We start from the raw sequence: 106,836 nt of genomic DNA on the forward strand, positions 1-106,836 counted from the left end.
CCCAGGCCAGCACTCAATCCACTGATCCATGCAAGCCAGGGCTACAGTTTATTTTTTCAAAGGATTAATTGCTCCTGAAGTGAAGCTTGAGAAAGTTGAAGTTATTTCCCCCCTCCCCAGATAACTCTACTGGCTATTTCTGAAAGTGCTAATAACGATGACAAGGCAGGTGTTAGTTAATTCAGCACTTCGTACATGCCTCACCCTTGCCAAGCTCTGCGTTCATCCACTTACAGGCGTTAACTCTGCACAGCTCCTTCCAACTTCCTCTTGGCTCTGCCAAACACACCATGTCGCAGTGTTGGATGGACTCGCAGGCTTCCTGGCAGTCAGTCTCCATAGGCGCATGAGGTCAGGGTGGCCTGATTCCTGTCTGCCCAAATACAGGAGAACACAGTGTTTTTTTCAACCTGTTTTTAAGCTGCTGATATGTAGAGTTGGAATCTCTCCTCTCACTCACCCCTCCACCAGCACACACACACACACACACACACACACACACACACATGCAATTCAACAGCAACAACACAACATTTGGAAAGGACTTTTAAGTTATTTGGCTCTCAGAGGGTTACTATGTCACAGGGAAAGGTTTTGCTCCATGTAGAATCACAAAGTACTTGAACTGGAACAGATCTTAGACTCAAGATATTTTCCTTCAGATGTGCTATACATAAAAATACAATGGAATATTATTAAGCAATAAAAAATATAAAATATTGCCATTTTCAACAACATGGATGGACCTAGGACGTATTATGCTAAATGAAATAAGTCAGGCAAAGAGTAACAAATACCATATGATTTCACTTATATGTAGGATCTAGAAACAAAACAAATGCACAAGAAAAACAGGAACTCATAGATAAAAAGAATAAACCAAACAAAACAGAAACAGACTCATAGATACAGAAAACAAACTCATGGTTCTCAGAGGGGACCAGGTTGAGGAGTTGGGTGAACAAGGTGAAGAGGAATAAGAGGTACAGACTTCCAGTTATAAATAAGTCATGGGGATATAATCAATACATCATAGTAACTTCGTACAGTGACAAATGGTTAATAGACTTATCATGGTGATCATATCATAAGGTATATAAATGCTGAATGACTATGTTGTACATCTGAAACCAATATAATATTGTATGTCAACTATGCTTTAATTTTAAAGAATAATATTTTTCTCCAACTTTACAGTTGAAGAAACTGAAGCCCAAACAGGTTAAGCAACATGGACCTGGTCTTCTAGCCAGTTAGTGGCAAAGCTGAAACCATAAATCAGATCTCTTAGCCAGTGCTTTTCCATTATACCTCCTCTTAACTCTCCCTTAAGCCATTAATAAGAAAAGAAGTACCCAGAGAAATAAAATGAGCCAAGTAGAGCTCGTCGTTTAATAATATAAGTAGAACTCCCCTGAAACATTTCACAGGGGAAGTTTCTACAGAACCACAATAGCTCGGTTAGATATTTCTCCTTTGATTCGTGCAGCCACCCCTAAAGAAATGGCCCAGAAGAAAGCAAGATTTCAATCCAATAAGGAATATTTTAGGCAGAAAGAACTCTTGCTAATCTGAGCATTTAAATCTCCAAAAAACAAGATATCAGAGAATAGATGTGATACAGTTCAGGAGTCTAAGAATCTGCATATACTTTATAAATATTAATAAATTTTTCAGAAAATGGAAACCAAATTATGAGAAATATATTTTTGTATTTTTATACATGCAACACAAAATTCACTTTCCTGAATTTAACCTAAAATCTGTGTAACAAGCCATCCTTTACCAAAATTACTTTGCTCTGAATCTAAACCAATTGAAAAAAAAAAGATTCCTGGAGCCTCAGACGGGAAGAAATTTATCCTCTAAAAAGCAGGTCTCTTGTAAATAGAGGATACTAACAATGGAAAAGAGGGCTACGAAGTCAGGGTCTCTGTATTTTTGCCCTATATGGCCACATTCAAAGAAGAAAATTTTTAACCATTAAGAGACATGTTCCCGGGATCAGAGAAAATTGAACCTATTTACCTTTTGACAATTCTGATGATACAGTTTTATATATGCTGACTTGTTACCACCACCAGGATTAGATTTAGTTTTTTAATACATCTGAATTGTGATGCATCATAATTGAAGTTTTTTACTTTGTAGGGGTAGGGCATTGTACTAAGATGTACATCATCTAAAGAAGAATGTCTGTCTCAGATACTATTTGGACCCAGTTCCAGAAATTCATCCTAAGGAAATATTTCACAAGGGGAAAAATGCTAATCATGCAGAGATTATTATAATCAACTTTGTGATAGCAAAAAAGCAAGAATGAGCAATGGCTAGAGGTTAAATAAACTATGATAGCAATTCAGTTAGAACAATATGTAACCATTAAAAATGATGCACAGAAAAGCATATAAGAAGCAATCACATGTATTATACCTCATAATTATACACTTTGGCGTTCACAGATTGTTTTGATATTACATTATCTCACTGTTCTTCACAACAAGCCTGTGCAACAGAAGTCGTTCTCTCCATTTGCTGATAAGAAAACGGATGAGTGGAGCTGAAGTGGTTTGTCTGAGGTCACTCATGAAATATTCAACTCATTGACCACACGATTTAAAAACCATAGGTGCATAGATCAAAGCTGGGAAGACCATAACAAGTTGCAAATAGTTGTTCTGTTAAAACAAAGTGTTTTCCTCTAGGGTTATAGGTTTGTGTGTTTTTTCTGTAAAAACGTATATCCTTACCATTGGAGCTATGTTCTTCAGCTTTCTTCATAGACATCAAATCTTGAGATTACTTATAGTATAGGTTTCCTTTGCTTTTTGCAGATGCACACAAATCATATATATAATCTGCATTCCCATCCCGGCACAAAGGTTCTTTGCGGTGACCAAAGAAGTGGCTTTTACATCTGGCTACTGCGCCCCCATTTCCAACACTGTTCTGGCCACAAGGGAGCCCAGCCCCACCGAATCCTGCTTGAGGCACGCACTTATCTACCCACTAAAGTGATTCCTCTCTGAAAAGCAAGTCCCTGAGTAGTTTATGGTAGGAAGTTTCCAGAGCTGCTTTCAGGAAGGGTGCCCTGGAGCATCCGGGGTGATTTAATAGCTGTGTGTGATTCAGCTTTCAGCCTGTGCTCCTGTTTGAGCAGAAACAATCTCTGGTCCCCATAGTTTGTTCCCTGTTTCCCTTTGTGCTTGTTGAGTCTCTTTGTCTTTTCTAGGACATAAGCACTGTCCACTGAGAATGTTCAATCTAATTCAAACATCTCTAACGCTGGGGCAGCAGAGCATAAGACAGGGGCCTGATTTTCCTTGTCATCAAAGAAACGGGCACTCACTGTCATGGAGATCATCCCTTCTCTGGCGCAGCTTGAACAATTTTCTGCCCAAAAGTCAATTTTAAAGGATTGCTGCCTGGTCGTAACTTGACTGTAAACACAAATATAACTGGAGAAAATGAAATCCCAGAACAGCCTTCGGTTATAAGTGGGCATTCCAGGGCTATGGTGTGCGTATGTGTGTGTTAAACTTCTCGGGCCATATGGACTGAGAATACGTTCCAAGATCCCAGTGTGAAATACATTGCTCTAACCCCGCAGTCCTTTGGCTGCAGCCCTCTTACTCTCTTCCCTTTCTGAAGCAAGTCTCTTGAAAGAATGGTCCACGCATATCACCTCCACTTCCTTCTCTGAAACATTCTTGCTTTAACTCCTGCCACTCCACGAAGATGGTGCATCCAGCAACTTCTTTGGAGAAATCAGTGGGTCCAGCTCAGCATCATCGTGCAGCTTTGTGACCCTTGATCTCTCCCTGCTCTTCTCTTGTCCTTCTGACCCCATATGTCGTGTTCTCCTAAAGCCCCTCTGCCAATGACAGGTAACTATCCCAAACCCTCAGACAGCTCTAAGCTGCGGATTCTTCACTGTTTCCAAGGTCTCCCTCAAGACATTAAGCTCCACTCGCCCCCAGTGGTGACTTGTGTGATATTAGTCCCTTTTGTTTGCTTTCTTCTCTGTTTCACTTTCACATTTTCCCCACCACTGTGCTTGGGATCGCCTCCAAAATAAACCACTTGCATTCAAGTTCTTGTTTCAAGATCTGCTTCTGGAGGAACCTCACGCAAGGAACTGCCTTTCTTCTGGGAAGGAGCTACTTCTTTGCAATGCCAGAGATGTGGGTTGCTAGTCCTTTCATTGGCTGAACCCAAGAGACCAAAGATGGGAAACTTGGGATGACATAGCGTATGAGGCTCAGCCTCTGAGGGGACAGATCTTCACAGAGAAGGTTGGGGGGCTTGCAACTGGAGGAAATGGGGTGCAGAACATGGAACTTAATCAGCACAGCACTGTTAAAGGCAACCTGGCAGCCTACCGGCTTCTTGGATAGAATTCTGTGTGGCCATGGGACTAGGTGGGCCCCTAGGATTCATTACGCCTACACATATTTCATGATTTCCCTATTTTAGAGACACTTTAATTTTGCAACAAGAAAAACATTAAAGGAAATGCATATCAAAATATGAAAATCATGCTTTTAAGTGAAATGAGTCACCTTTATCAAAATTATACATTCTAAGTTTGTGACTCGGGAGAGCCTAAAAATTTGGTCTTCCTTTGGGTTCCATTACGATTAACCCATGGCACTAGAACTAAAATGGCAGTATCCACATATAACAGTTACCACGGCATCTTGGTTTAGGGCCCCGTTGAGAAAACTAGCAAATTAAGCATTGTATACCGCTGAACAGGATCAGTAATAAAAGCCATGTACAATTTATGAAAGTTCTGCTTAAGGGAAGCAATAGCAAAGTCTAATTTCAAGTCTAGCTCACTTTTAAATATACTTTATTTAAATCTTTAGGGTAGATAAATTTAAGAAATATCTGGTCATAGAAGGAAAAAGGCTAATGAAAACTAACCCAATGAATACTTGTTAGAATACATACTGGCAGCCCCATCTCCCCTCAAGAGCTAGTCTTTCACTTAAAAAACAATTCAGCTGTCAGAATTCCTAGCAAGAATCAGGCAGGATTTTGCTGCTTTGATAATGTGGTTTGTTCTTCCGTGCATGGGTGCATATCACAACAATGCCCACAGATCTTTCTCTGCATGTAGCTCTCTCCCATTAGCACCTTAGAACACTGTTAATATTTGGTCTGCACTAAATAAATGCATTTAATTTTTTTTTAATGTCGTAAAATATACAGAACTCAAATTGACCACTTTAACCCTTTTTAGATATATAGTTGATTGGCATTAAATACATTTACAGTGTTGTGTGATTATCACCACTATCCATTTCTAGACATTATTCATCTTCTGTCACTGAAATTTCATACCCACTAAGGAAGAACTCCCCATACTCTAGCCCCCTACCCTGGCAATTGCCATTCTACTTTCTGTCTTTATGAATTTGACTACTCAGTACTCTGTACGAGCAAAACCATACAATATTTGTCCTTTTGTGTCTGGCTTGTTTCACTTGGCACCACGTCCTCAAGTTTCATCCGTGCTGGAGCCTGTGTCAGAATTCCATTGCTTTTTAGGGCTGAATACTATTCTATTTCATGTATATGTCCCATTTTGCTTAGCCATTCACTTGTTGACAGACACTTGGGTTGTTCCACATTTGATTATTGTGAACATCGCTCCTATGAACATTGGTGTGCAAATATCTATGCTCCTATGAACATTGGTGTGCAAATACCTGAGTCCCTACAAATTTGATTTAATAGAAATCTCACGTCTTAACCCATACAGCATGTGTGATGTATATTTAAACCCTCCTGAGAGGCTTTCCTTTTGACAGGTTAAATGTCCAAAGGCTTTACAAAGAAATCATACACATGAAATATTTTTATGATTTTGTAATACAGATAGAAAATAGCTTTAAACAAAGACAGAGGCTTCACACAGAAGAAATAAAAGAGCAGCTTGATGACAGGATATAGAAATCAAAAGAATACCACAACCACTGCCATACATCCTGCGTTTCTTCTTTTATAGATGTATGTCTTAGCTTCTAGGAATTGAACATAAAAAGATGAAAGCTTGGAAGGCTGAGTTAGAGAGCTCTTAGAATGATACTTAACTTCAGTGAAAACCATTTTCTTTAATACTGATTTAAACTTTTCAAACTTATTCTGTGTGTTTAAATAAACTCTGAAATTTCTTACTTGCAAGTGGACTGTGCGTCTTTAAATCTATTTATAAATTCACATAACTGCTAACCCTGGCATCTGGGAACTTAGAGAAAGAGTTTATTTTGTCTTCAAATACTGTCAGAGTCCCCCCTGCCCCCCGCCACAACCTAAGTGGTTTTCTATAAGCACAGTGAGCTCATTCACTCAGCACGTGAGATAAGACAGATAAAACAGATGGTCAGTTGTGCATCAGCCCACATGACACCAAAGGTGATTCTAATTTTGAAACCCATGCAGATGAGATGTTCAGTGGAGCAAGTATGTAGCTCAACTGGAAGCTCCTGGCACTACTCCTGGTAGCTATGGGCTGGAACTGTTGCCAGGTAACCATTTTGAAATAGACACTTAGCAACTATTAACTGTCATCTTCCTTTTCAGTTCTATCATTCTAGGAAGGGACTTGTAATGTGTGAATCCAGTGTCACATCAAGTGTCTGAGGTGGGAAGGGCGAGGAGAGAGAGAGAAAAAAGGAGAGAGAGATCTTAGACTATTAGTTTCTATTTATGAAAATACTTAAAAGAAAAACAATATGCCTTCTAACATATCTATCGTCGGCAGTCGTCCGTCTCGAGAGACGATGGTGTAGCTTCTTAAGAGTCTATCTGCACCGCCGAGAATGGCTGTGCAGTCCGACTCGGGAGTGACATGGTATCTGTCTCCTCCCGTGTTGAATCGACATCTTGCGATGACGCTGGAGTGTCCTCTCCAGTGAAGCTGAAGCTACAGAGCCTGGGCAGGGTGATATGGAGGGTCTGCTGTTGCCCATGCAGCAGACCCCCCCTCTTTTCGCAGCTGAAGGGTCCAAGGGAAAGACGGAGTCAATACAGCTTGAATAACTATTTTCTTAATATTTTTATTGTTTTCGATCAATGAAACTTACCACTTTTCAAATCAACATAGCAGTCTTTTTATTTTGTGTTGCTTTATATTTTTAAAGGTTATGCTTCCTGACATTTCTCCCACAATTCAGTAAGTGTATTCTTTTTCCATAAAGGAAATTAAAGCTAGATTTATATTGTTTGGCTCATTTAAATAACTTCTGTGCGGATACAAATTATACTACTGAACAATTACTATTATTCCATACACAGGCACAATCTTTTTGTGAGCAAAGGTCCACTTTTTTACACACCTGTCATTGGCTAGAATTTGGTACTTAAAAAAGTTATGTAACCTCATTTTTTGAGGGATTAAAGAATTGGCGAAGGGGTACAAAGCAGGGAGGGAAATACATGGCTAAAATCTATATTATCTGGAATTAGATTTGCTTGGGACAGTAAAGTCAAAATAAGAGTGAGTTGAACAAGGCAGTAGCTTCTTTTTCTTCTCATGTAAATCCAGCTGATATGGTGGCTTCACAATGATAAGAAGACAGGCTGCTACCTTCTTGCTCTATCATCCCCAACCTTTGTCCCCCACTTTGTGTCCGAGGTGGGTGCTCCACCCAAGCAGCGTGTCCTGTCACCCGGGAGGAAGAAAGGCAAGAGAGGACACTTCCTGAGAGTTTGACCTCTCACTTCCAGCTAGAGCACAGCGCTGATGTGCAGTTTCTTCTGCCTATAGTCTTCCAGTTTAGGTTAACACTTTCCACGGTGACACTGTTCCATGCACTTGTGACACAGATAGTTTTGTCACATTCCGCATTCCATCGTGGGATCCCTCAACCTCCTAAAGCTTTCAGAAGTTTGCACACATCAGGGCTCACCCTTTGGGCTACAGAATTCTGTGGGTTTTCTCACATATTTTAAACATGAATAAACTGTATCATTTTGATATTGTTATGATAAATCATCAGCAGCCGTCCGTCTCGAGAGACGATGGTGTAGCTTCTTAAGAGTCTATCTGCACCACCGAGAATGGCTGTGCAGTCCGACTCGGGAGTGACACGGTATCTGTCTCCTCCCGTGTTGAATCGACATCTTGTGATGACGCTGGAGTGTCCTCTCCAGTGAAGCTGAAGCTACAGAGCCTGGGCAGGGTGATATGGAGGGTCTGCTGTTGCCCATGCAGCAGACCCGTTATGATAAATTATATTTAATAATTCAGTATTTTAGCAGCTATGTAATATAAACAACAAAGGGAGTAAACCCCGACAGAAAATCCGGAGCCGGAGTCCCTAAGGCGGTTTGACGTTGTAGTCAACACCGGCAACTCCTGCGGCGCACCTGAAGCCAAGCTGTATTGACTCCGTCTTTCCCTTGGACCCTTCAGCTGCGAAGAGAGGGGGGGTCTGCTGCATGGGCAACAGCAGACCCTCCATATCACCCTGCCCAGGCTCTGTAGCTTCAGCGTCATCGCAAGATGTCGATTCAACACGGGAGGAGACAGATACCGTGTCACTCCTGAGTCGGACTGCACAGCCATTCTCGGCGGTGCAGATAGACTCTTAAGAAGCTACACCATCGTCTCTCGAGGCGGACGGCTGCCGACGACGACGAATATAAACAACAGCAAATCGTTTGCTTAGGGTTGTAAGCAGTTAAGTTGCAGAGCTATGATTCAAACCCAGATGAATGGAACGCCAAAGTCCCCTTTCCATCAACCTCATCATTTCCTTTTTTCAAGAATCTGAAACTGAATCTTCTCATTTAATAGGGAAAACTTTAGATTTCCTGTGTAGAATTACTTGCTCTTTCCCATGTATTGGCAGACTAGTTTTTAGATATCAGGTCAAGTTTAGAGAGTGGGTATGAAAGGGCTTGCTTTTAAAATTGCCAACTGCCCCAGATGAAAATCTCCCACTGACATGGTTGTGCTGTTTGATAATAGATCAGTGAAAGGCACAGACCAGACAGAGCGGTGCACGGGGCGTCACTAATGGTTCATGGTAAAAGCCTGTCCTATCACCCACATTTCTTTCCCCTTGTCATATTAATATCTTGGATCAGTCGGCACCTATTTGCAATCTCTGCTACTTTCAGTTGCCCAACGACTAGCTGAGACTCCCATCCACCCATCCCTCGCCACCTCATTGTCCTGCCCTCTCATGTTGTAGTTTGTAATGTACTCAGTGAGGTCTCTCCCCTACTTCGGCTAGTGATGGCTGATGGCTGTGGAGGCTGAAAGGTGATAGAACTCGTGCTGTGACAAAGGAAGAAAATGAGCATTGTGTCAAAAGATTGATGTCTGAAGAAGAAAATAACTGACCTTTTTGTAGAAACTCACTAAAGTTCAAAATAAAACCACTGTGTTTCTCTCCTTTCCCTGGCCTGCCTCTCCAATGCATTCTCTGGTGGAGACCATTAATTATCTTCTCTTATCGAGTTTTCCCTCTTCCTTGGTAACAGGATCGTTGGATGATGCAAAGTTCACAGCCAACCAGAATAATGTCTCCCAGACTCTTTGGAAAACTACTCTAGTTGATAAAGTTGCATCCCACTGGGAGACAGGAGCACAATAAGTCAGATACTGCTATGCATGTATACCAGGATTGAACAAATAAATCAATGGTGGATGGTGGGAGCCAGGTTTCTCACTGTTGGAGCAAGGAAGGTGGCTAGAATGATTGATATGGTCATGGGTTAGAGTTGGAGGCATCTGTAGTAACTCATGATTTGCTTAATATAGAGAGCAATGGTTATGTATGAAAACATTTATACATATATGTAAATGCATGGGTTAGTATACGCACATATAGTTCCTTTCTCTTTCAGCTGAGAAGCAAACACAGTGCAGTAACAAGGAGCATATCTACTGCCCAGATCTTGATTTCTAATACCATTCCCCAGTAAAAGGGACAGGATTCATAGAGAAATGGCTGATTCTAGGCCCAGGGCAAGAGATGTGCAAAACAAGCCCAGAGCATTTTATAAAGATAGAAATTAAGGACGTGCTAAAAAAAAATCCACAATGAAGGAGTGTGTCAAAGGGAGAAGGAACCAACAAAAAAAGTTTCTAGTGACCAAAGCTAGAAAATTTTGAGCAAGAAAATGAACAAAGAAGGGTTTATTGGATTATAAACCAACGTGTTTTTTAAAAATCCTTAAATTTATACTGATTACTCTGCCCCCAAGAAGGTGGACCATAACTCCCTCCTCCTTACGTGTGAGTAGTGCATAGTGTTTCCTTCTGCAGAGCAGAGATGGAGAGGGGAAGAGACATCGAAGTCATTGTAAAATTACAGGAGAGAAATTGACAAATATCCCCTTAGCCATGTGATAAAAGCTAACATCAACAATGATAAGCCATGTTGACATATATATCTCAACCCTTTGACATGAGGTGATTAAAAATGGCACTTTATCTCTGTAGTTTTCCTCTCAAGAACACGTAACCCCAGTCTAATGAAAAAAAACAAACAGTCAAATCCCAATTAAGGGACATTCTACAAAATACCTGACCAAACTGTCAAGTTCATCAAAAGGAAAGTCTGAGCATCTGTCACAGTCCAGTGGAGCCTAAGAAGGCATGATAATTAAATGTAATGTGTCTAGGATGAGCTCTTGGGACAGAAAAAGGACATAAGGTAAAAAGTAAGGGAATGTGAATAATATGGATGTTAGTTAATGAAAACACATCAGCACCAATACATTAGTGCATCATTACATTATTGTAACAAAGGTGCCTGTTGTACTAATGTAATAAGTTGCTAATAATAGGGGAGACTGAGTGTGGGGTATATGGGAACTCCTTTATCTTTGTAATTTTCCTGTAAGTCTAGAACTGCTCCAAAATAAACTTTATTTTAAAAATGATGCCATATGGAAAGTACTTGGCACACTGTATACATTCAGTACATGTGTGCTGACCCAAACTAGTTGTATTATTGATACAATTTCCCAAACTGAAGGAACAAATATCCTCCTTGAGTTGGTAATTCTGTGTAGGAACTCACATTATGGGAATTTCTCCAAATGCCTGTGGAGTTAGTTTCACTCCTGAGAGGGAGTACAGAACATGTTTTTAGAAAGAAAACAAACAGCCTTAAAAAAAAAAAAATCCAGAGTCTGGACAAATATAGACCTGAACATCAGAGAGCAGGGAGTGACGCATGAGTACACGCTCATGTTGAAACTCACTCCCTTCGCAGAAGATAACAGAGATGCAGTGAACAGACTGATTAGTCACACCACCCTGCTCTAATTGTGATTACAAAAGCCAAACTGTTTTTATGGGCAACACCCAGTGAGCCAGACTAAACAGGAGGAATTAAGGGGGGTTTTTAATAAGTGTTCCAAGTGATGGCACTAGCCTCTTGCTTCAGGGAACCTACACCTAATGCAAGCCCAGCAGCCTGGAACAGAGCAGGAAAAAGAAGTCTTTCCAAGAGCTTAAGAAACCCAAGCCAGTGGAGGGAGGGAGGGAGTCTGGGAGAACTGGGTGCTGGAAGCCACCGACAAGATAGATGCGAAGGATGAGACATGGATAGAGGCAGGGTGTCTAGTCCTGGCTTTCAGAGGGCTGCGTTCCCGCGGTTTTTTTTCCTGCTGGTTTTTAGAAAAGCGTTTCTTTGTCAGTAATTCTTTCCTCACTTGTATCTATGTTTTTATGTCGCCTTGGTACCGTTCACAATTAAGCGATCAAGCAAGCCAAACAAGGACTAAGTGTGAGAACTTGATAGAGAACTAATGAAAACCGTATGTGGGTGTAAATCTCAGAATGGCGTTGTTCTGCGGGGACTGGAACTGTTAAATAGGACAACGAGGATGATACAGCGGGGCTGCTTTCCTCTAAGCTTATGGGTATTAGAATGGGTAGAACTTTCAGGCAGGAAAAACTAAATTCATTTTCCTGCAAGTGAGTGGACGATGACGAAAGAACAATGTCTCCAAAATGAAAGATGACACATTTTAAGTGAGTTTTGTTCCTTATTAAGAATTATTTTGGAGGCGGTTCATATCATAAAATTACCACTTTGGTCCTGTATAGTTCATGCAGCATGTCAAAATTTTGATTAATAATAATGGTAGCTCACATTTTTATAGATTGCTACATTTTAAAAATATTTTATTTAATAACTTTTTTAGAGAGAAGGGGAGAGAGAAAGAGAGGGAGAGAAACATCAATGTGTGGTTGCCTCTCACATGCCCCCAGCTGGGGACATGGCCTGCAACCCTTGCTTGTGCCCTGACTGGGAATTGAACTGGCAACCCTTTGGCTCGCAGGCTGGCGCTCAATCCACTGAGCCACACCAGCCAGGGAAGATTATTACATTTTAAGAAGTGTTTCATACACTTTATCCCAGCTCTTGCCACCTTGAATCCTTTACCCCTTAGTCCAATTTAACTTAAATCTTAAGATACGTAAAACTAGATCCTTCCAAGAAATGACCCCAGGATGAAGAAAACCATAAGATATTAACAGTATTGAACTAGTTTAAAATATCTAGAATTAAAGAGAAATACAGAAACCATTATATCCACAGTCCTCTGTTTTGGTCTCCTTCCTGGATTCCATTCTCAGGTCATGTGAGAAGATGTTCCTCCATCTTGGCTGTGCTTTAGAATCTTCTTTTAAAGCCCAGACCACACCCGTGATCAAATAAATCAATATCTCTGCAGTTGGAATCCAGGTATCAGTATTTGTAAAGCTTCCAGGGGATTCCAACATACAGCCAAATTTGAGAACCACTGTCCCTACATAAAAAGAAACTTTTTGATAAAAAAAATGGGGTTGGGTGATCCTCTGGCATACTAAGTTTTGGGACATCACTAGTAATGTTTGAAAATCAACAGTAAAATTAAATTTTGAGCCCTGACCAGCATGGCTCAGTTGGTTGAGCGTCATCCCGCAAACCAAAAGGTCACTGATTCGATTTCCTGTCAGGGCACATACCTAGGTCTGGGTTTGGTCCCTGGTTGGGGCATGTGCGAGAGGCAATTGATCAATGTTTCTCCCCCTCTCTTTCTCCTTCCCTTCCCCACTCTCTAAAAATAAATAAGTAAAATCTTTGAAAAAATGTGACTTTGAGAAAATATTTTATAGACACTACATAAAAGTTTTCTCCCATATTTGCAATAGATTTGGGGTGGTTTAATCCATTTTAAAACTCAATGAGGGATAAGCATTAATGAAACTAATTGGTAAATTACTTACACACCATATATTTCTGCTAAGAAAGCAACTTACTTTGTGAATTACTGGATACAGATCGAGGAACAAGTTCTTGAGAGAACATTTATAGTAACTGAGTCATCGGCTGTCACAACAAACTGATTTCTTACCTGAGAGACTTTCAAATTCAGGAATGGTAAACGCTTTTAAATGAGTTTTAACAAGCACAAGATATGGATAAGTGACTTTGGGGAGTCAGTTGCTCAAAACTAAATAATTACAATTCTTCTCTAAGTCTATCTGTGACATTGACTCATTGATTGTTCTTCAAGGATTCAGACTTGGGGTGCTTTAGTTTTCCCATCTGTATAATGGACTATTAGCATCTGTTTCATGGAGATACTAAATGATTATTTATAATGCACTTTGAAGATGAAAAATACATGTAATTGGAGTCCATGAAAATTCCCATGGGGATTGCTCGTGTATGACTGAGTTCATTGTCCTAGCTAGAAGTCTGACTCTCTTTAGCCATATGCTCATGTTCGACTCTTTGTCTATTCATCGATTCAACAACCATTCAACTGCAATCTGCCATGTGCCACAGCCTACGCTATATAGTGGTGAAAAAAAATTCCGTCTTTATGAAGTATAATCTTGTGTGGGAAACAGAAAACATGCAAACAAACAAACAAACATATACCAGGTGGTGATCAGTGCTTGGAGAGGAGGCAGGATGGGACGGGCGAAGGAATAGAGAGTTAAACAGGGTGAGAGGGGGAATCCAATTTAATCGGAGTGGTTAGAGAAGGTCTCTAGGGCAGATGACAAGACATAGTGGGGGAACAAGCTTCCTGCAAACATCTTAGGAGAGAGATTCCCAAACAGGGAGCCATAGTGAAATGTGCTCTGGATCTTCAAGAATAATACAAAGGCTTTTACAACTAGGATGGAGTGAGTGAGGTTTATTTTAAATTAATATCAATCCATGCATATGAGTCAAATTAATACACTTAGATTTGTTTTCAAAGTATTTGATGTTGGTTTTCAGGTCAGCAAAGGAATTCCAAACATAGAGTCCTGGACATTCTCTTCTCAGTCAAATGATTTTTACTATCACTTTATGAAACTTCTAAATAAGAGCTCACCTAATTTAGATAATTAATGTGAGAGGCCCCTTTGGCCTAAATGCATTTCTCTATCCAGCTGCTCACAATGACTTACATTCTCACACATGAGGTCTTCTGGTAGCCTGTCTTTGTTAATGTGAACAAGATCACTGTCCTCCATTCAAATGCCAGGTAAAGACAAACTGGAGTACAATATGGCTCACTTGTCCCGATTCTTTCTTTGGGAATCCTCCTTTGGGACTCTTGGTCTCCTTACCTGCTATTGACCTCGATGCATTTACGCACTTACCTAGTTTTCTGAGGCCAGCTCAGTGGGACAATGAGGAGGGGTTAGAGAAACGTGGTGTTAAAAAGGGGGAATGGGGGCAGAAAACTCTTTAGCAAGATTAAAGTTAAAGCAAAGGCAGCGTTTTCAGAACTTCATCTGGTTCAGATATTATTGCAGCCTAAAGTGAGAATTCTGGAAATGTTTTATATTGTAATACTAGGCAACCATAATCTCAACATTGTTGGAATGTAAAAGTCCCCAATTGTATGAGTCCCATGCAATTAACTTGGAGAAACTTGCACATGTTGGATAAGCACTGTGTTAAGGTCAAGAAGGAAGCTTGGATTGATATTCCAGGAAAGATGGGGATTTTCCTCATGAACATATTTACTCCCTCAAAATAAAAAAAATTAAGATGCAGAAATATAACATTAAATATAACAATTGTTGTGATTGTTTGAACAAAACATGTACTTTTATACTGAATTTCTTTTGAAATATAATGTATTCTAATGATAAAAATAAAACTTACTATAGAAAATCTGGAAAACAAGAAAAAAATTGTAATTCCAGCAAGGAGAGATAACAGCTGCTGACAATTTGATGCATATATTTTAAGGTTTTTTTTTTTTTCTATGAATATACATTTAAGTAAACACACACACATACACACATATATACACACATATCCCTATGTATGTACCTATTTACATCAAAGGAAGGTCAGATATTATATGAAGAACTGTATCTTGATGTTTTCAACAAATGTTAAACATAGGGATTTTTTAAAGTTATTAAAGTTTCTTGGGAAAAAATTTATAATGCTTACAGATTCTATGATATATGCATGCCAGCGTTTACTTAACCGTTATTCTACTGTTAGAAATCCAGGGCGTTTTCAATTTCCCCACTGTATCTTTCTGTGTGGATCTCTATTTCTTTAGAACAATTTCCAGAAGTAGCACATTTCTTTAGGATTCTGCTGCTTATTATTAAATGTCCTACACAGAGTTGTACCAATACACTCCTGCTGTAATACCTGGGAGTACCCTTTCTCTTCTCCGGTTAACTCTGTATATTTAATTATTTTCCCACTTTGTCTTGATTAGGTTATTGATGCTTACTAAACTTTTTGCAGTCATTTCACGATATATGTAAGTCAAACCATTATGCTGGACATCTTAAGCTTAAATAGATATATATGTCAATTGTATCTCAATATAACAGGAAGAAAAAAGAAGTTCCATAGCTATATACAAAAACATCTATGCCCATGAAATGGGCTAATGTAGTAACCTATTTTAATGTGCATTACTTTGATTTCTCTTGAGATAACGCATTTTATGTATTTATTATCTATCTGTATTTCTTCTACTGTAAACTGTTTTCCTTGCCTTTTATTTTTTATTTTTTATTGTGGTACTTACCATTTGCAAACTGATTTATAGAAATACCTTGTATAACTTAAGTATAAACCCTATGTTGTATGTATTGTAAATATTTTCCCCATTATTTTCTTTAGCTTCTGATGGCACCTTTTCTGCCTAGTGTATCATGAAATGTCACTTGTGCCCCCTGCTGATTTGAGCTGAATTCTTTACAGTGGGGCAGGCCTCATTGGAGTCCTCTGGTGGGATCAGCAGAAGAGGCACCTGTGGAGGGTTCTTGGGTGTTAAAGCTGACAGTCTGGAGCTGAAGCCCTCAGTGTCTCTGATTTCTCCCAGACAGTCCCATTCTAATTGCTGAGATTATACATTTTCTCAATAAACACACCAATTTTCATTTAAAAAATGGTTACAATACAGAATCTGGATGGATTTATTTGAGTCTTTTTAGATGCCTTTTAGATTGACTTTGAGCAGTTTTAGGTGGCTGGTCCATAACTGTATTCTTATTGTGCTTCTCTATCTGCTTTTGGCGAGGCAGCCTTGGCCTGAAGTCTCTCTCTTTTTTGATCTCATTGCATTTCTTGGAAAGGCTGTAAAAACTGAACATACTTTAACATACTCGACTTTGATTCCAGGACCACCCACTTCTCACCCCATCTGCTTTGACATAACCATTTTCTTTGCTGGTCCTTGCAAAGTCACTTCCACATAAACGTTTCTATGCTAAGATTTTTCTTTTTTTAATTTTATTTTAAAGAAGATAAACCAATTCAAGGGTGCTCTAGCAAAAGCAGAGGATTTATTATAAACCTTCGGGGCAGGGAATGTAGTTAAGCCTCAAGATTACCAGGCAAGAAACCAAAATGTTGTTGAAAATCCAAGAAATATGCTCTTATCCTCATATCTGCTATTATTTCATATCTGCCTCCCCTGTCCCCCTTGGTGAACTGGATTTTCTCTGCTTCCAAGTTCCTGTGATAACCTAGAGGTAACTGCTCATGGTTTCAGATTTAACACCTAGGCCCATAGAAAGACTGACTTTTCTAGTCTCAGTCCTGACGGGTAACAGAATATGCCACTCTGGCATGAGGATTATTTAGAGCCTGAAGGTAATTAAGAAGAAGAAGATATAAGGAAAGCACCCTACCTTCCCCTTATTTGCCTAAAAGCAGGACATAAATTTTCAAAGGTGTCCCTACTCCCTTCTCTCCCAGGAAGGACAAAAATTAATTCCTGGAGACAGTTTTAGATCCTTATCAATGGAGAAGATAGTAATTTGAATGTGTATAAACCGCTGCCCCCCACAAGGCCCCATGGCTGACCTCCCCTACATGTTTCTTAGGTCCTCAGATGAAATTGCTAGTAAGTTAGAGTTCTAATTACTCATTTTCCCTTGGTTAACTCCCCTGTATACTTGAGGTATGCATGTTAATAAACTTCTGTTTATTTTTCTCTTGTAAATCTATCTTTTATTACAGAAATCTTATCCATGAACTCAGAAGGTTAGAGGGAAGTTTTTCTTCCCCTACAATCCCAAATCTAAAGTTCTGAGAGGAACTGTGGCCCCGTTTCAGTGGTTCCTACCTTGGGCCTAATTAACTGAGATTAAGAGTGTGGAGTCACATTGTACAAAGGGCCATCGGGAGCCTGCTGCCGCAGTGGACAGAAGAGAGTTAAAGTCAGTTGTGAGTTTACACAGATACAAAAAGTCAGGCATCATACTAACTGTATTTTTAAAAAATCATGCCCTATAACTTCTATCACAGATTTAATATTATATACCAGGAAATTTAAAAATAAACTAAAACCATAAATTTGAAGAATACCATCTGCAAGAAAGTGAATCCTGAAATTTAAGAGGAAAAAAAATACCTGAGAGTTTGGTTCTCGTTAAATTCAGTTGTTTTGCAGAGACAAAGCCTCTGACATAAGAATGACATGCAGTGGGGGTGGGTGATTATGTCAGATGTGGCAGAGTACCTGAAGAGTAGCTGAATGTCACCCACCATATGACTGTAGGGGTTCAAGACGTGCCTCTTCAAAATATGCTGCTTTAGCATATTGATATCTTTGAACTGCAGGCACTTAAGAAACAGCAAATGCAGGGAGATACTCTCCCTGAAGTCCCCTTATCTGCCTCAAGATTCTCCAAAAAGAGCACAGTTGTCATAGCTCCCCTTCAGCAGGAGTGTCATCAACAAGGAAGGACTGACTCCTGTCAGAAGGACTAGAAAAGGACACCACACGCAGACACACCCTGTCCCAGACTGTCGCACCTCCTGTGTATTCTTCCCGTCACACCTTCCGTGTATTCACCTCTCCGAAGGAGCATTTACTCTCCCATAAGAGGCCCTCATGCTCTCTCCCCTGCCCCTAGAGAGATGGTATTTAACCTGAATTCTAAGTCACCTCGGGGAATAAGTCATTTTTCCCTGGGTATATGAGTTATATATGTTAATAAAGTTCTCTTTGTTTTTCTCCTGCTGATCTGTCTTTCACTGAAGAGGTCTTAGCCAAGAATTCAGAAGGGTAGAGGGAAAATTATCTTTCCTCTCCTACAAACCTAAATTCCCAGTAGAAAACTCCTATAATTTTTCCAGTTTACTTTGGGACATATTTTCATTAAATTGTGTATCATGTTAAACTTGTTTTCTTAAAAAATGTATTTAAAAAGCCAAAGGAAGGGAAAAGAATAATAAATTTAATATTCTGTGCTAGAGCAAAACCCAAACTCCTAATACATAAACTTAATATTCTTAGTTTGGAAAATGTAAATTAAGTGCTAATATGATTGAATTCAAGAACAACCGCACCCAAGGAACAATGGTACCTTAGAGAGGAAGGGAAGGGCTTCCTCCAGTTGTTTGTAACACCTGAAGAGCCTTGTCATTAGGGAACAAAGAACAGTCTGCTAGCTATTTCATCTGGACTTGCATTAAATCTGCTCTGAGAATTCCACTTTTTTTATTTTTTATGTGTCAGAATTTTGAAATAGATAGTATTTTCTAACTTACGAGAGGACCATAGCATTTGAAGATTTAATTAATTAAGTTGTCTTAATTAGTACTAGACAACTGCTTTTTTTTTTTTTTTTTTAAACATAAAGTACTGATGACGAGAACAGAGTTAGAAGCTTTGTCAAATAGTCTCATATTCAGGCACTCTGCAAAGGGCCTTCCTAAATGGTAGATGAATTTATGATGAAGCTGTGACCAATCATGATCCTTATATAACAGCACACTATATAGCCCCTGATTATTTCAGGCCATCTCACTATTTCACAGGATGAAGTAAGGTAGGTAGAATGTCAGGTTTTATTGTTCTAGTGTACAGAAAAATTAACATAAATTTTTTATTTTTGGTACAAGATTAATGAATAACAGGAAGAACATAAATGGTAACTTGGGCTTTCTTGTCTTTTAATAAATACATGGCTTTGTTATAATAATAATCAAAATTATAACTCTTTGGGAGGATTTCACATTTTTTTGATGCCGTGCTGTGTTTTATGATAAGTGTTATACAATGCCACCAAAGACTTCGTTTTTAGTTTAGAAATTACTCAAGATTTTGTTTACCTCATGAGCAAACACTACACTTCAGACAAGTGACTCCGCTGCCCGCGCCGCACAGTTTGTATCACACACGCCACTCTCGGGGGACGAAACCACCTGGACGACACGTACTGTGTCACAGAGCTGCCAGTCTGCAGGTGTGGGGCCTGCTCTGCCTGTCACAGAGACGCACCACAGGGCGGCTCCCAGTCCATGGCTTATCCCCAGCATTGGGCACAAAAGGAGAGGGAGGGGGCATCTCTGCTCCCCTCCTCCGCATCCCTCCTTCTGAGCCTGTGTCATCGCGGAGTGCCAGTGTGCTGTAGTTAGCTCCATTTGTCATAACTATTCCCAGATGTTTCTCATTTGTCTTTCACTGGAATGATTTTCCTTCTTAGGAAAAAAAAAATGTTTGCACCAGGATTGGGGGTGTGAATGGTGGGGATTGGGGGACGAGAGGACGCTCCTACTTACAGACCCCCAGGGCCAGTTCTGGAATCCTAGGTGATATTGCGGCCAATCCTTTCTTTGGCCTTCAGAGAAATGGCCTGGATCCTGTGTAGCTTCAGCTGAAAGTACTTCCAACGGATGCTAAAAATACAGTGCAGTTTATTTTCCTCAGTAGGAAGCATATGTGTTCCCACTTGACCTGGAAACACAAAGAGATCCAATGTTGAATTCAATGCTGCCCATTCCAAGATAAATTTGTTTTCTGTGAAGCAAGGGAAAGAAAAAACAACAGACATACTGGTACAATTTTGCCTTTGCTCTCAGGGGAAGTCAGTGTCTTGAACACATTTTTTATGCTCCCTGTTGGTAGTTAAGTGACCACGTTCAGACTTCCTAGTTGATGCTGATATGAACTGGCTCTCATTCAAATCCGACAGTGAGTCCAAGGCAGATTTATTAAATTTTGGGAAAGAAGAGCGAGGAAAGCTTTTTTTCCCCTTCTTCCCCAAACAAAAGACGTATTATTTGTATCTAATCTTAGCTTGATAATTTAGTCTTTCATCTTCGCTTTGCAAAAGTTCTTCTCAAGAGACAGGATCTGAAATGCCCTCTAATTGAAATACAGATTTTATGGACACTTGTATTGAATCCTTTCTCTTTAAAATAAGCAAACAAAGAAACAAATCAAACACAATGTATCTACAAATGGCAGAGAAATTCAGTTTCCCACTGTAACATTTAATACCAGCTGTTAATCCAGTTTCTGTTTATTTAGAGCCTTGAGTTGGCCAGGATGACATTCTTCAATACATATCGTGAGAGCAAAGTTCACTGTCTACTGAAGACGAGGTGTCATTCTTGCTCTCCAGCTGGTACCACTTCTCTACAGCTTAAAATACATAATTGGCTGACCATGAACTTCGACCCATTCCCCTCCACCCTCCACCCACCCCCAAGAAACAGCACAGTGATTATAACACGAGCTTTGGACTCTGCCTTGTTTTGAGTCTGGATCCTGCCACTCGATAGCTCTGTCATCATTTTTCTCCAACTGTAAAATGAGGACAAGAATGGAAACTGCTATTTAAGGCTGTTGTGGAGATTAAATGAAATACTGCGTGAAAAGCACACAGCACAATGCCTGATGCATAAGAAACCTTTTATATATGTTAGCTATTATTACTGGTGATTATTCTTAGACACCTCAGCCATCCCCAATATCAAGAGTTTAGACCACAGGACCTTGAACGTCCCCTGTGGTTAAACCGTCTTATGTTAAATTAGGCCTTATTTCTAATCCCCTTTTTTGAAACAAGCCTGAAACCTTTGGGAGGGGTGTACCTTCCTCTCGCTCTTTGTCTTTCCCTTGATTTCTTCCACTTTTATTTTCAACAAAGTCCAGCCCGAATGGGTGTGGCCTGTTTAAAGTCATGGAGGTGAGAAAGCTTCCAGGGGACATTGCTTAACATTTTCAATGATGGGAGGTCAAGGAGGAAAAAGGGTGAGTGGACCTTCTTCTGGACAGCAATGTGCTGGCATGGAGGGGTTGGAAGCCAGATTACTGGGCCCAAGGAAGAAACCAGCGGAGGGAGACAAACCAGACTGGCCCCAGACCACTTATGTAAGATATTTGGCAGAGAAAGGAAGTAAGGCAATGAGACACTAGCTAGAGGGTTAGCAAGTTCAAGAAAAAAGAAAAACACCTGTAAAGATGGAGGAAAGTCAAGCAAAAGAAATCAGGGGGTGAAAGCTTCTTTGGAGCTTGTTGCTAGTCTACCAAGGGCTGAGAGCAGTGTACCCCCACCCCCTGGACCATCAGGACTATTACCGACAGGTATTTAAATGGAAGACTCTTGCTCAAATGCCCGGGATCCTCCCCTCTGGCTAGATACATCTTTTAAAACCTAGCTCAAGACCCAACCTCTTCACACATGTTCTCCCACTCCCCTGAAAGACGTGTGCCCTAGCAGAGGTTCCACACTCTGGGAGAAAGCCAATGTGCATGGAATGTTACTGCAATCCTGTGGCAGCAGCTAAAATGAAAAGTCTCAGAGTAAGAAAAACAGGATAAATGATAAGATTTGAGAAAGTATAAACTAGGTCCATGGCATTGAATAAATATCCCAGGAAAGAAAACTTCGAATAATCAGAATCCCTCTTCTCCAACTGAGATGATCATTTATTTCTGTGCATGTGTGCATGTGTGTGTGTGTGTGCTTTTACACAAACCCTGACAGATGCAGGGCCACCCCTGTGTGTGCAGGGCCACCCTATGTTTGCAGGGCCTGGGGCCAGACTACAAATGAAGGCCCATACACTGTATGCTTAAATGTTTAAATGTGCTACATCAGGGTAACAAATGTGGTTCGCCCAGGCCTCTCTCATCCTAACCTGGGCTCCATTCAGCAGAGTAAGGAGCCTGTGGGCACACAGGTACAGACTCCATCCTCACCCTAGAGGCCTGGAATGCGCACTTCACTCCTGAATGGCCCCAGCTTCTACAAGCAGGCCTGAGGCTATTTGCACAGGGATTTCAGTGTCCTTCACACATGCATTTTCTCCAAGGCTGAGGGGGGCTGTCCGTTGTGCCCCTTGCCCACCAGAAACTTGACCACAAGGTGCAGGGCAGGATCCTTCTTGTCTAGGTGGAAGAGCCATACTGGATGCAAATTTTTCTCCTCGAGCTTTATTTTTTATTTTTATCATTGCATTCTCCTGATCTGACTTTCAAAGAACTCTGGACAAGACTTTTTTTTTTCTCTCCCCAACAAGGCTTCCCACAATATTTACTGCAATGGCACATGGCAAACTGAGGGGCTCAAAAACAATGTTCCTGCTGAGCAAACTCATTCACACTGAGCTTTGGTTCTTCAAAGAGGGTGTTGTGTGGTCCTAAGCAAAGTTCTCTTCATCAGATAAAGCAAATTGCACATTATCTCCTGGCAGAGGAAGAGGGCAATTTTCAGACACTTAAAATGGAAGTATAATTTTCTGATGGCTGCTAAAGGGTTTATCACAGGTGATTTAGATCTAATCCAAACCACGTTAGGACTTAATTCAGCCATTGAAGGTAGGAAACCGAGGCCTTCTCTAGTCTCCTTCCCCAGGCCAAGGTTCAGATTTGCGTTAGAAGGAGCTAAAGGGCAAAGGTTTGGGGTCTGGCTGTAAAGGTGATGCACTCAGGGGAATAATTCCACATGGGGAGTCGGCATACCTGACTCTACTCTTTACCTGGCTAGGAAGTTGCTCAATGTCTTGGGCCTGTTTCTTCCTCTGTGAAAAAAGAAGCATCAGCCTAGATGACTTAGAATTTTCTTGAGATGGAAGGCCAGGGAATCCTTGAGCAATTTGATCTGAAGTCCTTCAGGTGAACACAGCTCAGCTCTCCCTGGTATCGTACCCACATTTGGTCTCTAGGACCCACCTGTGGGAGGGAGCATCCTCCAGTTAAAGGTGTGGTAACCATCACGGGGGTAGATTTCCAGCTGAGATGTTTAGTTGCTCTCTTTGATGAGACCAACTATTACTATAAAATAACTGTGCAGGATATGGGTCCCCAAAGGACAGCATCGTCCTGCGTCCTGTGTTAAGTGATGGACTTAGGCAATTAATTCAATTTTGTATCTCTGGAAAGTATTTGCTTCATTATTAGCTAATTTGGAGGCAGTGACAGAGGTGATAACTGGAAACTCAATATGTTTTAAGGCTCTGGTAAATTCTGAATAAAGTATTTACTTAGCATAGATGTGACTTCAAGGAAGAAAACATCCATCTCCTAAGTGAGCAGTGCACTGTGAATTTTGCCTCAAACAACTGCCATTTTCTCGAATCTACAGCATAACCAGTCCTGTACAGTTTGGGGAGATGGTATTTGTTTTACAGGGTTGCAGCGAAGATAAAACAATGTGCTTCATTCTGCGCCCCCCGCCCTCCTTCCACCCCCAATTAGGCCTGCTGAGAGCCTGCTCAAAGCCTTCCCCAGGGGCGCTGAGAATGTGTCTCAGCTGGTCTAGCACAAAATAGGGCCTCAATAAATATTTATCAAATGAATGAATGGTTGCCTGCATCTCTCCTTTTGTGTGGTTATTAGCTCCTACAATGAAACCCAGCCCCCAGGATCCCGTCAGTTCGATTACGGTGTGGCTGTCGGGTGAGTGGAAGGGGAAAGGGGTAAAGAACGAGTAGGGGAAGGCAGCGAAGCCGGAACACCGGGAAAGAAAAGAAATCCTTAGAGGCGCTGGGCCAACAAAGAAGAGCCAGACGCAGACGAACCCAACCAAGAGGGCCCCGGGACCTCGGATCCGCAGCCAGGACCCACTCCCCGCGCGCCACCCGCACCCGGCGAGGCGCCCCTAGCCTTGCACCCGGCGTCCGCCCCCGGGGCGGTGCCGGCAACACACGGGGCCTCCACTGGTCACGTGGGGACCGGTCCGCCGGGCGGCGCTGCAGCTTCCCGATCGCGACCTCCCAGTGCCGGGGACGCGGCGCTCGCGCTCCCGCCCGGGCCCCGGGAAGGAGGGACAAGGAGGCGCCGCCGCCCCCTCCTCCCGACTGCACCCCGGCCCTGTGCTCGCAACATGCCCGCCGCCGAGCCGAGCGCCGCCCTCTTCCAGGAGCTCGCGGGGGCGACGCCGCTGCGGGCCGCGGGGCCGCGGCTGCGAGGGTAGCGGGGCCGGAGTGGGTACGGAGGCGCCGCGAGGCGGGCGGAGCGGGAGGAGGAGCAGCAGGCACCCCCGCGGCTCGGCGGGCGGCAGCCCTGCTGCCCCGGCGCGCCCATGGCCCGGGAGGAAGGAGCATGCGAGCGGCACTCCCCGCCGGCCGCCGCCGCCGCCGCCGCCGCCGCCACCCCCCGCGCCGCGGGCTCGGCGCCCCCCGGAGCTGCTCGCGTCGCTGCCGCTCCCCAGCTGCGGGCGCCCGGCCGCTGGCTGCGCTAGGACCCACGGCCGCTGGTCGCCGAGGCGTGCTGGGGAGGGAGGAGCGAGAGGGACTGGGAGACTGGCCCCCGCCCGGGCGCAGCGCGGCATGTAGCTGTGGATTCCCGCGCCCGCGCGAGGGTGTCGGCCCGGGGCCCCGCCATGGCTGGGAAGGACAGTGGCAACCTGAAGACGGTAAGGCTGTGGCGGGACGCCGCCCTGCGGGCCAGGAAGCTGCGGGGCAACCTGCGCCAGCTCACCCTCAGCGCGGCGGGGGGCTGCCCTGGGGCCGGGGCCGACCAGATCGACCCCCCCGACGCCCCCCAGCTCGTGCTGCCGGCTAACATCGGAGACATTGAGGTGCTGAACCTGGGGAACAACGGCCTGGAGGAGGTGCCCGACGGGCTGGGGTCGGCGCTGGGCAGCCTGCGCGTCCTGGTCTTGCGTAGGAACCGCTTTGCCCGGCTGCCCCCGGCGGTGGCCGAGTTGGGCCACCACCTCACCGAACTGGACTTGAGCCACAACAGGCTGACCTCCCTGGGCGCAGAGGTGGTGAGCAGCTTGCACGAGCTGCGGAAGCTCAACCTCAGCCACAACCAGCTGCCCACCCTGCCTGACCAGCTGGGCTCCCTGGCCCACCTGGAGGAGCTGGATGTCAGCTTTAACCGGCTGGCGCACCTGCCCGGCTCCCTCTCCTGCCTGTATCGCCTGCGCACCCTCGACGTGGACCACAACCAGCTCACTGCGTTTCCTCGCCAGCTGCTGCAGTTGGCCGCCCTGGAGGAGCTGGACGTGTCCAGCAACCGGCTGCGGGGCCTACCTGAGGATATCAGTGCCCTGCGTGCCCTTAAGATCCTCTGGCTGAGTGGGGCCGAGCTTGGCACCCTGCCCGACGGCTTCTGTGAGCTGGCCAGCCTGGAGAGCCTCATGCTAGACAACAACGGGCTGCAGTCTCTGCCCGCCCAGTTCAGCCGTCTGCAGCGGCTCAAAATGCTCAACCTCTCCTCCAACCTCTTTGAGGAGTTCCCTGCCGCGCTGTTGCCCCTGGCTGGTCTGGAGGAGCTCTACCTTAGTCGCAACCAGCTCACCTCAGTGCCATCGCTGATCTCAGGCCTGGGCCGGCTCCTCACCCTGTGGCTGGATAATAACCGGATCCGATACCTGCCGGACTCCATTGTAGAGCTGACTGGCTTGGAGGAGCTAGTACTGCAGGGGAACCAGATCGCTGTGCTACCAGACAACTTTGGCCAGCTCTCCCGGGTGGGCCTGTGGAAGATCAAGGACAACCCACTGATCCAGCCCCCCTACGAGGTCTGTATGAAGGGGATCCCCTATATCGCAGCCTACCAGAAGGAGCTGGCCCATTCCCAGCCAGCAGTGCAGCCCCGCCTCAAGCTGCTCCTGATGGGCCATAAGGCTGCAGGCAAGACCTTGCTCCGTCACTGCCTCACTGAGGACAAAGTGGAGGCAGACGAAGGAGGGGACAAGGAGAAGAACTACCCACCTTCCTCTCCTCCTGGGAGCAAGGGCATAGAGGTGACCAGCTGGACAGCCGATGCTTCTCGGGGCCTGCGGTTCATTGTGTATGACTTAGCTGGAGATGAAAGTTACGAGGTGATCCAGCCCTTCTTCCTCTCTCCAGGGGCCCTTTATGTGTTGGTAGTGAACTTGGCCACTTATGAGCCACTGCAGTTTCCTGTCACAGTGGGCTCCTTCTTGCATCGGGTGGGGGCCCGGGTGCCTCACGCTGTGGTGTGCATTGTGGGCACGCATGCAGACTTGTGTGGGGAGCGTGAGCTGGAGGAGAAATGTCTGGACATTCACCGCCAGATCGCCCTGCAGGAGAAGCACGACGCTGAGGGGCTGAGCCATCTGGCCCAGGTGGTGGACGAGGCACTGGCCCGGGACTTCGAGCTGCGCTCAGCCAGCCCCCATGCAGCCTACTATGGTGTTTCCGACAAGAACCTTCGGCGGCGCAAGGCCCACTTTCAGTACCTGCTCAACCACCGGCTGCAGATCCTCTCCCCCGTGTTGCCTGTGAGCTGCAGGGACCCTCGCCAATTACAACGCCTTCGGGATAAGCTGCTCTCCGTAGCTGAGCACCGGGAAATCTTCCCCAACTTACACAGAGTACTGCCTCGGTCCTGGCAGGTGCTGGAGGAACTGCATTTCCAGCCACCTCAGGCACAACGGCTTTGGCTAAGCTGGTGGGACTCAGCTCGCCTGGGTCTGCAGGCAGGGCTGACCGAGGACCGGCTGCAGAGCGCCCTGTCCTACCTGCATGAGAGCGGCAAGCTGCTCTACTTTGAGGACAGCCCGGCCCTCAAGGAACACGTCTTCCACAACCTCACCCGCCTCATTGACATCCTCAATGTCTTTTTCCAGAGGGATCCTTCCTTGTTGCTGCATAAGCTGCTCCTAGGGACCAATGGAGAGGGCGAGGGTGATGGGGAAAACTCCCTCGTGATGGTACCGCCCACGCCCAGCCAGGACCTACTCCGGGCTACTCAGCTCCATCATTATGTGGAGGGCTTTTTGCTTCATGGGCTCTTGCCGGCCCATGCCATTCGGTTGCTGCTTAAGCCTCATGTTCAGGCCCAGCAGGACTTGCAGCTGTTGCTGGAGCTGCTGGAGAAGATGGGACTCTGCTACTGCCTCAATAAACCCAAGGGCAAGCCTCTGAATGGGTCCACAGCCTGGTACAAATTCCCATGCTATGTGCAGAATGAGGTGCCCCACGCAGAGGCCTGGATTAACGGGACCAACCTGGCCGGGCAGTCTTTTGTGGCTGAGCAGTTGCAGATTGAATATAGTTTCCCCTTTACCTTTCCACCTGGGTTGTTTGCACGCTACAGCGTCCAGATCAACAGCCACGTGGTGCACAGGTCAGACGGGAAACTTCAGATCTTTGCATATAGAGGGAAGGTTCCTGTGGTGGTGAGTTACAGGCCTGCCAAGGGGGTCCTGCAGCCAGATACTCTTTCCATTGCCAGCCACGCATCGTTACCAAATATATGGACGGCATGGCAAGCCATAACCCCCTTGGTGGAAGAACTGAATGTCCTGCTTCAGGAATGGCCTGGACTGCATTACACTGTGCACATTCTCTGTTCTAAGTGCCTTAAGAGAGGGTCGCCCAATCCACACGCTTTCCCAGGTAAGTGGAGAGAGGGATGTGGCTCTTCTGTGCTGTGTTTTAAGATGCACTAGTTTGTTTTTGTTTTTTTTTTTTTTTTGAAGATTGTTGTTTCTCATTTGTAAGATTATTTGCTTAACCTCACAGGCTCCCCAGGAAAGCTTCTCGAGGTAAATCCAGGGGGTGTTTGGGGACAAGCAAAAGGCAGTAAGTACATGAGCAACATGAAATACAGTCCTCATTCTCATACTGTCCTATGAGAAAGATTCAGCCCTCCAAGTGGATTCTAGTTAAAACATTTGGGTCTCCTTTCCCCGCCTCTTCCCAATTTAGCCCACCTCTCATGGGAGGAATTCCAGATGGTTGAACAGAACATGGTGTCTGATGTTAGTCTCTTGCTGAGACTGGGATATAAGCTTATTAGACACCTCTTGAAGAGCTTGAGATACTTTGAATTTGACCTGTCTGTTGCCATATTTTTTTGGTTTAAATTCAGATGTAGTCATAAAGTAAAAGTTATCAAACACTTTCCTTAAGGAATTTCAGAGAAGAATGTTTTATGATCTGGTTCGAATTAGTAAAGATAATGCTACTGATATTAGTCATAGATTAGTAAAGACAAAACTTTCGACCTGTAATGCATGACTAAGTCCTGGGATCACTGTTTCACTCACCCACTTGTGGGCGTGAACTCTAGACAAGATCTCTCGGGAGTTTCCTGGGGTATTTCCTGGCAATTTTGTGCTTTACAGATGTCTTAAGGTTTGTTTTTTGGTAAGTGTTAGCGAATGGAGCTTACTGGGAGTATGTTGTAAGATATGGAAGAGACAGAAACAACCAAGAACTTTTTTTTCTTTTAGGGGGAATTTTTTCCTCCCTTCCTTCCTTCCTTCCTTCCTTCCTTCCTTCCTTCCTTCCTTCCTTCCTTCCTTCCTTCCTTCCTTCCTTCCTTCCTTCTTGAACCATTGTAAGTGAATGGGAGGATTTCAGGACTAGTTGCCTGTGTCTTTTCAGTCTGGTTGATTGGAATCCTGAGTCTCTGTTATATGTCCATTTCCCACATGTGAAGGCATTCTTGAGAGCAATTCTTTAAACAACTGGGATATTTGTGGAGCTGGCTCCATTTACAACATTCCAAGTGTCCTAAGGACAAACCTAATGATAGTATCATTGCCAGTTTCTCCCCTCAGTACTCCACCCCCAGGGCACATTGAGAGGTAATGAAATGGAAGACTGTACCACTGTGATCTTTGTCCTGGTCTGAATGCAGCTCATCATAGTATCAGCAAGGAATCAGACACCAATATTTCCGAAGGTAACATCTACCCGTTGCCCTAGATCTAGGCTGAGTTTAATTCTTCAACTTGAAAAAAGCCACCATATTCAGTTACCAGTCAGCTGAGCTATCCATTCTGTACAATTATCTGGTGTCTTGTCACAGTCTGAGACTTGGTAGATGCTTCAGTTCATTTTAAATTTGCCATTGTATTTTCTTCATGAAAGCAGATACTTCTTCATTGTGTTACTAAATTGAATAAAGTGGTTGAGAGTTACATATTCATAGAGTAGCTAATTGAAGGAGCTACCTAAAGTCAATTCTTAATCTGAAGGAACATTAATGAAACTGATGTTATTAACAACAAAGAAAGACATCGGTTATTAAACAAGTAAAGATCTGTGCAGAGGAATTCCAAGAACTTGGAGGAGTAAACAATGAGGCTAACCTCAGCTGTTTATTTATTTTTTAATAGTCACAAATTCACGAACAAGTCCATTCTTTTGTTATTGTTTGGGCTATTTGCCTGTCAGAGTAGGCACACCTGGTTTGCAGTCCAGGCTCTAAGGAAGAGATGATTTATTTTCAACATAACAAACAAATGGATGGTTAAAAACAGTAAAATGATCTTATATATTAAATAAAAATGAGTCATCAGGTGTTTTGATAATATAGACTACAATTCTATTTTATTTATGGTTAGAGAAAGAAGTTATCTTTTTTGCTTTGTTTAGGGTTCTATTTCTTCTAAAAGTAGCAGAGGGCACAAAAGTTGTAGAAAAAGGTGATTATAGTAGATTCACCACATAACACAAGGGAAAAACTGCATTTTCCTCTTTCATATTTTTTTGATCATAGACATCATTTGCTAGTATTTGCCACATTTCCAAAAGACTTGGGAGGAACTAAAATAATAAAAAATTAGAAGGTGATATCGGAACAGAATTATAATGTTGGGTGTTCAGTTAGTTAGTGCATATATTTAAACTATGTTCATCTAGTCCCTAGATTATTAAAATATATTTTAACTTGGCTGAAACCTTTAATGTATTGGTAACTTATTACCTTTTTAACAGGTCGTTTTGCGTTTTAGAAATATTGAAAAAAATTGGTTACTTAGTTTTATATTGTATTAAAGTGTCAAGTTCCCCTGTAAACTAATCATTTTGATACAATATAGAAAACTGGAATTTAAATTTGTTTCACTTTTGGGACATTGAAGTTAAAATGTAAATTACTATTTCCCTTGATTTTGTACAGAAGAAATGTAAAGTTGAATTCATATTTTTAAACCTTATTTTATGAAAAGTCTGTGTTGGCTCTGGACATTAAATCTAGTCTGAGCTGCACTAATGTAGTTGGCTTAGAGAAGTATAGTGCTAGATTTTTCCTTTTCGATTTTGATGCATGAAAGAAATGCCATCTTTTAGGAAATCCTCAGCCTAGAACCACTTGGTTTTAAAAGTTCTTGTTAAAAAAGAAAAAAATAAAGATCTAACTATGTTGTCAGAGAGATTACAGATTTGTCCTGTTTAAGACAAATGAGTTGAGTGACAGATGTTTTTGGAAATCTGAGCAAGGCCTGTAGTGATCCTAAAGGTCAGGTGTGTGAGCTTTGCCTGGCTTTCTGCAGGACCCGCCCATTCTGCCAGCCTCCAAGAGCCAGCCTTCCCTCCACCTTTCTTGTTTGGATGTTCTGGAGAAGTTTCTCTTTGTGCGATCTTTACTTATGCTTCTGTTCATTTCTTCCAGTCTAATATTAAACCAGGAAAGCTGGATATCCCTTAGGTTGGATATATGGATTATTGACTAAGCCATGGAGCCTAGGATATAGGCCTGCAGCAAGATTTTAGTTCTTTGCTATATCATTTAAGTGGTTGAATGAAGGCTGTGTGTTTTTAAATTGGAAGAGTGCGTCTTAGTTGAACTTGGGCTCTGTGTAGTCTTTCACTAATTATCCTACCTCCAAATTAATAAAGATTATTTGCTGTTGTTTTGTCTTTTTTTTTTTTTAAGAGCGAGAGAGGTTGAGGGGGAGAGGGGGTGGGGAGAGAGAGAGAGAGAGAGAAACATCAATGTGAGAGACAAACATTGATTGGTTGCTTCTTGTATGTGCCCTAACTCAGGATCAAACCTGCAACACAACCTAAGTATGTACCCTGACTGGGAATCGAGCCTGCAACCTTTTGGTGTATGGGATGATGCTTCAACCAATTGAGCTACCTAGCCAGGGCTATTAAAGACTATTTTTAAGAATAATTGGGAAACAGCCCAAGGCAGTAGACACAGAATTGGTATGTGGTCTGTAGGTGGCTTCCTCCATTCACTAATTAACTCAGTGCCCTTCCACATCTCCTGTCAAATGCCTTTTGCCTAAGTTCCCTGTCTTGGACCCGGTGTACTTCTCCCAGGCACGCACACATTTTGCCTTGTCCTGCTGGTGTTAGTGTATGACATGGTGTGTCTTTGATTAGGTTGTTCACTTGATTCCTCAGAGTAGGAGACATGCCTGAGGCTTTGTGGCTTCTGGAAGAGTCTCAGATGTTGGCTGAATGACTGGTCTTGTGTGAGAAATATCTTTTTGCTTTGTTATTCACATATTCTGTCAAATTCTCAGGTGGTACCATAGTGACCATCTTGCTTTGTCCCGAGTCCCAACTCCCTTCTCCCCTTACCCCTAATGCCTAGTGTTCCCATTGTCACTGCATTACTGGTCTTTCCCTTGAATAGGCCCTTCATTTTAACCACTGAAGCAAAGCAAAATTTCTCCCTTATTACAGCTCAGTTTTAGAGTTACTGGAATTTGAGCATGACCCAGTTGTTTGGATTGAATTAGGCATTGTTTTTAATTTCACAGAAGTTACTAAATATCTTTTTAGTTTAGTTTTATTAATATTGATGCCTCGTGGCTTTTAGTTTTATGAACAATCCTCTTTGAACTCTCCTGGGCTTTGTTCCCTATAAAAATCAAAACCTTAATCATGCAGTAGGAGAAAGAAATACCATGCAGGATAGAATTCAAAGCCTAGAAAGGCCTTTGGAGGATAAATTATGTTAAATACTAGGCACCTCTTCCTCAATCTTCAGCGCAGAATCTCAAGTCCATCCTGCACAAGTAGCTAAGGTTCCCTAGAGCGAGTGTTCTGTGTTACCAGGTGTTTTATATCATACTTTGCCACCTGCTTGTCTTCCTCCCCAGTAAACCTTATCTCAAGTGTTTAGTTCTTACTCATTTACTTCATTTTAACACCTAACACATTTACAGTGTGTGCTTCACAGGGTTGTTGTGGGGAGTAGGTGAGAGAATGTTTGAGAAAAATGGTTATTCCCCATGTGTTTGTAAGGAAGTGAGGGCCTTCTGCTCCATTATATGGGGGCGGGGGTGGGGGATCAAGGCTGATACTGGAGTGACCATTTCTGGTTGCTGTCTCCATCCCCCCATTAACTTGCTTTTCTCAGTAGGGGCCTGTTGGGATTAAGGACCTGAGCATTTCTCCATTAGGGTCCTTTTATTTTATTTTATTTTATCTTATTTTATTTTATTATTTTTATTTTTATTTCAATACTAGGAGGCAGGTGCACTCCTCTTCTCTTGCCTGCTCTTGTCCCTTGCATCCTTGGCACTGCCGTGCCTGGGTGGAGAGGAGAGTTGCTTTGCGTTTCTAGGCTCCGTGGAAAACACACTGGGTGGGGTCTGCTTGGGGCAGGCCCAGCCAGGTGTCTGCTCTCCATGCTCAGCTGCTGGGTGGCAGTCAGGTTTGCCTTCCTGTGGGGGCCGCCTCCTTCCACTTCATGGGGGAGGGAGGAGGAGGCCCCATTTTGGTCTGCATCCCCCAATCCTGCTTTCGCGTTAATGAAGCTGATCCTCTGAACCCCATTCGGCCCCTGGTGTCTGCACAACCTGTAGAGCCTGGAGTGATGGACAGGCATCCCAGACAGCCGCAGAATACACATGATGGTGGGCCTTCGCTGAACCCTGAAGGCCCTCCTCTGTGTAAGGTGTGGTGGTGTTACTCTGCAGTTACATACTCTCTTTTCTGAGATCTGCTGTTGCGTGTGATGGCAGGACACGCACTCCCTGGCCAATGGCTGGTGCGGGCCTGAGCACGGAGGACGGGGCTCAAAGCAAACAGGTTACTTTTTAAAGAACTCAAGACATTCTGGCAAAGTGCCTTTTGGGTTGTTTATGATCTTTGTCTTAAAGTGTGTACTTTAACATAAGCATACATAATTTTTCCCACATGATTTTTCTGGTACATCTATTCCTGCTGTCTGTATCTGCCTCCTAACTCTTCCAGAATGGGGTGGTGAGAGCACCAGTGGGCAAGGGGCAACTGTCACGGTGCATGAAGGGAAATGAGAAAATGTTTGCAAGCATTCGATGCCCCCAGTACAGAAAGCCCCCCACGCCACCCCCAAAGCCTGCTGTTCCATAGCTCTGCCCTCCCAGGCCCACTGTGCCCTTGCCCATCGGCCTCTGTAAGAGGGAAGCTGTAGATGGTGAAGAGGGTGAAGGGGCGGTGGTGATGGCGCAGGAAACATGTTTTTCGTGGTTTGTACCAGCTGTTCTCCCTTCTTCCATGTGCTGTTGCCTTCTAGAAACTGTACGGAGTGAAGGGTGCTGGCTTGACTGCATGGAAGACCCTGGGAAGGCTGCTGCCTGAACTGAATGGGGTGGGGATAGCTCCACGTGTGCGGTGTACTGTGGAGAACAACCCGCAGGCACCGTTGCCAGCAGGGCGGGCTAATTTGGGGACAGGGCGCAGGGAAGATTTTTAGTTATTTATTTTTGGCCCTGAATTCTTAAATACATATTCTCATTTTTCTCCCATCCGCATAATCTCTTAGTTTTGTTTCTTTAAGAGTACATTAGTAAAACAAAAACAAACGAACAAGAAACCCCTACGCAACACAAAAACAACATCACCAATTTTTTTTTTTTCTTTTAGCCGTAGGTAGATTTACAGAAGGCAAAGACTACAAAAGCAGAAAAGGAAGCTGGAGTGAGGAACTGGAGTAGGTCAGAGGCCTGGGGTACCCCAACTGGCGGTGGGTTCCCACGGGCACTGTGAGCCTGGAGGCTGTCTCACTGGCCGCAGAAAGGAACAGGCAGCCCCAGGCACCAGGCTGTCCCAGCTGCTTCCTTTTGCTTTTGCAAATCTGTGCACAGGAGCACTTGAGAGAAGGGCCAGAAGGAAGGGAAAACTGGAGTTGTGTCAAGACTGCTCTTCGGTCTGTGTGTGCCTTTCTGCTTCTGGGTGGGGTGGCTTACTGAGTTAAGGCTGCTGCTCCTGCTGCTCCTTCCTCTTCCTCCTCCTTTTATGGAAATGCACAGAACATCAGCTTCACCATTTTTTAAAGGAAACAGTTCCATGGCATTTAGCGTATTCACAGTGTTGTACAACTACGCCTCTAAGTCAGGTGCTTCTTGAGGATAGGAACTGATGAGGGAGGTGGCTTCCTGCCTGGGGCAAATGGACTGGGGATTCTTTTGCAGAGTTTTTGTGACAACGTTCTAAGGCATGTTCTAAGGAGAGAAGGGCTTTTTAGACTAGGCCTTGAGATGACACATCATGGACCATCTTCTTTTTTTACCTGGCTGCAAGGGAAATCCTTTTACTTAGTGTTGAGGAGAGGACAGAAGGTAGAAGAACATGGGGCCTCCAGTCTGTTCTGTGACCTGTGTGATTTAATGGGGGACTGGCACCTCAACAGCACATAGAAGCAAAGCACACATGAGTCCTGTGTATTCACTATAGTCTATACAGTGCTTTTCTGCACTTACATGGTCAGTAAAGCTCTCGAATGATTGGCAAGCCATAGACAGATATGAGACTTAAGCGGGTGGAGGGGTTGCATTGATTCAAAATTAGGTCATTACCAAATGAGACCACAAGTGTACCATAAGCTTATTAGCTAGATTCTGTGTCACTCACTGTGGAATGCCTGCTGTGTACAGAAGTCCGTACTGAGCTGGGAGTTTTAGAAGAATAAAATAAAACACACAGCCTTGGCCCTGGGGAGCGGAGTAAGGACTTTGGTTGATGATATTGTTGATTCTTAGATGTATGAAATCTGACCATATACAGAGAAATCCATTTGCATGTTTGAGTAATTACTGAAAAAAAAATGGCTTTTGAATTTCTGGGGGAAAAAATTATCACTTTGAGGAAAACTGGCCACAGCTTTGAATTTGCTTGGTTTAGGTGAGTTAAGTGGAAAGTAATGCCCAGGTCATGCTTTTCCATTGATTTTCAGTTTGGGTTATTTGTTTGTAAGAACTCTCAGGCAGATCTTAAAGAGGCAGGATGCTGAAATAGGAAAATGCATTGGCTCTCAGGATTCCTAAAAACTTCTAAAACTCATCAGCATTTCGATGGGAAAAAAAGGCCTCCTCTTTCAGGATGCTTTGCATTTCTCAGAGGTTTTTTTTTTTTTTTTCTTTTTTTTATGGGTTTGCTTTTGTTTTGAGGGGGATTGAAGTCATCAGTGATTTCTGAACACCAAAGACTGTATGAACCTTGACTCCAAAGACCATATAAATTAAATTGGATATTGTCATCATAAAAATATATGGCTCCTGCTTAGAGATTTCTTTGATGAAGGACGCGTTGTTGAGGTGGTTTTCCCTTCTTAGCATATTAAATGTTGAGAGAATCAAAGAGTTAATTTTCTTAGATCCTCCCCACTCCTAAAAGGAAGCATACAAATTAACGTTGTATTAGTACATTGTTATAGTGCTAGTGAATTTGGGGGTAAGGGAACAAACCTCCCTTCCTTCCTTCCTTTCTTTTTTTGAAAAGAGGGAGTTAAAAAGAGGGAAGGAATGGAGAAGGAAGAGATAAAATCAGAAAAATATTATTTCTCCTAGGTATTGTTGTTGGACTTATCAACTTTATTATTGTTTCAGTAAGATTCTTATTTTTCATGCCATAAGGGTTATTATCGTATTAATCATCACATCAGTCTTTTTAAGAGTAGAGGGTTGGGGAAAATATGAGACTGTTGAGTTCTCATCGTGTTCTAGAGACAGTGCTGAGTGCTTCTTATGGGCAGTTTCATGTAATCCTTCCAGCAAGCCTGGAAGTGAGGGATTACCATTGTCCTCGTTTTCAGGTGAAGAGGCTGAGGTTTAGAAAGTCAAATGAATTACCCAGAATTAGATCGTCCTATGTCCTGGGGTTACAGCCCAGACTCTCTGCTCCTACCCACCATCCTGCCCTCGCTTTCCTGGTTAGGTTGCCTACTTCTTTCCAGTGTTCACAAACTCCCATCTGTTTTTCTATAGATGTGTCCATTCCATATCACTAAGTGCTGGGCACTGTGGTCCCTGCTGGGCATATTGGGCCTGGTAATGCATGGGAACTGCCCCTGTGGAGGTCAGTGGAGGTCATGGTCAGGTGCAGGGGAAAGGAGAGGTCTCAGAGAGGGGTTTCTGAAAGGGCCACCCAGCAGATGAGTGTCAAAGGGTGATTTCTAGTTAACTACATGGAGGAGAGGGAAAGGGCATTCAAATTAGAATGACATTTTAAAAGGTGGGAGGAGCAAGGTTACAGGTAGTTCAGCATGCTCTGGCTGGGGGTAGGCATGTGTGCCTAAAAGCACTTCAGCAATTTTAAGAAGGAAGAGGCATCTTTATTTAAGTTACATTTATGGACCATAAAGTTTGCCAGTGACCACTGCTGGCTCATACACTCGAGTTTTGGAAGGATTGTCCTAGCCTGGTCCTTTTCCATCAGGCAGAGCGCTGCGAGGACAGAAGGGCAGTGTCAAATGATTTGCTCAGAGTTGTTCAAGCTGTTGTTGGGCTGACAGCGCACCTGTAGATCCACGTCTGAATGTGCTGCTGGAAACTTTCTCCGCGTCCGAGTCCGGGGAGAAGAGGAGTGTTTGTTATCCTAACAGCCAGGTGGCCACTTGCCTCTGTAATCCCTGGGAATGTATCCAAGCACATCGAGTTTCCTTCCTTTAAACTTTAACCATAACTGATCCTGCAATTAAGGTGAACTTGGCTGTAAGACAATTAGCATTTTATTGTAGACTAAGTTTCACTGTCTTTACCCTGTGCTTTTTCTGTGATACCGCAGACTGACTAAAATTACTTTTTTAAAAGTTAATTTCGCATTGATGGAACACCTTATTTTATGCACTTCATTAGTTTGGACCCGACTTACGACAATATGAGAGTGTTTTGTTGTGTTTTTCATCGTATCATCATTGGAATTTGTCATCTCCTGCTTCAAAAACTTACCAAAATATACTTAGTTACATTGTGATTGAAATCCTAGGAAGTGCAAGATACTTTTTATGTTTATATTAACTTTATATGTTGACTTGAAACATTTGGATTTTGTGTTGCATTGCGAAATGGAAATGTCATCATATAGTGGTTAGTTGTAAAAGCTCTTGAGGGAGACTGCTGGGATCAAATCCATGTTCCGCCACTAGTTAGCTGTGTGACTTTGGGCATCCTAATAGTTTCTAGCTCATGGGGTGGTCATGAAGATTGTGTTAATACATATAAAATGCTTAGCAGAATGCTTGACACATGGCAAGAGCCTGAGAGATGTTAGCTACTGCTATTCCTACAATTATTCCAGAAAGCTCAGGTTTAAACATATTCAGCGCGGGGCAAAAGTAGGTTTAACAGTTGTGAGTATGCGAAATACAGAGTTTATTCTTGTTTTGTTATCTATTAATTATTGTATTATTTTTCAAATAAACAACCGTAAACCTTCTTTTGCCCCCCTCCTTTATTTGGAAATTTGATAAACTTATGGATTAAACTCTTGTTTTTTCATAGCACTATAGTACAGTGTGATCCCTACTCATGAATATCTTTTTAAAATGCTTTTTTTCCTTGATCATTGAAACAAATACAAATTTGGAGGGTAAAGGAAAAAAACACATACCTGATATCTAACATAATTACAGTGATCCGTCACTTATCCCGGGTATTACGTTCTAGAACCCCCTGCGATAGGTGAAAATCCGCGAAGTAGGAACCTCACGTTTATTTTAGTATTTATTGTACAGTACCGCAAAATGCCGCGAGATAGCAAAAAATCTGCGATAAATAATTAAATATAATATTTTTAAAAATCCTGCGATACAGTGAGGCTGCAGTAAGTGAACCGCGATACAGAGGACTACTGTACATGTTAAGCTTTATTTCTTTTCAAATTTTTACCCTTAAGATTAGCTTTAGTAAAATATGTAATTATAATAATATTGTATAAGTAATTTAAATACTGTTTTTTTAAACCTAAGTTGTCATGAATATGGTTTCATGTTATTAGTATCCACACAGTAATTATCCATGCTTACAAAATAACATCAAGGGATTTTTACCTTTGTTTATTCAGCCATTGGACCATTAGGCTGTTGCAGGTTTTTACTGTTATGAGTGATTCTGTGATGACCATATTTCTACATAAAAGCTCTGTCTTAGTTGGGCAGTAACCCCTGAGGCGGAGTCACTGAGTCAAAGGCAAAGCGTGTGTAAGGTCCAGTCCATGTTTGTGAGCCCTTTCATGACAGGACACAGTTGATCTGCCTACCTGTGCGGCATGCAGGATTGATTTCACTGCATTCCTCAGTATTGGGTATCAGCTTAGAAAATGCATTAGCAATGAATGGAAAACAGTATCTCATTGATGGTTCAAATTTTAATTAGTGAACGTGAATGTTGTCCTCTATGAATGCTTCCTAATTGTGTTGCTGCTTTTTTGAGTTGTGTGATCACGGCTTTTGATCTGATCAACTTAGTAGTACTTTTTTTAATCACAGTGATTTCTTAGAATCACAGAGTTCAGTTTATATTAACACTTTATATATTAAAGATGATAACCTTTTGTCTGTCATGCTTAAGGTGTTTTCTAGCTTATTTCCCTTTTTGATGTTTAAAAAACATGTTTTAAAGTTAAAGTTTTAAATTTCATTCAGTACAATTTATTGATAGTTTCCTTTGTGATTAAATAAAATATTATTATTATCTTTCTAAATCAAAAACATAACAAAAGGAATCACACAGTGTACCATAATCTCTCTACCCATATAAACTTGACTGGCAATAAGACAGTAATATTTATACTTGGATGGTGTGTTCAAAGCAAAAGCCCATCTTTCATGGTCTCCTCCCCAGGTCTTCTTCTCTGTAAACTGTTTCTTGTGAATTTCTTTTAAGGAAAAAAAAAAACATATTTGCATATATTTTAACCTGGAAGAGAGCGTGCATAGTCATTGTTCTGTACCTTGCTGTTGGTCACTTAAGATATATTTTGAAGATGCCTCCATATGAACAATTACAAACATATATATAATTATATATCTATATGTACACACATATATATCATAATATTTTACCAATGGATGTACTGCTTAGTTAGTTCTATATTGACAGACCTTTGATTCTTTCCAGATTCCTTTACAGGTATTAAGCTAAGTTCTCTACCTTCTAGAGTTTGGAGAAATAGTCTTATTTCCTTCAGGGTTGGTAACCCCTTTTGGTGCTCAGAAATGATGAGATGCAATGAGAAGAAACACAAATGTCTGAGTCAGAATGGTGGGACTTAGAAAGGGCTTGGGGACTAAAAAGGCTTAACTTTGTGACTTAAAATAAGAGTAATCATTTTTAATTGGCTTTTGTGATGCATATTGAACACCATTGTTTTCAGCATAATTATGCATTTCACAGCTTAAATCATCCATTATAATGTGATGTAATGTTTAGACATAGCAATAATTACAAATCTTACATGTCTACCAATAAATATAGCCCTGCTTAAAATAAGACAGTGGCAGATAGAAAAATGCTGTGTCGATGTGAGAAATTAACAGGAAATAATTGATAACGAGCTGTGTTTCACTGACTCAGAACCTTGCTTCTGCCTTTCTACCCCAACCATCCTGTAAAGGAAACCCCCCTGTGTTGGTGAGGTGGTTTTTATTTCTGCTCTTACAACCAGCCTACAGAGTTCCACACCTCAGCTCCCTGGGTTGTGTTCAGGAAATGTGCCCTGGATGGATCCTAGGTACTAGTAGGGGCTCAATATTTAAGAGATTATCTGCACTGTTGGCTCTTCTGTGAGTGAAATGAATAAAGAATAGGTCTAACCCAGCACACTAAAATGTGTTTGGCCCATTAAAAAGCAAACAATTAAATCCTGTTAAGAGTGGCTTTTGTGTTTAAAAGATCCTCCATTGCCTATTTTGTTTAAAGTTAACAATTCACCCATGAGGTTCTTGGAGAAAGAGATTTTTTTCACAGGGTGCGTGGAAGTGAGTGGCCTTCAGAAGCCTCCATCTCCTGCTAAATGCCCAAATCAAGGCAGATGGTAAGGAGGAAAGAGCAAGCTACATTTTCCAAACATGTTATTAAAATACGTATCTGCTGGGCTTCTCTTGATTGACCGTGGCCACACTTCTGCACGGCATAGCTGCAGTGCCTTTGATCCACGGCGCTCATTGCTCATGAAGAACTGCATGGGAAAGAACTAGAGAGAAATGTGAATTTTCCAGGAGAGCACCGTGATGCCCAAAGCAGCACACTGGCCTGCTGAGAGCTGGGCCCTCCTGTGCCCAGAGTACAGTAACAAAACATGGGATGCAAAGCACCTGTAGGATGCATCTGTCCCCTTTGTGGACACTGCTCACCCCCAGGTGGCTGGCTCTCTAAATGGGGGCAGGTGTTTCTTTTGAATTTTCTCTTTTATTAAGCCTCTGTGACCGTGGATGCCTTGTCCTCTTCCCAAGAAAAAACACACACACATGCTCACCCTCTGGTTACCCTAACGTAATGTGCGTTCTTCCTGGTTGCTGCAGTATTTCCATCTTCTTTTCTTGGTGTGGGCAAAGGACATTCACTTGTTTCTGTTTGGTCATTTCAGGAATTTGCATTTCAAGCCGTCGGGCCAGGCTTGACTGCAGGCAAGACAGCTCCTTAGAGCTGTGTGAACTGGCCACTTCTTGAGAACTTTTTCTGCCTCCCTCCAAGCCATCTCTGGGTGATGGGGTGGGATGAAAAGTTTACCCAAGTAGCAGGGATGACTGCATCTGGTTGATTACCAGGGCTGTTAAAATTCTGTTGCGGAGCCAAAAAGAAAAAGAAAAAACAGGTACTGCTTCTAAGACGTGATAAAGTGCTGTGCAGCTGGCCCCAGGTGTTCACAGGAAGGTTGGAATACGCCCACTGTCCCGGTTTACAGTTCATAAATCTCCTGATTTATTGTGCCATTTGTGACTCAAGGCACGTTAACTCTAACTCCTGGGGAGGGGGGATTTCCATTAAAGTCAGAGCCCCCTGTAAAACCAGGAAGAAGAATCAGGAATGAGAACAACAAATGCTGTTCTTTGTTGGAAAACAGAATCCTGTGTCTTTAGTTGTAAACAAATATTTGCTTTTGAAGAATCTGGTGGCGTGCTGTGGCTTTTTTCAGGGCCACGCACAGACACACACACTCTGGCCTTCTAAGGACACAAGTGCATGAATTACAGGAATTACACAGATTAAGTTTATAATGCTTGGAATCTGGGTGTGTGCACTACTTAACATATGAATCGCTCCCCACTTCCTCCTCCTCTAGCTTAGCTCATTTCTGTGACAGGACAGATCTTCACCCCAAGGAGCGTACATAGTTTTCTATGGAGGAGGACAGAGGACAGATGTCCTAGACAGCTAGAGATGAATACTGCCATGCAGCTTTCTTGCATGATGCTCAATGAGCATCCTTTACCTCTCAAATGCAGTGGAATGGGGAGTCAGGAAGCTTGGGTCTCAATTTCTTCATCTGTAAACGAAGAGAAATAATCCTAGCCATTTCTAAGCATTTGCCCCTGCTCTCACGGCCTCCTTAGATGTCGTGAGGATTAAAGGAATGAATGGACACCAAGTGACCAGAGTAGTTTTTACCACATGCTCAATGAATGGTAGCTCTGAACACCGTGATCGCTGTTCACAGGCAAGGAACACCGAGGCCCAGGAGGGCTGAGTCACTTGACCCAGACACACGGTGTGTGGCAGGGCCCAGGGTGTCCTCCCCCAGGACCCCACTCCCTGCCACCACCCCGTATATACTGCCTCTCAGGAAAATGATCGCATTTCCCCTGTCAAAAATGGGTGGTCGGCTGGATAAAAACCAGAATAGTGTGTGCGAAAGGCATGTGTTTAACTGTAAACAGTAACTGGAAATCGTCCATGAGGAGGCGTGGAGCAGGTCGTGGAGAGTCAGGGTGAACAGCCCTTGGTCCCAGGAAGCCGCAGTCTAGGGAAGGGAGCAAGCAGTAACTGTGCAATTAATTGTGGGGCTGGGGGAATAAATGCAGAGATTAAAAGGTCTTCGGGGCCCAGGAGAGGCCCGAGGAAGGAGCCTTCTTGAGCCAGGTGGGTGGGCTTGGTTGGGTAGGAGCAGGTCTCCAGTAAAGCAGAGGAGGGGACACTAGGGGACTTTCTGCAAACAACCAGGGCCATTGAACTGCAATAGTAGGGGTGGGGGTGGGGGGAAGAAGGGCAGACGTATTACTGGGAATCAGCAGTTTTCTTCATAAGTGTACATTTCATGTAAATATTTTTTAGCCTGTCTACCCTTTCAGCTAACATTTTTCCCCCACCAGAACAGAACTCTTGGCAGCTCAATATAAAGCTAAAATATTTTTATTTGATTTGATTTTTGTTCCGCCTCAGGTGAGAGGGAACAATATTGAAGGATCAAGTAGGGAAAAGTCAAATTTACATTTTGTAAGAACATTCAGTGCAGCAGCATGGAAGGTGGACGTACAGGGAGGGTGGATGTAGTCAGGGGCCCTCTGAGACTATTCAGACTGTATGGGATATAGGTGCAGGGGCAGGTGCTCAGGAATGCAGGAAGCACTCCCTGATGCTAATAAGGACCAGTCCTAGGCTCTGCTTGGCTTCGAGGTCTTGAACAAGCTGAGGATCCTCTCTGGGCTTCAGAGTCCTGTCTATGATGGGAAAGGGTGTCTCTGTGATTTGAGTGTATGGGATGTGATGAATTTTAACCACAGTGGGAAGAAACCGGGCGGGGGCTTTTGTTTTTAAAACAAAGAGCAGAAGTGATTTGATAAGATTAATTTAAACAGGGCTGCCATATATTGCCTCCCGACTTACTTGGTTTGTTAGGGTTGCTTAGCCACCCTCCTGTAATGGACACCAAGTGAATTCTAGCGGATTTATAGCCTCACGTGTGTCAGTAACATCATTTGCAGAATAATAAAGTTCCCGTTCTTATGTTTGGAAAGGTTGTGTAGAAGAAAGAAGAGACTTTATAAGTATCTAGGCTATTTCAGCACTTTAAGATATTGGAAGGGTAAATGATGCTGAGGGCACTTGCTTTGCCTCCTGAATTATGCATGCGGTGTGCCCTGGGGTTCTGTATGGCTGTGCAGAGCCAGTCGTCTTTTGTTCTAGCTTATTTTCAGTGGTGGTGCTTGTAAAAGAAGAGGTCAAAGCAAATCCATTAAAGAAATCTGTTCCGTGTAGGACAGTCTTTTTTTTGCCATCCTATTTTGTTAGTTGCTTTTGTTTGGGCTTTGTTTATTCATCATTAGATTGGTCTGCAGCAGGGCAGGTTGTGGGGGGGGGGGGAGTGGGAGGAGACGCCCCTGGGGTGTTAACAGCTGCGAGTTGGGCTAATGACTTGGCATTAAGCGGGCTCAGGTCTTCCTGGCTCCCTGCAGCTCTAAAGCAGTTCTCTTCTCACCCCTTCCTCCTCCTCCTCCCTCCACCCAAGAAGATCTTGAGGCTCTCTGTGTAATAACAGTTTAAGCCTTAACTGCTTTTTAACCCAATAATGATAAAACAAAATAAATTGGAATCAATTATTAAGAACACGCTCATGATCTTTGCTCCCACTAATTTTCTCTGGACTCGAGCTGCAATTAAAGAGGACTTAAAAATGTGAAGTGCAGTGGAGAAATCGTCTGCGTTTTGTCCCCGTTTTCCCTGCCCTGGAGATTCATTTAGGAACTGAGTATGATATCAGAGGTATTATTTACATTGCATACATGACGTAATGATGACTCCCAGGGGAAGCCACTTGTAGCATCGCTGATTTTAGTCATTTATAATGTTGCTTATTTTTATAGTGACAGCGACTACCTACTTTATGAGGGAGGAGCCTCCCAGGCATGTGACACGCCTGGCCCATCTGGATTAACTAGAAAGGTCTTCCCATGGATTACATTGTGGGCTGGCGAGCTATTTCCTTTTCCCTAAGAGGATCCTTTGTGGGAATGATCAGAGGTAAGGATCCCAGCAGTTGGGATTGAAGGGAATCCAAGTCCTGTGGCCGCCTCTCTTTGGAAGTCCAAGTCTACCAACGACTTTCCACATCAGAGTTCCAGTTTCCAGTCGGCTGAAAAATGTTGGGGCTCTTCTTCTCAGGGGCTCATATGGTTTTAGCTCATACTAGATTGAGAGAAAGAATCTTTGCAAGAAGACTTGTTTCACTTAGTTTGTCTATATCATTAACTAAAAGACACCAGACGGAGCTCAGGCAATGCCTCTGGGATCACATTTAGAGTTAGTGCACAGGAAAGCATTAGGGTACTTATTCACTGAATCCTATCTTCACTCACCAGGAATTCACTGAGGCCTTCCAGCAATGTACGGCACCGAGGAAGGCGCAGCAGGAATCTCGCTCAGAGCCTGTCCTCTAGGACCTTGGTCATGTGCAGTGACAATGCATTGTCAAATGAATATAGACGCAGTGCCCCAAGAGTTCAGGGGAGAGAGAGATTCCTTCCAACTGAGTGGGTCTTGAGAAACTAGAATTCTGTTTATTAGTGGTGGGCAAAGGTGCTGGGAGTGAAGGCATTTACAGATGGTCTTTTCTTCTTCTAGAGCCAACATCATAACCCTGGGCTTTTAACCTGTTAACTAAAAAAGTGCAGTAATTCATAATTTTTGAATTACCACTAGCCCATTAGGCACAGTAAGAGATGAACAACAATAGCTAATAATAAAATAGGAGAATTTCAACATATCCTGTAATAAAAGTTATGTGAATGTGGTCTCCCTCTCTCTTAAAATATTTTACATGCTAGACTCACCTTTTCACTTGAAGGAAGCACTTTATGGCTTCTCCCTGGCATGTCCGAATTGCCAGCATCACTACTCTTGTGCTTTGGGGCCACAGTAAGTAAAATAAGTGTGACTTGAACACAAGCGCTGTGATGCCAAGATCACTATTAAGTAACAAACTGGAGGGGAGTGTATACAGTGTGGATACTCTGGACAGAGGGATGATTTGTGTTCCTCGTGGGGTGGAGTAGGGTGCCCCGAGATTTCATCACACTCCTTAGAATAGTGTGCAATTTAAAACTGATGAATTGTTCATTTCTAGAATTTTCCATTTAATGTTTTCAGACCACCATTGACTGTGGGTAATTGAAACTATGGGTCGGGAAACCGCGGATGGCAGGGTCTGCTGTACACATATGGCTGTTTTTGTTTGTACTCACTTATATATACTCTTCAGTGTGGTTGTGAAGACTGTGGTTGAGATGACTAGACCGTTTGTGGCTGGATAAAAGGAAGAAGAAAGTACCGAAGCCCAGAAAGTTCACCTATTTATTTCAAGGCAGAAATAGTTGGCATATTTTGACTTGGAAGATATCTCGCTGTAAAGCCAGAGGCCTGATCAGGATATTGAATTAGAGGCAAACCTGTCCTGTATTGGGTTGACTTTAATAGTTAAACAGCGGGCGCATATCTGGAATTTATTTGTTAATCTTTTATGAACTTTCTGTTGAAATCTTTATTGCCTTGAATTGAAAAGGTTTTTTGTGTTTGTTAATGCTTTAATGGACTAAAGTTTAGTTTTGGGACTTTTACAACTTTTTTTTTTTAAGAATTTGGCAGTGCTTTCAAAATGTTTTCTTCTGCACTGCCTCCAAAACAAAATTATAACCAGGTTGATATATATATATGTCACTATACTCACTATATATAGTAAAAGTGTTTTTACTCTTCTGACTTTTAAAAGTGTCCTGTTTTGGGTAAGTTTTAATGTTGGGCCTTGAAAAATGAGAATTTGAGTATACATATTTCTTTTTATCACCTGGACAATCACCTTGGCTGTCAGGAAAATGTGTGGACAAACCGTGTGGCTGCAAAGTTTCCAGGGTACAGTTGTAACCTAATGAATGCCTCTGGTAGGGAATGGGGTTCATAGGATTGTGGACATCACCCATTAACTGGTCAGTTGGTGAGACACCATGGGGTGTCTGCTAAGTGCCACAATGGTGCCCAGTGCTGGGGGTGCAGACAGGAGTAGGAGAGCAATGGAAGGCCAATTTTATTTCTGAAAGTGTTAATATTTTTAATACTGGAAAATTCAGACCTTGTAAGGAAAATTATAGTCAGCTCATCATCTGATTTTAAGTTTTTGAATTATTGTCTTTGATGTGAAATACATCCTAGGTTTCTCCCCGTGGGTCCCAAAGCCTTGCCAGATGCACTTGGCAGTGATCACGCCCTCTTTTCTGTGGTCTAAGGCAATCCTAGCAGAAAATGGGTACATGCCACTTATTGCTTGGTTTCCTTGCTTCCTTTTCTCCCTGCCCTCCTTTTGCTTTCTCTCACATGATCTTGAAATCGTGGGGAAGTGAAGCAGCTCTTCAGGAGGCGGTTCAGGGGATTTTCAGGCAGGAGTCGTTTCTGTGCCAGGTTGTACACATCACGCCTGGCCAAGCGCCATGAAGGGAGAATAATGTGAGCCTGGGGCAGGTCTCTCGGGCACTGTCCTTGCTTGACCTCACCGGACCAGTCTCCTCTGTACCTTGCCCAGGTCTCCCTTGGTGGCTGGCTCTAAGAAGAGCTCCAGATAAAAAAGGAAAGTTAGGTTTACAAATAAGGGCCCACCCCCAAATCTTACTTTCAGAACTGTGCACATGAGTACTTTGTGGGGGATCCCTCAGCTCAGCAGAAACGGTGAGCACTTCCTCTAAATTGGATCTGGAACAGACCAGCTCTCCAACCATGCTAGCACGCAAAGCACACACGTGAGGAAGCCCATTTGGCAGTGTGTACAACTCAGTTTTTTTGGAGTCAGAGTTTTCCTTCTCCGCTGCCTTGCGGCATACCTCTTCAGGGGAAAGGCTAAGGGAGTAAACCCCGACAGAAAATCCGGAGCCGGAGTCCCTAAGGCGGTTTGACGTTGTAGTCAACACTGGCAACTCCTGCGGCGCACCTGAAGCCAAGCTGTATTGACTCCATCTTTCCCTTGGACCCTTCAGCTGCGAAGAGAGGGGGGGTCTGCTGCATGGGCAACAGCAGACCCTCCATATTACCCTACCCAGGCTCTGTAGCTTCAGCGTCATCGCAAGATGTCGATTCAACACGGGAGGAGACAGATACTACCATGTCACTCCCGAGTCGGACTGCACAGCCATTCTCGGCGGTGCAGATAGACTCTTAAGAAGCTACACCATCGTCTCTCGAGACGGACGGCTGACGACGACGACGACGACAACTCAGTTTATTTTCTAACCTGTCTTTCCAAGTCTGCTCTATGGCTGGTAGTCTCTGAGTCCTTTCTCAGATTTCCTTGACAGCCACTGGATTCAGATGGAAATAATGGCAGAAAGCATAATGAATGGTCTTCACAATTGTTCTGGTTTGGGGTTACACGTGAAGATGCGTGGCGTTAGTAAAGTTCAGTGTTCTTACTCAGATGCCCCTACCTGAGCTGACCTTTCCTGAGATGACCCCTACCTGAGATGGCCCCTACCTGAGATGACCCTTACCTATTGCATGCAAACCACATTGCTTTCTGCTCTCCTGTGGGGTTACCAACACCGCTGTGGGTTAAGGAGAGAGCTCTCTAACTCTGTAGGTTTCAGAAAATGCTTTTGCTGTGACTGTTAACAGCCAGGGAAGAACACACTTAGAACAATGAGCAAGTGCGTGAATCAGGGTTGTAGAATCTGTAGGACATGGAGAATTCTAGAATAAGAAATTCCAGGTGTTCATTTTCATTGTGAAGAATAGGGACCTTACGTGCTAAATTCAGATTTAATGGCTCCTTTGCCTGTGTTCCTGAAGCACTCGGTACGCACCTCTAATCCTCCATTGTAACCTGTACTGTTCTTGTTCGGGTCTGGTTCCCACCAGACATCGAGCTTGTGGGAGCCAGAGGCCACGTATTACTTATTTTGTTCTCCCAGGTCCTAGTGCAGTGGAAGGACTGCAAGATAAAATGTAGGACGGATGCTCAGTTAAATTTGAACTTCAGGTAAACATCGACTAAGCTTGATCCTAAATATGTCCTGTGTACACATATGTTGTTAAATTTGAATTTTACAATACATAAGCAACATATAACTTTAATATAAATGTATATATATACATACATATATATCCCACATAGTATTCAGATTTTTAATTGGTCATCTGTATTTTTCCAATACTTGCTAAATCGGACAACCCTATATAAAGTTCATTACTTAGAAACTATTTTTTGAACCGTGTGGTATAATCCTATAATGTGATCACAACTAAGGCAAACCAAGGTGTTCAAATAGGAGGAATTACCCTCCTTCCCCAACAGTGTCAGTGAAGATGGACCATTTGCCCTACAACTAGATAACCCTGACAACAGAAATACGCAGTGAGGACCCGATCACTGGCTTTGCTGGTGCTTCTGCCCTTCTAGGACCCAGGTGCTCCTAATCCAAGTATGTTTCCTGTCAGTGACCAGCCATCTTGGGAGGTTGTGCGTATTACCTGATAACATGGTTGACATGGTTGTCTGGGATTAGGGAACTCTGGTTTCTGTTTCTCTTTGTACAGCTCTCCAGTGCTCCCTGTCTTTCCCGGAAGGTGGGCAGGGGCAAGCAGGACAGGGGTGTGTCATCTATGGAGCTAGAGGGAGATACCTTCAGAGCAACCAGTGGAAGCATGGGGTATTTTAAGTCTCTGGGTATTTGTGAGGTGCGTGGGTGCATATGTATGGGTCAGTGCATATATACAATATAACTGAATAAGCATGAGTGGGTGGTACTGTCCCCATTTTGACAGTAGGAGAAAGTGGAGCAATGGGGATGAGGTCAGGGGCTTGAGAGTGGATACCCAGGCTGAGGCTGGCAGTCGCTGCTGCTGAGAGTAGACTCCGGACCTACCTCCTTTGGGTTACATTGGTGGTTTTAGGTCATCTTTCGATCCGCAAAGCAAGTACAGTTATTTGGAAATGAGAACCCATTCCCTTTTCCGGAATGGCAATTTGACTCATTAGGGCTAAAAACAACAAGGGCCTAATGTAAGAAGCCAGTTAACAGATTTTGTTCTGATGTCAGTCAAATCGGAGCTTTGCATGGTGGGTTGCACGCTCTGTTGCCTGCACCCTATTAGAGTAAACAAAAATAGAGAGCTTTTTCTCTAGACTGTTGAACCAAATTGGTATGTGGTGATTAAGAACATTGGTGGCAAGTGGCCACAGAGGTTGGAATCCCAGCCTTAATGAAGGGAGAACACAGAACTTAAAAGAAACAAAACATTTCCATTGGTTTTGAAACCATTGAAACCACGAGATGCTAGATACAAAGCTTTGTGTGATATGTTTTAAGGAGTCATGCTAATGACATGTGTAACATGCCAGGCAGTTCAGAAACCTCAGTCCCTGGAGGAGAGGGTATCTGGTGTGGGGTGGTCTGCATGGCACTGGCGCTGTCACTGGCACTGGCTGTCCTCGAGAGAAAGCCGGTGTTCACCACACTCCCTGCGCCTCTGAAACTGGGCTCTGCAGGGGTTTCTTAGGAGCTTTTGGTGCTTTGTAAGGATACGCTTGGTGACCTGGAATTTACACTTAAGCTTCAGCTGTGCCCGGAGAAACTATTTGCTGCTCAGTGAACTCCCAGCCCCCATATCTCTTGCTAAGTGGCCCCAGGACCAGCACTAGCAGCAGCCAGCCTAGATTCACAACTTGACTTCGCCTGGGAATCTCCAAGCCCAGCACAAGTAGCAGCCATCTCAGATTGCTTTATAGCCCAGGCAGGGTGGCCCTGGGAAAAACACAGGTGGGGGATGACCCTGGCCTCCACCACCTGGGAAACTGCAGAGCCTGCCCACCTGGTGAACAGCTAGAGACCATGCTGGAGCACCACCATTCTGTCCCTGCACAGCTGATCCTCCATGGAGGGTGGAAGTTGGTGGTCAGTGGTCACAGCCAATCCATACAGCTGACTGGCCTGGGTAAATTCTTCCCATTGACCTGCCAACAGCAACTAAGGCTCAACTACAAGAGCAGGGTGTATTCAGCCCACACAGAGGGCTGTGCCACTGGACCCGACAGGACCCTACAGGACACCTACTACATTAGGCCATGCTACTAAGACAGGGAGTCATAGCAGCTCTACCTAATACACAGAAACAAACACAGGGAGGGTGCCAAAATGAGGAGACAAATGAAAGAACAGATCAAACTTCAGAAAAAAACCTAAACAAAATGGAGATAAGTAATCTTATCAGATACAGAGTTCAGAACATTGGTTATAAGGATGCTCAAGGAACTTAGTGAGGCCTTCAACAGCATAAAACAGATCCAGTCAAAAATGAAGGATTCACTAATTAAAATAAAGGACAATTTACAGGAAAACAACAGTAGAGTGGATGAAGCCAAGAATCATATCAATGACTTGAAATATAAGGAAGCAAAAAAGCAACCAATCAGAACAACAAGAAAAAGAATTCCCTAAAATGAGGGTATTGTAAGCAGCCTCTGGGAGAACTTCAAGTGTTCCAACATTTGCAACATAGGGATGCCAAAAGAAGAGAAAGGGCAAGAACTTGGAAATATATTTAAAAAAATAATGAAAGAAAAGTTTCCTAATTTGGTGAAGGAAATAGACTAAGTCCAGGAAGCACAGAGAATCCTAAACGAGATGGATGCAAAGAGGCTCAATCCGAAACACATCATAATTAAAATGCCAAAGGTTAAAGATAAAGAGCAAATCTTAAAAGCAGCAAGAGAAAAGAAGTTAGTTACCTACAGGGGACTTCCCATAAGACTGTCAACTGATGCCTCAAAAGAAATTTTGCAGGCAAGAAAGGATTGACAAGAAATATTCAAAGTCATGAAAAGCAGGGACCTATAGCCAAGATTGCTCTACCCAGCAAAGCTATCATTTAGAATTGAAGGGCAGATAAAGAACATCCCAGACAAGAAAAAACTAAAGGATTTCATCATCACCAAACCATTATTATATGAAATGTTAAAGGGACTTATTTGAGAAAAAGAAGATCAAAACTATGAACAATAAAATGACAAAAAATACAAATCTATCAACAGTTGAATCTAAAAAACAAACTCAGCGAAAAAGAAGAACAGAGACAGAATCATGGATACGAAGAGCTTTTTGATGGTTGCCAGATGGAGGAGGGTGTGGGGGAATGGGTGAAGAGGTGAGGGGATCAAGAAGTACAAATAGGTAGTTACAGAATAGCCATGGGGCTGTAAAGTCCAGTATAGGAAATGGAGCAGCCAAAGAGCTCATACGCATGACCCATGGTCATGAACGGTCATGTGGGGAATGCCTGAGGGAGTGGGGGGTGCTGTGTGAAGGGGAGGGCAAAGCAAAAAAAATTAGGACAACTGTAATAGCATAATTAATAAGAAATAAATTTTCAAAATGCAGATTAAAAATTAATAAAATAAAAATGAAACTATTTGCTATCGCTGAGGACTTACTGAGAAAGGAGGTCATGAAGAGTCCTGAAGTCTCAGAGGCCAGAAAAATCTTTGTTTTATGGAAAGCATCAAAACCTCCGATTTCCCATTTACCTTAGTTTAACATCACTGCTAGTGTTTCTTCAGATTAACTTCCTGTATTTGTTTTTATTTGAAGTGCATTCTTTGGTTAAAGTGTTTCTTAATGAATGGAAAGGGAAAAATAAGGCAAGGGGAAGGGGTATAATATTAATTAAAGGACAGAGTTTTGTGCTCATCTGTTTTGCAACAGTAGATAAGTCCTGTAAACTTTCTATTTTCTAGGCCTTTAAAAGCCCATTAACTCTCCATTTGTAGTACCACGTGATGTGATGAATTTGGCTAAACTGCCACGCAAATCAGTTGTCTTATTTGGATAGCAAGTCCAGGTGTGGGGTTTGCAGAGACTGTTCTGTGGACTCCAGAGCTCACTCTCACGTATCCGTGGAGTGGCTGTTCACTGACATCATGTGCCCCTGTGAGACTCAGTGTCCTCCTCACTTGTGCATGTACTACTAAGTGGCAGAAACTGTGCCGATATGAAGCCCTGGAAGAATACATACTAAATATCAGTGTTTGGGATCAGACCACACAATCTAGTTCCCATTAATCAGACACCCGGGTCTAAATCCTAGCACAGATGAATGGTGCAGGCTCCCTTTGGTAGAGTTTTATCTTCAAAACAACCCAAGCTTCATAAAACGGGACAGTAGATTTTGTAGTTTTAATTTTCAGCAGTTCACCTAGCTCTGGAATTTTGTTCCAAGCCCTTGAGGGAAACATACATACATAACTTAGGTAAGACTGCTATATTCTGAAGAAGAGGAGGTTCACTCTAAGGAAACACTGATTGACTATAGGTGATTGGTTCCAAGGGCAGTATAACCCTTGATGGAGCTGTTGGGGTGGGTATGGAACCTTCTAAAAGAGGGAGTGGTAAATTTGGAGACAGATGAGAGTAAGAGAAGAGTTCTGTTGGGATTACAGGAGTTGTGTAGGTTAGTGTGGAGAGCGATGGCCTAGGAATTTAGGGTCTTTTGATATTTCTACTACTAAACTCTGTGGTCCTGTCTCCTAATCTTTAAAATGAGGGGTTGGATACAGTGATCTGTAAAGTCTCTGCTACCATTTGGATATACACTAGGAAAATATTAGCACCACAGTCTACCAGCCTAATGTGGGAAGTATTTTCAGATTGGGAATGAGCTAGAGTTACTATTGCTATTCGTCGTCGTCGGCAGCCGTCCGTCTCGAGAGACGATGGTGTAGCTTCTTAAGAGTCTATCTGCACCTCCGAGAATGGCTATGCAGTCTGACTCGGGAGTGACACGGTATCTGTCTCCTCTCGTGTTGAATCGACATCTTGTGATGACGCTGGAGTGTCCTCTCCAGTGAAGCTGAAGCTACAGAGCCTGGGCAGGGTGATATGGAGGGTCTGCTGTTGCCCATGCAGCAGACCCCCCCTCTCTTCGCAGCTGAAGGGTCCAAGGGAAAGACGGAGTCAATACAGCTTGGCTTCAGGTGCGCCGCAGGAGTTGCCGGTGTTGACTACAACGTCGAACCTCCTTAGGGACTCCGGCTCCGGATTTTCTGTCGGGGTTTACTCCCTTAGCCTTTCCCCTGAAGAGGTGTGCCGCAAGGCAGCGGAGGTTTTTTGGAGTCAGAGTTTTCCTTCTCTGATGTGCCCTGACTGGAAGATCGAACCAGCGACACTTAGCTCGCAGGCCGACGCTCAATCCACTGAGCCAAAAAGGGGAAGTTATTAGCGTGTGTTGTCACACCCATGCTAAACTGTTTGCATTTCAGTTAATGAAAGAGAACTTGAAGTGACTGTGAACATTAACCGAAGGGTGTAGCCAAGAGTTAATGGTTTATAAGTGCTAACTAGTTTAATAGCTGGTAGTTGCCACTAGATTTAAAAATTTACAATCTTGATTTTTAGTTTTTGTTGCCTAAAACCTAGTCAAGCATAGATGAGTCATATCAAATTATCTTCATTAGAACAGGCCTAGTGTTAGCTATCAGGGCTGCTTGCTCAATGTAAGGAATTCAAACTGTTAGGTTTAAATAACTTAATTTCCTTTGTTTTTCTAAAAGTTTCTACCATCCTGAGAAAGTCCAGTGGCTTCTTCAGAGACCTGCTGCTTTGCGTCTCAGAGCGTTTCAGGAAAGTCCTTTTTCCCGAAATGGAATTTTCTTGGGTCATGCCAGGCAGCGGGGACTTTGAGTGATACCCTGTCACTCAGGGGTTGGTTCCCTTTTGAGAGAAAGAATGGCGATAACAGCTGCTCTTGCTAGAAAGCAAAGCTTACCTACGCCTACCTGTTTGCAGTTTAAAGAAAGAGATAGTCTATTTATGCAAAAGCATAGGTTCCCTAACCACAGAACCACCGCCCCATCCCCCACCCCCGCTGCCCGCCTTAGGCTGCTTGTTTCCTGTCCAGGAGACACATTCTCAGCTCATGGGAGCCTTTTTCTGGTGCCAGACTTGGGCTGAATTCTGAGGGCACTGTGAAGGTATAAATGTGCAACCAGATATATGTCTTTATAATAAACCCACATTCTTCTTCCTGGCATAGAGAAAAATATATAATATTACTATTTAGCAATGTGTACTACTAAATATATTACTATGTATTTTTTTGCTGTATTACTGTGCCATGATTGTAATAAATATTACTGACAGAAGATAGACACATCTGTATGTATGTACACACACATACTTCCGTGGGTGGATGGAGAGAGAAAAGCCAGTGAACTCCTAGCTCTGAGGGTTGTTTCTGCAGGCTGCACTAATTTAACTATGGACCTTCACTGCGCTGTTTAGGGGGAAGTGGTTAATTCAATCAGTTAGCACTTTAAGAGGAAAGTAAGTACATATAATATATAATGGTGGTTTATAATGGTGGTTTGAAATCAGAATTAACTCTCCCCCACCTCTACTTTCAGGGAAAAAAAATTGTTTGATTTAAGCACTTTTTTCCCAAACTCCTCTTGTGTGTGGAAGCCGACGCTGCGATGTATTTGATAAAAGTGGTTCTGTGGATGTTCAGTGGCTTGCCGCAGTAGTCTGTGCTTTTCATTTGCTGGCTTAAAAAAAAAAAAATCTAGTCTAAGGACAAAAAAAGCGTTCTCGGTTCTCTGTTAAATATTTTACTATTGTTTCAAAATGATTATCCCACTCTATTAGTCAGAGGGCTTCCTTCATCTCATGAATATTTTAATATTTCAATTTCACAGATTTAACAACGAGGACATTTTGAGTTCCATTTGCTGTTATATTTGTGTCTCTTTATAGTAATGGCTTTCCCTTTTATTCCTTTGCTTGAGAGGGCGAAGGGAAGGAAATTGGATGACTTCTTTTTCATTTTTCAGCCTGGCTGGCTCTTCACAAAATGAAAAGTAGAGCCAGTCCCTCAAAATGGCTAACATGTTCAGCTGCATATAAATTGGGGTCATAATCCTGCCTTTGAAGCACAGGAGGGCTGTTATGATAAATGTGCTGGAAATTATTAAAGATACGAGTCCAGCGGGACACAAGTGGCCATTCCAAGCCCCTTGGTGTCAGGTGGGACCCCCTCTGAGTCCAGCCGCAGGAGACGAAGAAGCACAGGCATTAGCCAGTGTGTCAGACAGGAAGCAGTTCAGTTAAACCCTTGTCTGGGTTGTGCTTTGTCTTTTCTCACTTTCTGTCACCATGGGGGAAAGTATCCCCAGATAGGAAGGGATATCTGTACAGGCTTTATATACGTCTTGCCTGTTCGTGCCAAACCGAAGAGACACCCCTCTCAATGTCTGCAGATTTTTTTCTTATGCGTGAACGTGGTGGGAAGTTGAGGTTATTCAGCTACCCGGGCTACACCAAGTAGCTATACTTAGTATGCTTAGTACACTAAGCAGGATGTTCCCCGATTGACTTCCAACACCTGCTCTTTGAAGTGGTTGAGGGTGGAAATATTCTCTTTACCATTTATGACAACAGAGTTTTAGTCGATACACGTTTTCTGAAGGTCTAGACTGTGCAAGAAATTGACTGCAAAATTAGTTACACAATACATAGGCGATGAGGAGTCTTCATTCAGGTAGTTAATACATGACAATTTTGTATATAGGTTTTTATTAATATATAATCACTAGCTGTCTTATCAATAATGAATTTCTATTCTAGCCCATATCTTCTCTCTACCATTTAAATAAATTCTGTCTACTTCCAAGAATCTTTTTCTCTCATGACATTTTGAACAAGTTTATTAGAAACAAAAAAATGAAAATCCCGTGGCTGTTCCTTCCAGGGACAATAAAATATGCGTATTACAGCGCATAAAATCAGAAAGAAGAAAATAAGAATCACTTGTAGTCTCACCAACTCTTGGAACAGTCAGTGGGGGTTTCTGAGCTGAGAAAAAAAATATAAATATTTTTAAAAGACCCTGGAGGGTGTGTGGTGAGTAGGCAGGGGGGAAAGCAGGGCGGCGAGGTGGGACACCCAGGCATGGAACGCGGCCCCTTGGACGGACTGCACGCTCGCAGTGGGGCTGGCGAGAAGTGGTCCTGTTGTTCGGAGGATAGAGCGAAAGCATTGGTTGGCAGGTTGGCTCTGGATTATGAGAGAAAGAAGTAAAGGAAGTCATAAGGTTTTTGGCCTGAGCCACCAGAATGATGGAATTGGCAGCTCTTGAGCTGGGGAAGACAGAGAAGAGATTTTGAGGGAAAAATCAAAAGTTGAGTGTGGGGCCTGTCTAGTTTTGCATTATGGTAGTTATTAAAAGCTCTGATTGTCTTATTTAATCTTCCCAATGCTTTTCCGAAAGAAAGAGATCAGTGGGCTTTTATTAATAAATCTCAGGACAAAGCTAACTTTAGATGTGGAACCATTAAGTGATGGAAAGAAAAGTTCAAGATGAAGCCCAGAACAGGCTAGTTAGGGGAAGCCCCCCACCCCCAGGAGAATGACGTGGGCCCCAGCAGGAGGCTTTGTTACAAGGCAATTTAATTAAACTGTACATTTCTCATTGAGTGCCTTTTTCCAGACACCCTCACAGAGGTCTTTTACCACCTTTTGTCCCTGTGTCTGGGTCCGGCTGGTGTGCACCCAGGTTTGGATGTGGCTACCTGACGTGCTGTGTGATGAGGCTAATGTCACCTAAAAGGACTATGACTTTATGATGTGTCACACATCCCTTGTAATCTTGCCAATACGGGCATTCACTGTAAAAGGAGCCTTTCTATTCTCTTTCCGTTTTATTAATGAAACTGTTTCTGACTTTCATACAAACTAACCCAGAAAATGTCATTCATTATTTGTTCAACTGATTGAGCCCGAGAAAGAAAGGCAATTGAAACAGAATCTAGAAACAGCAACAAAACCCACTTCATTTTCTCTGAATGTGGATGAAAGCAGCCGGCTTAAATCTCTGTCTGTAGCTTTAAGGGAAAACGAACATATTTGCATTCAAGGTACTGAGAGAGGTTATAGCTCAGTCTGTGTTGAATGTCCTTATTGTCCTCCTTTTTTTAAAAGTTCAATAGCGTATTCGAGTGTCTTCCTTTTTTAATTAAAGATTTTAGTTATTACTTTTAGGGAGAGGGGAAGGAAAGGAGAAAGAGAGGGAAACATCAATGTGTAGTTGCCTGTCACACGCCCCCAGTTGGGGTCTAGCCCACCACCCAGGTGTGTGCCTCGACTGGGAATCAAACTGGCGACCTCTGGTTCGCAGGCTGGTGCTCAATCCACTGAGCTACACCAGCCGGGGCGGTTGTTATTCTTAATTTTACCCAAGAGTTGCTTTGTTACGCCGATGGTGACCCGTGTTGGAACTTCAATTTGCTTATTTCGTAGTGTTTGTGGAGTGCCTCTGTGTGCCAGGCACATGCAGGAGGGACAGGCAACACCTCTGCTGTCCCAGATTTGGAAATTGAGCCAGGGCATGAGAGTGATGGGCAGTGCATGGGACTCTCTGAGCAGGAGGCCCCAAGGCTGAGATCTGACCTTGCACCAGCCTCCTGGATTAGGACAGAGAAGGTGGATGGAAGCCAGCCTTGTCGCTGCAGAACCAGAGCACCTTAATTGTGTAGTTTTAGACCTTTTCGGATAAGCAGCTGGTGCAAGAGTCATGTTAATTTTAAACAATGACAGGAGTGATGTATGTGCTCATGCATATTTTATTTGTATTTTTGTAAAGAAACCTGGCTCATTGTGAATCGAGTTCTGTTTTGAAGAGGGCTCTACTGTTTCCCAAACTGAACAAAAACACATTTGAAGCCTGCATGTGGTGAAAACATCTGTGGGTTATTTCCCCCATTTTTAAGAGATATAGTAATATTGGGACAATGAGTGTAGGATTTAGAATCATATGATTATTAGGGCTGAAATGGAGAGATCTTTGGAAATAATCTGGTCTGAGTTCTCCCATTTCTTTGAATGACAGAGCTGAGACTGACAATCTGAGCCCAGGGTTGCCCTGCCAGTGAGCAGAAGGGCTGGCACTGCAGCCCAGGCCTCTCTGACTTCAGGGATCTTTCCCCTCTCCATCGTAACACGTTTCCAAATGATTAGCATCTGTGCCTCCATGTCTTTCAGCATGACATCCATGCAGGCAGAGTTCCAGAGAAGAACAGATTTTTATAGTAAGTTGATCCAACAATCATTTATAAAATAGATTTCTACCATTTAATTTAATTCTGCCTCAGCTAATGATAAAACAGAGAGATAATTCCTTTCCATTTTTGGTTCATTATCACTGACCTTCGTGTAAAAGCTGAATTCAAGAGGGAGTGCTAGCCTTTCATTTCAGTCTATAATATATGGATGATTTGGCTAGTGTTTATGGGGAGGGGACACAAGGTGAAATCTTGAAGTCCAAGGCCTGGGGAATGATCACACCTTCCCTTCCCTTCTCTCTCCTCTTCCTCTTCTCTGCCTTGCCCCATCTACCCTGCATCTACTCACCTTTTGCTCTTTTTATTTCTCTTGCTCTCACGTATACCCCCTCTTTCACATTCCTACATGCAAATTAGACACCGCTTTCTTGTTTTTATATTGGTTAAATCACCCTAATTTGTAAGCCCAAACTTCCAAAATACAAGAGAGAAAGTTGAGAAACAACAGGGAACATCATGAGCATCTGTATGTCCTGAAACATCAGTTGGGAATAAATATGAGGCAGCATCTGGGAATTTCTTTGCAAAAAGCAAGTGGTTACCAGAATTAGGTCAGTGCGCTCCCCAGACGTTTCTGTGCACACGAATCACCTGGGCATCTTGTTCCAATGGATGCGGCTGCAGGAGGTCTGGGGTGATGCCTAGGGCTCTGCATTCCCAACGGACTCCTGGGGCCACGGAGCTCCTGGTGCAGACCATGCTGGTTAGCAGGGGTAGGAGATCGGCTTCCACTAGGAGTGACGTGTCTCCCTAATCATTCTGAAGCTGAATGCTTCACTATATACCGAGGAAGTGCTAGTGTCTCAAACGTGGTATCTGAGATTACAGTCGCAGACAGTAGGGCGGGTGGGCCGGGCTTCCTCCTGGGCAGCCCTTTTAATGACATCAGGCAGTCCTGTTGCTTACATCAGTCATTGAAACAGGGAAGCCTGTTTACACTCACCTCTCACTTGGCTTTGCTCTTCATTTCCCTCTTTCATTGTACAATCAGGCTTTGATTATTTTTAACAGCACGCCTTGCTGAGACGGAGGAGGGGTTTTCTTTCCAGTGCTAATACGGAACACCCACCCTTCTTTCTTTAAATTCAGCAAATCTTATGTAGAGTTGCCAAAGTAGGATGGCACGTTCCCCGCTGTTGTGGCGCACAGTATAAGGGGTGATATGTCTGGGATTAGAGGAGCAAGATCAAGGCTTTTGTGCTGTTCCCATGGAGGATACAAGGTGATGGGGTGGAGTCGGGGTCAGGAAGACTTGGGGGGGGGCATGAAAAACAGTGAACCAGGGGCTTCTTATTCCTGTTCCGTCGACGTAGCCTGGAGTCTGCTACCTAAAATCCCCTGGGCCTTAGTGTTACCCTTTCTAAATAAGGGTTCTCAGCTTGGCCATGTGACAAGGTCCTTGCTTGCTTACACTGCCTCTTGCATTATTACTTGAGGGGAATGAGTGAATGTTTTGTATGTGGTGGGTTCATGCCCACAAAATGACACAAAGAAGGATCTTCATGCAGTCGCCATCAGTGCTTTTAACAATATCCTTAGGGACAGGTGACATAGTTTCATGAACCATTTTAGGGAGCTTTGCTTTGTAATTGCCCTTTGTTTTATCAGTAGTAATAGTTATTTAGGGTTAAATGAAGACATTTAAAATATTACATGCCACAGAACTCTTTAATATCTAAGTTTACATGTCATATTACAGTTTTTGCGCCTGGCTTAAAACAAACCTCATAGGAAAATATATATTTGTATAAGAAGTGGATCAGGTGACACTCTCCTAGGTGCCATGTGAATGCAGCCCTTGTGCCCAAGGTTGAGGGTGGAGAGTCAGGGAAGTGGTGGCTGGGTGGCTGGGGAGAGCCCAGGACATGTTTGGCCTGTTTAAGAGATTGCTCTATATCATGCTAAATTTACAAAGAGTTTAACTGGAGAAGCTTAGAAAATTCAGCAGAAAATAGATTTTCACAGTATGTTAAGCCGGAACAGACTATTTTGAGCTGAACAGACTCTGGAGATAAACCAGTTTAACTTCTTCCTTGTGCAACTGAAGGACTGAGGCCCAGAGGAGTCGGGCTTTGTTGGGACCTTGCAGGGAGCTAGTGCAGCCAGGGACTCGAACCCAAGACTCCATGCCTGCTCCTTGCCCTTTGCCTCCCTGCAAAAATGCTCACCAAGCCTTTGCAGAGCATTTCCCTGGATACAGAGAAATGCACACTTACTGTTAAAGCCAAGGCTTTAAAGGTTTTTTATAATAATTTATTAGAGCTACATAATCAGCTGGAAATAATTTATAGTTAATGAAAGAAATGGATATGCTTAATAAAAAGCCATTTATTAATTATTATGTCCTAGTCAGAGCTCTTGAGCTAATATAAGGGTGAGAAAACAGGATTATTTCAAGTGTAGAGTAATCCCCAGAGTCCAAGGAAAGGAAGCAAAGTGTAGCTTTCCTTATGTGAATTGGCACGTGGGACTGGTCTGTGTCTGTCTGTCTGTCCCGGGTTCTCTCTGTGTCCCTGGCCCCAGATCTCTTGTGTGATGGTACCTCCCCATCCCGTCTGTCGTTCTCTTTGTCTGTCATCCTAACTCTCAACTCCATTCTCCTGACTTGGTCCCGGTCCTCTGTCTCCTGGTCCCCTGTACCTACCTCAGTCCCCTCTCTCCCAGTTGGTCCCCTCCTCTCTTCTGTCCTTCCACCTCAGGTGTGGTCACCTCTCAGTGCCATTTCTGTCTCTCCCGAATGACTTGCTCTATTTTCCACTGTCCCCTCAGACCAGCCTGTCTACTTCAGTCACTCCCACACACTAATTCTGTCTCTCACCCCATTTCCAATTCCCTGGAGAGCCTTCTGCTCCACCTGCTTCAGCTTTTCTTGCCACCTGGTGTGTTCCTGCCACACGTAGGAATTGGCTGCCCGTGGCTAGGTGGCCAGTCCTGGTCTAGTTGGGGGCAGGGGTCCGGGGCCCACAGGAGTGCTAGATAAGGCAGCCGGTCTTGTGCGAAATACTGGGGTATATGATCTCATTCGGTTCTCACAATACCCTCGGGATGTGGAGACTCAGGCCTTGCGCCCTTAGAGCCATTAGCTCAGGGTCCCATTGCCGTCAGTGGGTGGGGCTGGGAGCCAGGCTCCGAAGTGAGCACCACGCCACCCTGCTGGCGCTGGGCGTTCCTGAAGTGAGTCAGGTATTCACAACAAGTCAAGTGCTCTGATGCTGGGGAGCCCCACCTGCCCTTTGCACATATGTGGACGTTACTATTAAGGCACCTGAACTATCCGTATAGACTTGACATCAGTCAGATTTTATGAAAACTTTGTTTGAAACCCTGCATGGTATCTGCTAACAGCTTCACACTCTTGGGGTCTTAGGAAGATTTCTTAGATCTAGGTCAAGTCCTTGTAGAAACACCGAAGTAAGGGTTAAACATTTAAACATAGCTAGCTGGTTTTGAAAAACCCCCTCCACCCCTTTTAAAGAAAATATGAAACTCTGGCATTAATCAGATTTTGATTCATTAGTGGTGTTGACCTAAATCTTTCATAGCCCTTGGCATCCATCCATAAAGATTTTGTATGGACGTAAGAACTGGAAGTTTATGCCGGAGGGAGGAGATCATTTCTGCACTACCTTGCTTGTGAACAAAGGTTATAAGCACTTTTTTGCATTCTGTGAAATTTGCTGGGGTGAAATCTAAGAACCAAGAAATGCAGGGTGGAAATGGGCTTAGTGGCCAGTGAGCGTTCATTTCCACTCCTGGTCCTCGTGCTTCGACCTCCTGCCCACAGGGCCTTGCTGGCACTCCATTGGCAGCTGCTCCCTGTCCCAGCCACGGCCAGGCAGGGAGTGGCCTCGGACCCCAGTGAGCAGCCAGCGGGAAGGTCTGTGTAACTGAGACCCAGGTGCGCCCCGATCGGACTCTCTCATCTCTGTGGGCTTTTCAAGGAAGAGGAGTCAGGCAGGCTGCCGAAATTAGAAGACTTTGCTTGCTGAAGAGCTTTTCTCTGTCACTTGTGCTATTTTTTCTTCATCAAATGTGCGATTTTGGTTTATGAAAAGCTTCCAGTGGCTTCTCTTTTTAGCTCCTTTAATTCTGTGATGTAAAGGGCACCTCCGCTTGAGTCTGGAGTCACAATTCCCACTTGGCCCGAGCCCAGTTCCACCGACTGGCCAGGTGGCCGCCATTTGCCCCAGAGCAACGCTGACCCTCAGCTACCTCAGGAGGAAGAAGGTCCAGTGGAGGCTCTCAGAGGACAAACAGGTCAGGTGGGATGTGGGCACTAGACTCGCCCTCCCAGGGGACACAAGGTTGTTTAGGAGTGGGGGTATTGGTAGTAAAAGCCAAACAGATGAAAGGATCCTATTAAAAAATTAATGTGCGACATGAGTCCATTGATATAAAATTGTTTGTGTGTCTGTGTGTGTGGGTGGAGGAGGGGCAGGAAAGAGGAGGACATTGAGATTCTATGAGTGAAGAAGTTGGGAACAAAGGTACTTCTCGCTCTAAGATGGCTGTCAGATAGCAGACTGTCAGATGAAAGAAGAGTGTGGCACTTAATGCTCACGGCAGGGTTCTGCCTGGTAGAAGAGGAATCAACAAAACCCAGGCAGCGCATGCAGGAGAAAGGTAAGGAGGGGCGCGCCCTAGCTCCACCCTGTCCTTGCCAAGCGGTGAAGGGGCAAGGGATGACACCTCTTCTTTACACATTTTATATTAATTCACTCATTCAGATGAGCACATGCTAACTTTTATAATTAAAAATAAATACATTTAATGTAAGATTAAAAAAACAAGAAAGCCATTTTAGGGAGGAAGAAAAGCGCAACAATTGAAATTTGCACTGGAGTAGATCGTTTTAAGTTTTATGTGTAAGAGTTAGTCTGTGTTAATGGCACAAAATCCAGAAGGTACAAAGGGCTCTATGGGTACAAGAATGTCTTCTCTCTGTCCACAGCCATCACTTCCCCTCCCAAAAGCCAGTTTTGCCAGATTCTTGGGTGTCATTGCAGAAATGCTCTATGTTTTCACAAATATATATTTGTATGTATAAATGGAGAAGAGAGAGCCCTCCAAAATGGTAGCATGATAGAAACACTGTTCTGTATCTTTTTTTTTAATTGAAAATATATACTGGTCATATTGCTACATATAGAGCTGTCTGATTCGTTTTTTATCGGTTGTATATAGTGTTAGGTTGCAGAAGCTGATTTTATTTTATTTTATTTTATTTTTTTCAGATTTAATGTGTTTTATTGATTAAAATATTACATTTGTGCCAATTTCCCTTCCCTCTGCTCCCCTCCACCCGCTGGCCCCCCTCCCTCCAGTTGTCCCCCCCTTTTAGATTATGTCCATTAGTTGTGCATACAGTTCCTCCCAACCTCTCTCCGTCTATTCCATTCCCTCCTACCTTGATCCCCAATTCCTATATCATCTCCCTCCCTTTCCCCATTCCCCCTCCCTGTTGACCTCCCCCCAATATGCTTCCCGTACCCACGGTTCCTTTTCCACTCTCGTTGCCTATTTAGTTTGCCTTTGTTTCATCTCCTTAGCTTCTGTTTTTTAAACCAGTCCCTTTAACATCTCATATAACAGTGGTTTGGATCTAATGAACTGTTTCAGTTTTATTTTGTCCTGGAAACACTTTCTCTGTCCTTCTATTCTGAATGACAATTTCGCTGGATAGAGTATTCGTGGTTGTAGGTTTTGGATTTTCATTACTTTGAATATTTCTTGCCAGTCTCTTCTTGCCTGTAGGGTTTCCCTTGAGAAATCTGCTGATAGTCTAATTGGGACCCCTTTGTACATAATTCTTTTCTTCTCTCTTGCTGCTTTTAAGATTCTCTCTTTATCTTTAATTTTTGACATTTTGATTATAATGTGTCTTGGAGTGGTTCTCCCTGGGTCCAGTTTTTTTGGAACTCTCCTTGCTTCCTGGACCTGCAAGTCTATTCCCTTCCCCAAGTCTGGGAAGTTCTCCTTTATTATATTTTCACTCAATTTTTCAAGTTCTAGTTCATCTTCCTCATTCTCTGGCAAACCAATGATTCTTATGTTGGGCCTTTTATAGCTGTCCCAGAGGTTTCTGATCCTTTCATTGTTGCTTCCCATTTCCTCTCGCTGCATTGGTTGACTGCTTGTTCCTTCTCCATATTCCAGTTTGTTGAAATGAACTCTGGATTTTTTTTCCTCACCATCTGTCTCGTATGCGGTTTTGTTCCTTTCGTTATGAAAGTTTTTCGCTTCTTTCTTATCTTTTTCCTGCTCTTTTGTGAATTCTGTAAGCCACCTGATAACAATGGCCCAGAACTGAGTCTCTGACAGGTTTCTTATCTGTTCATCTGTCAGGTTCTCTATCTGCTGCCTGGTGAGTTGTGTCACTGGGATTTCTATAGTTGTCTGCCACATTTTGACAGATGCGTTTTGTTTTCTTGGGCCGGCTGTCGGGGGCAGTGCCTGTGTACTCGGAATGACCCAGCGACCGGCGCCGTTTGGCGTCACAAGTCAGCGACCGGCGCCTGTCTGCGACCTATTTCGCAGCCCTGTGGTGCTTTCTTTCTTTGGGGGCGGGGGTCCAAAATGGATTCACACAGTTATTCAGCTAGGAGACCGGGATCCGTCCTCCCGCCCCCCTGGGCCTCACTGTTCAAGGCGATGCGGTGGCCGCTCTCCCCAGCGCTGGGGTCCCGCACTGCCAGGGGCTTGACTGCCGCTGGGATTTTTCGCCCCCTGCCGCTCCGCAAACAGCTTTGCCCTCTTTAACTCTTACCTGCCCGAATGGCACCGCTGGTTTATAACTTCATATGTTGGGCTTCCGTGTAGTTTTATTTTCTGGAATTTCTAGTTATCCTTTGTTTTGAAGTAGTTGTATTCCTCTCTAGTTGTAGAGGGAGACTTAGCGTGTCCGTCTAAGCCTCCATCTTGGCCGGAAGTCACGAAGCTGATTTTATTTAACCAGCTTTCTATTGATGAGCATTTGAGCTGTTCTTGGTCTTTTACTTTAGAATCGGTACTGAAGTAAGTACTTATGACTATAGCCTTCAGCATGTATGGTATGTCCATAGGATAAATATCTTGAAGTGGAGTCCTCAAGTTTCTCTCCAGAGCAGAGGTAAAATGTGCATTTCCTTCTGAAATGAATGAAAGGACTAGTATTCTTTGGAGGACAAGTGCTGCCTTGGAGCGGCGGGGACTTTCAGAAGGCATTCGGGGTGTCTGGGCCTTCCCGTTGCTCCTCTAATCAGCAATTCTCTCAAGAAGTTATTTTTGCTCAGACCTTGGTTTTTATGTCTCAGATCAACAAGGATCTGAGGAAGAAATAAACATTTAGTGAGATGCTATTATGTGCCAGGCTTAGGTCAGTTACCAATATCATCACTGAATTCTGTAGCACGTTTATGAAGTGTGTGTATGGATATATACACTGTCCACAGTTTACAGGTGAGAAAAAGGGGGCTCAGAGAGGCTAGGTAACTTTCCCAAGGTCACACAGTGGATATGTGGAGAGCAAGAACCAGATTTCAGACTTTTGTCAAAGAACTTGTGCTTTTTGTGATTCATTCTCTCTCTCTCTCAGAATGAGAAATCTCTGTAGCTCTTGCATTGCAGGAAATCTGGGGCTGCATTGAGCAATGAACTAGGTATAGAAGATGGAGGTCACCTGTGGTTGACCCATCCCATGTGACATTGCTTGTGTCTCAGAAGTCCCTTTTAATACATTTGTGGGGTATAAAGAGAACGTTTGCTGTTGGATTATAAGGATTGCCCTTAACCTACAAAGGGCTGTGTTCCAAAAGTTGTTTTTTGTCTACTAACTGTGAAGGAGAAGCTTGTCCTGAAGCAGCGATGCTCTGAATGCTCGTTTGCTTCTGGGCCGACCCCCAAAGGTCCATATAACTCACAACGTTCTCACGAGAGGATGGTGACCATAATTCCTCGGTGTGCTCCGTCCATGGGGTAGAGCCACAGCGATGAGGAAAATAGGAGAGGCAAGAGCTCCCATGTTCTCTCGGGTGAATACCTAGGAGTAAATAGCAGCATTACATGGGGCACGGCTACCGTGAGGCTGGCAGCTGGGACCAAGGACTCAGGACAAAAGGCAGCAGAGGGCTTGTCTAGGTGTTACGGACGCCACTGTGTAAGGAATGACCACTTGCCACCTTTGAAGGTTAGATCTTTGTAGGTTGGCAGCTGCCTCCACTTCTCGTTTCAAATGGCTTATTAAACTAATAACCTCTGATACATAAGGGCCTCAGTTAAACAGCTTGGATATAATTTGGTGTCATTTTTCAGCTCAAGACATAAGGAGCTTTTTTTCCTCCTATAAAAGCCAGGATACATTTTTTCATAGACGATAGGGATTATTATGGTAGTTTTTCATTGTTCTGTTTGTTTTATGAAAAGGGGTGTAGTTTCCATTCCTTTTTGCTCCCTTATCTCCTCTCACCCTTAGCCTGTCTTCTCCTGGGTGTTTGGTGCGATAGGGTTGGATGAACTAAAACTTACATCTCACTTCTAACCTTGCAAAAGGCAGAAAGTAATTTCCTGAAGAGGAAGAGGAAGAGGAGGAGGAGGAGGAGGAAGAAGCCAAGCTTATACATCTCTAGTTGATTAGAGCTGGTGGGAGTATGTTTACCTTGACCTACCCTACAATATGTGTTAGGTTTTACATTGTCCTTCAGCAGTGGTTATTGGCTCATGTCCATGTTATTGCTACTCTCTGAAAGTTAATAGCCACCAATTTTCTTTAACCTATTTTGACCTACTAATTTAATAGCTATTAGCAGGTAGCATCACGTACCAATTATTATTAGAATACTAGGTAGTATCTAGTGTAATTAATTGGAACTTCCACCATGATTGAGTATAGCTTCAGCTTGAATTTCATTGAGTAGAATTTTTTTTTTTCCTTTTATAAATATCACAGTGAGGCACAAAGGAAATAATCAGAAGTTGAAGGAAGTGTCTCAGCACACAATATACGCTTCTATAGCATTTCTGCCTTCTGTGGGTTGACCTATGAGATTCCCGGATTTTTTAGCCTGAAACTCATTGGATTTGGTAAATGAAATTTGTCCTTCCTGAAACCTGTCAGTTCCTGCATTTGCTTGGGAAGGGCGCTCACACTGTGACAGCAGTTGATGTTTCTTAGTGATAGTTTAGGTTTTTGGTTAACTGTACGGCTTTGCTTGGTTTTAGTTGAGACGTAGGTGAGATATAATGGCATTAAATGAAATGCACAGTTTGAAAGTATACGATTTGGTAAGCTTTGACATCTGCATATACCCATGAAACCACCACTATGACCAAGGTAATGAACCATTCCATCTCCCACAGGAGGTTTCTCTCGCTTGCTCCTGTTCTTTCCCACCCCTGCCTGTCCCCCACCCTTACCCCGGGCACCTGCTTTCTGACACTATAAATTACCTTGCATTTCCTAGAGTTTTACATAATGGAGCCATACAATATGGACGCTTTTCAGGGCTGGCTTTATTGACTCAGCATCATACTGTTCAGATGCACCTGTGTTATACACGTCCACGGTTCACGCTTCCTGTTGCTGAGTTGTATGTCATTGCATAGTTTATTCTCTGCTCACCTCTATGGACATGTAGGTTGCTTTTCGTTTCAGCCACGTCAAATGAAGCAGCTATGAACGTTCACGTATAAGTCTTAGGATGTACTTATACTTTCTTTTCCTTGCGGTAAATATCCAGGAGTAAAGAGCTGTATCACAACAGTAGGTGTATATTTCAACTTTTCAAGAAATGCCACCAACAGTGCCTGAGAGTCCCAGCTCCTCCGCACACTCTCTAACGTTCATGTAGTCACTTATCTATCCTAACAGGTGTGAGTGGTATCTCATTGTGGTTCTGTTTGCATTTCCCTGATAATTAATGATGCTGAGTGTCTCTTCATGTGCTTATTTACCATTGGTATACTTTCTTTGGTGAAATATGTGTTCAGACCTTTGCCCAATTTTCTTTAGTGGGGTTTTTTTTTTAATTAATTTTTTAATTATTGTTATTCTATTACAGTTGCCCTAAGCCCACCCTCACAGTCCAGCCCCATGCCATTGTTCATGTCCAGGGGTCATTCAGACGTGTTTTCTCACTGATCCCTTTCCCTTCTTTCCATCATTATCCCCCCTCTCCCCTCCCCACTGGCTGCTGTCAATCTGTTCCATGTTTCCATGTCTCTGGTTCTATTTTGCTCATTAGTTTATTTTGTTCACTAGGTTCCTCTTATAAGTGAGGTCATATCATATTTGTCTTTCCCTGACTGCCTTATTTCACTCAGCATAATAGTCTCCAGTTCCAACCATGTTGTTGCAAAAAGTAGGAATTCTTCTTTCTTTCTAATGTGTAGTATCCCATTGTATAAATGTACCATAGCTTTTTAATCTAGTCCTCTACTGGTGGGCACTTGGGCTATTTCCATAATTGGCTATTGTAAATAATGTAGCTATGAACATAGGTATGCATATTGAGTTGAGAGTTCTTTGTAAATTCTGGGTATGAGTCCTTTATCAGGTATATGCTTTACAAATATTTCCTCCCAGTCTGTGACTTGTCTTTTCATTCAGTTCCTTTGAAAGAGCACTTTGATGATGGGTTTGCCATATAGAAAGAAACTATGTTATTCACAGTATCAACAATACTTCAAAACCTACAGCCACACTTCCACTGTAGCTCAGGTACAGTAACGAGATCGTGTTTACTCTCACACCTGAAAAGAAGAAAACACCACACCAGTAAAGTATATAACATAATAATCTTCAAGACCCTGAGCATCAGGCAACAGAAGACAGTGATCCTGGGGTATAGAGACAAATGAAGTGAGTCCCGTAATTGCCCCAGCTTAGTGCCTTGAAAGTGTCCAGGCCGTGGTGCAGAGAGGGAACTGAGGCAGAGGCCAGGAGATCCCGTAGATTAAGGAGACCAAGGTGACTAGAGTTTGCAGGACAGAGGACTGGACAGCAGCGAGAACTCCTGAGATCATCAGAGGGTACCCAGGAGGGGGCACCTGTGTGTGAGCAAACTCTCAGAGACTGGGAAAAATAATCTGCCTCACATCAGAGCACTAAATAGTTTGTGCTACCTCTGCTCCTCCTGTCTGTCTCCCCCAATCAGCACCACCCTCAAAATAACCGTTGTTCAACTATAATTCATAAGAGAGCATTTTTAGCGACACTTTCCAGTTTCCTGAAAAAGTCTCTGAGCTGTAACCTCAAAACTTATTAAAAACACTTTAAGATGTTGCCATGAGACTCTCCCCAAATGGATCTTGACTTTGGTATAGCTTTCTCTTAGTTGGTAAATGATGCAAGAATCAAGTAAGACAGAATGGCAGCTGACTTCCTGGAGCATTTCTGGTGTCTGCACCTGGCCTGGCCTGTGGAGGAGGCAGTGCTGTGCAAGGGAGTTTGGAAACCTGCCCTTGCTGGGTGCTGTGTCCCCCTTTGGAAGAAGAGGGTGTACAGTTTGTCCCCAATGGCCTGTGTGCCACACCAGTGTCAGATTTGGAACCGCAGCCGTAGAGAACTTGAGAGGCCACCTGTATGTGACCTCAACTTACGGAAACATGAATTCCATTACTCACCACCTATCTAGGGCCTGGTATGTGCCAAGTTCGGTTCTGGATGCTTGGGTACAACAGTGAGCAAGAGAGATCCCCACACTGTGGAGCTTACATTCTAGAAGAAACACACCGTCAACCAATATACATCAGGGGACATAAGTACTGGGAAGAAAGACAAGGCAGGTGGTAGAATGTGGACTGATGAGGAGACGGGGTGCTGTCTCATGCAGGGTGGCCGGGAAGTTTTGTGTGAGGCAGTGATGTTTGAGCGGAGACCTGAATGTAGTGGGGGGTGGGGGGGGCGGGTGTGTGCGGGCTGAGTGGTTGGTTGGGCCCTGAGGTCAGAGTGTGCTGTGCAAGGAGGACCGTGAGGTTGGAGCCCACTGAAGATGGAGCGAGGGCAAGAGGTGAGCAGGGGCAGCTCACAAAGGACCCTGGAGATTGTTGTAGGACCGGGGTTGTTGTTCTGAGTGACAAATGAGGTGCTGGAAGGTTCTGGAGAAGGGGAATAACATGATCTGCTCAGCATTTGGTGGAATCCCTCTGGCCTCAGTGGGGAAGAGACCGTGGGGGCAAGGGGGTCAGCAGGAGGACTGGCCGCCAGCCAGGTGGGTGGTGGTGAGGACTCGCGAGCTGAGGAAGGGCTCAGATGCTGCCCGGGTTCGAAGGCAGAGTAACATGATGTGCTGATGCATTCAGCGTGTGTGTGAGAGAAAGGCGGAGGGAAACCTGACCCCCGCGTGGTGTCCGACGTTACTGGAAGAATGGAGTGGAAGTTTGCGGATGTGGGGGAGCCTGGAAAGGGACCAAGTTTGGGGAACGGGGCCAGCGGGCATCAAGAGTTTGACCTGGGACACATCCATAACCAGGTGGCAATGTTTAGTGGGTATTTTTGATCTTAGGCTAGAGTTCAAGACTGGAGGTAAACTGAGGCCTTGGCAAGGCCAGTGGTGGCTTCCCTGTGTACTGAGCCGCCCCCAGAAGCGGCTCCTCCAGCACCGCTCCTGCCTGCAATGAGGCTGGTCCCATAGGGCCATCCCATACTTTGCTACGGGCGTTAATCCTGTCCTGACTGTGTCCTTCTCTCTGTCTGTCTGTGTGTAGGCTTCAGGCTGGAAGCCAGCTGCATTGGCTCGCAGGTGGAGTGTGACAGACATACAAAGAACTCTTTCTTGTCCATAATTACAACTTTTAAGAGGCTGGAGAGGCCAAGGAGAGCTCAGTTTCGATTGTTTGTGCAATTTATGGCTTTCCAGGTCATTCTAGATGCTTTTAGCTTGTTTAATGTGGCCTCAAGTCCTGGCTGGACCTTCTGGGAACGAAGCTCGGGTGGGGGAGTAGATGAAGAAAACCTCATGTTGGAAGAGGACCCAGCTGGACTGCGTCCCCTGTGCTGGGGGGTTATGCATGTGGGAGATATTATTCATGTGCAAAATAGGAAGTCGAACCATCTGAGATTCCCTCCGGCCTTAAGGCTCTGCCATCTCGTCTGATTCTTACTTCTGTGGATTTTCTCTCGTCTCCCTGGCCCTGCGGGGGCTTCTGAGCTCCTGCTGCCCAGCGTGACGTTTACTCCTCCTCCTCCCTCCCCTCCTCTGAGAAAATGAATTTGCAGAAACTCTTGTCCTCTTCCTTATTAGGAGACAAGAAGAAAATATATGGTTTCTGATCATTTCTAAGGACTTCAGATGGCTCCCAGAGTATTTCAGAATCACGGAGCTTTTGATAAGGCCTCTGGGGCAGTGTTTCAAATTTCAGTTCAGGTCCTAAAAGTTCTCCCATTTTCAGTTGAAAAGAACTAATGTTGGAGGGAGACAGTTTTCATCTGAATGCTTTTATGCTGTCTGTGCTAACATCTCCGAGCCTGGAACCACTTCCAGTGAGAAGTAGGTGACAGGCTATCCAAATAAAGAGGAGTAGCCTCCTGAAAGCACTTCGTTCCAGCGGCGAGGGCTTTTCATAATCCTGACTTGCGTTTTGAGAAAGGGAAGGCCGGGTTGGGCTGGGGCCCTTGCTCTCCCTCCTTCCCTCTCCCCCAAGCACACTTTGATCTGTGAAGCATGTCTAATCCCCCGCCAAGTCTGCTGGAACTTTATCCAGAGCAGGAAAAAGGGAAATATTTTTCCTTCCTTGGGTGGGTTTGTATTTGTATAAACCCTTAGCAATGAAAATGGATCCAAGTGGCAGGCACACGCGTCTTCGAGGAGGTGAGGTGGAGTGAATGAATGGCGGTCTGCCCCTCTGCCCTGAGGCAGCTTGGACTTGGGTCAGATGTCTGACCTTTCAAGGATCAGTGAGGAGAGGGTGGTTAGAAGACTTCCATGCATTTTCTGAAGGGCATGCCTACATGGAGGGCCATTATAGAACAGCTTAGGCTGAACCAGCAGCCCATCAGTGAACCCTGCTCTTGACTCCGCTGAGATATATGCACAGGGTGGGGCAAAAGGAGGTTGACAGGTGTGAAACACAGAGTTTATTCTTGTATTATTAATTATTAATTATTGCATTATTTTTCATATGCACCACTGTAAACCTCCTTTTGCCCCACCCTGCATGCATGTGAATGATTTGTTCACTTCATTTCTTTGTCATTACTCAGAGAAGAGTGTTGTAGACCTTAGATGTTTTCTCTGACTCAGCCTCAGAAGGAAGCTTTAGCTTTTCACAAGGTGTCCCACCGTTGATTTGCTCGCATGGATTTGTCTCTGCCTTTTAGGGTATAAGCCGTCCCACTTCTCTTGGGTAGTGAGTTTTGAAAGTGTGCTTGCCATCGATACAAATGCTTTCTTGTCATAAAACCACCTCATTTAAGCTTCAAGCGATGCCTCGTGCTCTTATATCTCTAGGACAAAGAGTGGTTCATTTTTAGACCTTCCAGAAAAATCTCATACAGAATCTAAAGACAGGACCTCTTGTTTCTGTGTTACTGCAGTTTGTATATTATCTGGCCTAAAACGAAACTGATGAAGATGCTGAGAACAGCAAGTAGAAAGAACTTTGATATCCAACAATCTTTTCTTCTGCCATTGTTTAATTTTTTAGAACCAAAAGCAAAGCCCTTCCTGGTAGGCGCCTTAGCTTCCTGCAACTCCCCTGGAGTAATTTCTCCTGCATACGAATGAAGGCCACCCGAGCCAGGGTCACCTGCTGTCCCGGATGTTTATTTCGGCCCCAGGGGCACTCATTTTGTTGGTGGGAGCCTCGCACTTCAAAGTGGAATCTTCCAAAGTTTCTTTCCCCAGTGCTGTGATAAACACTTGGGAAGGAAATTTCTCAGGGACTCCGAAGATGGGAGACCCTGAGGCTTTTTCAGTGGCTGGAGAGGTCTAGGCAGAGCAGCCTGGGCGAGGCTTTTGTCCGACTGCAGGTGATGGAATGGGGGCTGCAGGAGAGGGAATCTCAAACAGCCAAGCGCAAGGTGGCAGTAGGAAAGGAAGTCGGATGTGTGCAAAACAAACAAACAAACAAAAGGACATAGGAAAGGGAAGTGTTAGCTTATGATATGAAGGACGTGACTAAACTCAGACATGTGTTTTTTATCCTTGGTTGAACATCAGTCAAATGCCTTGGAAGAGGTGCTATGATCCGAGGTCACGACTCTTTTGATCCAGATGAGAGTGGAGTGGTTATGGATCAGGGAGGGGCCCCATGGACCAAATGCCGCTCTTCTTGGCGTGACACGCCTGAGATATCCAGTCATCTTTGGTTCCTCAAACCACCAGCAACAACAAAGCTTCATGTCATCATAAGCAGGCAGCGCTGTTAGGACAGTCTTCTCCGTCAGGAACTGGGCGGAACAAGGAAAAGTTCAGCTTGTTCACTGCAGACGCCGTGAAAGGAAACATTTAAGGTGTCATTTGTGCCCGCGTGGGGCCTGTGTGTGGCTTCAGCTGCGTTATCCATCAGGAGAGTCTGAGGACGTCACAGGTGAGCATCGTTGCGTAAGTCGCAGAGGTAATCAGGGAGTGACCTTTGTTTTTCCTTCTGCTTGTAGCTGTCACCACTGCCGCCACGTTGGAGGGTGTGGGGAGGAAGCTGAAGTGAAGTGTTCACAGTTAGTCTGTTTGGTGCAGCCTGATGACCAGGCCGTGCAGACTCACAGAAGATAGATACTGAGTTGTGCCCCTAGTTCAAGAGCATCTCACTGGCCTGCTTCTATTTGGCTTATAGATTGTACTCTTACTGATAAGACTTGACAAATTGTCCCCAAAGTTCAAGGAACACAAGAGCATTTCTGGGTGTTTTTTTTAAAAAAAGAAGTGCCAGCATTCAGAATCAAAACTGGATTTGAGAATTCAACCAGTGGCCAGATACTGATAAATTGCCTAGAACTGACTGGGTTTTGACATTCTGAAGAAGTGCGGGGCTGTGCGGTGAAAGGGAAAACGCAGTTCTAGAAGAGGCTCATGGTGTGCGTTTTTGCAGCTGCCTTTGGAATTCATACCGTGGGATGTCGCTAGTTAAGTGGTCCTATCAGTTTGACTCATTTCCAAGGGGACTTAATTGAGCCAAAAACAAACACTGCTCACAGAGACAATGCAATATCTGTGCAGTCTGGGTGACCACTCTCTGAATCCCAGAACTCCCGAAGCGCGTATGTGGCCAAGTTCTGGACAATATCTATGGGCATGCCAGCTGACTTCTCAGTGGCCCAGCAGGAAGGTTCCTGCTGAATCTCTGGAACCCCATCCAGCTTTCCTGGGAACTTTGTTGGCCCCCAGAGGACAGGTCCCTGCTAGCTTTGGTCGGCTGACTGTGGACTAGTCTGGCCTGGGGCAACCCAGCCGACCTCTGCACCAGTAAGGGGCTGTCCCAGACCCTGTCTAACCGGCTCTGGGGAGGGCTCCCCCGACATCTAAGATTTTCTTCCTTAGATAGTCTGTCTCCCTCAGCTTGTTCTTTAAATTTCTCTTTCCTCTTGATAATAAGTTCCCTGTTAAAAGTCTATACTTGTTTACATTAGGCCTCACTCTGTGGTTTCTGTCTCATGACTAGACCCTGACTGAGCCATACAGCCAATAAATCTCCGTCAGCATTGGTATTAAGACTGATTGTCTCCAGAGTCAACTACATCTTATTGTTTCTCTAAGACCAGCAATTTCCCATATGTTCAGTTGATTAAAGTGTTTCAGTTTGCTTTTACTTTTTGATAAAAATCTAAATAGCAAACAGTGTTATTTCACCGTTACTATTTCTAAAAATGGAGAAGCCTACCGTACAGATGGCTTTCTTCTCCTATAGCCCACCACAGAAAAGGGGTGGACGTTCCCGTTTATCTTTTCAAAACAGGGATTCAGTCATTGCCCTCCAGGGTCCTTTGTCTTCTCTGTCTTTCCTAAGCCTCCTGATTTTTCATTCATTCTTCCATTCACTCATTCACTGGCTCCTCCACCTACCCACCCATTCATTGTGGTAGCTCAGACATGGAGCCTTAGGGGAAACCGGGAGGAACAAGTCCAGTTTTATAATTGTCTTTTTCAAGTGTGGTAGACCAAGCTCATGGAGTACAAGTGACAGGTACGACATAATTCACAACTTCTTGAGGTGCCACCTCCTGGTGTGGTCTCCATCCACTTCCCATTCCTTACTGAGGCAAAGACACATAATAAATGTTCAATAAATGTTAGCTGCTTCTGTGATCATTTTTTCTTCGGAGGTTAATTTGAGTTTGTTTTTCAACTTGACAGATAGGACATCATGATGGGAGTAGGAAGCATACATATTATTTTCCATTCTGATATTGAATGAGACTGGGTCTTTTGAGTCCATATTTCCCACACCTCAAAGTCTTTTCCAATCCTGCAAATCAGTATCAGTCTATCCTTCTTGTTATCTCTCTAGCATCTCATGTAATTTTCCTTGGGGGCACCCATCATGTAGAACTGGCGTTCTTTTTTGCTTACTTGACTTTCTCAGAGGCTGAGACCCTCCCCATCCGAGACCATGCCTTAGACTCCTGTACCCCCCATCTCCCGCAGCGCCTTGTACACAGTCTCTATTTAGATACTCAATGTGTGGCTGTAGTTTAAAGTCCTATTTTTGTTAAATAAATTTGAGACGATAAGCTTCTATATTAGTAGATGACACATGCTATGGATCGCTCTTTGTATTAGTGATACGATAGGTTTTGGAGGGGAGGAAAGCTGTTTCTGTTATTTTCTTAATTTAGTAGTAGGGCACCTTTCTTAAATCCTAAAAATGTTGTCACCATGCAGTAGCTTTTTTGGAGTGCACAGTGGTACTGGAGATTGTGAACTCTTCTGCTTGTTGCTCAGTTTTCTATAGTATGAAGTGAATTTTTTATATACAGGAAACTTCTTAGTGCCTTCAACGTTTGTGCTCTCTCTGTGTGGCTGGCAGTGCTGTAAGGCACAGGACCTAGCCACAACCAGCTGCCTCGTCCTGCATATACTGGGAGTCTGGGGGTGGGGGGTGGGACAGTAAAGCTGCTGGTTTAATAGAAATTAATAACCAGTGCTTAATAGTCTCCTGTAAATTATTTTACGTTCTCTGGCAACTGGCCTGCTCACCAAAACCTACAACATACCCGGCAAGGAAGCCTGCTGTGCCAGGCAGATGCCAGGGATGGGTGCCTGGCATCAGGGCTGACATCTGCATTTGTATCCTGAGCACTCAGGCAGAGCTAAAAGCTCCGGAGAAACCAGAGAGGTCTGGTCAGTCTATGTTCAAGCCTCGTGGACACTCTTGGGAGAGAAAGTACATATTGAAAATATCAGTAAGGCATCAGGGGAGGGCGGTCCAGGACCGGGGGTGTTCAGGGCACCCTCTTGTTGCAGGTCTGGCTCTGTGGTTCAGGGTGGGTGGGTTGGTTTAAAGATGCAGCACTCTCTGTGGGCCTTGCAGCAAATCCGTCTCCCTGAGAGAGCTTCTGGCTTGTAAAGTGGTATTTGGACTGGACCACTTCCAAGTTCCAGCCCAGACTATTACTGTGGCTCATTTTTCCACTTAGATAACATTTAGTGTTTACATTTTTAACTTGCATTTCTACACTTTGGGATCTTAACTGGTGTTGGAGTATAGTTCTGATACAGTTCGAATGTCTATGATGTAAGCTAGCCGTGGTAAGTTAAATTTTGTAGTAATTTGGCGTGTGCAGGAGTTTGGTTAAGGAACTCAAATTACATTTGATTCCCATTGCACAAAACCATGTAAAAATGTTCAAACCCAGAAATAAATGTCTTTCATAGAAGACATGTCAGTGCTTAGTTCATGATTTAAAAATAGCATTGCTAGATTGTTCTTCTAGGAAAGACGTGTGCTGATATAAAGAAGCAGGGAGGAATTAGAGCGAAAAGTGAGTGCCCTAGAGCTGGGCCCCGAGGTCACATACCAGGTCTGCTACTTGCTAGCTCTTGGCTTGGCTTGGGGTAAGCCTGCCTGAGCCTTACTTCCTATTTGTAAAATGAGGGACATGGTCAAGATAAGTGATATGTACATTCAAGCTCTTGGTTCAGTGCTGGTTCAGTGTGAGTTCTGCTGAAGTGGGACGTTCAGAGACATGGGATTTTGAGGCAAAGGACTTTTGTCTCATCATATGTCCACAGAAACTTTGGAGTCTCTAGAATTTCAAATTGGTGGTACAAGTGATGGCCACCCTAGAGATGACTTTTTAATTTCAGTAGCGTCTTTCCCCAGTCAGCATGCATGTTGTGTCCTTGGTTTGGCTTATTTCCTTTCTGTGCTTAAGAAGATGAATTTAGGCAATAATGAGCACCATCATCAGGCCAGAAGCTACCGAGCTCTGTGGGAGCGAGAGCACCACGCTGGGCCATGGCCACCGAGGCGGGGCCGCTGGACCAGGGGGAGGAGACTAAGGGATGGAAGTCATCGCTGCTCTTGGGGATTTAATGATCTGGTTGCAGAGAAATTCCATCCGGGGCATGCAGAGTACACAGGTTTCCTTGGGGTATCGTGGTAATTAATCCATTATGCTAGTTATCTGTTTCTACTAGACCTGCTGATAATAAGATCATGTTGGTCTTTTCAAATCCGCACACAGACCTCCCCAGGAAATCCTCTTGCCAGAATGAAGCTGGCTGGGTGTTTACCTTGATAACACCTTCGTGGGCTGCATCTCCAGGTCATTCCTGCAGGGCCGGGTGGGAAGGCTGCCCCTCTGCCTGCGTCGCACCTGCCCGGTCCTTGTTACGAACACGTCCTTGGCAGCCGTGCCTCTGGGCTTTGGGGACCCTGGCTCCGTTTGCCTGACTTGTAGGTAAAGGTCTCCGGAGTCAGTCTTTGCAAGGAAGGTGAGGAGAATACTGGCAGATGTGGTCTTTGTCTGGAACAGTGGCCCTCCTGCCACGACCCCCAGAACGTTCTCCATGATGATGCAGATGAGAATTTCGGCAGTTGTGCGTGAGAGCCGAGCCAAGGCCGCTCTTCCAATTGAAAATTTGTCTTGGAGGCCCATGGTCTGTGGACCCTGCGCTTCCTCACTACCTGCCTTCTCCATGCCTCCTTCCTCCCCAGCTCTGTATTTCTCTGTCATGTGGTCCCATTTTGAAGGCAAATGTCACTAATGCATTTTCCTCTCTCCTCCTGCAGGGGAGCTGCTGAGTCAGCCCAGACCAGAAGGAGTGGCAGAGATCATTTGCCCCAAGAACGGCAGTGAGCGAGTGAATGTTGCCTTGGTTTACCCACCTACGCCGACTGTGATCAGCCCCTGTTCCAAGTGAGTTCCACCCGTGGCAGGCCCCTCCGCTCACTCCTGATCCTGACTCAGGAATTGTGATAACAAAAAGCCACATTGAAATATATCTTAACAGGCCTTGAAAAGTACCCCTCACCCGGCGCAGTCCTAGTTATCTGGGTGACATCAACACCATGGCCTGTGGAGCAAACTAGGAACTTTTCTTTTTTTTTTCTTATTTGTGATTATTTTTTAATTTTTGCTGAAAAAACAAAAACTAGAGCACTTTTAACAGCTTTATTAAGATATCATTTGTATACCATACAGTTCACTCATCAAAAGGTGTGATTCATTTGGTTTTTAGTCTATTTGCAGATATATGCAACCCCCCAAAAGCATTTTTTGATGGATAGTCTTAATGTGGTCATTGCAGAAGTAAGTGGGCCCTCACTTCGAGGAACAGTGAGGGGCCTATGAAATAAAAAAAAGCTCACAGAAAATCTGTAGTAGATCATTTTTCTCTGGGTCTTTGATTCTGTATTAGTTCTTGAAAATCAGAGGCTGCGCTGTTTGCTCCCATCTTTCCCCACATGACCAAAGATGTTTATATGTGAACTACTGGATACATTGTTAGCTTAGCAGTATAGATAAAACCCATCCTGTTTTTGTTTGTTTGTTTGTTTGTTTGTTTGTAGTATTAAGAACCAAACAGTGAAAACACTTTAAAACTGAAATGAAATAGCTTCTGACCACAAAACTTGAAAAGTTGCAGTCACATGTCTTCTTTGAGCAGAACTTGTATTTGACTGCTGTCATTTCAGCAAAGTATTCATGGAGGAAACTTACATTTGTCTTCCTACATGGAAAATTCTTTTTAATAAATAAGCATTTTACGGGGAGGCTGGGAAGTTTGCATCTGAGGATGGTGACCTGTCATCTCATCTAGAGAGGCTTGCTCTCGGGCTGCATTCCAGGGAGCTGTGTGTTAGGAGCCAAGCCTCTGTCTCTGAAGTGTGGCCCTCCCGGCCTTCCATGTGCTCTCTGCAGGGGGTTGGGGGACTTTCATCAGCAAGTGCAGTAGAAGACTGCTGTCCCTTTTCTCCAAACTGGGTGACTCATTAGACAGAACACCCCTAACCTCTCTTTCCTGGAAAATGTAACTGAACTCCCAAAGGAAATTCTTATCTAATGCTATTATATTCAGAATGCTGTTTTAGCTAATGTGAATATAGATAGCATAATTCCTCACTAATATGACTCTTAAGTCATTGTCAGATATTGAAGTGCCTCTTCAATATTAAATAAGATTACATAGTAACTTCACCTTAACCAGAAAATTCCCTGTACCAATATATCAAACAACAGAAGTCACACTGGTCTTTGAATTGGTCTCTTTCTTTCAGATACACCAGGGTAAGGACAAGGAGACATTACAGAAACAGCAGGGTGTGGAATGGACAGAAACAGTTGTTCAATACACTTTGCATTTGGTGTAGATTTTCCTGAGCCAGGAGAGACATTAACCTATTTTGCCAGAGCCACGTGACATTTAATAGGCAAGATAGAGTTAGGACTTAGAATATCCATTTGCACAAGAGATCGCGGTGGCACGGGGCCAGCTTTATCAGTGTTTTCCCATGGGCTCCTTGTTGTACGGACACAGAAAGACTCTTACAGCAACCTGAACAAATGCCATCAGTCCCTCTCTCTCACACATAGTTTATTCTAGCTAAGTGAACAAGTCTTTAAAGTCCTGGGTAACCAGAGCCACCTAGCCTCAGACATCTAGATGCTGGAGGGAGTGCCTTTAAGATTGAACTGCTTTTGACCAAGCTATGTGAATGGTTTTATTTTGAAATGGAATTTAAAAAAAAGTCTCAAACAATGGACGGTGGGTTTGGAGTATAGGTCTCCATTCTAAATGAAGGAATATCTATGAAAACAAACAGGGTCAGGCCCGGGCCCCGTGGGTGGTCTAACTTACAAGTAGAGGACAATGTCTTGCAAGCAGGAGATTTAGGAGACTAATGAGGAAAGCTGTTATAAGAGATGGCCTTACCTCTACACAGCTGGGTCCAAGCCTGAGAGTTAGACTTGGGAGCCCAGCAGGCACGAGAAATTGGGAGACTGGGGCTATCGCACTGGCCTTGCAACTCCCGCCAAATTAACTTGAGAAGGTCACTGTAGAGTGATCTTTGAGTTCTGTCGTCCCATAAAATGCAGGTGGATGGCTCTAAGGGTGGGCCCCCTGTCAGTGGGCCTTATACAGCTTCTCTGATCAACAACCTATTGGGAGCACTGATCAAAGTTGACTCATGCTGCCTGGATCAGCACAACCCATTCCACCCACGGTTCACCTTGACAGCTGAACATGTTAATTTCTAGTTCAAATCAGGGAAGGACTGAGGAACAGGAGGGCTGTTTGTAATTATTACGCCAGGACAATAGGCATCAGCCAGAACTGTCCAGTATTCTTCTCTCCTTTGTAGATCAACTTAGAGACTTGTCATTCAGGTGCCTGCCTTTGACCACGTATACAGTAATGGTGCTATTATTTGATCGGACATTTCTTCTGAATTCTAAGCTTTTCTATTGCTCATTTGTAAAATGTTCTTGGTGTTTTATTCCCCAATCAGAAGTGATAGAGAATAAAGAGTAGGCAGTGATTCTTTAGAAAATGTGATTTACTCTCTTAACTTGTCTCAGTGGTTGGTGGTTGAGGTCTGTACAAACAGTCCACTGGGGAGAGGTTGCCTGTCCTGGATGAAATAAAGTGCCTCTCCTCCTTCCCCTCACCCTCCATGGAGAAACCTAGGCACTGATTGGCCTCTTGTCCCCTTGGCTGATTATCAGATAGAGATGTAAGGAATTTCCATACTTTGGCTATCCTGGGCTGATTCTCGAGGATATTTGCATTTGAGATGAGATAAAAATTCATCTAGCAGCAGATTTGCTGGGTCGCTCTAGAAAATGTTGACCTCCTTAACCTGATACATAGTTTTTTAATCCTTACCTGAGGATATGCTTCTTGATTTGAGAGAGAGAGAGAGAGAGAGAGAGAGAGATCAGTTGCCTCCTGTACGTCCCTGGATTGGGGATTGTATGCACCCAGACCAGGGCTCAAACTCATACCCTTTTGTTGTACAGGATGATACTCCAACCCAACTGAGCCAGACAGGCAGGCCCTGATACATTTTTAAAAGCTTTATTGAGGTATACTTTCATACCATAAAACTGGCCCATTCAATTGTTATTAATATATTTGCAATTGTCAACACAATCTAATTTTAGAACATTTTCGTCACTTCAAAGAGAAACTTCTTGCCCATTTGTTGTCCTGTCCCTTGTGTCTAATATGACACCTAGCTCCTTGTAGTCAGTACATATTTTTAGTATCACTTTCAGGAATGGTTTTGCTACCCGTTGTGTTGATATTAAACAGATTGGCAGTTTTAAAGAAATTTTTATAAGTATGTTATTCCTGGTCCAGTTTAGTCTAATGGCAGTGAATTGACTTGCACCCCCCACTGCTGGCCCCCTGTTTACTGGACAATAGAGGGGAATTAGAACTGCTGGGAGGGAGAGCAATGTCAAACATAGGCTTTATTTTTTACAGTAGTTTAGGTTCACAACAAGATTGAGCAGAAGGTACAGAGAGATCGATGTGCCCTTTGCTTCTACACATGCACGCCTCCCCCAGCATCAACATCCCCACCAGAGTGTGACATTTGTTACAGCTGATGAACCTATACTGACACATCATCACCCAAGTCCACAGTTTACATTAGAGTTCACTCTTGATGTTGTACCTTCTGTGGGTTTGGACTAATGTATAATGGCATCTGTTGTGCACATGATAGTATCGTCCACAAAATTTTCATTGCCTTAAAAGTCTTCTGTGCTCCCCCTATTTATTCTCTCTCCCTTAACCCTGGGCAGCCACTGATCTTTTTCTTTTTAGCTTTATTGAGGTATGTAATTGACAAATAATGTTGTAAGATATTTAAAGTGTATGTCATGGTGATTTAATACATGTGTGCATTGTAAAAGGATTCCTACCACCGAGTGAATGGACACATCCATCACTCATATATTTATCCTTCAGGATTCCCGAATGGCAGCCTTACAGATTCCTAGGCTTCAAAGGGATGCTGAGCCTTGGACATTAGGAGTCCTAAGGGGCAGACATACACTTTCAGTGGAAGAAGTAAGGAGAAAAGTAGAAGGATGATTTTTTAATTTCACTTAAAAAATTTTTATGTGTGAATTTCTGTCTCCATCCTGTTGCTCTGCAGGCTGAGCCACTTAAAATTCCAACATAAAATTCCAACACAGAAGGGAAGGTATGAATGAATGACCTTTGGGCAGAGAGTAGATTGTAGATTTCATGTTTAGGTGCCCTATAGAATGTTTTTCTCATTTTCAAAGAGGTTTAGAACAAGCCTACCTCCTACCAATTATAGTATATATTCTGAAAAACTGCTAGATGACCCACACTATCTGCTGATTTTCATTTCAAGACAGAATGCACAGGGTTAGCATATGGAAATATTTCACCTTACGGCGCACTGGGATGCCGCCCACATTCTTCTGTGTGGTTTCTTAATGGACTGATGCGTGAACAGTCGGGAAATGGAAATATATCATTTTTATTTCCTGACAGTTGCCATTTCTCTTGTATTGGTACCACATCTGTCTGGGCTCCATCATATGTGGTGGGCTGAAAAAGGACCTTAAGTCTGATTTTGGCAAGTCGTGTGTTACAGAAGTAAGAAAAAAAAAAAGGGCTGGTGTGAAAGTGGCTGGGTAAGCTTTCTTTTTTCCCAGAAAGCACTGCTGGTAATAAAAGGCAAGACTGAGACATTGCATTTCAGAACTGCCTTTTAAACTTGGGTTATGGTGTATACGCTGTGGCGTTCCCACTCCAGCAAGACCCCAGTGGAATTTCATTCTTCCCTGTTCTAAGTTTTCTCAAATATATAGTGATGACTTTGCATAGGAGTGTTGGCAGTTATATTGTTGTGACCCAAGGATATTTCAGACCAATTGAAATAGCCTTTTATGAAAAGTAGGATGAAGGCTGTGGCCTTTATCTCACCAAATAAACAGGCAAAGTATGTTTCACTCCACTCAGATTAGTTAATATGAACTTGATAAAAGAAATGTTGAAAACAATGGGATGAGGTAAATTTGGCTTTCTCACTGAGGAGACTTTTCACTGACCACAGAATGTTTGGAACATGGAGGGAGGGGAAGGCTGCCTGTGGCATGTGCATTGATTTGCATTGATTTGCCTTGTTCTTTGCAAAAAGCGAGGCAGCTCATTGTCTTGCAACTTTACAGGTGAGGAGGAATAGTGGTTCTTTGATGATCCAGTCTCTCCCATCAGCCACATTGATACTGGACTTTGTTCCCTCTCTGCTTAGGTATCTCCATACTTTCTTGGAAAATTAAGTGGAAAAGATAGTGCTACTTTCCCCTATGCCATCATTTTTACTGTACCCAATCTGTGACTTTAGGAGCACCAGTTTTTAAGGGTAAGTCTCTGGGAAACAGAAAGGGTTTCTTAAATAGATAAGGGCTTCCTACAAACTTGGGGAGTGTAGGAAAAGGGCAGGGAAGGGTTTGGGATGAAAAGATTCTATAGGGCAGGGCAGATCACAAATCTTTTACTTATCCAGAATCAAGAAGCATTTGGAAATTAAGGATAAGGAGACGGCTTGATTCTTTTGCCTAATTTACTGTAATGTTGCATATACCAGTAATCAGCTCTTTGTTGGAAAGAAGTCATTTAAAAAAACTACTCCAGTATTATGCAAGACTATAATAACATCAGGAAAAGCTCGAGTTGATTAGCACAGCAAGTAGCTTTCTAAAAGCAGTGTTTGTATTTATTTTCTCAAGGCTGTTTGATGGGCTCTCGAGTTAACCTTCTGAGTGTGAATCTTCCCGACTTGCTTTGCTGTGAGGTAGGCACCTGTCAGATGCGTATTACAGAAGTGCTGATCTCAGGGGGTCACTGGGAGCAATAAGAGACTGTTGCAGCCTTGGTTGGTGTGCCTCAGTGGATTGAGCGCTGGCCTGCAACCCAAAGGGTTGCCGATTCAATTCCTAGTCAGAGCACATGCCTGGGTTGCGGGCCAGGTCCCCAGGTGGAGGTGCGCTAGAGGTAGCCGCACATTGATGTTTCTCTCCCTCTCTTTCTCCCTCCCTTCCCGTCTCCCTAAAAATAAATACATAAAATCTTTAAAAAAAGAGAGAGAGAGACTATTGCAGGGAAAGCATGTAGCATTATTCCTTACACTGAGCCAATAGCGCTCAGTAAATTCAGTGTTGTCATTTCTACTCAGAATTATTAGTGGTGTCCACTGGGCATGACATAGAAAGGTAATAAAAAAACAAAATTTCAACATGCAAATAGAGACACTTGAGTGACATCTACCCTCTGACTTACTAGCAGCATTTAAGCTAATTAATAAGGTGCCTGCCCAAGGAAGGGACACATGAGCGATAGATTAGCAGGTGAGGGTGTTGGCTTACCGGCCACTCCACGACCATGAAGGAGTCCAGGTAGAGGACACGAAGATCTGGTGATAAGGCCCGCTGCAGCGGCTCAGTGACCACCAGTCCCCAGCTCAGTCTGCATGAGCTAAAGAGGAGATGAGTGTATGTGTCATGTTATAGTCACACGTCCCTACCATGCCTGGATAAACTTCTAGAGGGGACTCCAACTCATTTGCTCCTCCCAACAACCCTGTAAGTCCCATAGGGCCGAGAGTACTGAGCCCCAGACCAAGCCACGTGCCCAAAACCCAACCTGCTGAGTGCACAGCTGGGCCTGAATCCATGTCGTGGCTCCCTGGTCAAAGCCATTTTCATAGTAAGTTCTTCCTTCTGCTTTTGTTTTAGAATATAGCATATTACTAGAACATTGGAGGTACAGTAAGGCTGACAGAGCAGGAAATGGCTGCCGTTGGAAAGATAGTTTATTATTCACATGTCCTTAGAGGACAGACGTGCCATGATGGGGGGGGGGCGGGGGGAGGGGCTACATGGGGAAACACCAGCTCGGTCATGAGGCAGAGAGACAGGGAGGAGCTGTGGACAAGAGCTCATACTGTGGTTTCGTGGGAAGGCAGGGACAAGGCAGGGGAAACAGGCTTAGGCGGCCAGTTTGGATAGTTTCAGTGGGCTCTGGGGCATAGGGACTGTCCCTGGCTGCCTGGTATCAGGCCCTTGGGGTGATCAGGGCAGGTGTGTGAGAGCCGATAAAGGAGGTGGTTGGGGCATGGGCTGTGGACCAGTTGGTTTGTATTTGAGGAACACGCTCACATTGGAGTTGTTGACTGTCCCTGGGAACTGACCAATAGCGGGACGGTAGACCCTCCAAGGGCAGCAAGGCCCCAATGCCAAAGCTTCAGAATACAGGAAGAAATAAAGGAACTGGTTAATATATCAAGGTACGGCTTCAGTCTCAACCTAAGCTTCTGAATACCTTGAATAATTTTGCTGCGTCCCAGAAATGCATGCTCAGTAGCCTGAGAGGATTCTGGGTCTGGGACCCCCAAGCTGACCTCTCCCTTCATCTCCAGGCATGTGTTTCCAGCTTCCTACCTGGCAACGCCCTTGGATGTCTGTCCTGTAGGCTTCATAGGTGTGAATTACCGCCTTCCTCCCCTAGATCTCTTCATCAGCCTATGTTTTTGCACCCACCTGTGAAGCTGGGAACCTGTCAGCATCCATACGCTCCCTCTTCTCCACATGAAGACCTGTTATTCCATCTTATCAGTGTGTCTTGAGCGAATTTGATACTTTCCTCTAGGTCCATCTGTCTTTGCCAAGATTCCTGTGATTGAGTCTCACCTGGCTTCCTATTCTCTAGTCTTTCTGTCCTTTAAACCAATATTATCTTTCAAGTCAGACCCTGTCACTTTTTCTCCCTATTTAAAAGCCTCAAATGGCTTCCTAGTGATTATGGTTTCAAGTTCAGAATCCTGAGCATGACTCACAATCAGACCCCCAGCCACCCTGCTGACACATGGTGGGAGAGGTCAGCCCTACTGCACCTCTGGCTGGGTCTCAGTCCTCAGCTGGCTGCCACCCCTTTTTGCCTACCCAATGAAGGCCAATTATTCCTAAGGGCAAGGTCATGTGCTACCTCCTCTGAAAAGCCAACCCCAGCCCTTATAACTATGATTCGTCACTCTTCACATCTCTTCAATTCTTCTTACATATACATTTCCATTATAGTAATGAGCTCCTAGTAGCTTGGCTATTGTTTACCTGTGACTCTTTTATCACATCTTATTAATTACTCACTCAGCACATCTTTGTTGAGTATCTGCCCTCTACTGGGCCTTGTGCCAGGTGTTGAAGATGCAGAAATAACTGAGGTAGACCCTGCCTGTAGGAATCGAATAGCCTCCTTGGGGAGAATGGGAACCAAAGATATAACCAGACAATCTTGTGAATAATTACAACTAAAATATGATACCTGCTGTGATAGGTGTATCAACAAACTCTTACAGGCACAGGGAAGAAAGCACACTACCAACCAGAACTGGGAAAAACTCTAGGAACTTGAGTGGATCTTGACTGATGGATGAGAACAAGTTTATTGAGATGGGGAAGCTGTGAGAGGTGGAGAAGGTTGATGATTTGATGGGTCTTTTTTTCTCTAAGAGCCCAAACATGAAAAGTGGTATTAATGTGGAAGAATGTTCAAACCGGTTTTCCTTTTACTCCCTTCAACACTGGAATATTCCCTCTACACGTCCTTGATCAGGGATTCCTGTGTTTCTCAGTCTTGTGTGTAGCTCAGGGGAACAGACAGACAGATGTATTATATTTTTACTTGACTTTGAGACTATCTTCAAAACATTCTCCACTGTGAAGTTATTATATTAATAGGTCTTCAAAGAGTCCTCCTGGCCAAGTGCCCTGGAAACAGGGCACTAGCCTCTGGGCCTTGGATAGTCCAACCTGTTCGGCATGGTTCGGAGTCAGTGAACCCCCTTGAAGGCCTGGCTCTGCCACTTTCTGGTATGCACCCTCTGGGAAGTTACTTAACCTCTTGGAACCTTGGTTTGCTTCTTGGTAAAGTGCAGGGGAAGATGGCCCTCGCCTGGTAGCACTGATGAGCTGATGGCTCATGAAATAATGCGTGACAGGGAATGTGCTGTTCCCGGCGTGCAGTTGGTCATTAGTAAATGGAAGGTGCGTGTGTTTGGTGATACTCTTATTAATGTTACGTTCAGCAGATTCTAGTGTGGGCTGGAGAGAGGTCTTAGGTAGACACCAAAGTACCATTTCCCCCAAAATCAAGTAGCCCCAGGAGAGATGGGGGCAGAGGGGGAGGGAAGTGGATCACAACCTCTTTATGTCTTTGTTCGTTTCATTCAACGTTCCTAAAATAGTTTGTAAAGCATCACTCCGCTTCTCTTATAGGAAAGCTGAAGTCAGGGATGCGGACACTTGCCATTTGTTCCTGCAATCATTTTGTCTGAATTGAATGTCACTTCGTTTAATTAGCTGAAAACACAGCAGTTTCTTCATTAGGTATTCATCCAATTCCAGAGTTTAGTTTTGACCTCCTTTTTTATAATAACTTGAAGCAAAATCGTGCCACTTAGTCCAGATAGACACGCAGTCATACTTTTTAGTATCTATTCCTACTCTGGGAGGGTTATTTAGGGAGTGTCTCTGTGTATCTGTGTGAGTCTCTGGAAGGGATGCAGTGCTCTGTTAGACTTTGGGGCTCTTAATTAGAAATCTAGTGACACCGTGAGATTACAGTGGGATAAGTGCTTATATCTAATGGGTATGGTCTTTATGCCTGAACCTCACGTCACAGACAAAAGTGTTAGACAGCTGTCTGGTAAAAGGACTCTCCTTTGTAGGTACGCTAGTGGCCTGACATTTCCATTGTTATAAGGAGTTCTAGAAATAGAAATGAAATCCATGTAAAAAGTAGATGCATAGTCTCTCTCCTGGTCCTTATTATTGAGAGTCCTGACCTTGGTCATTTCTGGGCTTTCCTCTCATCTACCCACACAGGAAGAACGTCGGCGAAAAGCACAGAAACCAGTGACCTTCATGCCTGTGGGATTCCCGTGGAGAGAAGAGAGCATCAGAACTCGCCTGGACTGTCTTTCCTTCCTGGTAAACCTGCCAAGCTCCCAAGTGTGTTCCACGAACTTGAGCGCATAGCGTCCAGGTGCTTTAAGAGGAAGGAGCATACCTGGCCTGCAGATGAGGTCGGGAGTGTGGGGGGTGGGGGGATGGGAGAGAACATGGAACAAATGTTTTACAACCCGAACCTCAGAACTGTCATCCTCCGAGGAGAGCGCTACTTGAAGAAAAGGAGAAAAAAAAAAAAAAAAGTCGAATGGCTTCTCAGGGATTTTGTTTTCTGTGCACCTATAAGCCATAGTTCCAGGACAGGTGGCAGTATTTAGAGCACTCAGATTTCAGTTCTGTTAAATGTGAATGAGGGATCGACTGACCATTCATCGCCGTTCCGTAACTAGTGTAAAATATGTATATGTTTATCTTTATTTTTATAATATGCAAATACATTTAAATTTATACAGTTTGAAGCTTCTAGTGTTAGTTAACACTCGGTGCAATATTCCGCATGAGAACTGTGCCAAGATGTGGCTGATTTCTTATTTTAGCATAAGACCTATTTGTTCATTCTATATTTTTTAATCCTCTTCAGATTTAAAAAACAAAGATTCCTCTCTGTCCACGGAGTAAGTGATGGTTCCTAGGGGTGGCCAAAAATATGCAAAAATCAACAAGGTGCGCTTCAGGCAGTGTCTCCTCTCTTTCTTTGAATGAAAGGTCCCTGCGTGTAAACCACTGGCCAGGGCTGGGGGTCATTCCTGTTCTCTGCCCATTTGTCAGTCACTGCTGCCGAGCAGTGTCCTTGCTCCAAGCTTTCCTGCTGCTGCCCGTGCCTTGTCACTGGCTGATTCACTGATGGAGGGCCGGTGTTAGTTAGGATTCCTCAGCAGAGGAGGACAACGGGGTCCGTGACTCCATGGAAAACCTGAGTCTTTCAATAGCTTCGGATCATCAGGGGTCAGTTCTGAAACATGCAGAGAACTCTGGTAATGAGTCCTTTTTATTTTCCTTCTAGAACAGAGTCTGTGAAATTGAGCAGAGCAGTTGCAAAGCCCTCCACATCTGGCTGTCAGAACTTAAGACAGGAAAGAGCCTAACCGGAGGGCACCATCCCCCATTGGTTGTTTATAAATACGGAGCCTCTGATTGGTCAGTCTACTGCCAAGAACTAGTAAAAGCCTTGTTTTAAAATCTCCACGAAGCAAAAGTTAAAAAGCAAACCAATCATATTGCTTTCTCTTCAGATCCTAACGGGGGACGAACAGCATGTGCTGCAGTAGTAACACGTTGTAGTCCGAAGCATGTGAAGGACCGTTTACATCTGCCTCCTCCGCAGGTGGATTGAAAACGTGCGAGACTTTCTCCCCGGTGTAAGGACAGTGACTCAGCTGGTAGTGTTCTTTTACAAAGGACTGACTTTTGGAATGCCGCAGCATGCAGAGTCTCCAAAGACTTTCACAAGAAATAACAAACAGGCAGCGGCTTCCCTGCAAAAAAAAAAAAAAAAAAAAAAGAAATCACAAATTGATTTTTGTAGAATATTCTGTGCTCCAGGAGTTCACTTTAGGAACTAACCTCCAGTTAAACAAGTAGGCTTTCTTATGATCAGAAAACCAAGTGGAATGAGATTATTTCTCCATTTTTTAAGTACTTGACTACGACATCTCAAGCTTGAGAGTTCGTTATCTTTGGAACACAGTCACAAAATTAATCTGGTTGATCCTTTTGTCACAGTTCTCGTGTGCATGTGTGAGTGCAGGTGTGTAAGTGTAAACTGAATGGTAACACTTAATGCTTTATGGACCATTGAATCGTTGAGCATGAACGTTTTTAATTGGCACGAGACAGGCCCTAAACCATCTGATTAACTGATTTTGACCCATCTTTTGAAAAGACTCTTAAGTGTGTGACTTTGAGCTAATTCTCCAGGGGACCATATTAAATGGAAAAAAAAAAGGCCCTTGCGGGTGACATACCCTGCAGAGTGTGTGCTGTTGTTATGAACATAAATGCCCACATTCTGCTGTTTTTTGACAAGTGATGTTTCGTGCTGTTATCTGAACCCTAGAGAAGCAGAGTAAGGAGGGATCTTGGTGTCACATGTATCTCAGTAAAAGTCATCACCATAGAGGGTCATGTGACCAAAAGCAGCTCCAGAAAAGCATGAGACCTTGCTTCAGGGGAGGGGGAGGGTTGAAGGTACAGAAAACACTCTGCTCTACAGGAATTGTCCGGTCTGTGCAGGAAAGTCCGTTTCCTCTTTCAATGCCTGGGAGGACTCCCCCCGTGAGGCAGGCAGGCAGGCAGGCAGTCTACTAAGCACCGGTGGGGGGACCCTTGCAGCCGCATAGTCCCTGGCCTCCACAAATAAAGAATAAAAACGCCCTCCAAGTTTGTTATGGCTTCTATTCCTGCAACCTGTGGTATCGAAATCACTGCCTGGAATTCTGAAAGCGCTGCTGGAGTAAGTGCTTTTCCCCCTCCCGTGAAAAAAATGACAGTGCTCATATGTGACACGTGTGCGGTGCCCTCTTTTGAATGGATAAAGTGGAAAGGGTTTGGTGTCATTCCTGATGGGGTGTGTGTTTTTCATGCCACGGTTTGTGAATTGTAATTGCAGCTTCCTATTTAATTGTCATAACTGAGCAGAAATTTTAAAAAATTCAAAACTTCAATAAAAGTATAAATGTTTAAGCGATTATGGTGGTTCCAGAGTTGAGTTATTTCTTCTTCTTCCTCTTCTTTTTCTTCTTCTTCTTCTTTTTTTTTTTTTTTTTAGTTTCCATGCTATCACTTAAGGAATAACTATTTTATATGTTTAGCTAAGTCACTTTTGAGCTACGGGAGGTGGATGGTGGCAGCTCTGTTTGGGGAAAACTCTGCCCTCTGTTTTCAGACTGGAGATTCAACATTTTGTTTTTTAATAGATTTTAGATGAGAAGAGAGGGAGGGAAACATTGATGTGTGAGAGATACATCAATTAGTTGCCTCTGGCACGCCCCCACCAGGGGACCTGGCCTGCATCCCAGGCATGTGCCCTGACTGGGAATTGAACCTGTGAACTTTTGGTTTGCAGGCTGGTGCTCAATCCACTGAGCCACACAGGCCAGTTCTTGAATATTGGCTCTGGTCTCTTTAAGTCAGACCTTTTTCTCAGTGATCTGCTGTATTCCTAAATCGGAGTTATGAATATATGATAAGCTTGCAAGTTCCCTTTCCCTGGGGTCTTAGCCGAAGTCCTTGTCACCTCCTTGTAACTATTGGGGAGGCTGAAAGGGCTGACCTTCCCATTCTAGGGTCAGAGGCTCTGTTCTCCCTGTTTTAAAGGACAGTTGATAAGAAAAGGAAAAGAACAAGAATGTGGCTGCTTCCTGCAGAAGCCACACCTTTAGGGAAAGAAAAAAAGCAGAAAAGCCTCGCCCTGGGTTGCTGGGGCATGGGGGTCACAGGGAAGAAGGGGTCCCCTCCGCCAGGAGAGCTTCGTTGTGAGACTTCTGAGAAGGTAGTTGGAGCCACTGGAAGCCCTGAATCCAAACATACCTCTGCCAGCAGAAAGGCCGAAACCATGTGGGAATCAGAATTTTCAAAAGAACAGTATGGACGGGCTTGCTCTTACCAGCTGGCCCAGGTGAGTAAGGCACAGTGCTCAGCCCCGCGTCTCTCCTGGTGAACAGAAGCCATCGCTGTGGGCCTGGCTTTTCTTTACCGAGACCCTCTTTACCGAGTTCCTTACATTTGGTCCCCAGGTGTCTGTGGTGACAGAAGTTCCTGATTTATCACACCTATCGCTCCCTCCCGGGTCTGTTTCTCCTACTTCATTGTGAGCTTTGTGATGGGGACTCCGGGTTTGCTTTGAGTACGCAGGGGGCTGCTCAGGTGCTGAATTCAGAAGCCCGGGGTTGCTTTTGCCTGCGTCTGCTAATGTCACCCCCTGGTCCCGGGAGCCAAGAGGGACAGCCCCTGCTGGAACCTGCTGCTGCTGCTGCTGCTGCTCTAAGGGGGACAGGACCTGGAAGAGGCGTTAGAAAGCAGGTGACCCTCTAATGTTATCTGAGAGGGATGGCATGAGAAAACTCACCTGGTAACAGAAACCCTCTTTGGATACTGAAGCACAAGTAGGGAAGACATCTTTGTCTGGGTATACAAGAAAGGTTTTTGAATTAAATGAATTTTATTCCCCAGTGATTCCCCAACTGCTTCATGAGATACCAGGACTTGTTCTTCTGTAAAAAGAATTCTCAGGGCCGCACTAAATAAAGCTTGAGCTGTTGCTGAGGACTCGGAAACTTTTGGGTGCTGATATAAATTGTAAGTGTCCGAAGGGGATGGAATGCAGCATTTCCACGTGTATCTGAGTGTGGAAGGAACCGTTTCCACGTGTATCTGAGCGTGGAGGGAACCGTTTCCACGTGTATCTGAGCGTGGAGGGAACCGTTTCCACGTGTATCTGAGCGTGGAGGGAACCGTTTCCGCGTGTATCTGAGCGTGGAGGGAACCGTTTCCGCGTGTATCTGAGCGTGGAGGGAACCGTTTCCGCGTGTATCTGAGCGTGGAGGGAACCGTTTCCGCGTGTATCTGAGCGTGGAGGGAGCCGTTTCCGCGTGTATCTGAGTGTGGAGGGAGCCGTTTCCGCGTGTATCTGAGTGTGGAAGGAACCGTTTCCATGTGTATCTGAGTGTGGAGGGAACCGTTTTGATGTGCATGAGTGTGGCAGGAAGCCTTTTCCAGTTGTCTGTGGATGTCCTCTGAGACCAGGGTTCCCAAAGTGCAACTCAAGAGGTTTGCATTAACCGTATCATTTATAACATTAAATGGGAATGGATTATACAGCTCAGTCAAAAGACAGAGATTGCATGATTGGATTAAAAAATAGGCTTTATGTAGGAGGCAGATTTTAATTTAAAGATGCCACAGGGCATGTCCGCCAGTGCGACCCGAGAGGCAGCCATAGCATCTAAGGAGAGAGAATCACTTCTCTTTGCGGGCCTTTTATGTTAGAGGGAGGCTGGGTAGCATGGTGGTTAAGAGTCCTCACTCCAGATTGCCACCATTAGAATCCTGGCTCTGTCATCTGTTGACCTCAGTTTCCTCATGTGTAAAGTGGAGAGAAAATCTACCTCCTATAGTGCCCAGGACTGGTGAGCACTAATCAAATACAACTAATTTTCAATATAGAGTGGTTGCTTAGGGCTGGAGGGGAAGGGGTTCAGAATGACTGCTAATGGGTGCAGGGTTTCTTTCAGGGGAGTGTATTAGGGTTCTCCAGAGAAACAGAACCTGGGAAGAGGTTTATTCAAAGGAATTGGCTCACTGACTAGGGAGGCTAGCAAGTCCGGAATCTGCAGAGCCCGTGTCCCAGTTTGAAGGCTGTTTAGCAAGAGAATTCTCTCTCACTGGGGGAAGGGTCGGTCACCTTTTGTTCTGTTCATGGCCTTCGCCTGATTGGATGGGGCCAGTCTTGTTAGGGAGGTCCATCTGCAGGTAGGAAAGCTGGGGGCACAGCTTCCATGGGGAAGCCTCGGAGATCAAAGTCAGTGATGGAGCCAAGTTGAGGATGGAGTGATGAGTCTTTCAAGTGAAAAGACGCATCAAGCTGTTTATTACAAAACTAAAATAAGGGAGACTTTTTGGGACAATGAGGTGTTAGGCTGGCCAATGGCATGGGACACTCTGAGGACGTGAAAGGATGTCGCACCAGCAGCCCTGATCAAAGCCTGTCACACATGTGCCTCCTGCATGCAGGTCAATTCCTTGGTCATTGGCATATGTCTAACATAAATCTATTCCCTCTACAGGTGTACTTGAGACATCAGTGCAACCACACCCAAGTCTAAGGGTGACACCCTGGCTCCCAGCTCCCAGTGCCCCTCTGCCAGTGCCACATTGCTGGCTAAAGTAGGCATGGCACCAGGTGGGGTGGCCTGGTAGACAAAAGTTGTCCAGGCAACGAGTTTCCCGCTCCTAGGACTATACATGGGAAAGACTGAGCCAACCAGCCACAGAAGTGGAAAGAATATAGTGGTGTGGACAGAGGGGTCAGAGTGGCCCCTAGTGCCACTTCCAGACCAAAGTTAAGATGAAGCAGAAACCTGGATGAAGCCAAGGAAGTTGGCGAAGAGAGGACTCAGCAATGCAGAGACGTACACCGGAAACCACCCTGCTGTAGGTGGGTCTGGAAACTATCAGGTCCCTAGAGTTGCTTCCATCGTTCCAGTCCAAATACATTCCTAAAATGACTCACCTCCCCTGAGCCCCACCCATTGCTTGAGGTCACTTGAAGGGATCCCTGCCTTTGCACCAAAAATACTCAACTGAAGCAGCACCTCTTCCCTAGGAATTCTTTCACTCAGTTATTGGGCTCTGGAGATGCAGCTCTAGATAAGGCAGCCGGGCCTCTGCTGAGAGCTGATTTGCTGGCCGGAGACCACAGTGCTTGCCATTCCCACGGGATTGCTCACCCTCAGGCCGGGCCCTGCACCTGTAGGCCCCTGGCTATGAGCCTGTGACCCACACTGTTCAAAGTGGTTCCTTTTCATAGAATTCTCTTTACCTGCTAAATACTTTCCTCCTTCCAGGCCCTCTCAGGCAAAATTAATTTCTCTCTTGTACAAGTTAGCACTTCTGCCATCCTGGCACACGGTAGCCCTTTAATCCCCATTGGTTAAGCTGAACTAAATTCAACCTCTAAGGAGCCAGGGAGGGAGAACTGGGGACACTGAGCCTTTTGCCTCACTCCCAGCTTCCACATCCAAGTACAAGGGCATGAGGTCCCCCATCATCACTGTCTCCTAGAGTAAAATTGAAATAAGGACGTGTACCTAAGGACTTTGGTCCAACTGCCTTCTTACAAATCTAAACCATCACTAGTTGATGGACAGCGAGTTTTTTTTTTTTTCTGCCTTGGCATGTCCAGCTTGGAAGAAGGCAAAATGACATACTTCCAAGTGCTTTGAAGTGGCAAAACTGTGTTTATACAATTATATGAAAACCAGCTAATGGGATGGTATTGATGAGGTTTAATGGTGTTGAGGTCAGGAAATTACAGTTCCGTGGTTACATGTTTCACTGCAGACTGGTTTGCATCTCATTGGGAAAGAATCTTGATTTGGAGTGATTCCTTCATGCGCACGGGGCTTGCTATAAATAAGGGGCTGGGAAAATGAATTCTTAAATGAATTTGATTTCCTCCTAAGCGATGCAAATGAAGACAAGTGGACAGCTGTCAGTGTCCAGGCTGCACCAGAAAACACCGCTACTTACCTACTGGTGGCAGCAGCATAACAAAAAGGGATGTTTTCTCCCACATCCAGGCCTCTCCCTCCACCAGTTCTGCCAAGTGCCATTGGCCCTACCAAGTCTCCGTGGACGTGGGCCAGAGACGCAGCTAATGCAGCACTAGAAAGAGCATTGGGTTTGCAATCAGACAACCTGGGTAAGGACACAGCCACTAGCCAGCCAAGGGATCTTGCCCCTGCCACTGGACTTCATCAGGCCACAGACTGCTCATCTGTACACCCAGTGATGGCTTGAAGTCCCTTCCACAGTTCAGATAGAATGTATGACAGTTCATAAGGCCATTGTCCCACATCTACAAATTACTGGAGCTGACCTGTCAACATTAGGGTCATTTTTCTGATTGTACTCATCCACACACATGTTCTGACCTGATTCTCCTTGGGACTGACCCTGTGTGTATCATGCAGTGGCCTCGGGTAAGGGTTAGGGTTAGTCACATGTGGAAATCAGGGGAAGAGTCTCTAGGATTGCTGTCTCCTTAGCAGCAGAGGCCCACAGAGAGTTAATGAACCAATCCATGTCACCACTGGCCTTAAGGATTTTAGCACTGTCGTTTTTAAATGCAAGCAAAAAGAACTAAGTGCTGAAGTTCTTAAGAGGACGGGTTGCATGAGGCATGCATGTTCTGTGCAAGGGTGACCCTTGCAAAAATGAGAAGGATATTCAACAACATGAACGGGGAGGCGTTTCTGAGACCAAACTCCCCAGATGGAATCCAAAATGGAATTGTGTTTTATTATTAGGATATTAAGAGGGATTGTGTCAGCAACCCATCTTATTTTTGCCGTCTTGTGCCACTGAGCACTGGAACTTTCCCAAATAATGTGTCCTTCAATTTCGCCTCGTTTGCACTCACACTGGTGTGGAGGCACTGGAGTGGGATCAGTTAGGAACAGGTATCACAGCTGTCCGTGTGTCCAAATTTAACCCGGCTCTCAGGAATCTATCTCAACATCATTGAGATGTGGTCAAAGCCAAGGCTGTTGCTCATAAAACTGTAAAGCAACAATCAGAAAGCCGTGACCTATGAGCCTATGATGGGAAGCATCATTAAAATCATGCTCCTGAAGAATGGTTTATAATGAATATACAAAAAGCTTTGTTACAATTTGAGGTGAAAAATGAGGTTGTGAGGTTTATAGCTAATGTATTTTCAACACCTGTGAGGACTGAGGCACCGAATGAGTGTTGCAGAAGGCCCCCCACCTTCCCACGCAGAAAACACACGGAAGGCCCGGAGGCCCACACTTCAGAGACAGAGGCTTGGCTCCTAACACACAGCTCCCTGGAATGCAGCCTGAGAGCAAGTCTCTCCAGATGAGATGACAGGTCACCATCCTCAGATGCAAACTTCCCAGCCTCCCTGTAAAAAGCTTATATGTTTTTTTTAAAGAAATTCTATGTGGTCAACTAGGAAGAAAAATGAGTTTCCTGCAATGAATATTTTGTTGTAACAACAGCAGCCAGATATGAGATTTTCTCCCAGAAGACCTATCGCTGTGATTTTTCAAGATTTGCGGTAAGATATTTCATCTCTTTTTAAATGTGTTTTTAGTTTGGTTCTTCATACTATAAATATCCAAAATACTAACAGAGGCTGCTTTAGATTTAGGGGACAGGTGATTTCTTTTCCTGCCTCCTTCATACTACCCTCTGCTTTTCAAATTACCTGCAATAAGCTTTACTTATAAATTACAATGTCTTATAAGAAAACCGAGTGTCCCTTAGATGATCCCCCCTCTCTTACTTAAGATTGCTTTGTCCCCCTGCTTATTACAGCCAGTCCTTTCTCCCTGCAGACACACCGTAAATGAGAAAACCAAAGGCACAGAATTCACTTCTGCTGGTGATCATTGCAAATGCCACTGATAATGTCAGCACCATCGGCCCCTGCAGAGACTTCCAAACGTGGGCCTGGGAGGGAGAAAGGGACCCATGGCCGTAAGGTTGGAAATGCTAGTAAAGCTGCCGGTCGGTCGGTCGGTCGGTCGGTCATGTGGAGTAGTGCCTTTGAGACAGAGGCAGTGACCCTGTTTGTGACTGTTTTAAAAGTGCATAATGTAACCAGTGGTTTATCCAAGCCTGTGATTATAAAATGTCATAAAGGGCTCCTATTTTATTAAAACAGGAAGGCCATGTACCAAATGCTCTCTGGATGAAGGTCAAAAACATGATTGCAGTGTTCCCTGGAGAGAACTTCACCTGTGTATAGACTAAAAGCCAAATGGTGATAGAAACATCATTAACTGCACCTGTAAACATTGCCTTTGGCCAACTGGGTCAGAGTTTAAATGTATCAAGAGAACTAACACTTTGCAAAGATCCTTAGAGTAGCTAATTTTGCAGTAGCATGCTTACTTTCTCATTTATATTTTACATAAACTTGAAATTTTGCATATGAGGCACTAGGGGTTATAGCTGCAATATTTAACACATCTGTGAAAGTGAGAGTCAGTACATCACTACATCACTACATCATTTTTTAAAAAGCAAATGTGTGTGTTTCAGGAATAAATAGGAGAATAGCCCATAGAGGGAGAAAGCGAGTCAGACTCATGCAGGTGAAATCATGTGCAGATTTCTTTTTTAACCTGGTGAATTTTACCACTGACCCCCTTCTTGCGCTCCCTTGTCTTGCAGCTGACCAGATTTATCTTCCTCTGGGTCTGAAGAATGGTCCAACCAGGGCCTGGCAAAAAGGAAATCAAGTTGCTCAGGAAAACATTGAGAATGCCCTCAGGGAGGACATCGTCCCGGAAGAGCTTCATTTTGGCTCCAGATGGATTACAGATACAGTGCATTTAAGTCCTGGTTGGCACATTCACATACATAAAACTAATTTAGAAACCTGTCAATTAAATGTTCTTAATTCTAGTAAGGATAGCCCTGGCTGGTTTGGCTCAGTGGATTGAGCATCGGCCTACGAGCTAAGTGTCGCTGGTTCGATCTTCCAGTCAGGGCACATCAGAGAAGGAAAACTCTGACTCCAAAAAACCTCCGCTGCCTTGCGGCATACCTCTTCAGGGGAAAGGCTAAGGGAGTAAACCCCGACAGAAAATCCGGAGCCGGAGTCCCTAAGGCGGTTTGACGTTGTAGTCAACACCGGCAACTCCTGCGGCGCACCTGAAGCCAAGCTGTATTGACTCCGTCTTTCCCTTGGATCCTTCAGCTGCGAAGAGAGGGGGGGGTCTGCTGCATGGGCAACAGCAGACCCTCCATATCACCCTGCCCAGGCTCTGTAGCTTCAGCTTCACTGGAGAGGACACTCCAGCGTCATCGCAAGATGTCGATTCAACACGGGAGGAGACAGATACCATGTCACTCCCGAGTCGGACTGCACAACCATTCTCGGCGGTGCAGATAGACTCTTAAGAAGCTACACCATCGTCTCTCGAGACGGACGGCTGCCGACGACGACGACGACGACGACGGCACATTCATATAGGGCATCAGGGTTTCATCTCCTTTTCTCAAAATGTTTATCTTGCCTGTAAGGACTAATAGCCTGGTAGGCTGTGGGGTAATGTTTTCCACGTCTGATGCAATGAAGAGATGGGAATCCCTATACCTAGTTTATGCATAGGAAAACTGGGACGATATAAATGGGAAGCCTTATTTTTAATGGCCATTTATTCTTTAGAAATATCACCAAAACACTCCTGGGAAATATGTTTTACCAATTGTGGGGAAAAATAATGGTAGATGTTTTTTTCTTAGCATACACCTAAATAAATTCCAGAAGGGAATAAGGAGATTCCATGTAAAAGTTGAAATTAAACAAACACTAAGAAAATCGTGTTAATATTTACTTGATTTCAGAATAGGGTTGGATTTTCTAACAAGAGCCATGAGGAAGATATCACCACATTTGATTCTATGCATCTTTTAAATGTTCTGTCCATCTAAGAATACCATAGACAAAATAAGAAAGTAAAAGTCAAATTTAAAGAAACATTTGCAACATACAAAAATGAAGAGATGACATGTTATAAAAAGAAATCTTAAAAGTTAATTAAATTGAGCAAAATGATCAATGAATCTGGACAATTTACACAAAAAGAAATACAAGAGGCAGGTATACATATAAAAATGTTGGACTACATTTAATAAAATGCCCATTAGAACAATCTTGTGATTGTGCAGAAAAAACTAGCAATGGCTGGAGATGTGCTTCTGCACCTGAACTACATCAAGTGTAAGACAGGACAGCTGGCCTGCAGGGCCACTGGCAGTCAGTACTAACTGTATTAACCCTTTGAGTGCCCATGTCGCTGTGAGCTACGCTGACAATTTTTCCCAAGAGTGCCAGCGTCGCTCCCAGCAACTCTTTCTTCGATGGCTATAAATGTAAATAACAATGGAATAATTCTTATTTTATGTTTTGTTCTCTTTTTTTTGTACCTCAGGTTATATATTGATATAATTTTTTCTCATTTGATCCAAATTTCGAATTACGCATGGCACTCAAAGGGTTGAAAGCACCTGTTGTTCTTTTTCTCTGGGTAAACTTGGCCTTATATCTTTTTGGTTTGACAATTTTATTGAGGTATAATTGGCATCCAATAAACTGCACATATATAAAGTGCACAATTTAGTAGGTTTAACACACATATACACCCATGAAACTATCATCACAATCAAGAGAATGACCCCAAAATGTTTGCTTGGTTTTCCTGGTGCGGGTTTTCAATGTTTCCATTTTCCAGGGATATATTAACATTTGACTATCCATGTGATAAACTGCTCATCTTTCCACCTCCATCCTCAAGTAACGGCTGCTGTGCTTCCTGTCATGATAGATTAATTTATATTCTTGGAATTTTATGTAAATTAAACAATACAGTATATCCTCTTTTTTTGGTCTCTATTTTTTTCACTCAACATAATTATTATAAGATTTATCCACACTATGCATGTCTGAGTAATATAAAATGCAAAAATCATCAAGGATAGTAAAAAGAATAGGTAAAAGTGGGACGATTAATTGGATATTTACATAGTATTCACATTATCTCCCCACAAGACGGTTTGTAATTACAAAAGATAAATAGTACCATGTACACTAGAGCATGCTGTAGGCACCACTTTAACTGATTGGTCCAAGTTAATGTCGCCAGATGTTGACCTCACCTCTGTGGCCTTCCTGCCACAGATGTTAGCTGACTCTAATCATGAAGAAACAACAAACTCAAAACTCCCTTACAAGGTGATTGGCTGTACACTTCAGAAATGTCCAATACGGACAAGAAAGGCTGAAGAGCTACCTGGATGAAAGGATGTCAGACAGACTGACAGCCGCAGGTGAGGTTGGGTCGTGTCCTGAGCCAGGATTGATTCGCTTTAGCTAAAAGAGCAATAAGGAGACAATTGGTGACATTAAATAAATTCAGTAGATGAAATAATACAGTAATGTGAATTTCCTGATTCTGTTGTCTAGTGAGGGAATGTCTAAGACTGGTCTTGTTTTAGGGAATACATGCAGAAGTACTTAGAAACAAGGGTATAAATGTGCAATTTACCATCACATGGTTCAGAAATAAATAATATGAAGGGAGGAGTTAGAGAGAGTGATACAATGTTAATATTTGGGTAATCTGAGTAAAAAGCATTCATAATTCTTTATACTATTTTGCAACTTGTTTTGTAAAACAAACTATTTCCAAATGAATGGTAGAGATCGTAAAATATTCTATCTCATCTCTCTATATAAAATACATAGCTATATTTTATATCTATACCTAGTGAAACATTATTTAGCCTTAAGCAAGAAGGAAATCCAGCCATTTGCAACAACATGGATGGACCTTGAGGGCAGTATGCTAATTGAAATAAGTCAGAGAAAGACAAATCCGTCTGTTCCCAGTTAGATGTGGAATCTAAAACAACAAACTCATAAAAACAGGGTAGAATAGTGGTTTGCCAGGGGCTGGGGGCGAGGGAATGGGAAGATGCGTGTCGAAAGGTACAAACTTCCAGTTATAAGGTGAATAACTTCCTGAGATCTGATGTACTGCGTGGTGACTATAATGAACGAGTATCGTAGACCTGAAATTTGCTAAGAGAGTAGCTGGTAAATGCACTCCCTGTAACAACCATGAAGGGAATGATGTGAGGTGAAGGACATGCTAGCTAACCTCATGCGGTAGACATTTCACAATATGTACTTGTATCAAATCATTATGTTGTTAAATGTATATGATGTTAAATGTCAGTTATAACCAAATAAAGCAGGAACATTTTAAAATAAAATTAATCTTTATGCTCTTATACTTCACACACACTCAACCATGAGCATGTATTTATTTTTATAATATACATATGTTTAAAATGTTAAGAGCACTAGCAGGGACTAGGGCCCCCAATCCATTACGATAGCAGCTTTTCAGAGCCAGTAACCTTGTCCTATATCGCTGTCCCCCTCAGGCAGGGTCACACCCATCGGGTAGAACCAGCAGCTGTGGCAGTGCCAAAATAGTTCCGAATGGGAGGGATGATGACAGTAGGACAGCTGTCATCTCGATGGCTTCGAATGTGACCTGTTTTCCCCCTGAGGCAATGAGGGTATCACATGGCAGAAGGAATTCTAAAAATGGCAACGTGCATACCCTGGCAAGGGAGCACCCTGTCATTTTTTGGTGGCGTAAGACTTCCAGAGTGATGAAGTTGAGGGAGTCTGTCTGCATTGTTCAAGTGGCATTGATTTTTTTTTTTAAAGCAATTCATTACTTGTTACAGATTCATGGGACACCTTGGGTGCCTTGGAAAATATTCTTTTCTATGTACTGATAGTTCTTAAAAATAAAATTGGAAACAGCACTTCTCACAGTGTCAGGCATAAATGCCAGAGCCAATGAGTACTAGTTTCATGAGCTAATCGAAAAACGTATCAGAAAAGTGCAGGTCACCGGTGTGAGCAGAAAACTCTGCAGTCCTGGTTCAGAAGTTTGGACCGTGCCGTGGGTTTGACAGCCTCTGACCAATGTACTTCTCAGCTGTCCTGTTTCTGCCGGTTGGAAGTGACTTCAGTGGGTCTCAGGGTTTCCCTCTGGCCTTAAACAGGAAGTGTTAGCAGGTGGGGCTCTCACCCAGTGGGCTGGGCTCCAACATTCTCCAAAGGGATTTCACAACTGCACACCAGCAGACGCCTTAAGTTTGTCTCACTCATAACCCAGATCTAACCGATCAAACCCATCCCATCCCCAAACTGAGTGTTTAATTGGCGATGTGTGTATTTCCTCTAGATTCTTCTCATTCCCTTCTGTCACCACGAAAGAGCATTCCCTGAATTTATTCCCAAAGGCTGCCGCATCCCAATGTGGAGGAAAATCCTTAACCCCTCATTCAAAGGAACGAGACATAAAGTTTCTAGTCACCCAGTTTCTGAGCAACCTTTCTGTTTGACTCAGGCAACGCAAAATATACTCATGTTAAATGGCATGCTCTTTGGGAAAACCCAACCCATTTTCTGATATTTACAAAATATTTAAGGAAGCAGGATAACAGCCTTTAGAAATGAAACCCTGGGAATTTTTAATTTGCTTCCGAAATATTAAAAAGGGAATGCATGATAGCAAGCATTTGTTATTCTGTATTGAAATCTGGTATTGTTTCATCTCTTCCCAGAAAATAAATTGAAATTACGATGTGAAATTAAATGTAAAAACATAACACGATTGGTAAGCGGCTTTAAGATCTCAGATTTCAAACAGGTCTGTGCTCTTTGCATTGTAATTAATTCCGTCGCTTTTTAGCAACAATAATCGCCAACACATTTTAAGGTGACTTATATGAAGTAGGTACTATTTAGATCCTATTTACAGACAGGCACCAAGTGTCCATTGCCCAAAGTATGCAGCTAATAAATGACATAGCACAGAGTCAAAGCCTCTTTCTGATTACAAAGTAAACGTTTCCAGCTACTGCATTTTCTGTTAGAGGCAACTCATCATCAGCCAAACTCCTTTCCCTCCCAGCATCATTTAGGGCGGCTTCCCTCAACCACCCATATCTGGTACATGTTTAACAACCAGCCCCAAAAGAGCCGATCTGTAGCATTTGCCGATTTCCATGGCCAGGTTCAAAGTGGCCAATTTCAGATTTTCAACTTGATGCCATCGGACATGGGGCTGGGAAGCTATACACCGCAGCACCCCATTGTATAGGATTTATACTTTATGGATCCAGTGGACGTATAAATAAACCTCAAGAGCGCAGGAAGTAATAAAATGAGCTCTGGGTATTTATGATCTTTGTTTTAAATGTTACATAGTTCATTATAAATGTATATAATCTAATTCTAATTTAAAACATTTGTTTTAATTCCTGAAAATACGATGGGACAGTTCTATCAGATAATACATTTCCTGAAAGTACCTGTTAGTGTAAAAGTGAAAGAAAGGTGAAATTAAGGTATCGGGTTACTATCTGAATGGCGTCTGACTTTCAACACTTCTCCGGACAAACTTCTGTAGTTATCAAACTTCTAGGTAACAACCAAAGAACTGGCCTGCCTGCTACTGCTGAGAATTTTGCGGTCTGCGGCGCCATCTCGTGGTTGCAATTAGAAATAGCTACATTCCCTGCAGCTGTCTTGCATTCAAGCTAAAGTGCTCTTCTCAGATGGGGAGCATTCTTTACCTATTAGCATTTTCAGCTACTAATTAGGCTTCCAATGGGTAACTTAACTCATGTAGTTTACAGTCTCCTCTACTAATGTCTTTAGGATAAATTCCCAGGCATTTGGCCATAGGGCACTTGACTAACAAGTTAGCAAGATTTTTTTTCTCTGCTGAGATCCCTACCCCAGCGCCAGACTAGTGGGGAGGATTTCCAGGCTTGTCTTCTAAATATTGATGCCTTAACATATAGCCACTCGGTCTAAGGAATTCACAATATTCTATTTCTTGGCTATGCTATATATTTTTTTTCTAATGTAATACATATATATTCTAAATTATTGTTATATATAAAGTGCCCCACATCTCAACATTTAGAAAGTCTTTCTACAAATCTTATTTATTTATTCAAAAACTGGGTAATTTAGAGGATCTAAACGTGAATCATGATTAGACACCATCCCCAAGTGTGTGATTTATAAGGAAGTTAGTACTCTGGATGGAAGCTATGTGTTATTCCACCTTAACAAGGACCATGTGTGATGGGCAAGGCAGCTGTTACTTCTCCATTGTTTTAATTGGTGGGAACTCAGGTGCAGAGAGGTCAAGAAGCTTGCCTGAGGCCACACAAGACAGGCCTTTAGCCTCACACTTGATTGATACTTTGGCTGGGTCTTGATTTCTGGGAAAAAAGTCACTTTAATTCAGAAACATAGAGGTATTATTCTATTGTTTTTCTGTTTCCAGGGTCTGAGTTAAGAAATCTGACACCATGTGGATTCCTGTTTTTTAATGATCTGTGACCCGGTTCTTCTGGAAATATGTAGCTTTTCTTTTTATCTCCAGTTCTGAAGTTTATGGGGGATGTGTCATGTGTGCGTCTTTATCATCATAGGTGCTCAGTGGGCCCAGAATCTGGAGAACTGTGTCTTTAGTTTGGGGACATTTTCTTCTGTCTGTTGCTGATAATCTCTTTGTTTGTTTGTTTCTTTCTTTCTTTCTTTCTTTCTTTCTTTCTTTCTTTCTTTCTTTCTTCCTTTCTTCCTTCCTTCTCTGATTATTTTGCTGTTGCACCTCCTAATGATCTTCTAATTTATTTCTCTTTCACCTTCTGTTGTCTTTTTAAAAATATCTAGGAGATTATTTTCAACCTTTAAAAAAATATTGATTGGCAGATTTTTAATTTCTAAAGTGTTTCATGTTTTTTGTTCATGTTTCAGAGACGCCATATTCGCTTATTTTTCTGAGCATGTTCATCGATTTTTTTCTTCTGCTTCCTACATAGTCTCTGTTTCTTCTGAATTTCTGCTTCCACGTGTTTGTTCTGGTCTCTTTTGTTCTACTTCTATTTTAGATCTTCTCAAATATCTGGCAAGTTGTGCCTGACCACTTAGGGGTAAGGCACATTTCGGAGCTGATCGTAATCTGTGTCTTATGATGCTAGTGTCTGGTGGGTTTTAATGTAGCATGACTGACAAGGGACCTCACTGCTTTATGGGACGACCTCTTAATGTTAGTATCCCCCAGACAGGGATGCATGTCTCTGGTTTCCTGCCAGAGGGTGTAAGTAGTCTGGCTTCGGACAGACAGAGCTGGGCAGAGGAAGGGACAGGGTGGCGTGAGTTTCATGGTTTAATATGTGGACTCTCACTTACTTGTATTTTTTTATCTGGCATCTCATTCTACCCATTTGGGGGATCTTGATAATCATCCCTAAGGAAACATATGGCTGTTTAGAGAGTTCCTTGCTGGCTTATTAAGATACCGACCTAAGCCTGTCTGCATCACTGCCCTGCAGCCCTTTATAATTCCCGCGTGTGGGAGCGCCAGAGGAAGCTGCTGACCCCGTGGCCTTACATCGGGA

At 43.8% G+C, this 106,836-nt stretch overlaps 1 protein-coding gene across 3 annotated transcripts; it reads left to right on the plus strand.

Annotated features, from left to right (window-relative positions):
• The first annotated feature begins 24,851 nt into the window (after window positions 1-24,851).
• MFHAS1 (multifunctional ROCO family signaling regulator 1) lies at window positions 24,852-99,175 on the plus strand. 3 transcript variants are annotated; one of them, XM_090258366.1, is made up of 4 exons: window positions 24,852-28,067; window positions 78,849-78,975; window positions 84,360-84,470; window positions 88,990-89,042. In XM_090258366.1, exons 1-3 carry the CDS (start codon window positions 25,073-25,075, stop codon window positions 84,385-84,387), a joined length of 3,150 nt encoding a protein of 1,049 aa, XP_090114492.1. In that variant the 5' UTR covers window positions 24,852-25,072; the 3' UTR covers window positions 84,388-84,470; window positions 88,990-89,042. The 3 variants fall into 3 exon arrangements, with proteins under 3 accessions (XP_090114492.1, XP_090114494.1, XP_090114491.1); XM_090258368.1 differs by lacking the exons at window positions 84,360-84,470; window positions 88,990-89,042 and adding an exon at window positions 98,998-99,175; XM_090258365.1 differs by lacking the exon at window positions 84,360-84,470 and having other exon boundaries at window positions 24,854-28,067; window positions 88,990-91,760.
• Window positions 99,176-106,836: the final 7,661 nt, after the last annotated feature.

This window comes from Furipterus horrens, unplaced genomic scaffold (genome assembly GCF_987537825.1).
Source record: "Furipterus horrens unplaced genomic scaffold, mFurHor1.1.pri manual_scaffold_12, whole genome shotgun sequence".
NCBI lineage: Eukaryota > Metazoa > Chordata > Mammalia > Chiroptera > Furipteridae > Furipterus > Furipterus horrens.

Coding starts and splice junctions, on each gene's coding strand:
- MFHAS1 (XM_090258365.1), top strand. CDS start 25,073: ATGGCTGGGAAGGACAGTGGCAACCTGAAGACGGTAAGGCTGTGGCGG. Junction 28,068..78,848: donor CAATCCACACGCTTTCCCAG/GTAAGTGGAGAG, acceptor CTCCTCCTGCAG/GGGAGCTGCTGAGTCAGCCC. Junction 78,976..88,989: donor GTGATCAGCCCCTGTTCCAA/GTGAGTTCCACC, acceptor CTACCCACACAG/GAAGAACGTCGGCGAAAAGC.